The sequence below is a fragment of the Cupressus sempervirens genome, chromosome 10, assembly GCF_028749045.1.
Source record: "Cupressus sempervirens isolate cs-2001-9-10 chromosome 10, ASM2874904v1, whole genome shotgun sequence".
Taxonomy (NCBI): Eukaryota; Viridiplantae; Streptophyta; class Pinopsida; order Cupressales; family Cupressaceae; genus Cupressus; species Cupressus sempervirens.
The window spans coordinates 258,021,010-258,165,188 of NC_143127.1; the positions used below are offsets into that span (position 1 = coordinate 258,021,010).

Consider the following 144,179-nt stretch of genomic DNA (forward strand, 5'->3'; position numbering starts at 1 on the left):
CCTTTCGGGGTAAAGAAAAAATAGGACATAATGACTTTTGATTCAAAATGGGATCAGTATCCCTTGGAGGATTATAACTCCCCTCATCCATGTTTTGACAATATTGGCAAAGTCCAATATTTGTCGGGAAAACAATTTGAGCATGAGGATGTCATAGAGGATCACTAGATGAATGCGGTAGATGACCACGATATCCAAATTAGGGATTATTGTAGGATGACTCTTTATCTAGTAGAGAAGGTCTTGAAGGTTAAGGTCCCATTGAAATCAGTTCAACAAGACACATAAGAGGTCTTGGATCATTTGTATAATCAAGATAAGATATTTGATCGACAGATCGTGAATGCAGAGATTGACAGGGAGGAGAATGTAGATATCAACTATAGGACGAGACATATTATCTAATTAATCAAAGATTGGATCAAGAAGCCCATCAAGTTGGACCCAGTTCTAGAAATAGTTGTCTTATAGACCACAACCTGCCCAGTAAAGGGGAGAGGGGAAAAAGTTACAATACCAAAATTCACAACCCAATCTCCAATTAGGCTAGAAACGGTATACTAGCATGATAGGGAAGTTAGATAATTCAAGGCATAGAAAGGAAAGAATAAGAGGAAGAGAGTTTCTCCTCAACAAACTGAGCTTGAAGTTAAAGGGACTCAAACCTAGGAGGCAACTCAAGCCCCTAAGAATCAAGAGCTAGGAAATGTAGAAGTTACTCAAGTCCAAGACAATCCACAAGTCCTACCATCGGAACAAGGGCAAGGATTAGAAGAAAGAGCACAAGAAGTGTCTCTAGTTGACCAAGGAAAAGCACAAGAAGTGTATCCGCCTAGTCAAGAGGCTTCCACATCATTAGTTAAGAAAGCTAAGAAGAAAAAGACTCCAGTGAGAAGAACTAGGAAACAAAAGGTGATAAGAAGGGTTATTCCTATTCCTTCAGTTTTGGAAACTATTATTGAAGAAGTGGAAGAGGATGAAGAAGATGAAGAGGATGACCTTCCCTTGAGTGAAAGGACTCATCTTGCTAGGGCTATAGAGGAAGAGCAAAGAAGGAGCTCCACTATAATGATGTCATCCATTCCTACACAACCTATTCAGGTTACTACTTTAGAGGATGAGTTACAATAGTAGATTTATGAGAAAGAGGACCAAGGGATTGATGTTTTTAAGATGTCAAACTTTGATTTCACACCTGTAGGCACTGAACTTGTTGGTGATAAGATAGGGGATACACCAAAAAATCAGCCTTTGGAAGGGGATTGGAGTCAATTGTCATCTTCTCCACAAGGACCTCTAGGTGCCCCACCATCATTAGCTCAAGATGTATCTTTAGTGGATAAAGGTTCAACCACTCCTCTCCCTCCAATCAATGAAGAACAAGTGCAACCAATCTAGGAAGAATAGCCACAACAAAGACCCATCAATGAAGTATTAGAAGAGGGGCAGATATATGAAGAATCCTAGCAAACTTCCCAAGATACAAAGGCAAGGACCATGGATTCAACAGACACAGAGATGCTTGATGTAGACCCTTCACAGAAAGAAAGGACTCCAAAGAGGAGTGATAAGGGAAAAGGTCTAGCCAGAAAAACTCCCTCTTCATCTAAGTCTCTGATGGAAACTACTCCAAGATGGTTGAGAAAAGAGGTGATGGTTAGGCATACAAGGCAATTGTATTGTACTGGGGAAGAGGGAACGAGATAATTAGTTGAAGCTCTCAAGAAGCCTGAGTTACCTAAGGGTGATGTGCATACATTGACCTTCATTATGAAGAACCAAAATTGGGAAGAACGAAAATTGGGACTTGTTTGCTCATATTGTTATCCCTCCTCTACATGCAGCTATTGAAGATCTAACCACAAATGATTATTAAGTCTTTCTTGGAAAGCCAACTATGGACACGACTAAATTGATGGTCACCATAGGAATTAAAGAAGTGTTTAACCACTTAGACAAAGATGAGGTTGAATTGGTCAAGTTAAGAAAGCAGAATGAAATCATGAGGGGATTTCTACATGAGTTAGTTGGTCCTATTGATCCAGATAATCTAGAGGCTACCCTTGAAGCATCTTTAGAAAAGAGAGATAAAGAGAGGGTAGTTATACATGGAGACCCATTTTTGAAGGCTTGTCACTCATGGCAAGAAAGTTTTGAGGAAAAGGGTGTGCAGATAATAATAGGGGAACCTTAAGTGATTGCACCATATGCAAAATAATGTGGAGAAACTAGTTGCTATTTTAAACCAAGATTTTGGATTGATGGATGAGGTACATATCTGGGGAAATGACCTTTGAGCGTTGCGGTCAATAAAAGGTTAGATGTATCATATGATGATGGATGTATATATGGTAGCTAAATTAGATAAGATAGATGATTAGATTGAGAAGATTACAGATGGTAATAAAGTAATGGAGACATTACACATAGATATTCATAAGCTCAAGGATCAAACCCAAGAGCAAAATTTGGAAGCAGAGAAGCATTATAGTGATGCATAACTTAACATTTTTGAAGATGAATTGAAAGATAAAATCCTATTGGTGCAAGCAGTTGTTGAACAATTTTGAAAGATCTTTGATGAAGCTTCCATTGATGAAGACATTAGACAAGCATTCAAGATAGAGGAGGCATTATTGGAATTATATGTAAAACTAGAAGATTTTGCGAAGACTCGCATAGAAGTGGGCAACTATCGGCGTATGGTGAAGGATAAGTATAGTGCTTTAGATTTATTGAATGCAACCCTAGTGATGGAGATCATAGAAAAATTCAAGAGCAAACATCCAGACATAGCTTTGGTATGAAGGGGAACAAAACCTAGAAGCTAGAATTTCTGTTTTGACAATTGGGGGAAAATTTTGCATTTTTTGGTGTGCTTCTCCAAAGGTGCGTTGAATTGTTTTTGAAGAAGTCAGAGGTGCACCAATATTTAACTACTAGTTCCAAATTTAGAGCTTTTCTTGCATCAAAAATGCATTATGATAGCATTTCAACTCCTACAAACCTCTAGAGAAGGTGGAGCTTCTATTTTTGGCATCTCCAGAGACTCCTACATCGTTTGATAGCATTCTTCTTCTTATTTTATCATGCTTTCTTTGTTTTAAGGCATGTAAAGGATCATGCACCCATTAAATGATATAAACAAGGGTGGAGTCCTACTTAGCACCAATTAGAGAGTCAGTTCATACATAAATAGAATTGTTTTATTAGTTTAGAGGCATATATTTGCATGAAGAGATCTCTCACTCTCAACACAAATTGAGGAGAAGATTTCCTATAAATTGAGGAATTAAATATGTATTTCAGGTTGTTATTTTGATGCAACAATATATGCTATTGGTGCTCTCATTTGGAGTGTAGTTATTCTTGCCTAAGTGTGTTATATTTTGTGAATGTATGTTAATGGAGTGTAATAGAGTCAATAGTTTTGTTGTGTTATTTTGATTGAGTGATCTTTTAATTCTAGTGTTTGTGACATGTTTACAAATTTTTCTAATGTGCCTAGTTGGAGAAGAGATCACCCTATTGTTCCTATATAGCTTTTTGTCTTGCATGAGTGCACTTTTCGTGGCCTTGCAATTTGATGAAAGTGAAACATCTTACAGTTACTGAATTCCCTTTGATGACTGCATCAGTGGAATTAAGGAAGCATTGCTCCTATTTTCATTACTTACCTATTGATCTTTTCAAAGGCTTAATTCATAGATGTAACGCCCCGCCAAGGGATCAAAAAGAATTAACCTAGAGTTTCACTAAGTTTGCTAAACATTTTTTTTTTTTTTTTAAAGTAAGAATGTATAACATACACATCAAACACATAGTAGCGGAAGCAATAACATGTAATCATCAACAAACATACATCACAAGTTACATTCCTTAAGGATCCCAAGACGTTGAGTCACATTTAAATTTAATTAATTCTAAGTCTAACAACTACCACATACATATGAAAGAATAATCAGAAAGTCCAATGTCCATAATATACATTTTCTCTGAATGCCTCTTGGCAATTTAATTCGGAATGCTCAACCATCCACTGTACATATCACAGGGTATGAAAGGCTTAAAAGAATATACATATGTAAAGATAAAGATACATCATCCTCAAATTCATGATACAAAGTACAGTAAAATAAATGAAACTAATAACATACCTGATACATCCATACATCCATAATGATAAAACATCTATCATAAAATCTAACCATCCATCATAATAATCCAAGAACATAGTGAAGGTAAATGCCAACCAAGAAAGCTCTAGCCACGGTGACCACGGACGGATCTCAATAATAAGAGTAAAAAGCACTACCACCCGACCGCGTAGAACCTAAATGGTCCACTCCCACCGCGCTGAGGAGATAGTCTCAAGTCCCAAACAAGGTATCAAAACACAAAACACAAGTACTCTCTAAGTCTGGGAAATCCTAAAAGTATACTAACTCAAAGGTTCCAACATAGAAAGACATCTAGACCCAGAGGCACCACAAAGACACGTAGGAAACCTACTATGCAAGCGGGAAAGTGTCATCACAAAAGTCACGTAGAAGTTACTCGAGCAATCCCTTAGGAATCCCGGGTCCCTAGTGATTCTTGCGGCCACTAGTATCCTCTCGTACTGACGAGGCATACTGCGGAATGCAAGGTCGTAACCAAGCGTTCTCTCTACCCCATCCTAGCCTGTACTAGCACTCAAGGCATGGGAGAGAACATAAAATTATCTTATTAGGTTCATTTAATTCAGTATTTAGGTGAGATGTTTTCACTTGTTAAAACAACTTACAATGGGTTACTCCAGGCAGCCTCTTAGGGCCCCGATCCCCATTGCAAGCCACTTCCCGACACTGCACATAGATAACCTACCCTAGGCTCATGAAATCACAAATCAAATAATCATAATAAAATTACCTCAGTCCTATACAAGCGACTGAAAAACATCATAAAAGATAAGCCACAAAAATTACATCAGTTCTTCATGAGCAACAGATAAGCATCAAATAATCATCATATGATCACAACAGTTCTCTATCAACAACTGAAGGCATCAATGATAAATCACAAAATCTAATGGTCCTCTAATGAGCAACCAGAAAGTATCCCAATAATAAATCACAATACTGATCAAAGACTCCAAAATGGTCAAGTCAACACATGACATCATCAAGAACATAACAAACACTTCAATTTTCTCAAGCGACCGAAAGCAATCAAAGTATAACTGATTGAGACTCAAAAATGGTTATCAAATATAACTGATCGGGACTCAAAAATGGTTATCCAATATAACTGATCGATGACTCAAAAATGGTTATGTCGGGTATCTTATATACATACACTTCAGCTTCGCACAAGAAGACTGAAAGCAATAACAACTAGTAAATACAATCATGTCATAGAGCACTCCTTCACATTACCATGGTCGGATTAGAAAGATCGAGACCAAATCATCATAACATCACATTCACAACCCCGAGCCTCTGGTAACAACCTAAACTGGTCAACACTAGAACAATCCCCAAAACCCCAAAAGCACAGACGGAACAATAAAACAGTACAGTTCATATCTTGGATTTGATTTCAAATACACAATAGGGTTAAAAGTAAAGTTTCAGTCTGCGTTTCAAAGTATGTTTTAAGTAAGAAGATTCTCTTATTACCCTATAGTTAACCCATATATTTGTTGAATGAAAATAAGGATTTATTCCCATAATTCTTGAAATCAATTTTCTAAAATATTCTAAGGGTAAATTATAAATATATGTTTAAATTTACTAAGATAAATTCTTATTGATTTTCGATAAAAATAATTGTAATTCTATTAAAATTGAAAATTGAATAATCTTTTAAGAAAAAGATCTCCTATCCTACTAACTAATGCTTATAATTATTAAATTTCATTTTAGTTTAAGCAAACTAATATCCATTAAATTCTATTTTATTATTATTATTATTATTATATTTATTACAATAGATATTTATTATATTTATTATAATTATTATTATATAATTATGAACTTAGTTACTTGAAATAGACGTTAAACTGGAACATAAACCTTACTTTAACTCAATAATATACTTTCAAATCCAATCTGTGAGACATTGATGTTTTCTATGTGTTCTCTGTGTTTTGGGGTTGTTCTAGTATTGACCAATTTAGGTTGTTACTAGAGGCCCGGGTTTGTGAATGTGAGGTTATGATGATTTGTTCTCGATCTTTTCAAACCAACCAAGGTAAGGTGATAGTATGCTCTATGATGGATGTATTTACTGTTTGTTGTTGCTTTCCAGTTTCCTGGTATGAAGTTGAAGTGTATCTATATAATACGTCTGACTTAACCATTTTTGAGTCTCGATCAGTTATATTTGATAACCATTTTTATTTGTTTAAAATTTTAAATTAATACTTTTCAAATATATTTAATTTATAAACATCGTTTTAAACAATCTCTTTTTTTTTTCTTTTTTTTTTCCATAATATATATATATATATATATATATATATATATATATATATATATATATATATATATATATATATATATATATATATATATATATATATATATATATATATATATATATATATATATATATATATATATATATATAATAAATGATTGAAATTTTAATCTGATAGAACTAACCACTTAGATCTCTAAATTAAAATATTCCTTAAAAGAATATTGTCTCTTTTCAATATAAAATTTATATAACAAATTTCTTCTCTTTCATTTTAATAAAAAATTTCAATCAAGATTTTCTATTCTTTCAAAAGCTCTCCCTAGTTTAAATTGTAAAATTCTATCATATAGAACGAGGGTTTCAAATTGATTTATTCTTCCAATTCTGTTATATAGATGAAATACAATATAGTATCATAAGGTTCATAACAAGAGAGCGAAAGGATCAAACAGTGAAATCCAGACAATTCGGATTTAAAATCCACAAGCACGAAGAAGACAGGATTATCAAATTGCATAATTCAACCCGTGATCAAACACAAGACCCTACCTCAACCTGATGCTATTATGCAATCTCCAAAAACTGTAAGAGAATTCGCTCCTCTTCGATAACCTTTCTTCTGAAAATCTTCTTTAGAATTTGCCTTCTGAAATCTGCTTCCAAAAAGGTGTCTCCCAAAATTTCTGTCTCCCCCCAATTCCTTGTCCAAATTCGTGTCCCCCAAAAATGAACCCCCCAAGTTGTGATAAGGAGTCTTCTCCTCAAATCGAGGCACTAATTGCGTTCACCCGAGAAGACTCTTTGCTCAACTGAGTTAACTCCAAAATTAACTTTTATTATCTTTGCTTTATCTTTTTAATGCATATTAAATGAATCATTAAATAACTTTATTTAATTTTTCCACTTGACTTCTATTTTTAATCTTTATTACTTTTAATCCCATGCGCACTTTATGAAATTAAAATAACATTATAATTTCCTCTTATTTTATCTTTTTAATTAATTTCTTTATTTTCAACACATGCTCGCATCATGCAATCTTACAACTTTTAATAATTAATATATTTTCACTTTTTAATTTATTTTAGAAACTTAATTGATAAAATATTTAATTAACTTAAATAACAATAATATTTAGCATTTATTTAAAAATGAACTCTAAATATATTATTATTAAATTAAATAAATATTATAATGTTCTAAATTATCATTAAACTTTTATCTCCAAATTTAATTCTTTTTTATTTAATTAATTTCTCCATTAATTAAATATAATCAAATATTAAAATATCATAATAATCTTCTATTAAATTAAATCATTAATTAATCGTTTTAATTAATTTCTTTTATATTTAAACTCATGCTTAGATCATGCGATCTAGAAACCTTTAATAATTTAATATCTTTTCCACTTTTAATTTATTTAAGAAACTTTAATTGATAAAATATTTATTAATTCAATTAATAATAATATTTAGCATTTATTTAAAAATGAACTCTAAATATATATTATTATTAAATTAAATAAATATTATCACATTCTAAAATTATACTTAAAATTTTTATTTCCAAATTTAATTCTTTTTATTTAATTAATTTTTCAATTAATTAAATATAATTAAATATTAAAATATCATAATAATTTTCTATTAAATTAAATCATTAATTAATCCTTTTAATTAAACTTAATTAATAGAAAATACATCAAGGACTCATAAAGCAAGATACGAAAACCCATCATAGAAAAATACATACTAAATCAAACAAAACGGGTTATAATCACGAAATAACATCATTTGATGCATTCAGAGGGTACTTAACTCAGATACTTGCCCTAATTATCAATTAGGACAATTGGCTAAAGGGTTTAGGAATTGGACTTAAGAGTTTATCTCCCCTCTCTTACCATTGAGATAATGCGATAGGGTACGCTCATCCTGGCAATTCAGGGAAGTCGATACCCGGTACCTGCAACCTACATAAAATCCACGCATGTACAGACACAATATACTAAGCTAAACAAACAATGTTTTTGATGTGTATGTTATACATTCTTACTTTAAAAAAAAAAAAAAAATGTTTAGCAAACTTAGTGAAACTCTGGGTTAATTCTTTTTGATCCCTTGGCGGGGCGTTACATATGGTATCAGAGCCCGAGTTTCTACATTGGGAGCTCTGGGTATATTGGAACGCCACTAGTGTTAACTAGTTGAACAAAAATGAAAACTTTAAACTATTATGTGTATCTCTTTCAAACTGAAACTTGAAACTAGTTGAACTAAAACATAACTTAAATTTTTAGTTGCATATTTTTCATACTTCAACACTTAGACTTCAAAAACTGAAATTATACTTAAACCAAAATTATAGGCAAAACTGGAAATTGAAACTAGCTTGTTTGTAAAACATGTATTTGTTGTCTATGTTTTAAAGTAGTGTGCTTTTGTTTATCCTTGAGAGTATTATGTTGATTTTGTTTAGAGGGTTAGGGGATCAATTTCTATATTTGTTAGTAAGGACGCATGTTGGATCAATATGGTTTTCGGTTTACTATTAAACTAGAATTATATTGCTCTAAGTGATTTAAAGTATATATGTATGCTTATGATACCATCTTGTATCTAGATATTATTGTAGGATGATATCTGGGGCGAGATCTTCTGTTATAAGCCATAGCCCAGACCATGGTGAAGGCCATGGACGAGACGGAGCTATCAGTTTCCATGAGTCTATCCATGAAGAACCTATCCAAGATGGGAATAGGAAAGAGCATGTCAGTGAGCATCAGGAAGAGTACTATAGAGAGCAACAAGTTGTCTCTGAGGAGGTTGAGCTGAGGCAAATGTTACAGACCATCATTGATCGCCTACCTCCTGTTCATGACCATGATAGAGCACCTCGGGCAGAACTTGAACATAGACCTAAGAGCATGAACTCTCATCAAGCTCGTAATGCATGGCATAATAAGCGCCACCAGTGTTACCATCCATATCTGGGTAATCAAGGTGTAGGTGGCAATAGGAAACCTCCTTCTGGGGGTAACCAACGGCAGGAAGGTACTTATCCTCCAACACAGTGTGGTGGCAATGGTTCCAATGCTAGGAACTATCACAAGGTTCATCGCAACAAGCCCAACCAGTATGATCGACCGTCTCAGAGTGTTCAGCCTTATCCTAGTGGGGGTAGTTTCTTGCAGTCTAGTGCACCTAAAGCTCAGAGGAGCTTTGAGGGAGAGTGTTTCATATGTAGACAACGTGGACACAAGGTGTCTCATTGTCCTCAAAGGAAACCTCAACCCTTGGATCAGAGACCCGCAGCTTCAGAACCTACGGTTGGTGATATGGGTAGATCCTAAAGAGTGTTCTCAGTGGAGACATATCCTCCTGCAGGGGAAAGGTTTCCATTGGACCCACACAGTGAGACCCTTAGTTTTATCATTCATGTACGCTTCCAGGAATAAGCTTAAGTCTAGGGGGGGTGGATGTAGTGCCTACCCCTAGTTCACATTTTGTTTTAATTGCCAAACTCTTTTAGGCCAGTTTTATACTTGATGTTTAGTAGCATTACTTTCAGATTATCAAATGTTGTTTTACACTCAATTTATTATATGATGAGATTATTTGGTACTCTATATTTCATGCATGTATGATGATTATTCAATGTTTTCAATTATCGATGATGATTAGTTAGATGGTTTACTATCACATGTGCTTTCTTATGGATACTTACCCCATACTGCATGTGTATGGTGTGCGTGTTTGTTTTCTTTATGTATGGTGTTTCTGATGTGGTTAAGGAAGGGAGTCGTAGTCACCTGCTAGTCGGGATCTACACGATGCACCACTTCCTGCCATTGTTTGTTTAGCTTAGAATATTGTGTCTGTACATGCGTAGATTTTATGTAGGTTGCAGGTACCGGGTATCGACTTCCCTGAATTGCCAGGATGAGCGTACCCTATCGCATTATCTCAATGGTAAGAGAGGGGAGATAAACTCTTAAATCCAATTCCTATACCCTTTAGCCAATTGTCCTAATTGATAATTAGGGCAAGTATCTGAGTTAAGTACCCTTCGAATGCATCAAATGATGTTATTTCGTGATTATAACCCGTTTTGTTTGATTTAGTATGTATTTTTCTATGATGGGTTTTCGTATCTTGCTTTATGAGTCCTTGATGTATTTTCTATTAATTAAGTTTAATTAAAAGGATTAATTAATGATTTAATTTAATAGAAAATTATTATGATATTTTAATATTTAATTATATTTAATTAATTGAGAAATTAATTAAATAAAAAGAATTAAAGTTGGAAATAAAAATTTTAAGTATAATTTTAGAATGTGATAATATTTATTTAATTTAATAATAATATATATTTAGAGTTCATTTTTAAATAAATGCTAAATATTATTATTAATTGAATTAATAAATATTTTATCAATTAAAGTTTCTTAAATAAATTAAAAGTGGAAAAGATATTAAATTATTAAAGGTTTCTAGATCGCATGATCTAAGCATGAGTTTAAATATAAAAGAAATTAATTAAAACGATTAATTAATGATTTAATTTAATACAAGATTATTATGATATTTTAATATTTGATTATATTTAATTAATTGAGAAATTAATTAAATAAAAAAGAATTAAATTTGGAGATAAAAGTTTAAGGATAATTTAGAACATTATAATATTTATTTAATTTAATAATAATATATTTAGAGTTCATTTTTAAATAAATGCTAAATATTATTGTTATTTAAGTTAATTAAATATTTTATCAATTAAGTTTCTAAAATAAATTAAAAAGTGAAAATATATTAATTATTAAAAGTTGTAAGATTGCATGATGCGAGCATGTGTTGAAAATAAAGAAATTAATTAAATTTAAATGTGACTCAACGTCTTGGGATCCTTAAGGAATGTAACTTGTGATGTATGTTTGTTGATGATTACATGTTATTGCTTCCGCTACTATGTGTTTGATGTGTATGTTATACATTCTTACTTTTAAAAAAATAAAAAAAAAATGTTTAGCAAACTTAGTGAAACTCTATGTTAATTCTTTTTGATCCCTTGGCGGGGCGTTACAATAGACATGTTTTTTTCGTGGCTTATGTCCATTAGGGATTTACTTTTCAAGTCATTTTCTTAAATTTCTTGTTACCTTATCTTCGTTATTTGCTTTTACAAACACTTAGTTAATTTAGGAATTCATATAGTTGTATAGTTAAAACTACATTCATTATAAACATAAAAAATATAAAAATATATATTTTTTGTGTGGTTATTTGTTTTGAGATAGCAAGAAGATTCAACATCTTATTTGAAATTGGTTAGAACCAAAAAAGGCCTCCTTGTGAACACTCACATTTATCTTCTACTGAGCAGATTCTAGTAGGTCACAAGACAACCCGAAACCTTGGAGTTGATCTCATATTAACTTTTCAAGAGAGGAGTTCGAAAGGATTCCTACCATTAAGCATTGTGCAAAACAATAGCTCAATAGTAATCCTCTTACTCTTTCCATCTTACTAACACACACCAAACTATCAAAGTTCACATGACATAGCCTCTTATGCCATAACCAAACATCTTTAAATTTTGCAAATAGACATATATCTTTAGATAGGTCTAGATAGAATAAGTTACCTTGTTTTCTCTCCACTTCTAATCAATTCACTAGTACCATTATAGATTTTTTCCTTCTTGTTTTGAAATTTAACTTGGTAGCCTAAACTGTTAAGCTTTACCACACTTAACAGGTTATATTTCAATTCATCAACCTAATATACATTGTAACATCTAATCTTTTCATTCAATATAATTGATCCTTTACCTTTTACATAACATGTTGTATCATTTCCAAACTCAACATAACTGCCATTATAATGTTCTAGATTTTCAAACTTACTTGTATCACCAATTGTATGATGTGAGGAACCACTATCAATTATCCATTTATCATTCTTACTATATATGAAATTAGAGAAGTTTTCTCAAAATTTTCATCTTCATTAGATTCATCTTTCATTGCAACATAAATAACTTCTCCATCATGTTCATTAGAATCACTATTGGAACCATCTTCTTTAGAAATATAGTAGGATTTCTTACCTTTTCCTTTGTAGTCTCTATTACCTTGATTGTCTCTATTGTCTCTCCTTCCTCAGTATTTGTTGTCTTTCCTTTCCTCCTCATCTATATCAAGACTTGTTGCAACAATATGACCAAATTTGTTACACGTAAAATAGATTATAGGTAGTTTACCTTTGTATTTGCCTTTTTAGTATCTTTCTTGCCAATAATGCTTCTATATCATCAAGATCATCATATGATTCACTATCACTATCCACAAGCTTAATTTTTTAACTTTTATTTCTTTTAGGTTCATCAAGGGTTAGTTGAGACTTGAAAGAAAATTCGACACTAGAAGGTGTATAGTTATCAAAATTTGATAATTCAAATGCAGTGAGTCTACCAATTAGACTATCCAAGGTCGGATCATTACTAGGTGTATATCTCAGTTCTTGTATTGCATATATAGGAAGTAAAGTCCTCAATACCTTGTTGATCACAATATCATTAGATATGTCAGCTCCAACACCTATAATTTCATTCACCGGTTCTTTAGTCAATCACAATATTGTGCAATAGTCCCTCCTTCTTTCATTCTCATGTCATCAAACTTGTCTCTCAAACTTTCTACTTTAGCCCTTACCACATTTTGTCTCCTCCATGGATTTGTGCTAGCTTATCCCATATTTACTTTGCAGTAGTGAAATCATTTACATCATCATACTAAACATAACTTAGATAAGATGCTAGATCTATCATCATTTGATTACACTCAAGCTTCTCCTTTATTTTCTCAATAGTCATGGGTCTAGGCACTTTGATGTATTCATTAAGTAGTATAGTGTAAAATCTCCAACTCCATATAAATGTAATCTCATCAGTCATTGACATGCTGGAAAGTTCTCTTTGTTCAAATTAGGCACCTCTATCTTGTACATCTTATTTTTAGCTCAAGTCCCTTCAAACTTTCTGATGGGACTCATATTTGTATTCCCTATTTTGAGTACCATTCCAAATTTTGAGTTGCTTTGAGCCCTATAGTCACATTTTCTTGCTTGTGTACCCAACAATCATTCTAAGGCCTATGATGTGTTTCAAGTGTTTAGAAACCCTTCATTTAGCCTATCCATGTGTTCTATAATGATAAACTAACATTCTGAACCATTCTGTGAAGTTTCATTTTGAGTAATCCTTAGTTCTACATTTTCTGCCGAAGTGTCAAACAATGTGCAGTAGCCCAGTTTGCCTTTGGATATCTTTTACCCAGTTAAGATTCATGACTCACCACTTTGAGGATGTTTAGTATGCATACCAAAGAACCTATGTTCCAAGTTCCAAGTCATTTTGATGTGTTTTGAGTAGGTTTTGAATGTCTCAAAGTTGGTTAGTTGCCTCTGTTGTAAATCTGCATATTGTTCATAATTCCGGGTAGCCCTGTTTGACAAGTTATAACTTTTGACCAGTTGACCCAAATAAGAAAATTCCTTTTGCATCATATTCTAAGGGTTAGAGGCTTACTACACTCTAGTTTTAAGCTTGTGACGAATCCATTTGATTGGTTTTCAAACATGATTACTTTTGCAACTTATAAAGTTTCACTGATGTTATGAAATGCAAAATGGTCAAGAGCCTTGTTTGGGATGTCATATCTTTGAGTCCATGATTGGTGGGACCAAATGGATTGTACCCCTGCATTCTACTCTAAAAATATTTCAAGTGTGCCAGTTTTTAAACTTTGACGAATCCGTCTGCACACTTTCCCACAGCCATTCTATTTGCAAAAAACACTTTTCTACTAATGTTTCTAGTCTTGCAAATCCAGGTAACCAACTTCAGACCTTCGCCAAATTTTCCCAATCATTTTTCATGAGCCCAAATTGGAGATTTATACTCTCTATGTTAGTGTCTACCAATGCCCTAGTTTCAAGAACCTCAAGTGCCCATTTTCCCAGTTTTCAAAGTCAAATCTGAATCCACTTTGTGGTTTTTTGGCATGTTTATCTACAAGCAGTTTCAAGTAAACAACTTTGGAGGTCGATATATTTTGACTTTGATGTCATCATGTGATGAGATTTGGCGTGCCTATTGAATATGTTAGAGAGACAAGATATCCAGAGTTTCAGAGCTTGATCAGGTGTTTGAATCAGTTTTTAAAGCTAGGCAAAAAGCCCCCTGACATAGAGTTCATAGTGGTGCGAAAATGATTTAAAATAAGTATTTAATGGTGAATTTGTGATCAAATTTGATTTCAGACAATTAGGGGATGTCAATAGATCACTTTGAATTGTCAGTTGTTCAAAAACAAAAAACAAAATTAGCCGAACCCACTTTGGGGCCCAACTGATTCCATTGAAGTTGATAAGCTGTTGGGGAGTAAAATTGCTCAGAGGATGTTTTAATGATTATGATAATTAAATGTTTGAAATAGGAAATTGAATAAGTTGGTGTAAATCATTTGAGGTAAAAGAAGAATATAGAGGGCCTACCTGTACGACAATACCATTGGGACCTATATACTAAAGTATGTAGATGCAAGCTACAAATCTAGTTGTGCATTCCATTGGGCTCGAAGTGCAAAACCATAGGCTATTTTAATACAAAATTCCTAGTGATAAACGTTTATCATTTAGTTTTCTTTTCAAGATTAAAATTATCTTGTATAGTGTCATGATGTGAAAGAAGAGAAAAATGAACAATAGGGTAATCCTTGAAAAGATCTTTGAGTAGTTGGACTTTCCTATATCAGGCAAACCAAAAAAAAAAACTTGGTTTTGAAGACTTTCAGCCATTCATGTGCATGAAAGGAGGTTGAAGGGTTTCCCACAACAGATTTTCATTGTATTAAAGAGGTTTCTAGTTCGCCACGTTGGTAGAAAATGTTTTTAGACTACCAAAACATACAAATTGAGCACTCCATTAGATTTGCAGACATGTTAGAGAGGAGGCATGTTAGGAGCATTCACAGGTGTAGGGGCTGCAATGTTTGAATGAGGTCATCCACACAAAACATCCAACATGAGAAGCAAAGAGCAATCCACAACATGGAAACAATCCACATTAAGAGGCACCATCAGAGAAAATTTCCATGACATAGAAGAGCATCTACAACATAAGAGAATGCAATAAAGAAGCACATCCCATTCACACGTGAATGAAGAGAAAATTACCCATGTAAAGGGGACAACCCATGACCTTGACCTTGGCTGGAGACGACGTCATAATAACAACCCATGTTTTCAAGTAGCTCTATGTTGAAGTAGGAGATCCACACATGACTAATGAAGTCCATGCCAAGTGAGAGGAGGTTGAGAGCTTCAATGTAAAAGGAAACCCATGATATAAAAGGGTTGAGTTTTTATGCTTCACGCAGATGACATAGGAGTTCTCCCATATGCCTTGCGAGAAAGGCATTAAGAGCCTTTTAATACACAAACACACAACAATTATAATGTCTCAAGCGAACACTTAAGATAGCTGCTACTCATGAATGGAGGGGCCCATCGTGGCAATGCTGGAGGCGTAGTCAATGTGTTTTGACCATCAACATAAGAGAGGAGTGCCACGTGACATCATTTTGTTCCATTCGTGATATCGAGAGTCGAATGTTGAGGATTCACAATGTCACAATATCATCATGAGATTGAAAATGGAAAAGTAAAGGGCCCTGATTATGCTGAAATCGTAGGATCGAAGGGGTTGAATTTTAATGTGGAGATGCTGCAACATTGTTGAGTGATTGGGAGATACTTAATTAATGTGCTTATCATTGTCATATTGTTGTATGGTCAGGGATGCTAAGTATATGAGCTACGGTATTAGAATTTCATCATAATATCATAGATTCATAAGTTCAAATGCATAATGTGAAGCGGAGCCCGCTAGGTAGGGTGTCCAATGAGAAGTGGACATGTGGCATCGATAGATTGGAGAGAGAGTGAAAAATGAATAAAAAATGAAGTCCAATGTTTATGAATGCATGAGAACTTCAAAATGGTTAAGCTTTGAATAAATTTAAATGAAATTGTTGTTATATAGTTGTAACTATGTGATTATTTAAAAATTTTCAATTTTATTACTATGTTCATGGCCCGGGGCCTAAAATTTCAAATTGATCTCAAGGGCACGATTTTTGTTTGAATTGTACAGTATAATATATCAAAAAAATTGAAAAAAGATGAATTTTTCATTTTTACAATCAGTTTTTGCACAGGTTTTTTCAAGAAGTAGCTACAGGTATATTTGTATTTACAGGGGCTTCTCAGTGAAAAATGCAGTTTTAATGTTTTTAGATGAAATTATATTTTCAAATTTTTAGATATAATTAGATTTTCATTAGATTTGATTTCATCACCAGTTATGAAGGATGATTTGATTGTTTTAAATGTAGTTGGAAGTAATCATTTTTCTTTTGCTAGCAGAATAGGTTGAATTTCAGGGCAAAAGCAAAAGTGACATGCCAAGATCATATTTGAGGCTTCCATCTTAGATTTGATGTGTATCTGATATTTTCTTATAGAGATATTTTGCTGATTGTTTTGGGGGATATCAGATATTTTGTTGCATCATTTATGGTTTTAATTGTAGGCAGATAAAGGAAGATCAATTTCAACAAACATCAGATTGAAGACAATTTCAGTTGGACACGTGTCAATTTCAAATTCTAGATCCTAAAATATCCTCTCCTCTATATATCTTTCTTCTCTACTCTTAGTAAGGGTTCCAATTTTTATGACTAGTGAGACCACAATGTTGGCTCTAGTTTTAGAGTTGTGATACTATTTTCCTTAGTATTCCTCTGTTATGAACAACAATATTGTATTTCTTTTGAAGCATTTTAAGATATACAATCATTCTTTGGTGTTATTTTTTGAATTTGGACATATAGATGATGTATTGGTTTCAATTAGACTAATGCAAGAGATTCATTTCTCTTAGTTTCATTCTGATTCTCATCTCCTTCTTCTATTATCTACAATGTTTTGTGTTTAAGAACTAAGAGCTTAAACTCAATTGCAATCTCTTAAGGTTGTATGTCTGAATAAATTTGCTATTGGAACAAAGATCCAAGTAAATGCTTGTTTACATTGACAGGGTTGCAGTTTTCACCAAGAGGATATTACCATAAGTATGAGAGTTTTTATGAAGATAGATGCCTATTTGCAAGTTAGATAGATAGATCAAATGTTTGGATATACAAGTATACTTCAGGTGTCCATGTGTACGTTAAGGTTCAATTGATGCCCAATGGATAAGGGACTGGTTAGCTTAGAGATTGCATGTTCTTTGCTATTGTATACCTGGGTTATGTTGAGATCCAAAATATCAATCGAATATCTTTCGCTTTATATTTAAGAGTTGAAAGAGTTTCCCTCACTTGGTTTATTAGGTTCATGTGCTCTATTATTAGCTATTTCACCCATTAATTCTTGCATAAATATAGAAGATTAAGGAATTTAATCTGTTATTTAGATTCAGTTATACGCCTTTACATTGATACCATATAAAGAATCTGAGGTCCACCTGCCTAGGTCTTGCAAAGCCTTAAGAAGAAGAAGGAATTATGCCTTATAGTTGACCCAAGATCAGCAGTCAAGTGCATCCATGATAGGAATTTGCTAGCCTTAGATGTATTGGTCTGGTTTCTTGGTTATTTTCAAATCTGTTAAATCAAGAGCCAACACTTTCCTTACAAGCACCAAATCTATGATATCATTTGTTAGAATGATTACAATAATTGGGGGGGGGGGGGGAGGGTGAATCAGTTATCCAAATGTCCATCAATTCAACTCTTAACAATTTCAAACAACTTAATCAAACACATAAATACACTTGACCAATATAACAATTCATCAACAATTCAACTTATTCATCTCATCACTAGCTCTCTATTTAGTATATGTCAAACAACAAAAATAAACAATAATAAATAACATGCATCATGAAAACAACATTCACACAAATATGACACCAGGATTTAATGTGGAAACCCAATTTGAGAAAAACTACCAGGTAACATACTACCACTTACCACTCTTCTGGAGTGAGCTTGATTAAAAGCCAACCCTATTAAAGGTTAAAAACACATTGTTATGTGTGACATTGTTAGTAGTGGCCTTGTTAGAGTTCTTTAGGTCATTCCATTAGAGTGCCACCTTGATCAAAGGATTTACAATATGACTGTCAGGTCAACCTTGATTAAATGATTTTATTGCCACAATGGTTAGCGAGTAACAACCTATTTTGATATGATAAAATATAACCCACTTTGCAAATTTAGATCTCCATTTGGCTCATTCTTGGTTCATTGAGTGGACTTTGTCATATACTCCATCTCTGATTTGCTTGGAAACCATTCAAGTAATCACTCTTCAACATTCCTCTGTTACTCTGTTCTTCACAAGTTCTCCACAAATTCTCCAATCAACAACCATAAAACATCTCTCATGCCTTCCTAAATGGTTAGCTTTGATCTTTGTTTGCTTAAACATAATAGTAGTTTTTAGGATTTGATGGATTCATTGAATTTGTTCATCATTTTTGTCCTTCTTCTCCTTTCTTGAAACTTATGGAAACTTCTCATAACAACATAACAATTGTTCCAACGACATCAACGACAACATAAAAATTGTTCCAATTGTAGTTTCCAAGAGAAGGCTAGTGAATTCATCGAGTGTGAAGAGTGATCATAAATATTATTGATTTCCTTGAAAGGGTCAAGGTTTTAGTCACCCCAAAGATAGTAAAAAGATAAGTGCTACTATAGGTTGAACTTTCATCACCTTTTGGTCCTAATTGGATAATGTTAGAGTAAAGGGTTAATTTAATTTAATTTATTAAATTACCTTTACTCCCTTTTTAAGATTCCCTTTATGCACTTGTATTTTCATTTAATAATTAATTAGTAATTATTAAATGTCATCTACCTCTTAGGATTTCCCTTTTAGGTTTTTGATCTCCTTCTACAAGGATTGATCAATTAAAAATTTTATTTCATCTTTTCAGCATGGTAATATAATTTTCCATATTTTCAGAGCAAAACCCTTGCCTCTTCTTTGTCTTTTCTTCTATTTGACAGGTTCTTGCATGCAGGTGTTCTTTGGGTTTTGTGGATTTGTATTGCTCAAATCCTTCATGGTATCATAGCCTCACTTGTTGTAGCTTGCTCATATTTGGAGAAAAAGAAAAATCAAGGTTTAACATAAAAAATCTATTTTTTTCTATATTTATTTGTGAAAATAGGGGGTCTTTGATTTTCAAAGCACTTTGAGACCAAACAGACTTCACAGTTGGCTTCAGAAGATGTCAAAACCCTTATTTTCATATAAAATTTGTTGATTTTGGATGCTAGGCAAATTTGAGGCAATTTTTTTGCCTACCAGGGTCATACGACCCTTGACATGCAATTTGAGGAAGAAATTTGAAAAAAATCGCAAAAAAAAAGGGCGATTTAAAACCACAGCTAGTATAAAAAGTACCACTATGGTTAACAAACCATCGCGGTCTTCACAGTTGCTCCCGTGCTCTGCCCTCCAGCCACTGTGCCATTGACACCTTCTGCCTACACACCATCATGTTCGCCGCCCCACGAGCATCGCTCCAATATCGACAAACCACCATCGCCATCGACTGCACATTGCTTGCTTTGTCACCCAACCTCCACCACTCAGCCTACGGTCATATGGAGGGTCGAGGGTTATAAGTTTAACACCTTTTTCAATTTGTATGGGGGTTTGAATTTTGTTTTCTTTGCTATAGAGGCCCTGTTGGTTTTTTGGTGATATCTTGAGCATATAGATGCATTTTTTGGATTTGAAAGAAGTATGGGAAAGATGATTCTAAGATGGACATGATAATGAAGGTATTTTTTGGATTTTTTTTCCAGTTTGATACCTTTTTTTCAGTCGAAGTCAAATGATGCTTTCTATCTTCCAAGGGGCATAACTTGCTTGTTTAAGCTTTGTTTGCAATCTGAAAGAAGTGTCAAAAAGCTCTTCTTGAGAACTATCCAAATTCTCTGTTATCTTCATCTATATTTTTCAAAGGTACATGTGATTCTCAAACTAAAACTTTTCTTCTCTTTTCTTATTTATGCATTCCTTCCAGCAGTTGGGATTCAATTTTTTGCATTGTGGAGGGGTGTTTTGTATTATTGTTTGTGTTATCTACATTAGTAAACTATAAATTTTTGAAGAAACAATCCAAAACCTTCTAAAATAATGGCTGAGACCTCTTCTTGTCTAGAACTTCTGACCCCTCATAACTATCACACATGGAAGTCCCTAAGAGTTTCTCCGATCAAAAGAGTTGTGGTCTTATTTAGATGCAGTGCAACCAGTTTTATAGAGGCCTTTTGAGGTCATGCAACACAGGAACAAAATGGATGAGGCAATGGGTTGATTTCTTTATAAGTATCTGACAGTCTAGAGTTTCATCTTGATGGGTTCAATACCCCTCTAGCTATGTGGACCAAGCTTGACGACTTGTTTGGTACAGTGAATGAGTTCAAGGCACTTCAAATTGAGGCAAAGCTTACCTCTCTTGTACCTGATTCTTTTCCTTCCATTGAGGACTTCTTAATGAAGTTCAAACAACAAAGATCTTTCTTGTAGGGTTGTGGGAAAACCAAGACTAACACTAAGTGCATTTACCCAATTTTTTCTAAGCTTCACAAAAAATTTCATATTTTTGCTTCTACTTTCTATTCCACCAAGGATGCTTTGGGTACTAGATTTACCATGCCATCCTTTGAGGTTTTTTGTGATCATTTGACTCGAGAGCAAGCTAAGATCTCTTAGTTGGATTCTCTCACAGGCTCACTAACTTATGCATTGGTAGCTCAACCATCTTCTGGGACAAAGGAGAAGAAACTAAAGTCACATCCTACAAAGTCTTAGATTGATTCTAGCCCTTACATCACATTAGGCCCACTTCCTCCTAAGGGAGATAAACCAAAGCTAGAAAGACCAAAATTTGCTTATTGTAATAAGCCGAATCATGATGAGTCACATTGCTATGAGAAGAAGTTAGATGCCTAAGCAAAATAGGTTTTAGATTTGATAGGCTCTCCTTCAGAAGATCAACATTGATATTCCTTCTATTTCTCACAAATCATCATCATCATCATCATCATTTCAGTCATATGGTAAAGATATAAAAAAGGGTCATACACTATGTGCAACTACTACACATTCTTCTTGATGGTTACTAGATTCAGGTGCTTCACACCATATGAGATCTTCTTAGGATTTGTTCTCTTCTCTTGAGGCTTCTCCTACTCCACACATTTTGATGGGGAACAACATTGTTATGACTGTATGTGACAAAGGTTCCGTTGACATTTATGATGGTACATTTCATGATGTACCATGTGTTCCATCTTTGTCCTCTAACATTCTCTCTATTTATCCGATTGCACATAGTGGGACATGGAAGACAGTTGAGTTTGCACAAGATTCAATGCACATTAGAGATAGTGAGACATGCAATATTATTGCTACATGGACTAGATCATTCTTCTCGCTTATACTCTTTCTCTCATTTTGGTCCACCATATCCACTATCAAAGACTCACTCTCTTTCTTCATGAGAGACTATTGAGGTGAAGTCAAGTCACTTGAATTTATGTGTTGTTCCTAAGCTAGTGTTGTGACTTCTACACCTCCACCTCTTGTTCATATTCGATCTATTACACATGATTACTCTTCAACATTGCCTACCATTGTAACTCTAGTCATCGAGCCACCCACTGTAGTTGTTGAGGATATATTAGAGGACACACATCTCCTTTTATATGACAGATTCAACACACCTATTATCCCACCTCCACTGGAGATTCCATTTCAGGATTCTCATGCATTCTCCTTTGAGCATCAGCTAGGACTTTCAGCTTCACCTTACACTTAGGGGTTTCACCCTCCTTGTCCACTGCCTTTGTTTCTTTTAAACTTGAGTCATCGACATAGGAGTTCTGCCATTCTGAGGGGCTATGGAGTCTCAAGCCTCTATCATGGGGGTTTCATTGTACTTATGATCTTGAGAGAGTCTTTTGAGATATTTCATTTGTGCATCCTTTACTATGTAATGATCCCATCTTTTGGCCTTCACGTTCTCCAAAGTCTAAGTGGAGGATAAGAAAAAATTAAATTAATTTCTTATAAAGTCATTCAATTTAAAGTTGACTTTGTATTTAATTAATTTAATTATTAATTACAAGGGAGTAGCTTCTAGGGTATGTATTAATTATTGGAAGGACGAAAGCCTCTCGATTTAATTAATTATTTCCAAGGAGGAGTTTTTAGGGTATGCATTAATTATTGGAAGGAGGAAGCTTCTAGTCCTTGCAATTAATTAATGTTTTAGTTCCTTCCAGAAGGATGAAGAAAAGGATAAATAGGGCTGAAAGTCTCATTGTTGAGCATGGGATTATTGTATCGGATGATTGTGAATTGCATTTGATAAGAGTTTGGATGTGTGAATCACATATCTTTCTTGGCATTAGAGGACGTTCATCCTCTCTTGTAACATTCTAGACGTCATTCCCTTAGGGTTTGGCCTTTGGAATACATCTCTTTGTACTTGATTGCAGCATTTTTAGAATTAATATAATTCTAGCTTTGGTTCAGCTTTTGGGCATTCTTGGGTGTCCATTACAGTGCCTGTAATGGGCACCCCTGAATGTCCCAAAAACTAAACCAAATTGCTGAAAGGAATTATGTCAAACAGTTTGCATTCAACTTCTTATTTCTCCGTTTAATGTTTTAAACCCCTTATAATTCTGGAAATCAAACGTTTATTGTTTGTTGTGTTTCGTGCATGGAATTGGTATCATACAACATAAACAAGAAAGCAACTACAATGATATGCAAAGTGGAAATGAACTGCTGTTAATAAAATGTTATTTTCAGAATTCATAAAATCAAATACATAGCAGATTTATCAACTCACTAATTATTTCAGCAATATTGTCATAATACTCCAGCCCATGCTTACGAACTTGCTGCTACAATACTTTGTCCTCTAATCAGTCCACTACCTTCATAATACCATTCCCTCCAAGCGGCATAAGCGTCGGACAAGTAGTGAAGAAGATATGAGCAAAATATTGAATCTGCCTGTAGCCGGAAATGCAACTAAACTGCCTGATAATGAAGCCAATAAGAAAGAATTCCAAAGGCCAAACCCCAAGGGAATGACGTCTAGAATGTTACAAGAGAGGATAGACGTCCTCAAATGCCAAAAACAAAGCTGCAACTCACACACCAATTTCTTCTCATATTCAACCTGCCTAATGAAGCTACAAATGTTTCCTTTTATTCTATTCCCACGGGTCCACTCAACTCATATGGGCAATGTGGGATAAAGATGTGTAATATAAAACATATATTAAAATACCCCTTATGTCTCCCTTGGGTACACATCACCATAAAATAAATATTAAAGTAACACTTTAATATTTTACAATTAAATTAAACGTTACTTTAACAAAACTTCAGGTATTAAAATGTATTAGCAATCGGACTCCGAATAATGCGAGTGATAGCTCATCGAAAAACTCTCACCAAGGAGTATCGAATCCAATCACCAGAATTGACCTGCACTGTGTCCTGCCGACTTACTAAAATAGTAAGTATGCTTGAAACTAAGTAAATCAACTTCGTTTTGGCCCAAATTGGAAATGACTAGGCCAAAACACTCCAGGATCCCATTAAACCCTTCGTTAGCCCTGGGGACCATGTAGAACAAGGCTAACGCACACACACTTGGTCAACTACTAAAAGAACGTGAAGGCCAAAAGATGGGATCATTACAAATCCGCCCTCCTTGAAATTGCTTGTCCTCAAGAAATTAAGTAACATAATGGACTCCAACCTCCACCTGGATCCCAATAGGTGATATCCATATGGAAGTTAAACCAACTGCAAATCCGCATCCTCAAGACCAACCCCTGTAGCCTAGCATTCAAAACTTGTGCTGATGAAGTCAGAATGTCACCATAAGGCAACTCCATAGAAGATCTATGAAACGTCTTCTTCCCTTTATCCATCCACATAATATATATTGGACTGGAATGCATATTATCACCATCATGCATTGAAAAAGATGTAGTTGTAGGTGAACCATATGTACTCATGCTAATTGTATCAACAATAGGTGTTGCCGCATCGAAATATATGGACATAGGAACAACATTAACTGCTGCAACAGAAAACTGAACTGAATTTGTAGTTGATGAAAACTCATAATCATTAACATGTGTGGCTTCATTAGAAAATACATCAACCACTGCATTTATACCATTAAACTCCTCATTGGATGCTTCAACTGACATAGAAGTGGCTGCTGATATGATAGTATCCTTGCATTCTCCTAATTTCACTATTGCTACGTCATCATCCCCTGACAAGGCTTCATATATGGTCTCCTGACATCGCATGCATGTCTCTACTGACTCTGCCGAAATGCCCATATCACCAATATCATAGCTAGCTGGCTCTATACGTGTCTCGATCCCACCTGAGAAATCGACTACCTTCTGCTCTGGAGCAACATACAAATCATCAATGTTGACGCCCATCTGTCTAGCCATAAGTTGCAACATCATATCCATTTGCCTATTTTGCTCCTGTTGCATACGTTGCCCCTTCTCTAATGTACCCAATAACTGTCTGAACATCACATCTTGATCTGGACTAATATACATCTTTATCCGGCTATCAATATGATCTCCACAGGATGGCAGGACTTATAGCTCTGATACCACTGTAATGGGCACCCCTGAATGTCCCAAAAACTAAACCAAATTGCTGAAAGGAATTATGTCAAACAGTTTGCATTCAACTTCTTATTTCTTCGTTTAATGTTTTAAACCCCTTATAATTTCGAAAATCAAACGTTTATTGTTTGTTGTGTTTCGTGCATGGAATTGGTATCATACAACATAAATAAGAAAACAACTACAATGATATGCAAAGTGGAAATGAACTGCTGTTAATAAAATGTTATTTTCAGAATTCATAAAATCAAATACATAGCAGATTTATCAACTCACTAATTATTTCAGCAATATTGTCATAATACTCCAGCCCATGCTTACGAACTTGCTGCTACAATACTTTGTCCTCTAATCAGTCCACTACCTTCATAATACCATTCCCTCCAAGCGGCATAAGCGTCGGACAAGTAGTGAAGAAGATATGAGCAAAATATCGAATCTGCCTGTAGCCGGAAATGCAACTAAACTGCCTGATAATGAAGCCAATAAGAAAGAATTCCAAAGGCCAAACCCCAAGGGAATGACGTCTAGAATGTTACAAGAGAGGATAGACGTCCTCAAATGCCAAAAACAAAGCTGCAACTCACACACCAATTTCTTCTCATATTCAACCTGCCTAATGAAGCTACAAATGCTTCCTTTTATTCTATTCCCACGGATTCGCTCAACTCATATGGGCAATGTGGGATAAAGATGTGTAATATAAAACATATATTAAAATACCCCTTATGTCTCCCTTGGGTACACATCACCATAAAATAAATATTAAAGTAACACTTTAATATTTTACAATTAAATTAAACGTTACTTTAACAAAACTTCAGGTATTAAAATGTATTAGCAATCGGACTCCGAATAATGCGAGTGATAGCTCATCGGAAAACTCTCACCAAGGAGTATCGAATCCAATCACCAGAATTGACCTGCACTGTGTCCTGCCGACTTACTAAAAATAGTAAGTATGCTTGAAACTAAGTAAATCAACTTCGTTTTGGCCCAAATTGGAAATGACTAGGCCAAAACACTCCAGGATCCCATTAAACCCTTCGTTAGCCCTGGGGACCATGTAGAACAAGGCTAATGCACACACACTTGGTCAACTACTAAAAGAACGTGAAGGCCAAAAGATGGGATCATTACATTCTATCTATTTTTGGAGTAGGGTTTTTCCCACTAGGTTTTCTTTATTTCTCTGTTTTATAGAGATTTGGTTGTGATTAGGTACCTCATCAAGCCTTGTTGTTGGGACCCACGTTTTTCTTTTAGCATTGAAGTTTCCTTGCCTTTTCATGCATTGCTTGTAGCTGCATTGTTGCTCATGTTAAGTGGGGGTGTTATAGTTAAGGGTTAATTTAATTTAATTTATTAAAAGGTGCAAACTCAAAGTTCATCTTACCTTTTTAATAATTCAAAATTTATGTTATAAGAAAACAATAAATAAGACCAATTAAATCTTCCTAAGACAACATTGGCCCTTCACAATATGTGTATATATAAAGTTGTCTACTTGTAGGAAACTTCTTATGTTAGTGAAAGTTATTGCTCTATACAGAATGGGATAAAAGAAAATGGAGATAATATTAGATATAAAATATTAGGGAGAAATAAGCTCCCTTAGCATTTAACCAAGGCAAGACATGACATTTTTCCTATGAATATATTAAATAAATGAGCATCTTCTTGTTCAACATGGACTTCATCACATATTTCAAAATCTTGAGTGATGAGTTATTTGAGAACACCTTTTCTTCAAACATGACAGTGAAAAGACATAAAGAAAAATGTCCATATATGCATATTTCCAATTAAATTAATGAAAAAAAGAACCATCTTAATTTTTTTACCATAAAAAATGCTAAAAAAAATATTAATTCTTTTTTATTTCTACTTACTTAAAAATTAAATAAATTCTAGAATTCTTTATATTTAAGTGACAATGGAATTGTTTTTTTAATTTCATATTTTAATTTAATTATTTGCATTATATTTAAAAATTAAAATAATGAATTCATCAAATAAAATATAGAAAATTCTTTCTGAAGTTTGGGGATATGGATTACAATGGAGTAACATCGTTGGTTTGCAACCTTCCATCAACCGGGACCGCTAACCTAAAATATTGAAATATTATTGCCAATTAATCAATACAAGAAAAACATTTATGCAAACATATTCTAATTTAATCATAAGTCTAAAATAGAATTCAGTAGAAGAAACCGAAGGTTGACGTGTGACCAATCGGTTTTATGACGGAAAAGATAAGATCCTAAGTTCTTCTGACCTGAAAAACTCAAAATCTTCACTCTGAAATTTGTGTTTCAATCTCACACCAATCTGAACACATTAGCGCAAAATTCATCGGAAGACATGAGTGGGCTCGCAGCCAGGCCTTTCCATGCACTCATTTCACAGAGCGGAACCACAAAACAAACAGTTGCCTCAGCTTCATTATCATCGGCACTCTCAGGAGTCCAATTGCGCGTGGGCAGGAATTCTCAACGGAACAGAACTCAAAGTCGCGATTGGCGTGGTAAGGGTGGATTAGTGGTGTATGCAAGGGCTTTCCGAGGGGCAGGGAAACAGTTTGATGAGTTTCTACAACGTATTAGCCGGCCTGACCCTGCCCTTGATATCAACAGCCTCGAGTAATATTCTTTCTCAGCCTTACTCCATATCTTATCCTCAATCTGTTAGCAGTTTTTTGTTCGTTTCACTAAAATACGCTTCAGTAATGGAGGGTTGCTCTTAAAAGACAAAATGTATATAGCCTGGCAGGTCACTTGGGCTTAATTTTTCACAAGATTACCGAAAACTAGATTTGTAAATTGACAAAACTTTGAAATATTGTTCGCCAAATCTTGCACTTAAAATGGGCATAGATATATTACATTCCCTAAGTCTATATAGTAAATGCACATATATTAGTTAGATTTACCAAAATATGCCGTATTCGACCCAGTAGCTTCAACTGAAATTTCTCACCAGGCGCAGTTGAAAAAATTATGGAGCTTTTACAGCCAAATATTCCCAATAAAAAAATGTTTTTACTTCGTTTTACTTGATTTGGGATTCTGGATTAAAATTTTAATATATGAGAAAAAATCAGACCATGCTGCCTGCCATTTGGCGATAAAGCTGCGTAGTTTTAAGGGGGCGCAACTAATTTCTGGCTCTTCCTCACCAACGCTTACTGATATTTGTGAAGCTTTTTGTCATCTGCTGTGATGGAAAACAAGCTCTGATTATTTATGGACAATTTGTTAGGGTTCTGGTTTAAAAATCAACAGATGAGGATAAACCCCTCACACGTTAGTTGCTATTTGCCAGTAAAGCTACATAAAACTCTCTCTGGGTGCTTCAAACTTCTAAAAACGTGGCTGTTATACATTTCACGCAGAAGATTATGTCTTGTTCTGTTTTAATTTCCAAGCTTTTCACGGGAACAATTGGAAAGAATTAATGGGCCTTCTTTAGTACAGCATCTTTAGTTGTAATAATAGCTTCCTCCCCAGAATTCGCCTACATGAGATTAACTTTTTGTTTTTGAACTGAAATGATTTTTGCATCCTTATAAATTTTCATGTGAGTTGTAGGGACACAACCCATTCTATATGTTGCTCAACTAATGGATGTAACCTATACTCGGTTGATACCTCATAACATATCTCATGGCAGCATGGAACATAGACCACACAATTTAAAGCTTTGCCTTAAAGAGTTTTCCATAAATATAAAAATCGGAACTCCCATGCTGTACACCCCGTTTGGTGTTTTGGTGTGCTGAACCATGTTCTTCATATATTTTATACTATTTGCATTCTGTATTCCCTCATATATAATCCTCGTGTTCATTTCATATATCTATTCAAATATCAACCTGGATTATATATGAGGAAATACAGAATGCAAATAGTAAAAAATAAATGAAGAACATGGTTCAGCACACCAAAACACCAAACGAGTGTTAAAACTAGAGCCCAGAAATTAGTGATGATCAACATCAAAAGAAAAGTCTGAAACTGAAACAACAAACACCAGAAATATCCTGGGAAAACCCTTCGAAACTGAAGGGGAAAACCCAGCCACACAACACAAAAATATCTTTATTGATAATGAAATGTTCAAGTGTACAATATCCTTTGCTTGAAGCGAATATATAACAATAGGAGAGACTCTTCACATTATAACCGAAGGTCTCTTGAGATTCTCATAACTTTTATAATTAATCATTACTCTTTGAATATTCATGCCTCAATGCATGTGAAGGACCATGTCATTTACATTTATTATTACAAATTAAACTTAAGTGTCCTTTTCAACTCAAGATGACAATAACGGTAACAACATCCAGATTCCGAGAGATAAAGATCTCTATCGCAGCTACAAACTTTAACACTCCCTCTTAGCAAGAGAGAGATCTTTAGCTGAACAGTCACACAAAGCTGCAACCAAAAATGTCAATGATAAATTCTGATCATTTGAATTCAAAAAATAACTCATGGAGTTATTCAGCATGAAAACCTGTAACAAATTTCTCAATTATGGAATCACTCAACATGAAGACCTGTAACAAATACTCATATTCATGGAGTCACTCGACATGAAAACCTGTAACAAATACTCATATTTATGGAATCACTCAACATGAAAAGATTTGTAAGACTCACAACTAAGCCTTTATTTACGGACTTTCTCAACGTGAACTGTCATGGAATCTTTCAACATGACATCCAACTTCCATCACGAAATCTCTCAACGTGATGACATCATGAACTCTCTCAACATGATGTTCACTATCGCATAGTGAAAGAGTTATCATAGCTGATCGTACAATCTCATTTATTCACACAAGAATAAAATAGACAATAACAAACTAAGACCTGAATCCATTTAAGTCTCAAACTTTATAAATAAAACAAGCATCATAAGCATATATGAGAAAGAAGGGGATTCCATAAACACTCCCGCTTAATTATAAAGCCTCCCTTTGAAGCTAAAATCTCCCTATGAAGCTTAACATCTCCCTCTTAGTTAATGCAACCTATTACCTTTCTCGATCAACAATTTCATGCAATACTTATCTCTGCAACCTGTATCCAGACCAGAGTTTTTGTAGAGTTCGATACAGAGAGAGGGATTTTTGAAAATGAATCATGCTGCCTGCAGAATCATCTTACTATATCCAGAAAATAGATAACTCATAAAGAAAGTTTGAATACAGTAATATTTATAATTAAATCACAGTCTTTAGCAAAAGATGATGCTAGATCATTACTGGAAAATTCAGGAATGCAGAGATATGATACATTTATCTGATATTCCAAAAATTTCCATCAAGCCCTTATCATAGTATCAACCAACCACAGTTTTCGAAATAGAATAGTCACATGATAGCAAAGATTACCAAACATAAATTTTGCATAGGCAAGCACATCATGCAAAGGAATGAAATGAAACTATAGTTATGCTTAAATGAACGAACTCACCAAGAGAGTGATCCAACTTATGCTGTGCACATGCACAGAGAATCCTGACGCCTTTTGCTTTAGATCATTTTTGTCTCTTTTCTGTTGATCATTTATGCCACTGCCCAGTATTCCAACTTTGCATGCTCCTTTATCCGTCCAGATTTCGTGAAATCCCAGAACTCACAGGTATTCTTCACATCTCCCTTCAATTTGTTGCCTGCTGTTATTTAATGATAAATTCAAATCCTCCATTGTAAGCTAAATAAACTTCTTCTGAATATCATTGAAAAAATCCTAACAGTGTTCCCATCTGCATATAATGCTCTACCACTATAGATTTACTCTTTTTCCAATAAAAAACGGTTTTAATAAATTGAAAATAGCAGGAGTGTCGGATACAATAAAAGAACACATATCCTTCAACCTACAAAAATAAAAGTCAAAAGAATACTTATCTGACTAAAATATGATCGCATCTAATCTGGTTAGAATGCCATATTTCTTTGATACTTGACCACCGACGGGCTTCTAGTGTAACACCTCTACTCTGGTGATGATAGAGAGATCATATTGACCGTTACTTGATCACTAGAGCTGCCACGAGGCGCTAATAATTGAAACCAATGTTTTGAAACTTAATGGCCACCCAGATTCCAAATCCTGGAAGCTCGAATCACATGAAATGTGTCGTGAGGATTTGAGCTTCTGCCCAGGACTACACATTTCTGACTTATTGAGTTTTATAATTGCATAGATTTGTATAGATGACTTAGCATGACAGAGCCTCACCTCTCCAAATGCTCCTCTGCCAAATATAGTTAGTGGCTCAAAGTCCTCGACACCTACTTTATGTCTTTGCAGCCTTATATATTCAGTTTCTTTACGTTCCAGATTCTTTAACATTTCCACTTGTTCTTCTTCTGAAACTTGTGCTTCTTGTAACTTGCGTTCCAGTGCCCTACGCCTTTTTCTACGATCCTTCAGATTCTTGAGATGATTCTTGGAATGGTTCTCAATAAACTCTTTGGCCGCGATAACTATCTCGAGACAGGAGACGAAACAACAATATCACAGTTAATTGCAGTAGCCATGTCCACTCCAGAATGATCTCCATGCTGTTCTGATCTTCGACAATCTTCAGTCTTAAAAGCCACTCCTGATCTGCTGTCTTCTAGCAAAACTAATGGCCAGATTAACTTCAATTGCAAACTCCATATGCCTCAGCTTTAAAATCATGCCCACTATAAGAACTAGTTGCCTGAAGCATCCAAGGCAAATGATAGGTAGATCTTACAGATTCAAAAATATGCTTCCTAAACAAGAATAAAAATGACAGTAATGATATAATCTGAAGATTTCGCGAGGATTTCCATTATACCCAGCTTGTACAGAAGCATGAAAAGATTTAACATTACACCTTATGATATCAATATAGAACAAAAACACAGATGCCGGATATTGAAATTTTAATAAGAGACTGCATAATTATTAGAGACAGAGATCAAGGAAAACTTCCTAATTGATAATCAATCTGAGCATCATTTACACATATCTGCCCATGATAGATTAGATGGAAGGCACTGAACAACCTTGCTCTGATACCATGTTAAAACTAGAGCCCAGAAATCAGTGATGATCAACATCAAAAGAGAAGTCCAAAACTGAAACAACAAACACCAGAAATATCCTGGGAAAACCCTTTGAGATTGAAGGGAAAAACCCAGCCACACCAAAAAAATATCTTTATTGATAATGAAATGTTCAAGTGTACAATATCCTTTGCTTGAAGTGAATATATAACAATAGGAGAGACTCTTCACATTATAACCGAAGGTCTATTGAGATTCTCATAACTCCTATAATTAATCATGACTCTTCGAATATTCATGCCTCAATGCATATGAATGCCACATGTCATTTACATTTATTATTACAAATAAATTTAAGTGTCCTTTTCAACTCAAGATGACAATAAAGGTAATAACATCCAAATTCCGAGATTAACAACGAGGTGTACAACATGGGAGTTTCGATTTTTATATTTATGGTAAACTCTTTAAGGCAAAGCTTTGAATTGTGTGGGCTATGGTCCATGTCACCATCAGATAAGTTATGAGGTGTCAACCATTAGTTGAGCAACATATACACCTCACATGCAAATTTATAAGGATGCAAAAATCCCTCTCATACCTTAATAATAGCAACTTTTGTAACAACTCTAACAACTTCAAACTGTTCTTTTTAGGTCCTTAAATAGGAATCTTTTGCCTCTTGCCATCCTTGACCTAATTAGGGTTTAGGAGTTTTCTGGAATTTGCTCTTGATCTAAATCAATGATCTAGAATCAACCTTACAATCATGTTGGCCTTATTGTATTTCATTGGTCCTCATTCTGCCTTGGAATCATAAACAATCATATTACTTTTCCCAATAAATTTTGTTAAATACTTTCGTCGATTTGTGCAAACATAGTTTCTTGCTCGGTAGAATCAAAATACATAGTAATCAGTACCATTTCAAACTTTTAGGTGTTCCCTGTGCAGCTTGGGGAATACTCTGTTCATGCTTAGTAGATTTGCCAACGCTCGGTGTCTTTCTGACTTGGTTAATCTTTGACTAGCTTGGTAAAGTCTGTACTTGGTGCATATTCATCTTGCTCAATTAATGTAGAGCTTGGTCATATTATACTTATACTTCTGTCTTATCTTGGCTCGGTAACAATGTTCACCGACCAATACTTTCTGTTCTCATCAACTAACTTTTTGCACTAATGACAACATGAATATGTCTAGGAGTAACATTCTCCCCCTTTGACATTAGTGGCAAAAAAACTTGATGCATGATAGCTCAAAAACTTACTTGGTGAAAAATATTTTTACTCCTCCTGAGCACATACTCCCTTCACATCATGTCTTGATACTGGGTATAACATGTTGTTTTCGAAGTCTTTTTCAAAACACTTTTTGTACAGAACTTATAAATATATCTCCATTCATACCATAGACTCATAACATATACTATACTCCCCTTATCCATAAATTATATACATATGCACTGCCTCTTTATATACACACCAACATTACATACACATTCCCCCTTTTTGACACCTATGCCAAAAATACAAAAATGTGAAATGTCTATCTAAGACAAACTCCCAACTGATCAAGAAATTTTTGATGATTCTTCGTCATAACTGTCATAGTCGCGTCCCAATTGGTCTTCAATATTTTCAGTGTCTGCTTCTCCACTTTTAACTTTGCAGAGAGATCTATCATGTAATCTGCAATGGATAATCCAGGTGCAACAATCAATTCCTTGGCTTTTTTGATATGTCGTTGCATAACCTCAAGATGAGGTAGCAATAAGGCTTGCATCTCATTAATCTCAGCCCTTGTCTTGGCTTCTTCATGTAATATTTCATGTTGAATCCCTGTGAAGAATCTTACTCGGGAGTAATGAGCCATATATGTACCTGGGTCTACATTTAGTGCATCTGCACTGGACTTCATATCCTCTCCAACTTTCTGCAATTTTTCTTTGATATTCTGAGTGAGATGAGGTATGTGACACAATTTCTTGAATAATGAAAGAACATTTTGGTCGGTAACCAAAGTGGAAAGTTCCACTTGCTGTATTGCTATGGTTTGAGCAGCCTTCTCCAATACTTCATTTTCAAACTTCTTTTCTGATCTTTCCATCAGTTTTGCCTGTGCATCTACATCAAGCTCATTCACTTTGTCAACTAACTATACAAGTTGTTCCATAATGGGGGCCTTCTCATCAAGTGTAACACTGGGAACAACATCTAACAAGTTATTTTTGATATCAAGTAAGACTTGTTTTTGCTTGAGCTCCTTCCTTAACCAATCTTGCTCTGCCTTTCTACTACACATCTCTCCATATTCAGCTAAGGCATTTGGATCTAAAGTCTTAGGGTCCCCATTAGGTATGAAAATATCCTCATCAAGTGTGGCAGGATTGGACCTTACTGATGTTGTATTTTTCTTCTTGATCTTCTTACCGTTTGAGGTGACTGTGCTAGTGCCCAGGGAAGGCTTTGGTGGCAATGGAGCCTTCTGCTCTTGATCTGTTTGTTTAAGTTCATCATCATTCTTTTTCTCATCTTTCTTATCTCCTTGATCAGGTGTAATCTGTAATACTGTTTGTATTTGTGGCACATGAGGCTTATCCTCTGATTGTTTCTGTGTATTCTTATCGTGTTCACTGAGTGAACTTTGCTCAGGCTGAGCTCCTTGCCCTTGCCCTATCATTCCCTCACTCGGAGGTCCCTGGGCCTATGGCCTATTGCCAGCAAAATCATCTGCTTTATTATCCTTAGCATCTCCTCCTGTCTGTGTGGTATCATCGTTTGCATCTCCAGATTTTTGCTCAGTATTCTTATCTCCTTTTTGAGTAGTTTTCTCTTGTTGCTCGGTTTGAGTTGCATCTGTATGCATTGGAACAATAGTGATAATGAATTGAAAGAATCAACAGGATTAGTATTTATACTTTGTGATTCATTTTGTGTCTCAAACTTCTTGTACTCCTTAATTTGCTGAATTACAGGTGCATAGCCTGGTATATGTGCATGAGCCTACTCCCTAAGTGGCTGAACTTAAATGTTATGTTCGGTGTTAGCCATCACATTTTGATCTTTCTTTACTTCATCAGCTAGGTCTTCACCTGTGAGATCTTCAATAGTTACATTTTCATCTTTGTCAGTTATGTCTTTTACCATGCACATCATCAACAGTATGTTGAATTGTAGCATTTGCAAATTCATCCTCTTTGTTATCAAGTTCTGTTTGTTGTTCTGGCTCAGTATCATCAACCTGTATATTCTCCTCTGGGTCTTTGATGCTGTAAATCTGTTTCCATATCCTTTGCTTGTCTACATCAACAACTCTCAATCTGCCTGCCAATATTTTCAATGCCTTCTGGTTTGGTATGAATCTTTGCTTTGTGTCTTTTCGTTGCATCACCATTTTTTGTGATATGCAATTCTGGCATAACAATTACTAGGACTCTCTATCTGATCTGTTTTTCAGTAATTAAGGCATACTGCACAATTCTTCTAATATCATGTTGCCAATCTTAGTAGGTGTATTCTTGAATTTTGACATCGTGTCAATCAAAGCATCTTCAATCTTTTGCTTATCTTCATCATTCAGTGTATGATAATATATTTAAAAGTAGACAAACTTAAAATCATTTCACACCTTTCCGTTTAATATATTATGGATAGGCATATATAATTTATGTTTTAAAAGAATACAAACTTAAAATCATTTCACACCTTTCTGTTTGATAACACATGAACTATATTTCTTTTTCTTTCAGGGAATGCACTAGTTGTCCACAGAAATATAATTTATCAATTTTATCAAGCAACTTGCAGAAACCAAATATAGCCAATGATTTTGCTCAAAAATATTCCTCAATCGATCATGAACCTAAACCTGACCTTATGATTTCAATGTCAACAGGTCACCATCTGTGAGGCTTATAGACAGGGAACAGAATATGGTAATATTTTTTGTAATTGATTTTTTAAATTTTCTTGTTTGCAAATCATAAGCTTTGATTTTGAAACTAGAAATATGTTCATACATGTTAATCAGTATGTTTGAATAGTAAAACTATGCTTGAAAAAGGTGATTTTTGTTTTTTAAATAGGTAGGCATAGTGAGCGTAGATGAAGCCGTTGAGAAGGCAACAGCTGCTGAACTTGATCTGGTATATGCATATGTTCTCCATGTACATTATTCTTTTAAAATCTATTTATTTTTCTGGTCTTGAGATTATGATTTTTTTTTACTGCAAGACAAATAATTAATCAAGTATAAACAGTTTTGCAATGAATTGCTTAGCAGAGAATAGCTGCTTTCAAGTTTTATGATAGTTATACATATCAAATTGGATCACAAGATGGAGAGTTATTGTCTGATTAAATGAGATTATCAGGCCTTAGTAATCTTTTCTTGTGATATTTTTTGTTATTACTTTGCCTTGGCAAACTTAAATTGTGCATTGGGATACAGTGCTATGCCCATTTATGTGAAGTTCAAGGGAGAGTTTTACTAGCAAGATACAATTCCTGTTTTAGTAATAATCCAATTTGAATTGACTGTTTTGTTATATGGAGGTGGGCATGAAAATTTGTGATCTCTGCAGCATTTGTTGAAGAATTGTACAGATGGATTCTATGATATGCTTTCTGAGGAATAGGAAATGGTTAGAGATCGAATGGATTGGTTGGGATAGCTGCATTTTGAAAAGCTTTGGTGACTACAATATGTACTTTTGCTATTTTAAACTTCACATGAATTTTAAATGACGTCATTTTATCCAATAACTCATTATACCATGAATGAATTCACTTTTAATTATTAACAATTTATTAGAGGTTCACAACTTCGTAGAAGCCTTCATCAAAAGTGACCTGCAAATGCTTTTGAATATATAATAAATCAAATTAATTAATATGTATTGGATTCCCCAAATAATTGAAAGAGCTATGATAAAAAAAGCTCTGGCTAGCTTTTTTCAACAGCCCAAGCCGAGAAAATCTACATAAGACTAGGTATCAAAACCTTATATCTTAAAATCAAATAAGCTTAAATTACCCATATAACAGAAGGCAGAAATTATCTAAAATTTCAAACCAATATCTTGTATGTTTTCTGCAATGAAATTATAACAGGAATTATTAGCATATTTTACCACTGATAACATGGCTTTACACTTATCCATCCCAAAAATGAGAACACTTGACAGTGTTGAGACAATGGTAATAAACTTCCAGCAACACCAAATCACCATTTAATTTAATTTAGGTTCATCGACATTTGCTGGAGCCATTCCACAGTTCTTTGACAAATGCTCATAAGCCTCTAATAAACCAAATAAATAAATAAAGATGAAATCCTTCTCTGTGCCATGACCTAGGCTGAGAATAGCTCAACAAGATTAAACACCTTAAAACTTTTAGAATTTAAAATTGTTGGTGTAAATAAGTATTTACTATTTACACTTTACTTAAGTCTACTTAGGTTAATGCATTTTCATATTAGTTGTCATGTAGACACCTAGGAGTTTGCATATGTCATGTTGACAACACAGTAGTTTGCACTCCAATTGAGCATGCACTCCAATTGAGCACATGTTGTCTACTACATCTCTTTATGAGATACACCTTTGCATTCTTATCCTCTCATTGTTGCACGTACATTCATGCACAATGGAGGATAATCCACTCTTGGTGGACATGTGCTTAGTTGTTATGCTTATCTCTTTGCTGACTCCTAGTCATATTAGTTGCCTTTATATACAAGACACTTCTATGTTGTATTCATCCAATTATCTGATATCCAATCATTTGATATCGATTCTCATTTGATCATCATTTGTCTCTTTTGTGCTATCTACTGAGCTTTTTGATCTTGGTGTTGAATTATTGCTTTAGACAAATTCTTAGATGGTATCAAAGCTATACCAAATTCTTACATGGTATTAGAGCCATAGGAGTTTCATTGCATAGCCATTGGAGATTTTTTTTTTGTAGGTCAAGATTGGAGCTTGCTGGTGCAAATCAGATATTGGTATCACATTCAGAAGGTCAAAAAACCTCCAAATCAACTTTTGTTTCATCAAAATCAGACATCTGAGGTGAAATCTAGAGTCATTTTATTTTTGGAGGTGCGATGGCGGTGATTCAGGAAAAATAATTACAAAGGTGATTTTCAAACAGTGATATCTCCATCATACGAACTCCTTTTTTCAAGTAATTTTTTTTTTTTTTGGGCTAGAATTTCATGATCTACACATTGGTGCAGGTTGTTTGTGATCTCTGTTCTTGAATTTTTTTGAAAATTGCCAATCCCGATTTTTACAACTTCACAGGCTTCGTTCGGGCTCATATGGACACATATTCAGGTGCTATTTTTTTTTGAAAGTGCATAATTTTTGTCTACTTTCTAGATCTGGTATCAGTTTGGAGTAATTTTGAGTGGACATAGTACTTTCAACATTTGGTTATTTTTGGCCTATTTTGGCACTTGTAATTAATTAGATCCTTGAGAGGTCTTGGGTCTTATCTTGTTGAGTCATATATAACTTCATATTTGCTGTTGTAACCATCAAATTAGAAGTCCACTTTGGTTCATTTTGACAAGTGGCAATTGTACACACACATAGTATAAAGTGCCAAAAGTCTATTTTGGGGGGGTTGCATTGATTAGTACATCATGGATGAGGAAGATTTAATTATCTTGACAACACAAAACTATAAGCAACGGAATGAATTAGTTCTCACTTATCTTAGTGAGCATAATGCGTTGCCATATGTGAAAGGACTTTTATACAATGGTGACATTGTTACAAATCATTTGTCGTGCACTCTTTCTACATATGGATATGGAGGTTATGGATTCACTTGATGACATGAAGTCAACTGATTTTTATGATATTTGGATCTATCTTTGGGAGATATATGGAGATCCACATGTTCCTCCATTCCCAAAAGATCTTTTACCTTCAATTGTAGCTACTAATTCTCTTATTGATATTGCATCTACTGTTGCTCTTGATGATGCTTGTCTTCACATAGTCGTGGATTCACATGATTCAATGCAGCAAGATATTCATTATCTTCCAGACTCAGTTCCTTGTGTAATGTCCCCATTTTAGCAGTTGACCAAGTGTGTGCGCGTTAGCCTTGTTCTACATGGTCCTGAGGGCTAACGAAGGGTTTAATGGGATCTTGGAGTGTTTTGGCCTAGTCATTTCCAGTTTGGGCCAAAACGAAGTTGATTTACTTAGTTTCAGGCATACTTACTATTTTTAGTAAGTCGGCAGGACACAGTGCAGGTCAATTTTGGTGATTGGATTCGATACTCCTCGGTGAGAGCTTTCCGATGAGCTATCACTCGCATTATTCGGAGTCCGATTGCTAATACATTTTAATGCCTGAAGTTTTATTAAAGTAACGTCTAATTTAATTGTAAAATATTAAAGTGTTACTTTAATATTTATTTTATGGTGATGTGTACCCAAGGGAGACATAAGGGGTATTTTAATATATGTTTTATATTACACATCTTTTATCCCACATTGCCCATAAGAGTTGAGGGGACCCGTGGGAATAGAATAAAAGGAAGCATTTGTGGCTTCATTAGACAGGTTGAATATGAGAAGAAATTGGTGTGTGAGTTGCAGCTTTGTTTTTGGCATTTGAGGACGTCTATCCTCTCTTGTAACATTCTAGACGTCATTCCCTTGGGGTTTGGCCTTTGGAATTCTTTCTTATTGGCTTCATTATCAGGCAGTTTAGTTGCATTTCCGGCTACAGGCAGATTTGATATTTTGCTCATATCTTCTTCACTACTTGTCCGACGCTTATGCCGCTTGGAGGGAATGGTATTATGAAGGTAGTGGACTGATTGGAGGACAAAGTATTGTAGCAGCAAGTTCGTAAGCATGGGCTGGAGTATTATGACAATATTGCTGAAGTAATTAGTGAGTTGATAAATCTGCTATGTATTTGATTTTATGAATTCTGAAAATAACATTTTGTTAGCAGCAGTTCATTTCCACTTTGCATATCATTGTAGTTGCTTTCTTGTTTATGTTGTATGATACCAATTCCATGCACGAAACACAACAAACAATAAATGTTTGATTTCCGGAATTATAAGGGGTTTAAAACATTAAACGGAGAAATAAGAAGTTGAATGCAAACTGTTTGACATAATTCCTTTCAGCAATTTGGTTTAGTTTTTATGGGACATCCAGGGGTGTCCATTACACCTTGGGATGACGTCTTGACAGACATTACAGGTTTGTTTGTGGAGTCCTGCATTGAGAATATAAGAGACACTATTGATGATATACATCTTCTCTTTATTGAGGACGATCCTTCTTCAGTTGTTGTGAGGGAACACTCTAACCCTCATGATTCTCCACTTGATCTTTCTTTTGAGTTTGACATGATTGTGGATACTTTCTTACAACATTTGTAGGAGGTCCCTTTCACTTTAGAGAAGATATTTGAGTCTTTGGACATTGCTTTACATGAATCTCAAACTTAACTTGAGATGTCAGATTGCATGGCTGATCATACTCATGTGTTGCAGATTCCTATGTAGTATCCTGAGACAAATTACATTCTAAGAGTTCTTCCTAGCGGAGGATTCTTTTGTATACCTATGCCACCATTTCTTCCTCAAGGGAGAAATATCATTCAGTTTTCATGGTGCAGCTTCTATATTGATCTAGGAGCATATTTCATGGGTGTGGATTCTACATTGAGGGGGGACTTCTTTGTTTCTCTTCCTACTTTTATTGAGGAGGCATCTTGGTCTTTGGAGGAGGCATCTTGGTCTTTGGAGTTTGATCCACATTCCTATATAGAGCAGTTGCCATTTGTTCTTTGTCTATCATCTTCTTCTATTGGACTTGATCTTGATTGGTTCGTGACATCTTCAGTATTCAAGGTCATGGTGACACATCTTCAGACTTTAGAGACAACATACTTCATATGGATTCCCCTTCCATCTGCCTGTCCACAATGGGAAGCCTTCTTGCATTTGTATTTGGTGTATCTTCTTCCTAAAGGGAGAAATGTTGTTTGTAGGCATTGGATTCTCTTGTCTTTAAGCACTCATCATTCTTGTAGGAGATCATTCACTGTGGGGGGATTTCATTTCTCCTTATTTCCTCTTATGGAGGGATTCTCTATTGTATATGCATGATATATGTCATAATGGGGGGGTCTTGATTACTGCATCCATACATGCATCTTACTTTATTTTTCTTCTCTCTTTTTGGGGGAGGGTTTTTCCCATGTGAGTTTTATCTCTTTCTCTGCTTTATAAAAGATTGCATTGCATATCTTTTGCACTTGTATTTTGTACATGGGTACCTAACATGGCCTGGTAGCCGGGACCCATCATGCATTTTCATCTAGCTTTTGTGAGCTTAAGTGCATTCCCCTAAGTTGCACTTAAGGGGTGTGTTGGTATAAATAAGTATTTACTATTTACACTTTACTTAAGTTTACTTAGGTTAATGCATTTTCTTATTAGTTGTCATGTAGACACCTAGGAGTTTGCATATTTCATGTTGACAATACAGTAGTTTGCACTCTAATTGAGCACATGTTGTATACTACATCTCTTTATGAGATACACTTTTGCATTCTTATCCTCTCATTGCTGCACGTACATTCATTCACAATGGAGGATAATACACTCTTGGTGGACATGTGCTTAGTTGTTATGCTTATCTTTTTGTTGACTCCTAGTCATATCAGTTGCCTTTATATACAAGGCACTTCTATGTTGTATTCATCTAGTTATCTGATATCCATTCTCATTTGATCATCATTTGTCTCTCTTGTGCTATCTAATGAGCTTCTTGATCTTGGCGTTGAATTATTGCCTTAGGCAAATTCTTACATGGTATTAGAGCTATACCAAATTCTTATAGAAATCTTAGAGTTAGATAACCCAAGCCAATGAATCATAAAGCCAATGAATCATAAAGCATATAATACGTAAATTAGAACAATGTTGATTACTAGGATGTCTTAGCAATTGTCTTGTTTAGAGAAGTCTTATGTTTAATGAAACTAGGATGAGGATATACGATTTTACTATCAAAAAAACTTAGACCAAAACCTTATGGTATTTACATAGACCATTAACTATTTGATTACATATATACGAAAAAACAACAACAAAAGATTGAGGGTGCACTGCTCGTTTCCTTTCAACCTGTGAAATGAACAGCCCCCCTCAGGTCTTCTATAGCTTCAACCGGAGCCCTTTTATCAGCAATGCCTTCCTCTTCAAAGTAGGTCTCCAACCAGTTATCCTCCATTAGGACAAAAATTTCAAAGAACATAATTAGAAATCTCATATTTCTTTTTGTAGCTTCCCGATCAGCCCATAATCCTTCCAAATCCTCTGAAAACACGTTTGGGTAAGTAGGGACTGACCAGTTTCTCAGCATGACTAAGCCATAGTTATCCACTTTAGGAATAGCAAAATCATTCCTAATTTTTATCAAGACTTTGTCCAAATCTTCCGGGATCTCCTCAATAAACAATTCACTACACAAACTAACTACCATTGCCCTATTATTAAATATATGTATACAAATGGCAATAAACATCACAGGAATATCAGGGTTATCCCTAAAATGGTCTCTACTGTTTACAAGCTGCCCACCCAAACTAAGTAAGACAACCCACCAAATAACCCTATGCTTCATAGAGACAATTTGGTGAATGCGATGAAAAGTGATGTGGGTATCGAAGGCCATTTGCCTTTTCAAGCTTTGGAGCTTACTGGGGGTCTCCATGCTACTTGAAGAATTGAGTGAAGAGCCACAAGCATATAAATCAAGGGGGGAGAAATCATAAAACATTTAAGTCCTTGCAACGAGTTAATGCAATAATTGTCAGCTTTACAAGAGTAATAATCTTGAGGAGGGTGGCAAAAAGGGGAGAAAAGACATTCAATCTTAGGTGAAGGATACCTCAATTATGGAAAGGACATAAATATAACTAGAATAAATCCTGCCAAATCCATCGTTATAATGATTATAGAGAGAGGTGCCCCAAATAAAATGAGTATCACACAAAAAGGGAGGCCATAAGCGAAAAGATCACTAATTTATTGTGTCTTCTCTTTTAATAATTAATTTAAATAATTAATTGGGTTCTATCAAAACAATATTTCATCCCCCTTCTATATATTTATTAATCTAGTATTTAAATTAATATTTTGTGTCTCCTCTTATTTTCTAAATTGAGGTAGACCTTTATTAGTTAAAATTAATACTCCTTTATTAATATTCAATTAATATTTTAATTCATTCTCCCAAGAAATCTTATTATGGCCAATCATTTTATTTTGCCACTTTAAGATTGGTCTCACCTTAGTTTAAAGTTCAAGCCACATACCACTTTGAGATCTTTATAAAAGGAAGCTCTCTCATTTCATTTTCCCATAACATATTCAAGTCATGCTAGCATCCTCTAGCAATCTACATATTATGCAAGCATTCAGTTTGGCTCTCAAGTAAGATTTTGGAGATTTTGGCGTTCAAGGAGTTCAAGCGGGAATTCATTGGAGACCCTTCTTTCATGTTGCATTTCCTCTTCAAGATCTAGGTTCTTTCATTATTAATAATGGAGTTGGTCATCAAGGGAAGAGATCTACACTCATCAGAATTGCATCTTTATTCATCCTTCTTCTATAGTTCAAGCTTTCAAGAAATAGAGACATTACTTATTGCCTAAAGATTTTGTTCTTCACACTGGCTCCAAAGCATTGTATTATTTGAATAGTTAGAGTAAGTAGAATCAGAGACATGATATAGTTTGAATTCTTGTAGAGTTATACTTTTGTTTTGAAGCATTGGAGTGGACAATCAAATAAGGTAGCTGATGTATTGAGTAGAAGGAACTTGTTGACAAAGATGAGAGTCGAGGTACTTGGGTTTGATGAATTGAAGAACTTGTATGAGATTGACCTTGATTTTGCAGAACCATGAAAGGCTTGCAAGTAACCAGTTGTGGTAGATAAAAGCAAAAGGTTGGATTACTTCATACAAGATGATATGTTGTTCAAAGGAGTTCAGTTGTGGATAGCTAGAGGATCAATGAGGGATAACTTGATTAAGAAGAAACATAGTGGAGGACTTGCATGACATTTTCGTGTTAGCAAAACACCGAGCTTGTTAAATGAGAGGCATTACTAGTTGCAGATCTATAGGAATGTAAGAAGATTTGTTCAAAGTTGTAGAGTTTGTCAAGCTGCTAAAGAAGTGAGTTACAATGTTGGATTGTACAGACCTTTACCTATACCAAGTAGACCTTGGGAGGACATTAAAATCCTTCTTGCTCATGTTATGTGGATTGAAACCTATGCAAAGACATTAAAATCGCTTTCAGCAATTGGTTTAGGTAATGGGCATTTTTAGGGTGCCCATTACAGTGGTATTAGAGCTACACTATAGTGGTATCAGAGCCCATTGCAGTGGTATCAGAGCTATAAGTCCTGCCATCCTGTGGAATTTGGAATAGCTAGATAGAGGGAAAAGTGTTTGACAAAATGCATATTGGTCCAGAGCAAGATGTGATGTTTAGACAGTTACTGGGTACATTAGAGGAAGGGCAGCATATGCAACAAGAGCAGAATAGGCGAATGGATATGATGCAACAGGAGCAGAATAGGCGAATGGATATGATGTTGCAACTTATGGCTAGACAGATGGACATCAATATTGATGATTTGTATGTTGCTCCAGTGCAGGAGGTAGTTGATTCCTCAGGTGGGATCGAGACATGTATAGAGCCACCCAGCTATGATGTTGGTGATGTGGGCATTTCAGCGGAGTCAATAGATGTGGGTTTACGCTCTAGTATTATTGATTCACAATTTAGTGTTGAGTCATGTGTGTAGGGTTAGGAGTCCACATATGAGGCTTTGTCAAGGGATGACGATGCAACAATAGTGGGATTAGGAGAATGCGAGGATACTGTCATATCAGCAGCCACTTCTGTGTTAGTTGAGCCATTCAACGAGGAGTTTAGCAATATGCATGCAGTTGTTGATATGTGTTCTAATGATGACACACATGTTGATTATGAGTTTTCATCAACTACAGATTCGGTTCAGTTTCCTGTTGTAGCAGTTAGTGTTGTTCCTATGTCCATATATTTTGATGCTGCTACACCTATTGTTGATACAGTTAGCATGAGTGCATATGGTTCACTTGTCGCTACATCTTTTTCAATGCATGTTGGTGATGATCAGGATTCCAGTCAAATATATATTATGTGGGTGGGTATAAGGAAGAAAAGGTTTCATAGATCTTCTACGAAGTTTCCTTCTAGTGACATTTTGACTTCTACAGCATCAACACAAGTTTTGGGTGCTAGGCTGCAGGACATGTGGTTGCTCCTGATGATGTTGGTTTCTAGTTGGTTTAATGTCCATAGGGATGTCACATGCTACTTCATTTGGGATCTGTTCGGAGATTGGAGTTCATTATGTTGCTAGATTGCTTGAGGACAAGCAATTTCAAGGAGGGCGGATTGTAATGTCCCCATCTTTTAGCACTAAGTGGAGTTCTTAGCCTTCATGTTCTCCAAAGGCTAAGTGGAGCATAAGAGGAAATTAAATTAACTTCTTATAAAGTCATTAAATAAATTAAAAATTAAAAAGTGACTTTATATTAATTAATTTAATTAATTATTGTATTACAAGGGAGAAGCTTCTAGAGTGTGTATTAATTATTGGGAAGGAGGAAGCCTTTAGCAATTTAATTTTTTAGAAGCACAATTAATTATTGTATTGCAAGGGAGGAGTTTCTAGAGAGTGCATTAATTATTGGAAGGGGGGAAGCTTCTAGTATTTGCAATTAATTAATATTTGATTCCCTTCTAGAAGGGTGTAAAGAAAGTATAAATAGAGGTGGGAGCTTCATTGTTTAGCATGGGATGATTGTGAATTGCATTTGATAAAAGCTTGGAGGTGTGAGTTAGAGATTTGGTCTTGGCATTAGAGGACGTTCATCCTCTCTTGTAACATTCCAGACGTCATTCCCTTGGGGTTTGGCCTTTGGAATACATTACTATGTATTTGATTTTATCATTTTGAGAACTAATATTATTTCAGCAGCGGTTCAATCTTCAATTTGCATAAATTCCTCCTTGCTCATGTTATGTGGATTGAAACCTATGCAAAGACATTAAAATTGCTTTTAGCAATTGGTTTAGTTAATGGGCATTTTCAGGGTGCCCATTACAAAAGAAGTTTGGCTAATTTGTTGAGGATGTTGGTTGGAGATAAGCCTAGAAATCGGGATTTAATCTTTAGCACAAGTAGAGTTTGCATACAATAATTCAATGAATCAAAGTATAGGGATGACATCATTTGAGATTGTTACACGTATGAATCTCAAGGGAGTTTAGGAATTAATAATTGTTGGTCAAGAGAATAGGAGTGTTGGACTTGAGGACTTCACAATTGTTATGAAATTATTACATGAGGAGGTTAAACATCATTTGGAGAATATGAATAAAAACAAAGGAAAAGGTTGCTAGGACTAGGAGACATAAGGATTTTCAGTGGGAGATGAAGTAATAGTTTATTTGAAGTAGGGAAGATTTCCAACGGGTACTTATAATAAGTTGAAGATGAGGAAGTTTGAACCTTGTAAGATTGTAAAGAGATTTGATTTTGGAAATGCTTATGAAGTTGAGCTACTGGTAGATATGGTTATATCACCTATATTCAATGTTGTGGATATGTATGATTATCATGAAGCAAATTTGAGTTCAAATGATGGATCAGAGATGCAACAACAATATGTAAGCAACATATAGAAGAAATAGAACGAATCTTGGACAACGGAGTTGGTAAAAGCACTAGAGGTAGGGAATACATGAACTATTCGGTAAAGTGGAAGGATAGACCAATTGAAGATTCGTCATGGATTTCTCAAGTTGAGTTAGATCATTTTTTATTCTTCACAGGGTGCAAAGTGAGGGATTCACTTTCTTAATAACTCTGAGTGTTTGAAGCAGGAGCATCTTGGGTTCAAAGCAATCTTGCATTAACCAAAAAAATTTTCTATTCTTGTTTGCTAGATTATTCAGTTCATTGATCAATTCAACGATCGTTTATATTTGTTCAAATCAGCATTTGCGAAGTTCAAAGAATGATTTGGACCTATTTGTGATCTTGTTCCTAGGTTCGCAGTGTATTTGGATCTATGTTGTTGGAGTTATGGTTCATTCTCTCTGGGGTAGCGAGTTCTTGCCAATTTTCAGGATTGTTGATGGATTTTGATCATGCAATAGAAATCTTCGATCATGGATCATCAGAGGCACTTATTTCTATGTTCTTGGATTGTGTGAGGACCTAATTCTGGAATTGCAAGCTTCTACATGGTTTATGTAACTTGTTCCTTATGATTTGGGATTGGACCTATTTGTTGTAATACGTTTCATGTTTTTGGGGAATGATCTAGATCTTAGACTCGACCTATGTGTCGTGATGGCTTTAAATACTTTGTAATTGGTCTCTTATGGGGACAACTCCCATTACAACATAATTCCTTAACCAACCCAGCAGCAAACCAAAAAGATAACTATTCTTCCCTCACCCAACATTGGCTAAGAAGCATTTCTTCGACCAGCGTACCATACTCAAAACTGTCTGAGCTCAGCCAAAACGTGCCCTGTCTTGCGAATTCCCTGTGAGAATATCATCCCTGATGATCCGCAAAAGGTCAAAGGGTAAATACTAAATTATCATTGTCCAAAATAGATTCCCCTTCCTTGATAATGACACCCATGTTTGCTAAGAAGTCAGCAACCTTATTTGATTACTTGTAAACATGTGAAATAGTGAAATGGAGTAGTGTTCTGAGCAATTCATTAACACATTGATCCTCTAGTTCACAATGCTCCCTTTCTTGACTAAGTTTACCACAATTTGTGAATCACATTCAATGTCTGTTAATTCTAGTTGGTTCTCTACACGCATTTTAAAGTCCTCTTCCCAAGACAATTATCTCAACAATATTGTTCGTTTCAATTCCAATGTAATCATGTAGTGCTTTGATCACATCCCTTGTATGATCTCTGAAGTACAACTGTACCTGACATCGCTTGGATTGCCTTTTGCAACACCATCCACATTTAGTTTTAGTCTTCTAGCTGATGTAGCCATCCACTTGGCATAACACCTTTGAACAAGTTTTGTTGTGATATTTATATTAGGAGTGAGTAGCCATCTGATTTGTTTCCTTTTGTCCCATTCGTTAATATATTCAATCTTCCTTGTGTATGCTTTATCATTTGCAATCTATGAAATCCTTTCCTTTATATCTCACAAACTTTCTCAGTAGATGTCTCTTTATCCATAAATATCCTCTGATTGCTTTCTTTCCAGACTTGGCATAGTAGCATAAAAGGAGAAATAGTCCATAAAGATCCCCAAAGTGATTTTCGAGAGATCAACAATCATCCATTCAATTTGCATTTAAGATCTTTATCCCATGCCATGGACCTTTCAAGTTCCTAAGATAACCATATCCAACATTGATTAGCAAAAGGACACTTGTATAGCAAATAATCCATTCTCTCCTCTACATTTTTACACATCACACAAATGCTAGGACCATGAAAGTCAAAGTCTTCAATCTTTAACTAGTTAATATCCTTCCGTGCATAATTATCCATAGGAATGCTCCAGCTCTTGGAGCCACAATTTTATCCCAGCATAATTGTGTTTGCCAATCAACCGATCCCTCTCTGCTTGACATACATTTGACAACCCAATTTTGTATTCTTTTCTCCCGATTTCATCGCGCACCAAATGATTTCATCCTTTTTCTTACCAAGCATAACTCGTATGTTTTGCAAAATTTCATTAACTCTTTCCTGATCCTTCCATGGGTGGCATGCAACGTGTGAAGTGCATGCAGAGTTTGTGTAGTGTTGGTGGCATGCAGAGTACGTGTGGTGTGTGGAGTGCATGAGAGTGATGTGCAAAGTGCGTGAAGTGTGCGAGTGCACAATATGGTGGAAGTGTTGACTGGTATGGTGGAAGTGGTCATACCGTCGAGGTGTGCCATTCAGTATATTACAAATGGTCACTTGCAAAACTTCCACATGGAAGTGGCCTGGCCCTTCCCAAAGGCAGCCGAAGATGGGCTTCAATTTTCCTTCCATCCGAGACTTGGCTTAGAACTCACAACTATATTAACCAACCAACTTATAGACATCTTCGCTTATCATGGTGAGCTTCCTAGATAGACAATTCCCTACTAGTTCTAGTGACTGATGCTTACTAACCGTAGCATAGTACCGCCTTGGCCAAGATTAGAAGGTACAAGCAGTTTTCTTCATCTGGTCAATGCCACCACCAAACTTGTTAAGAGTAAGAAAGACCTCTTATTTAGGTTTCCACAACCCTCGGATTCATTGCCCTTAAGCAACCATATTACCTACGCACTTGGCCATTTTCTCATAAAGCTTCCCTCTGGGGTTACCTAAATCTATTTTGATGGCATAAGCTGATAATTTTCAGATTGATAGTTTTCTGCCTTAATTAAGCATACAACCTTTTAGGTTTTTCTTAAACCAAGTAAATAGATTGAGGTTACACGACTCAAGAAAAAGGTAATCAGCCATATTAGGTTTTCAGACTAAGACCAGATCAGCATAAAATCAGAATGACATGCATACAAGGTAAAAAATAGATACAATTGTCATGCCATATTTCTATTTGACTACAGATCCTTTAGTAGACACACGGTTCTTTTCCAAATATACAGAGGATAAATATATTATTTTGATTCTACTTACCTTACTAGTATTAAGAAAAAAAAATAGAAATAACAAACCATGCCCAAAATACAGGGCATAAGCTTAAACTTCAGATCTGATACATGCTTAACATCTCCATTTTTAAATGCAGTGCACAACAACCTATTATGCTATTTATATTTGCTCAAAGCAGGATCGCATTAGAGATTCATACTATGTATTAATGCAAGATAAAACAGTATTACTTTGACTAGATATATCATGAACAATTGCTTTCAATTTTATGACTGGGACGCTAACAAGATGCACATGATGCATACAAAAATAGTTCAAAGTATTGAATTCCAACATTTCTAAATGCATAAGTTTGCATGATTCTACACAAAAAATTGCTAAATGCAGCAGGTCATGAATATGACAAGCAAACGGAAAGATTCATGCCTGGGATCAGGTGACCATTGTCCAATTGAATATAGTGCAAGCAAAGAAAAGGTATGCCCTTCCTAATTTATGGATGAAAAGGAAAATGCCCACAAATGCATTTAAGAATGAAAAATTCTTAATGTCGACCTTGCACCCCCAAAAAATTATGGAGCCTGTGCTTAGACCAAAACAATGCCCTTAATAATTGTTGAAGCAAGAAAAGGTGGTTCAAAAAGCCTCAGGGGTAACTCCTAATTGCTTGCAGTGATAAGAGGAGTTACTCTTGCTACCTCACCATACATCGCTCAAAGATTTAACATGTCCCTTCAGCTGATTTATTGAAGCAAATATCATGATAAAATCAAGGCGCTCAAGATTTATATGCGTATAACATATGCGTAAACATTTACTTCGTGCGTATTTGCATAACTAAATGTATATGTGCCTAGCAACTTAGTGCCAACCTTCATCTTGTGTACTTGATTACTTAGTCATTGTGGGTACATTGACCTTATCATCTTAGAACACAACAATATGTTCCGATCTACACATGATTATTTAATTAGCATTCATACATTTTGATCATCATCAAATTACATGCATACATTTATTTATATCTATATGCATATTTTATATGTTTATATGTATATATCTAAAGGCATAGTTTGAAGGAAAATAAATGAAGAGATCACCATGGTTGTTCCTTAAAATCAACAAGGAGCATCCAAGGCATTCAAATTAATTACAAGGTCAAATTTCTTTATTAACACCAAAAGAGAAATGACAACTATTTGGACATCTTTAAGGCAACCCACCTCCCAATCTTTATGATTGGTTAAATAGTTATGGTTCAGGCTTGGATGACACTTCTGACCTTCATTGTGTGTCCTCATCCCCTGACTTTGATGATACTCTTTTCCAGGTCATGGGATGGATCTATTCCTGCATCTAGAGAGAATGAAGGATTAGTTACCATCATCTATGCAATATTATAACAATAAACCATTATAGAAATTTGATTTTGCACTGATCATCCATAAGGAATCCAATATGATTCCTTCCAAATATTCCATATACATAAATTTCAATTATAACGATCATAATTTATTAACTCATAAAAATGAAAACTACTTAAATGTCTAATATATGACTTCTCATGAAATAGTTATTACAATTATTGCAAAAGGTTCACAAGGGAAGGATGTCACTATCCCCGTCTTGTGAATCACCGTCCTTGACGATTGTTCCTAATGAATGTTCCACATGATACAATAAAGTTTCATAACACATTTAGAAATCAAAACAATTTAGGAAATTTCTGGAGGATCTCATCATAATCCTTCCATGTAGTACCACCCTCCCCATCTTGGTCACATTGAACCTTGCCTTGAATAACTTTGTGGTTACGTAAGCTCAACTTATGTACCTTGAGCACCTTAAGTGGCTCGATCATTACCATTCTTGGATCTTGCATCTACAAGAGTTCCAAGCAACGTTATGTTCAAGGTGTGCCATTTTCTTTTTAAATAGAAAACATGAAAGACATTGTGGGACCAAATGAGAGTTGACGGTGGAGCAATTCTATAGGCAACTGGGTTGATAACTTCTAAGACCTCAAAGGGTCCCACATATCTAGATGCCAATTTGAAGGACTTCCCAAATTTTATATAACATTTATGGGTTTTTCTTAGGAGAACCTTTTCTCTAAAGTCAATTTGTCTAGGGTGCTTTTAGTATCTGCAAAGCTTTTATGCATATCATTAGCTTTAACTAACCTTTCTTCGACCAATCAAAGTTCTTCCATTTCGAAAAACATTTTTGGGACGAGGTCTGTCTTGCCCTCAAGTCTATCCCAAACAATGGGTGTTTTACATCTTTTCTCATGAAGTGCTTCAAAAGGTGCCATCTTGATGGTCAACTAATAATAATTATTGTAAGCAAATTCTATTAGAGGTAAGTAGTTTTCCCATTTATACTATTGATCCACGTAATATACTAAATCCTCAAAGACCTGGTTCACCTACTTTGTTTGTCCATTTGTCTTTGAGTTATATGTTGAATTGATATTCAATTGGGTTCCCAATGCTGCAAATAGGGTTTGTCAAAACCTATAGGCCATTCTTGCATCTCTATTGGAAACAATTTTCGTAGGTATTCCATCAATCTTAAGATTTGTAGAAATTTCGTAGCTAAATTAGGAGCTTGATTAGTCAAATTACTTGGAATTAAAAATAGGCTACCTGGGTTAATCTATCCAACATAACCAAATTGTGTTATGTCTATTCTTGAACATGGCAAGACCTTGGATGAAATCCATGCTAATGACTTGCCATTTTCATTCTAGAATGACGTGAGGTTGAAGGAACCTAGTTGGGTGACATCGTTTTTCATTCTTTTCTAGAAATACAATGATTTGATATCAGCTAATAGCTCATTGGGACTCAAGTGCCTTAAGTAAGGTGCAAAATGTGCTTCTTTAAGGAGTATCCTTCTTAACTCTATAGAATTGGGCACACATCTTCATCTTAGATATCTTAATATTCTATCTTGCTCAAATTGAGATCCTTTGTACTTAAAGTCACGAGGTTAATAAAAGCTGCTAGAGGATTAGTGAGTCCAAATGGTAACCTATGATCTCGTAATTCCTGTATTGAGTTCAGAATGTAGTCTTATAAATATCCTCCTCGAATCTTGGTGATATTTAGATCATAGATATACTTTGTAGAATACAATTATACCTCTCATTTGGTTGAACAAATAGTCAATTCTAGGGAGTGGGTATCTATTTTTGATTGTGACCATATTTAACATTCTCTAGTCAACACAAGATGTAGAGTTCCACCTTTCATTCTCAAAACTTCACTTGTGTTCCCTAAGGAGATACATTGGTACTTGTTTTCACACCTTTGCCTTATTGCAAATGGGGACCTCTTTTTGTTGAGGCAGTAGTAGTGGTGGTCTCAGTAGATAATAATTTTTGAGTCTCCAAGTCAAAGGGACGAGTTTGGGTACCTTTGGCATGCTGGGTAGTTTAGTCTATTAGTGGTATGAGAAAGAGCTTGACTAACCTAGCCAAGGATGTGGAGTTGAACTGTTGGGTAGTCAAGACTGTCAAGGGTGTGAGCAAGAGCTAGACTAATCTAGCCAAGGATGTGGAGTAGAAATCAAAGGATGTGTAATGAAATCAGTTAGAATGTTTTGAATGTCCTTGTTCCAATTTCAATTTCATCATAGAAGGGCAAGGAATTTTTTAGGAGATAATATTGTTGGAGGCATGCTAAATCTTGAAATTTAACTAAGTCTGGAACATTTCAAAAACTCCCAAAATCTAAAATCCTTATTATATGCCCCATGAAGCTGAAAACCTATCTCAAGCATCTTGACTAGTGTAATGGGACTTGTCGAGTGACACTAGGACTTTGCGAGTCCGAGGCAGAGTCATAGTTTTCGAGGCAATCTACCTCTTGACTCGAACTCGGCCGAGTCCTAGCAGAGTCCACAAGGCATGGACTCTCACTGGCGGCCAAGTAGGGAAAAGTTAAAAAAATAAAAAATGCTTTGTTTAATGTGGACTTTTTTGGTTCTTATAACATGTTATTGACCTAAAAAGTTCATTCCACCATTGCTTGTGCTCACAAGAGAGAGGAAAGAGTTAGAGAAGAATATTGAGGTTTTGAGAGAGAAATCAGCAAACCGGTTGGCTCTCCCGTATTGATTGCTAATGGTTTGTGCATCTTTGTAGCTTGCATTAAAGCATTGAGAGGAGCTTAAGGGAGCATTTGGAGGAGGTTTCTACAAACTTGCATTTCCATTGTTTGTGCAAATTTGAAGAGGTAAGCTACAAGTTGCATTTCTTTGTGTTGTTTTGCACTATGTTTTAAACTTTTACATTCGTATTTTTTAGTATTTTAACTTCTCATTTTGTTTAAATTTGTTTGGTCTCTACTGTCTACTACTAGTCTACTACTATCTACTATTTTTTACTTCTAATTTTGTTTACATTCATATTGCAGCAAGGTAGCAGCAAACACATTGAATTTTGACATTATGTCTCAGGGTGAGGGAAGTGGAACTAGGCCTAGGCTTCCATTTAACCCTAATGCAGACCCAAATGCAATAGCAAGGGATAGGGCTTGGAAACATGCCGTCCCAGGGCACAAAAAGGGAGTTGTTACATGTTGGCATTGCGGTGTAGTATATAATGGGGGAGGAATAAATAGATTGAAGTATCATTTAGCACATATATCTAGACGTGATGCTAAAAAATGTAAAGATGTACTCCAAGATGTTATGCGAGACATGCAAGCTCTTCTAGAGGAAAAATTGGAGAAAAGAGAATTGAAAAAGAAGCAACATGAAGAAATGACACAACTAGCCAGAGCCTAACATGGATCTTCTAGTTTTCGCTCTCCATTATCCCCTACACCTACGGATGCCATTGCTTCTACGAGTGGGACCATTGGGCCTCGCATTCGTAAGCAAAGATCGACACTTGATTCCATGTTTGCTCCACCCACGGCTCCAGGTGCACAACCATCGCTTGAGGGCATGGGTTGGAACAAGGATAAACATGATTATGCAAAATTGGCACTTGGAGACTTCTTCATCTACAACAACATTTCATTCAATGCAGCAAGGTACTTATTTATTTAAAATTAAATTTATGTCTTCTCTTGCTTTCAAAGTTTCAACTTTCAATTTTCAACTTTCAAGAGAATAATATGTTTATTTTGTTTATTTTAATTTGTATTTTGTTTTCAAATTTATTTATACTATACTAATTTGTTTAACTTTAAATTTTATTTTATTTGTTTTAGGCCCCCTTATTGGCAAATTGGAATCGATGCTGTTGTTGTTTGTGGTCTGGGGTTTAATGCCCCTACTGCTGAAGAGCTAGGAGGCCCTATTTTGAACCAAAGGGTGGCTGATGTAGAAGTTGAAATCAAGGAGCAACGTGAGGTGTGGAAGAGGAAGAGTTGCACCATCATGATTGATGGTTGGACTGATAGGAGTAGAACACTCCTCAACTTTCTTGTCTCCTCATTAGGTAAACCGTAATTATACTTAGAGTCTCAGACATTAAAAATTTAGAAGTAGAACTTGTATTTAAGTGATTAAGTGTATAAATTATGATTCATCATTAATCATTAAATTAATTTGTTTCTTTTTCTTCAGGTGCCACAGTTTTTTTGAAATCAATTGATGCCTTAGGAAAAACAAAGAATGATGAATATCTTTGTAAGGTAATGGATGCAGTGATAAAGGAAATGGGTGAGGAGAATCTGGTGCAAATAGTTACAGATAATGCAGCAAATTATGTTGCTGCAGGAAAACTTCTTATGGAGAGACACCCTCACTTATTTTGGACCCCTTGTGCTGCTCATTGCATTGACCTCATGTTAGAGGATCTTGCTAAAATCCTTTGGATAAAAACAATTATAGAGCGAGGAAGGAGTGCATGCAAATTCATATATAATCATACATGGGTCCTCAACCTCATGAGGAAACACAATGGGCAAAAAGACTTGTCTCGTCCAGGGGTCACTAGATTTGTAACCAATTTTCTCACATTGAAATCTTTGCTTGATTCAAAGGGAGGTTTGAGACGCATGTTTGTTAGTGAGGAGTGGATTGCATCATCATATGCAAAGACCACTGTGGAGATTGCTGCAGCTAATTATGTTTTTGATGAGGCTTCTTTTTGGACACCGATTACTGATATTGTGACGGTAATTTTCCTTTTTGTCCTCATTTCAACTTTATTTTGTTTATGAAATTATGTTATAAATTATTGTTCATTTTTTTAAGAAAAACTTAAAACTGATTATTTCTTTTCCAACTTTCATAATGATTGCAGTTTGTAAAGCCGCTTGTTGTTCTCCGACGAATTGCTGATGGAGAGAAGCCTTCAATGGGCTACATTTATGAGGGCATGGATAGGGTGAAGGAGGCCATTCGCTTTTTTTTTTGTAGGGAATCGAGATAGGTATGGGCCTATATGGGATGTCATTGATAGACATTGGCACAATCTACTTCATAGGCCTATACATGTAGCAGCCTACTCCTTAATCTAGCATACCAATTCAGCCCACATTTCAAGGCTAATGATGAGGTGTGGAGTGGCCTCTACGATGTTATAGAGGGCATGTCACCTGATTCAGTAGTTGGAACAGATATAGTCCGTGAGATTGAGTTGTTTAAGAAAGCTCAAGGGGACTTATTTGCACGGGAGTTGTGCAAGAAAAGTAGGACAGAATTGATGCCTGGTAAATACTAAAAATCTTTGATTTTACATCCTAATTTCTAATAGTAATTCTATTACGGTATTACCATTTTAATTTGATAAATTCAAAGTTATTGATATGATTCAAAATTTTCTTGTTTCAGATGCATGGTGGGAGATGTTTGGCATGAAGGTGCCAAATTTATCGAAGATTGCGATTCGCATCTTGAGCCAGTCATCTAGTGCATCAGGATGCGAACGTAATTGGAGTCTATTTGAGCACATACACTCAAAGAAGCGCAATAAGTTGGCAGTGAAAAAATTAAATGATTTTGTCTTTGTTCACTACAACCTTCGCCTTCGCCATAGACAGATCTTTGGCACCGATACATCACTGGTTGTATTAGAGAATATTGATCCTCATGTAGAGTGGAACACAGAGATGGCTGATCCTGTCTTCAATGATGAAGATGTGGAGTGGGTAGATCAGGTGGATCGGGAGGCTGAGGTAGTAGCGATGGCAATTGAGGAGGCTAGAGCGCAAGGAGACAAAGTGCAGGACCTTGAGGCTAGGAGTTATGGATCCCAGTTTGATAACGAGGATTATGTGGGTGAGGATGAGGATGAGGATGAGGATGAATTTCAAGCTCAGCCACAGACACAGGGAGAGAGGATGGCTCTAGAGTCTTCCATGACTTATCTTAGGCACACTCGTAGGAGGACATAGACTACTATGAGCCTTAGTCTTCTAGTTGTTATTTTGATTATGATATATGTTTTGAACTTATGAATTTGATACCATGGAATTTGTAATCCATGAATATTGTAGACATTTGAGTCTTTGACACTGGAGTGACTATGTTTATTACTTTATAGTATATAACTTTATATTGTGTTATTCAATTTTTTTCCTTCAGAAATTCGCTTTTATACTTATGTGATCTATGCAAAATTGTGTATGTGTGTTAAGTAGTTTCTATTTATCTCAATTACTATGTATTTGATGATAAATGACTAAAAGATGCATGAAACAATCTTAAAACTCCTTAAAAATCTTTGAATTTCATGGGTTTTTCAATTTTCTGAGTCCTTACTGAGTCTGGTGACCAAGTCCGAGTTTAAGTCGGATTTTGACCTTTTCGAGTAAGAGGCGAGCTCGAGTCCTGTAAGTATGATCTTGACAATATTTATTTAAAATATAACTGAAAGTATAAAAAAGGAAATACTTAATGTATATTTTATATAAATCCTTGTACCCTTTGAGTTGAAGAAATTGACTTGAACAATTAGGAGTTAGCTTTTAAAATAAAGAATCTTGAAACTAGGTCAGAATCTGACAACGTCTCAAAATTCCCAACCCCAACACATGTCAAAATCCCACCCCCAATTTAGGTGAGTTTAAAGTATGAAATGATGAGAAAAGCAAGCAAAGAATGCAAAATGATGATTTTTGAGGTGAATTTGTGAAACCAAAGTAATCCCAAGGGAGGGGTGGAATCCACCCTTCTCTTGGGATTATAAATCCCAATGAACATTAAATTCCGCCGCCCTACGAGGCTGATTTTCATAAGAGCACGGGGGTAAGAATTGAGGACGAAATTGACTAAAACCAAACAACATTGGTGGAGTTTGAAGTCTAATTCAATAATTTAAACACAATAAAATGATAAGTAGGAGATAATTTCCAAAACAAGTCAAATTACGATATTGCTATCAGGATTTATTGTGTAATTTTTGAGTCAAACTCATTGATCCATATTTCATGAGTATTGATTCAACATGAATCCATCTCTCATAAGAATAAATAGAACACTTAGCACTCATTGGATCTAGGTGATGCACATAGAGGTGAAGCACCAAGACTTCCTGGGAGGTCACCCATCCTAGTAGTACTCCAGCTTGAGCGCGCTTAACTACGGAGTTTCCTCCATGGTTGAACCGATTCTGCTTGTAACCCCATCTGTAAAACCTTCAGCAAGTGTTGTGCCTTATGAACCATTCATTAGAAAGCCCCTTAAGCTCATCAATTGATAAGTAGGAGATAATTTCCACAGCAAGTCAAATTGTGATACTACTATTAGGATTGAATTGTGATCTCCTGGAAAGTTCTGGTGTTTCACCTTTGTGTGCATCACCTAGACCCAGTGAGTGCTAAGTGTTCCATTTATTCTCATGAGAGATGGATTCATGTTGAATCACTACTCATGAAATATGGGTCAATGAGTATGACTAAAAAGTTACATAGTTAATCCTGATAGCAATATCACAATAAAATGGTGAAAGGCAAAGGTAAAATCTCAAGAGGGACAAAATCTGCCTTCCTCTTGGGATTCATGATCCCAATATACTTGAACAAAATCCTAACTTAGGCCTGATTTGTGCTCTCAAATAACATGATCTTAATGCAAAATCGAAGCTTTAACCAATATTGGATTGAGAACAAATCTAGAGTCAAAACTGTTAAAACATTGACTAGAAATCATAAACTAAACACACTATGTATCTTGGGAAAAACTCTCTGCAATGAGGGAAACAACCCAGCCCCACCAAACAAATCCCTTTTATTAAAGAAGTAAAATAATTACAATACTTCAAAGACACTGCTCTAAACTTTAGATATGCAGTTGAGAAATACACAGACCAGCAAATTGCTAATTAGCAATATCGATCATCAGATGTGATTATAGTCATAACATATAGCAATATGAGAAATGTGGAGACCTGTTACAAAAAGAGTCCAAATAGACCCGACAAAGAAAACAGATAATATTTTCACTTTTTAAAACGTGAATCCATATCGGCTATATTTGTTTCTACCATTCAAGTGAATGTAGACTTTATCAATCACCGAACACGGGATAATACATGTGGACAGTTACAGATGAATGAGCTGTCTGAAGACTCGAGAAATCTCAACGCTTAAGAAAGGACAATGACTTGAAGTAAGCGGTGAAAGGAGAATCCACGTAGACATCCGTTATGAGATCTTTAGCATGATGCGATAACACATAGTAACCTCCCTTTTATGCAAACGGTCACTGTAGCTTCAAAATAACCTTCATCTTAAGCGGGACCCAAAAAGTAAGAGAATGCGTAGAAGTGTAAAACACTTGCATAATACAAATTTCTAGAATTTCATATAACGCTAATATTTAACACTCCCTCTTAGCTAATATGAAATTTGAAAGCTAGATAAGTATGCATTCTCATACTTAACACAGTAACTCAATTATTAATAATTATGGAATTGCTCAACATGAAATTTTTTACATAACTAATAATCATGGAATTTCTCAACATGAAAATTTGTAAGACTCACAGCTAAGCCTTTACTCATAGAATCTCTCAACGTGAATGGTCATGTAATCTCTCAACATGACATTCAACTCTTATCATGGAATTACTCAACGTCATAATATCATGGACTCTCTCAACATGATATTCACTATTGCATAGTGAAAGAGTTGACATAGCTGATCTTACAATATTTATTAGTTCACACATCAAAAATGACAATAGATAAATCTTACAAAACTAGACTTTGTTCCATTTAATTCTTAAGATTTACCATACCTAGTTTATCTATAAAATAATAAAATTTCACCTTAGAAAGAGGCTTCGTGAGAATATCAGCAGTCTGATCATCAGTGCTGATATACTTCAGCTCTACAACCTTTCGAAGTACCATGTCTCTTAAAAAATGATACTTGATTTCTATATGTTTTGACTTGTCATGAAAAAATGGATTAATAAAAATCTTTATGCAACTCTGGTTATCACAGAAGATTGTAGTAGGTTCAGAAGATTTTCCAAATAATCCACTTAGAAGTTTTTGAAGCCAAATAGCTTCTTGAGCTGCTGAACAGGCTGCCACATATTCAGCTTCAGCAGTACTTTGAGCTACACATTTTTGCATTCTACTGCACAAAGCAATCATGGCTGAACCAAGACTGAAACAAAAACCTGATGTACTTTTTCTATTCACAATACAACGAGCCCAATCAGAATCTGAGAAGCCATGAAGTTGCAGATCATTAGAACAAGAGAAGCTCAATCCATACTATAAGTTCCTTTGACATATCTCAAAATGTGTTTAGCTGCAATGAAATGATATTTTCTTGGCTCACTCATAAACTGACTCAAAGTATTTATAGCAAAGCAAAAATCAGGCCTTGTGTTGACAAGGTACATGAGAGAACCAATAAGCTGCCTATAAGGAGTACAATCAATTAATTTTGAATCAGCTGAAACTACTTGAAGTTTCTTCAAGTTTGATTCCATAGGAGTCGCATTTGGCTCACTCATAAACTGACTCAAAGTATTTATAGCAAAGCAAAAATCAGGCCTTGTGTTGACAAGGTACATGAGAGAACCAATAAGCTGCCTATAAGGAGTACAATCAATTAATTTTGAATCAGCTGAAACTACTTGAAGTTTCTTCAAGTTTGATTCCATAGGAGTCGCATTTGGCTTGCAATCAAGCATACCACATCTCTTAAGAATATCTAGAGCATATTTACCTTGATTGATAATGATCTCATCAGATTGTTGCCAAATTTCTAGACCAATGAAGTAGTGCATTAAACCCATATCTTTCATCTCAAATTCAGAAGTTAAATCCTTTTTGCACTTAACAATCATTTCATCATCTCTTGTAATAAAAAGATCATTAACATAAAGAACTAGGATCAACATAAGGGCTTTATACCTTTTGAGATAAATATTTGGATTAGCTTCATTTTTTGTGAAACCCAAACTCAAGAGATAGCCATCAATGCGCTCATACCAGGTCCGAGGTGCTTGTTTAAGACCATACAATGCCTTATTTAGTTTGCATACATGAGATTCTTTGGAATGAATAATGAATCCATCAGGCTGCTCTACATAGACTTCTTCATTAATCACACCATTGAGGAAGGCTGTCTTGACATCCATATGGTAAAGCTTCCACTTTTTACTTGCAGCAATAGCAATAATGGTTCTAATGGAGGTGTACCTTGCTACCGGAGCAAAAATTTCATCATAATCTATACCTTCCTTTTGACTGAAACCGTTGGCTACAAATTTAGCTTTGAATTTGTCCACACTCCCATTAAGTGCATGCTTTGTCTTGAATAGCCGCTTAGAAGAGATGACATATTTATCTTTGGGATGAGAAACAATATCCCATACTTCATTTTTAAGAATAGACTCATATTCTTCTAGCATGGTGTCTTTCCAAACTTGCTGAACTATTGCTGATTCGAAACAAGAAGGTTCAGCGTCAATAAGATTACACATTAAAGCAGAATAATTTTCAAGAGTTAGAGGTCGTTTACTTTCCCGAAAACTTCTTTTAGGAGCTGCAAAATTTTCAGCTTCTTGTATAATGTTTCTTGCCCACAAAGGTCTCTTCTTCTCATTCATTGGAACACTAGGACCAGCTTCAGAGATGTCACAAATCTTAGGAGAAGGGGGAGATTCCTTCCTCTCAGAGAAGGTGAAGGGAGCAGCAAGAGGGGAATTTTGAGTAACCGAGGGAACATCCAAATCAATATCAAGAGAAGAATCAACAGATTTGCACCAGTCAAAATTTTCTTCAAAAGTAACATCTCTACTTAGCTCAATTGATTTTTGTCTCGGAATGTATATTCTATAAGCTTTTGAAGATTCGCTATAACCAGCAAAGATTCCCTTCTTACTTGAAGGATCTAATTTAGATCTTTTGTCTTTGGGAATATGAACATAAACTGATGAACCAAAAACTTTCAAGTGACTTACATCAGGTTTAGTGCCTGAGAAGGCTTCTTCTGGAGTCATATTATTAACGACATGATGAGGACTTATATTTTGAACATAGACTGCTATCCTACAAGCCTCTGCCCAAAGAAAACATCTGCAGATTCTGATAATGAATCTTAGCTTTAGCAGCCTCAACAATAGTCCTATTCTTTCTTTCAGCAACCCCATTCTGCTGAGGATTGTAAGGGACACAAAACTCCCTCTTGATTCCTACTTCAACACAATTAGATTGAAAAGAACCTAAAATAAATTCACCTCCATTAGCAGATCTAAGAGTCTTAATTTTTTTTTCTGAAATGTTTTCAACCAAGGCTTTAAATTCCTTAAATTTGGATAGGACTTCATCAGACTCTTTGGATTTAAGAAAGTAAATCCATGTCTTACGAGAACAATCATCAATGAAGGTGACAGTGTACCAAAAACCACTTAAAGAAGTTGATGACATTGTTCCACATAGATCTGAATGAATTAGCTCTAACACATGCTTAGATCTGCTATCACTTGAATGAAAAGGACTCTTCGAAAATTTTCCCAGGGAACATCCTTTGCAAACACCATCATGAGAGGGACTAAGAAGGGGAAGACCTACAACAAACTTCCCTAAGGAAGAGAGTGATTTAAAGTTGAGGTGACCAAATCTCTAATGCCATAACAAATTATTATTAGAAGCAACATGATTTAAAACATGAACTTGATTAGGTTAGAGCTTATAGAGACTTCCTTGACGTTCTCCAATAATTTGAGCAGAACTGAAATCAAAATCTTCATTCCAAGCAACCACACTTCCATTAGAAAAGCAATATTGAAACCTTTATCTTCTAAGGCTGAAATGGAAATTAAATTCCTCTTAATACCAGGAACAAATAAAACATCATTGAGATGAAGGGGAATACCAGATTATAATTTTAAAAGAGTGTTGCCTGCTCTTTTAACAGAGTAAGATGCATCATCACCAATGATCACTTGAAGATGAGAATCTGATTCAATCAGATTCAAAATATGTTGCTTGAATCCAAAGATGTGACGAGAAGCACCACTATCTATTAACCAAGTATTGTGATCAGCTTGAACATGACTAGATAAAGCTGAGATAAGTACAAGACCTTCTGAATAATCACAAGAATCCTTTGAAGGAGAAGAGTCTTTCGAATCAGACACAGTCACATTGTGAAGATTGAGTTTTACAGTGCAATGCTTGGCAAAGTGACCAAGTTTTTCACATCTAAAACATTTAAGCTTGGAGAAATCTTTTTTCTTTCTTTTAAAATCAGAAGATGAGGAAGGATTTTTACTTTTGAAATACTTCTTTCTTCCTCTTTTCCTTGAAGTGTGAGAAGTAAGTACTTGATCTTCTACATTGTGAGATTTACGAGAGCTCCCTCTAGCCTCCAGCCGACATTCCTCTTGAATACAATCAATCCTCAATCTTTCAAAGGTTGGAAAATCACTTTTTCTGTTGATACCTTGAATGAATGATTCCCAAGGAGTTAGACCATTCATAGCGAGAAAAACTAGTTCTTTGTCATTGATAGTCTCTCCAATGATACTTAACTGATCCTTTAACTTAGAAATCTTCAGAAAGAAAGATACACTGGAGTCGCTTTTGCACATCTTAATGTGAAGGAGCTGCATACGAAGTGCCAAAGTTCTGCTAGTGTTATTTATCTCATACACACTATGTAGGGAATCAAACATTTCCTTGGCAGATTCTAGCTTGGAAACGATAGGTACTAAATGATCCTTCATGGAATCAATAATTATTCTCTTGGCCAGAATTTTGTTCTTCTTCCAAGTAGCTTTTTCTACAGGATCAATAGGTTCTTGAACTTCTGATTTCAGAAATGAAAGAAGATCATTTTCCTCAAGAACTAATAGAATTCTGGATTTCCAAGAACTAAAATTGGATGCTCCTTCCAGTCTATCTTCAACCTTCTTCAACCTTCAAACTAGGAACCATGATGGAAATGAGTAAGCAAGATTTAAAGAAGAAATCTAGTCCTCTTTAAGGATTTAAAACACTGCTCTGATACCATGTTAAAACATGGACTAGAAACCATAGACTAAATGCACTATGTATCCTAGGAAAAACCCTCTGCAATGAGGGAAACAACCCAACCCCACCAAACAAATCCCTTCTATTAAAGAAGTAAAATAATTACAATACTTCAGAGACACTGCTCTAAACTTTAGATATGCAGTTGAGAAATACACAGACCAGAAAATTGCTAATTAGCAATATTGATCACCAAATGTGATGATAGTCATAACATATAGCAATTTGAGAAATGCAGAGACCTATTACAAAAAGAGTCCAAATAGACCCGACAAAGAAAACAGATAATATTTTCACTTTTTAAAACGTGAATCCCTGTTGGCTATATTTGTTTCCACCGTTTAGGTGAATGTAGACTTTATCAATCACTAAACATGGGATAATACATGCGGACGGTTACAGATGAATGAGCTGTCTGAAGACTCCCGAAATCTCAATGCTTAAGAAAGGACAATAGACTTGAAGTAAGCGGTGAAAGGAGAATCCACGTAGACATCTGTCATGAGATCTTTAGCATGATGCGATAACACATAGTAACCTCCCTTTTATGCAAATGGTCACCGTAGCTTCAAAATAACCTTCATCTTAAGCGGGACCCAGAGAGTAAGAGAATGCGTAGAAGTGTAAAACACCTGCATAATACAAAGAAATTTGTTAGTTCATATTATAATATATTTTAATAATCATAAATCATGAACTTCCAAAATTTCATATAACGCTAATATTTAACAAAAACAAAGGGTTTTTCAACTTTGAAATGCCATTAACCAAACCAAAATCAAGCAAGAGTTAGTAGATGTGATCAGATCATGTGGCAAAGGTGAAAATATGAATGACAATCTTAACAAGGTCAGAGTTTGACCTTGTCTTGGGATTATTAATCTCAAGGAGGGTCAAATTCTGGTCCCAACATAGAGGCATAAAATCCCAACACATGGAATTTCTGCTCAACACTTAACTTAAATCTCAAAAGTCCCATGATTGTTGCTTCTAGAGTTGATTTATTTGATGCAAGTCCAATCTTCAAGTCGCCTAGAATTGTAGAAAATGAAGGCTAAATTGTGAAAGGTGATGGTATTTTGGAGAATATGGATGAAATCTTAATGCAGACCAGAGTGAAAATCAGATCAAAAACCTCAACATAGATTGCAAATTGGTAGATTTCATTCAGCAAACCAAGAGTGAAGTGGGAGAAATGAAGGAGAAAGTGGGACGACTACTCAAGTGAAGGGCACTAGATTTATCTTGACTAAGGGGTTGAATTGTAACAAAAGGATTTTTACTGACTAATTTTAGTCTTAAACTAACTCTTATTCACATGACTAAGATTTTCAACGACTATATAAACTGAAATAAATTAAATTACAATGCTGAATTTCCAAGAACACAAATTGAAAACATAACTAAATTACTTAATCAGCTGAAAGTAAATATCAAATGTAATCATTCAACTACTTCTAGATTTCAACAAAATATAAACATCAAATATTCTTGCAAGGAATTTCAAATTGAAATATTTGTGAACTGTGGTAACTATCTTTAAAGTAAGAGATCTTCAGCTAGATAAAAATTAACTAACATTCAGAGGTTAGAAGAACATACAGATTATTTTGTGAAGTTTCTTTTATTGGTTGTCCAAGCTCTAGCTTTGGTGATAGGAAAAGCATTGATATCTTAACCTCCTAGCCGCAGACCATTACTTATCTTCACAGGTTCTAATTTAATAGAACGACCCTACCTACCTTGTGGTCGGGCTTGGGATGTTCATTAATCTAGGTGGGTTGAGTTCCCAACAGTTATTTGACAAAATAACTGAAGTATCTAGACAACAACAAGATCAATTGTTCTGGCAAATCTGCCTAATTTCACCTAGGTCAAGGATTTCAAATGTGGGTCGTCAGACCCGATCACCACTCAGGTTGACAACTTACTTCATGAATGGAACTTGCATGAGCTATTGTATTATTTAATTATCATGCTATTATCTTATTCTGATATCATTTTTGTTTATTGTAGATTCTTTGCACCTCTTCACCTATATTAGGCCATCAAGCCGGTGATTCCCTGGTGCTATCAGATTATATTCATTGTGATACTTCACACCTTCTTCACCATACTCTGGCATTTTGCCTGGTGATTCCTTGGTGTTAACTTATTGAGATATTTATATATGCCAATCAGGTTGTAAAGGTTTAATTCTGGATTGTTATTCTTTTGTCTTGAATCTTAAAAGAAATCAGAGATATTTAACCTTTCCATATAAAGAAACTACGACAATCTTAAATCAGAATATGGGAAGCATTGAACTTTATTATCTGTATTATGTTTTTCATACAGAAACGACAGATTAAGGGGTATGATTCACTTATTACTTGAAAACAGAGACATAGCATCCTATGCTATTACTATGAAATTCGATGAACATATATGTTAGCTAAAGGAGCAATTGCATATTCACTACCAAACAGGAAAGGAATGAAAAACGGTTTTAATGGAATGTAGTAGAATCTCTTACATGATTATGCCTGATTTACTAAGTGGCTCAGTGTGTTGGATGAATTCACCAACCTGTGGCAAGATCACTCAGCCATGTGCACAGTATATCCACTATCGGGTTGTCTTTGCAAGTTGTATTGTATGCTAGCAGGGAGGTTCAAATGTTGAAAGGCTTGAAAGCCAAGAGCAGGAAGGAATGCCGAGAGCTAGGATGAATACCGATATACGTTAAAGGTTTCATATTATAAACTTGCGCCCAACCTTATGACTACCATTAGTTACAAAAATCATATTCGAAACTTGTTCAAATCAATTAAAAAGAAAAGAAGAAAGGAGGAAAAAAATTGAGAAGGAAAAGAAGATGAAAAGTTTTAAATAACTAATATTATTTATAATTGTTTTATTTTCTCAATTATGTTTATGTGTACGTAATGGTAGGTGGCATCGTTGGATTAATGTTTTTAATGTAATAGTGTCACTTTATTATTATTTACATATGATCATATTTGAGAGTATAAAATAATATTTAAATGATATTAATATTTGATAATTCTTAAAGGTAAGAACTTATGTTTATTTTACATTGTTTTATTATAACATTTTTACTTATAGCTCATGCAGTTTTACCATGAAATATGTTGCCAAGTCCTAATAACCTTCCCAGGATGGTTTTTGGTCAAACCTGTCGCTTCTGATGACTGAACCATATGACCATCCCCTTCCGATGATCTCGTTTCGCAATGCTTCCCCTCTCTCTCCAGTCTTCATCCTGTAATCATTCAAAATAACATTCTTGCAAAGACATCAGTTCAAGATTTATAAATTGTTAATTCAAATCATCAAGTGACTGTTAGGAATTTCATCAATGTCATAATAACTAACTTGTTCATCATATATGTACAATAGCTACAATTAACTGACTCTATTTCACATGAATATGAATAAATGGATATAATGGCTAGAATTAACTAACTCAATTTCATATGATAATTAAATCAATACAACGGCTATAATTAACTAATTCAATTTCACATGATTATGAAGGAATAAGCAATGACTATAACTAACATTTTATAACAACGACTATAATGAACTAATTCAATTTATAATGAACATGAAGAAATAACTTGGTTCAACAGCTATAATCAGTTTAAAATTTTAGGGCAAAAATTGGGATGTAACATGAATCCACTCCCTAGTTAGGATTTTAAATCCTATGACTACCTCAATCTCTGTCTAGATTTAGTCATGTACAATTCAGATTGGTGGGAGATTAGAAAGAGGCCGCATGACATAAAATTTCAAGACTAAAACTTGCCTTTCCATGCTCAGACAAAGTCGGTCTAGGTGCGAGGAAAAAAATGATTAAATTTTAATGAATTTTATTGGCCTTAATTGGAGCAAGTCGGCCCAAATCAGAGACACACCTCTTCACTTAAGGAGTCCCATATATAAAGGAGAGTAGAGGCGATTTATTTGTCAACCAAAACTTGAACGATTTTACCTTTTCTAAGCAGCAAACTTCTTTGAAAGACATCAACTTCCTAATTTGAAAGGCAGCATCTTGACAGCTAAAAGTGGCAATCTTCAATAAAATTCCAAAAGAAAAATAATCAGAATGTAGAGATTGAAAACAAGGGGGGCTTGTAAAAAGATAAATCTGGGCCTAAAACAAAGAATAATCAAACCTTAAGTCTGTCAAAGCTCTTGATCAAATTGTCTTAGTGGAAGAAAAGTGGAATATAGATGCAATTTGATTTCGTGAAGATTTTAAGTCAAACCTAAAATGCCTAAAAAATATCAGCTACCTTTTGGATTAGGCAACCACCTCCCAACTTCAAACTCTTGTAGATCTGGTCTCACATGTCCAATTTGAAAAACATTAACAGGATAAATTAATTTTTTTGAACACCGAAGAGTCGATGGTAATCCTCAGATTTACACCAGCATGCTTTAAAACGAACCTACAACACAAAGACACAGAGAAGAACCCCTAAAATCTGGTACTTCTTTCAATTTTTTCTTATTCTCTAAGGGCCCGTTTGGTAGTTGGAATTAGAACGGAATTGGCATTCGGAATTCTAAAAAAATTCTAATCCATTGTTTGGGTCTGCATAATCAGAATTGGAATTGGAAAAAAGTGGAATCCGGTATCCCCATTTGACCCCCAAAACAAGGATTCCAAATTCCTTCAAATACTTGTTATTTGGAATTCCTGTTTTAATTCCCATTTTAAATCCCATTTTTTGAAAATGAGGATTTCAACTAAAGTAAAATTTGATTGGGTTTGACTTCCGGATGCCCATTTGGGGGCACTTTTTTTTGCACTAATTTTTGAAATTTAATTATTTTAAATGGGGGGAAAATTTTCTGCTATTACTTGCTCATATATTTGCCACTATTGAGTAATTTATCAGGCTTTTTCCACCTGATCCGCCTCAGTAGTTACTGCAGAAAAGTTTGGTGAAATAACTTTTTCACATACATTGTTTCTCAGTTAAATGACTTGTATGCAGGACAAAAACAATCTACTCTATTGATTTTTTTCCTGGCGTAAAAGTGTTTCCAGGTAAGATTTCGTAAAAAATTAATATAAAAATTTAGACTTTGCACCTGCAAGTTTGAATGTTGTGATGATCAAATTTTTTATTGGATCTCTACAAATATATATATTTTTAATGGGATGTTTCTGACTCTTATTTCATCAATTCTTGTGATTCGGATTCATTCAACGAGACTTGAACAATATACATATTTCATATCAGTAATTATGTGAATTATAATCAATGGTATTTTTTTTTATAGAGCAAGAGTCATAAAAGTTTTAGTATCCATTAGTACAATCTCGTCCTCATCCGTTATGATAATGTTTACTTTCAACATGACTTAATCTTTTTATACTTGTTAAAAATGTTTGGACTTCAACAAACCAAATAAGTATTGAATTTTTTTGCATGATGATAATGCTACACCTGGATGATAATATTTTGCATGTTATTTTGGCTAGTGTTCCAATTCCACAATGTGCAACCAAACGGAGGAAATCTGTATTCTCACAATGAATTCTTGGTCAACCAAACAGTCCCAAATTGGATTACCTAATCATAATCTGGATTCCAAGTTCCAAAATCCCAAAGCCAGCATTCCGAATGCCAATGCTCAATTTATATTCGAGCAACCAAACGGGCCCTAAGTGATCACTTGATGCAAGCGAAGAAAATACTTAACTTTTCAAGATCCACCAAGATTTGCAACCTAGATATCTCAATAACGACTAACAAGAAGCAATCCCACAAGATCTGATATCATGTAAGAGTTAGTATAGAATGTTCTATACTACACAAGGTTTGACTGAAGATGTAGCCACCTGAGATCTAGGAGCTTTATTGAATGTACAAGAGATATCAAATATGAGAGAATAATGCTATTGTATCAAAGGATGCAAATGATAATTTACAGTGGATTGATTGGAATGAATTGATAAAAAAATTGAAAATACAAATAGAACCCCTTTGTTAAATAGATCAAAGTGAGACATAGGATTACATAAGATTATGATGTGTAAAGGTTGAGACTTAAGGTGATATATACCTAGTGTGAATGGGACCTTGGTGATGAAAACATCCCGCTTACATCAACACCTTTAGAAATGATATATGACAAACTATCTCCCAATTTGATAGTGAAACCAAATACAATATTTGAAGATCGTGTATGTTAAAGTCAGAGGATTGCTGCAAATGAAATAATACAACCTGTGATTTCTGTGTGTTTCAAATGCAGCAATGTCTCTTGCATTTATATTGGGAATAAGGCTATGAAGAGACATGTCCCTTCAAGGGACATGTCTATTCATTAATTACATAATTAATAGAATTAAAAAAAAAAAAAAAATTAAAAAAAAAATATATATATATAAAATTAACACATTATATCTCATATATAATTATTCATAGGTTTATCTGACTAAAGCTACAAAACATTAACAGTTTATAATGCCAATGAAAGTAATAGTTTCATACGTGGAATCTCTCATCTAAGAACATTGGGTTATGGTAAGTGCGTAGCCCAAAAGTTAAGGTTATTTGATTTAGGAGCATCTTGAGGTCTAAGCATTTCACTTCAACTGAAAATAATATCCCCTTTATGCATTTGTAATTATGGACTTTGGACTCCTATGATGTGGAAGAAACTTGGGGTTTTATTTTCTTAATTTAATTTCTCATATAATTTGGGACTTCACACTTGATGGAGATCCTCTTCTGCCACTTGTAATCCTATTTATGAAAAGCTATGATGCCTCTTTCAGTACAGGGTTACCTATGCCAACATCTATGATGTGTAAGAGTATCATACACGAGGAGTATTTATGAAAAGCTATGATGCCTCTTTCAGTACAGGGTTACCTATGCCAACATCTATGATGTGTAAGAGTATCATACACGAGGAGTTACATGTACATGGTTTGTCCCAATTGATCCTTGGGAAATTTGTAATTATGGACTTTGGACTCCTATGATGTGGAAGAAACTTGGGGTTTTATTTTCTTAATTTAATTTCTCATATAATTCTGGACATCACACTTGATGGAGATCCTCTCCTGCCACTTGTAATCCTATTTATGAAAAGCTATGATGCCTCTTTCAGTACAGGGTTACCTATGCCAACATCTATGATGTGTAAGAGTATCATTCACAAGGAGTTACATGTACATGGTTTGTCCCAATTGATCCTTGGGAATGGAGCATTCCAACTTTGGTTTCTTGACTAGGTGTAAGTAAATTAATTGCAGCATCTTTTGCATGAGAAGGGCATCCCACCTAGCTATGTTTGGTTAGTGGATTAGATTATCTTTATGGAGAGATAATACTATGACATCTATTATATTGGCCAATCTGAGTGCACTCATGTTGTTGAAAAACCAAAGCATATTGAAGTTTATTACAATTACATTTGACATTTGGTTGATAGATCATGTTTTTCTTTTTGATCTACTAAGGAATAAATTGCCGACATGTCAAACCACTTGAAAAAGATAGTTTTATCAAATTTAGATCATATTATGTGGACCATTGCGCCTACCTTTTGCATGTTGTTAGTTCTTTGTTTGTGCATATATATATATTTGCACAATTATTATGTGATGTGTCTACGTTTAATCTTAAGAATATGTATATAAATCCAACCCATATCCATTCTATATAGGTTGAATAAAGTTTAGGGTACTATAAAAGGCAACCAACATATCTTGGAGTTCTTCTGCAATGCTCTATTGATATGTGGGTTTTGTTTTCACCCTATCAGTGGATCTATCACTTAATTATCACAAATTGTAAACCCATGATGTTGAAAGATACAATAAATAAGCCCCGAATATTCACTATCCATGATATATATCCAGGACGTCAAGGATTTATTGAGGGTTCTGAAATTTATTGTAACTAACAGGAAGGCATAATGAGTGGCTGAATGTTTCTCTTGGACCTAAACAAATACTTGATACCTATATCTTGTTCAAGTTTTCAATAGCCATACTCATTCTAATTTTTTTCTCAGCTTTAAGTTTTTAAACAGTCTTTGGAGATTAGATAGATTTGTTCAATTATGTAATAGTAAGTTTAACTTGGAGTGTCTGGTCATTGCTTTCCATTGGAGATCAACTGTACATTGTGAATGAAGCTGCTTCACAGGCTTCCTGTTATATATCTCAAAATTCAATATAGTGGCAGTGTTAAATGTTTTGTATAGTAAATGATACTTCATACATTCATTTGAATGATAATCTGGTGTCTATATACTGTGTAGGTGATTTTATCCCGTGATGAAGACCCTCCAGTTGTTAGAATAATGGATTACAGGTAACCTCTGGCAATATATTGTTTTAAAAAGACAAATGTTCTTTTGCATTTCATTTGATGAAATAAGATCTATTATAAAGTATGGATTTAATGATGACAAATATCCATATCGGTTCTCTATAATGATAGCATTTGAAATTGATATATCTGTTTTTTATAGTTCCCAACATATTCGGAGATACTTTAGGCACTCATCTTTCTGCTGTCATTGTTGGCTGTACTTTTGACTAGACTTCTATTTATCTGTCTGGTCATTCATGAACATTAATACAGATTCTTTCTTTCTATTAGATTAGGAATTATTATTGTTGTTACTTGCCCAAGGTAAGGTAAAAATAAAACAAGTACAATGAAGGTCCATACAATTAGAATGGCACAATAATATGTCTTCCGTAGCTTATTGTTTGTATATGGTTTTGTTAAAAGTTAGGAAATTGATGAGAATGTGGCTGAGAAAAGAGATGTACAATTATATGAAAAGTGCTTTACCTAAACAGGTTAGAGCAAAGATATAATATATAATCTTTTATAGATCAGTGATGTCCAAATCCAGTAGTAACACATAATTTACATTTGGATGCAGATTATGTACCATGGTGATTGAAATTTCATGGTTTAATACACTTTTCACAGTACTACATCCTGGAAGCTGAGGCAAGATGGTTAAAACATATGTTCCGCATTATTATTCATTTTATTTGGTGACTTCCCAATGACAAATAAGAGAAGCTAAAAACTGTGATTGGAAGGGGTGGAATCCATTGCTGGTCCTCGGGACCAAGTCCACATACCTTGCATCAAAACAAGTAAAAGCTCGGGAACAGCTCTACTTAAATGCTACACCTACATATTCAAGTTTACTAATCTTAGCTCAATCAAAATGTGAAAAGAACAAAATTAGCAGATTTCATTTTCAACATTCCATATTCAAGCTACCCATCTTGAGTTCCATCCATCATAAAAAGAAGAATAGGTAGAACGCAGATCAAAATTGATATTTTGAACTCAAGATCATCTGTTAATTGACAGCCTATGGGATTTCTTTCTACCCTAGAGCTTATGGAACTGACAGAAGGTGACTCAAAGGGTACTCTTTCAGCTTGATATTTTGCAGTTCACTCCCTGATTCGAACACCTGGGTAATATCCCTTTTGATCATCTCTCCAGAAAAGGAACATTTGCTATCCCAAATATTATTCTAACTCTAGCTTAAGCATTTTAAAACAGTTATAGTTATTTAGAGAACATAAGAGTGGCAGAAAAGTGTTCTCTTTTTTGGCCTTTAAGCTCTTCATTTGCTTGCTTCTGCCCAGAATTTAGAAACACAGATTATGCCCTCAACCAGAAATCTAAGTTGCCGATTCAAGTTTGGGGATGGATTTGGGTTCGAGAATTTGATTTGCGGATTTTTGGTATTGTGAACTTTCTTTTCCCATTATGATTTGTAAGGCTTCCTCTGTGTGTGTATGTGTGTGTGTGTTCATTATATATTTAAAAAAATAAGAGAAATATACAAATTGTAAAACTAAATCATTTCATAGTATGAATCTATGATGCTTGACCAATGTCAAATGTCAAAGATAAATATTATCATTATGACTTAAAAGAAAATCATCACATCGAATAACTGAATTACAAAATGAAAATTCAACAGTTTTGCCTTGTGGGTCAGCGGAGGTCTGCGCAGATTCCCTTCGGTGTGTGGGCATTCACAGCTGGTCCGGGCCGGATCTGAGCAAGGTCCGGATTTGACCTGCGGTCCGCGGTTCAAGACGGACCCACAGGGTCAAATCTGGACCTTGTGTGGACTCGGGCCATACTAGTCTGCAAACCTGGTTTGCAAGTGGACCCGGTTCATGGGTCAAATCCGCAAATCCAATCATACAAACATAAATACAAACTCTTATCCAAAATTCAAAGAACTACATATATTAGTTGCTAATATTTACATTCACAATCAAGACATGACATTGATACATCTAATTTATGAATATCAGGGGTAAGGAATCAATATGTGTAGGATTAAAACCATATGGTAAAATAATGAATGTGTTATTAAACAAAGATCATGAATGATCTATATATACAAGATACAAGAGAATGTTTCTATAACAAAAAAGAAAGTTTCTATAACATTCTTGTAGAGTGAAAAAGAAAGTTTCCATAACGAACAGAAGGAGTTTATGGAAACATTACTAAAAGAGTGACCATTAGAAAAAGATGGAAGAGTGAAAATAGAAACTATCTAATATCGTGATACACGCCCTTAATGGTCAATCTATCTTCAAAAAACAGAAATTTGCATGTCCTCAAAAAGCATAAAAGGCAACCTCGGGTTGATTAGAGAGGTCTGCATGTCTTGCAATGTTGGCTTATGGCTGAGACCCTCCCTGCTTCCACTGGTCAGCAGCAATGCAAGTCCTGCAATCTTGAATCACATGACCAAATTTGTGGCAATAGTTGCACCAGAGTTGCTTCTTCTTGGAGCTATTTTGAGACTGAGCAGATGACTGAGATGGGCCTTTATCCTTGTTAAATTATTGGGCTGAAAACACTTGTTTAGAGGAGGACGAAGGAGCTCTACTACCAAACTGTTCTTTCCAATGATCTTGCTGCAGAAGTATGGTGTACAGATTTGAGAACTTTAGGGTAACATTAATTCTAGTAATGTTGAGCGTCTCAATAGAGTGCTCATAGGATGATGGTAGGCTTTTCAGAGTAATGACCACCATATCCTCTTCCTCCATAATACTACCAACAGCCTCAAGTTGATCTCTGATGTCCTTAATCTTTACAAGATGTTCTTGTAAGGACGTGCTCATCCATAATAATAGAGAATAGCTGATTCTTTAGAAAGAAGGCTCTGCTTTTATCTGATGTTTCGTGGAGATCCTTCAATGTTGTCTAGTTCTTTGCTGCTGTCTTGCTATAGAACAGTTGAGGAAGCTACTCATCAGTAACTAAAAGCTTAATAAGCATAACCGCTTCACGATTATGCTCATCAAACTTCTCATGAGTAGCATCAACTGTGGTAGGATGAGTCTTGATACCTAGAACAAGTGCCTCAAGGCGACGGTACTTGAAGACTGTCGACATTCTCTGCTTCTAGGTGTTGTAGTTCTTTCCGTTGAAATGTTGATTGCCTTCCAGTATGAGATTGGCGAGAGATGCCATTGCATGTTTTTCAATGAAAAAGCACGAAAAATCTGAAATGGCACGAACTTCGAGATAGATTGACAGAAGACCCAAAAAATTTGAAGAGACATTCATATAAGAGCTTGAAAAACCCACAAAGAATCTGAAATAAGATTTTGAATCTCCTGGCTCAAAAATTGAGGCACAAAAAACCATAGATGGAAAACTTGCCAAGTACTCGGTGAGTTTTTAAAAGTCGTTGAGTTTCTTAGCTTGGCGAGTTTTTCACCAGTTAACTCACTGATTTAAAAACTCGGCAGTCTGGTAAAAACTCGCGAGTATTCGGTGAGTAATTGGCAAAAACTTGGCAAGTTTTTAACTCACAATTTACTGGTGAAATTTTTGCCCGCGGTCTGTGATGGGTTAAAGCGGTAGTGAGTGTGTTTTTTCTCATTCTTTCTTGTATTTGCATTGTTTAGAGCCTTGAGGAGTGAAGAGAAGAAGGTTTGGAGGCATTCTTGGCTGATTGCAAGTGATTCAAGGCGGATTTGAGTGGATTGTAACCGATTTTAGAAGACAAATTTCTTTCCAGGTATGTTCATCTTATCATAGTTTGAAATTTTTTTATAGTTTTATAACAAATGTTCTTTTGTTTTTGTTGTTGTTTGTAAATGTTTTCAAATCATTTAAAATCATTTTGAATCATTTGAAACCCTAGCTTCTAAGGATATGGTTGAAGTTTGAAGTTTGAATCATTTTGAATCATTTGAAACCCTAGCTTCTAAGGATATGGTTGAAGTTTGTTGTTTGCTAAGGATATGGTTGAAGTTTGAAGTTTGAATGATTTGAAACCCTAGCTTCTAAGTTCTAATATTTGTTTATTCATTTTTCAATAAATTTATGTGTAGGGCAGCGGTCAAGTATTAAAAAAACATGACAAATCCGCAAGAAAAGTGGCCACAAACACCATGCCCTTCTAGATATATAGGCACTTGGCCTAAAAATGCAAGAGATAAGACATGGCGGTTTGTCTATGAAGCTCCAAATGATGTTGGGAAAGTGATATGCATTCCATGTGAGGGAATTATTTCTGGAGGCATAAACTGCCTCAAATACCACCTTGCAGGCATAAAGAAACATGATTCAAATCCTTGTCTCAAGGTACCTGATGAAGAAAAAGGATTTCATCAATGCCCTACTTGCAGCTGCTGAAGAGAAAAAATTGAATAGGGGGAGGGCAAAATTAGCTATGAGGGCAGCCATAGCTGAATCTGAAGGAGCTCCTTTTGATATGCAAGAGGAAGAAGAAGCACTTGAGAACATACCAGGATCTCTTTGTGGCCCACGGATCCGCAAACAAAATTTCTCTTTTACCGGTTCCACTTGTTCTACATCTCCTACTTCTTCATCACCATCCGGATCCCCATCAGGGATAGGGGGTTATTTTGTGCCCAGGAACACACTTGGAGCACAGCCATCATTAGAGGGCACTGCATGGTTTAAGAAGGTGCATGAGCAAACTGATATTGCAGCATCTGATTTTTGGTTTTTCAACAATATCTCAGTGAATGCCGTTGATAGTCCCTATTGGGTCAATATGGTCAATGCAATAACAATATCAGGCAAAGGGTACAAGTTGCCTAATCGCAATGATATGAGTGGAAGGTTAGTATTTTACTATTTAAATTTTAGTAATTGTAAATAATTGTGATTTACTTGAGTTCATTGTTATATTTTAAATCTTAATTGTTATAACTTATTTCCTATTTTTTACTAACACTTACACTTTATTTAATATTACACCTAAATTTTGTAGGTTGCTTGACAAAGCGGTTGGTAGGGCAACATTATTGATAGAAGACCAAAAGAAAGAGTGGAAGAAGTATGGCTGCACCATTTTATTTGATGGGTGGATAGATGGAAGAAGTAGAACCATTATTAATTTTTTGGTTGCTTGCAAAGATGATATGGTGTTTTGGAAATCTGTCGATGCCTCCAACAAAGTGAAAAATGTAGCCACATTGGCTTTAATGTTGGAGAATGTTGTCATGGAGGTGGGAATAGAGAATGTGGTGCAAATAATCACGGATAATGCAGCAGCAGGTAAATTTAATTTTTTATATTTGAATCAATATGAATCATAAATGTAATGCTATGGTATTATTCAATTTATATTTGATGTAATTTGTAAATACTAAATATGGAAAGTTTGTTACTGATTATTGATTTTTTGCTAATCTTTTAGGTAGAATCCTCCAAGAGAGGCATCCCACACTTTTTTGGTCACCTTGTGCAGCACATGTCCTTGACCTTCTTTTGGAGGACATAGGAAAACTTGATTGGGTGAGTCTAGTTGTGGAAGATGCTAGGCGAGTCACGAAATATATCTATAATCACCCATGGGTTCTCAGTTTGATGAGAAAAGCCACTAAAGGCAAAGATTTGATGAGACCTGCTATGACAAGGTTTGCAACGGTCTTCTTGACGTTGCAAAGTATTCTTGACCACATATTGGCTTTGAAGAAAATGTTTGTGTGTGCTGATTGGGTTGCTTCACCTTACTCAAAGAAGCCCGAAGGAGAGGCTGTGGCATGGATAGTCTTTGATGATAGCTTTTTTGCAAAGGCTAAGGAGATTGTGGAGGTAACTTCAAAAATCAAAACATTATATTTTTAGTTTATTCAAGTTTCATTATCAATTCATAACTTACTATGTTATTAACTAATTTGTATTTTTCAAATTTCAAATGTAGATGTCTCTGCCCCTGGTTCTAGTCTTGCGCATATGTGATGGGCAACAATCCCCAATGGGAGGTCTTTATGAGGCCATGGATAGGGCGAAAGAGGCTGTTAGAAGTTACTATCATGGGGACAGTCTCAGATTTGACCCCATTTGGGAAATAATTGATAGGAGGTGGAACAATATACTCCACCAACCTATTCATGCAGCAGGCTACTTCCTCAATCCCAAATTCAAGTACTACGAATCATGATAATTGATTGTCCTTGAAGTTGGGATTTCACTAAGACTTTATTTTACTTTACTTTTTAAGGTTGTGTAGTAAGACTTGATATCATTTTCTATTTGTTTTAGGGCTGATGATTCTTACTCAGATCCTAATGGAGAGGTCATGGACGGTCTCTTTAAATGCATTGAGAGAATGATATCAAGTGAAGAGGAGAGAGACCTTATTGTGATCAAACAACAAATCTATGTGGAATCGAGGGGTCCTTTGTTCTCTTCTATGCTAGCAAAGAGAGCAAGATTTACTCAAGCACCAGTTAAAGTGTCAAACTTTAAAACTTTTGCTAATTGATAAGTTGTGCTTTTGATTTTTTTTTATTGCTTTATAACTTTTTTTATTTTGTTTTGCAGATGCTTGGTGGGCAAGTTGGGGTGGCAATACCCCCAATTTAAGGAAATTTGCTCTCAGAGTCTTATCCCAACCTTGTAGCTCATCCCATTGTGAGTGCAATTAGAGCTTATTTGAGTCCATCCACACAAAGAAAAGAAACAGAATGACTCAAAAATGGCTTAATGACCTTGTTTATGTGCACTATAATCTTAAGTTGCGCATAAAAAAGACACAGCGCTTAGAACTACCTGGTCCACTTGATCTAGATGAGATAGATTCTTATTCTGATTGGACAACACATGAGCCAGGTCCATTGTTTGCACCGGATGAGATCGCTGATTTGGAGAGGCAGGCCATGGAGGGGGAGGCTGACGCTGGTTTTCAGTTCACTATGGATGACATTGAGGATGAGGACGAGGATGATTTAGGCGAGGATCAGGCATTACCATTAGGAGGAGATGCATCCTCTTCTAGGATGCCGAGCCAGTCAGTAGGGACGACGAGCGAGGGGGCACAGCCACAGAGTTCACAGTCACGCAACTCACCCCCTATCCCAGTGTGGGGCACTTCTTCTAGGACTAGACCCCCTCGCTTTCCTGCTAGTGCAAGTGGAAAGAGGAAGATGTGATTGAGTCATTGACATTGTATTGACGTATTTAGACTTTTAGTATTTACTTCTAGTTTGACAGATTGAAACTATTTACTATTTTGCTTCCTACCATGAGCATTCCGCATGAGAATGCAATTTTGTATGCACTATGCATTTATATATATCTAAACTCTGTTTGTTTCTTTTGTATTGTCTTTAATTAACTTATTAGATGCATCTTCTCATTAAATTTTGCAAAATAAATGTATTTTTAATTAAATTTCAGCAGATTTTTAGGTTCTTGAGTTTTTACCGAGTTTTTTTTTTTTTAAATCGTCGAGTTTTTCCCGATTAAACTTTTGGGGGGCTTGGCGAGTTTTTGCCTTTGGCAAGTTTTCCAACTATGCAAAAAACAATGCACCTAGAAAAAAGTGAGACTAACCCAATTGAGATCTGCAAATGCCAACCTATAACATGCAAGATTTTTGTTAATCCGGTAGGAGAATCGAGGGTTTTCAAAAAAGCCATAGTTGGATTAAAAAACTTGAAACCATTCGCAGAGTTCTTGAATAGAGGGCAAACTTGAAAAAAAAGACAAATTTTAAACCGTGTAGCACAAAGAAAATTGCAAAAAGAAAAATTGGACGTTGAATCCCAAGTTGGGTTTGGAGGAAAAAAAGATGCAAATTTTGAACACACTCGGGCAAATATTTCAAAATTTTTGAACTAATAAATTTCCAAAAAGAAATTAATATTTTCTGAAGAGGACAGGAATCTTCTCTGATACCATATTATGGTAAAATAATGAATGTGTTATTAAACAAAGATCGTGAATGATCTATATATACAAGATACAAAAGAATGTTTATATAACGAACAAGAGAGGAAATAGAAACATTCTGGTAGAGTGATAAAGATAGTTCCTATTAGATAGTTTCTATATAGCAGGAGTTTGTGGAAACATTACAAAAAGAGTGACCATTAGAAAACAACGAAAGAAAGAGAAAATAGAAACTATCTAATGTCGTAATATATTGAACTTAAGATCAAATCATTTGGTTCTTATAGGAGTAAGGTGCATCTGCATCTTTAAAACTAGAATGCATGACGGCCATCCATTTAGACCTATCCTCATCTCCTAGCCTCGTATGAGATGGTATATAGCCTTTTAGGTCATTACCACCTTTAGTTAACTAGGACTTTTATCTATCATCCTTGATCTGTTTAGCACATTGGCTGTTGCCCCAGATAGTGTTCATGAATTCCCTTTTACCATAGCATATCATCTTGTAGATCTTTCCGAAATTCCATGTGTTATCCTGTCCTTGGGTTCCATGGTTACCATATCTTGGATTAACATTCCACTACCAAACATTGTTTCTGTCTTTTTTGGATAACTGAGATCTTAAACCAGGCTTATGGTTCTCTTTTAATAGCTAATTAGTTTTTCTCCTCTGTTCTTGTTTTTTTCAAAGCATGTTTATATGCACAAGTTTTTCATGCTTATTCTATCATGTATCGCACGAAACTGATACTAATTAGTTAATTTTTTCCAATATTATAGTTGCAATTTCTAAGTATGACAATTTTAACATGATGGTCTGGACTCTGGAACCAGCAAGCATTTCAACTTTGATTTTATTTCTTGTCCTCAACTTATTAGAATGTTACTTAAATCAAATGATTCTCCTCTTGAATGAAGATATTCGGCTTTGATTGCAATAACATAATCAATTGCTTTTCTAAAATATTCTTTAATTAAATTTAGTGCTAAAATACCGTTATTGCATCTTTTCAAGTCCTACTCAACAACTTGAGTGCAGAGACTAGATGATGGTTGACATAGTTTGTCCTTTCTTTATGCACTGTATTTATGATCTTAGTAGAAAATGTTCACATAGCAGGAAAAACAAATTCTTTTCCTCTAATGATTTTGCATATATTCCAGAACTTAAACTGATGTTTTTAATTTCAGCAAATACAAGTTTGAGCAACAGAAGAGGAAGCGAGAACAACAGAAGAAGAGTTCGGGTATATTTCACCTTACACTTCCATCTTCAATGAGAAGTTAGTCTATTGATTTTTCTTGAAATTGCGTCCTTGTCGACCAACAACCTTCTCATTGCTGGTTAACTCTTGTGCAGTTCATGGTGATATTAAGGAGCTTAAAATGGGGTATGTTTGGCACATCCTCTTAACTACCTCAGTTTTTGTTAGATTTGCATATTTAGAAAGTGATATTTACAAATTTCTTTCATGTTTGCAAACTTCATTTCCTTCTATCCAAATCAGAGGTAGAGCCTGTTTTTCATTGAATAACATTTTGTTGCTTTAGTTGAAATCTTTAGAGAAATTTACTGTAAGCTGTTTGGTTGGTTTTTGGTTTTCTTGGTAAGGGGCTTTGTACCATTTGAATTTTATATGCTGTTTGGTTAGTTTTCTTGGTAAGGGGTTTTGGACCATTTGAAGTTTATATGTTGATACGTTTTAGTTTGTAAGATGACAGAAAATGTCCCTGCATTTTTGTTCATTTTTATGTGTTGCCAGCCACCTCTTGTATCAGCTTTCTCTTGCTTGCATAATTTGAGCTAAATCCTGCTGTTAGAGACTCCAAGGTGAAATACCTTAGAGTAATATCCCAAAATTCATTGAAATTCACACTGTAGGGAAGTACCTCAACTGTTAATGAAATTTTGTTAGTTCCTACATAGGATCAGAAGTAGAGCCGTTGGACACTGGTTGGTTTCTTCCAAAGTCAGCAGACTTAGACACAACTTGTTCATTTGCAATGTGAAGAGCCGAAATTGACCTGGAACTAGAAAGATGTTACAATATTTCGTTATTTATAAACACACAATTACAAATGGAGATGTAGTCTCCTTATGTGAAGAATAATTGAGCACAAAAATATAAGTTTTCTGAAAAGCTAGCAAGAAAGTTTCAATGATATCAGAAAACTAAATACTAACTAAGATGATCATTAAAGAGACATTGGAATATTCTAATACCCTCCCTTCATGGTCATCATCTAACTACTCCGCAGAAGACTACACATGTCATGGTCATAAATTCTTCAGAATATTTCTCTGCTGCTGAGACCCTTCTTGGATAAGCAGAATGTCAATGACCAAAGTAGCCAAAACTCATCTGGAAAAAAACAAGATGGCTGCCAAAATACTCTGCAACAAGAGACGAGCTAGCTACTGACTCTGACAGTGAGAGGAGTTTGCCACTAACCCTTCGATAATCTGCAAAACTTCTGGCTGGAAATCATCACAAAACATCCAATCTGATGTTGGATAATAGAGTTGTCCCTACTTGTAGCCAAAGACATACATCGAGAACAATTGCCACAACTTGAGAAAAAAATGCCAAAGCCTCCAAACTTTTGCAGATGAGCACGACACCCCAAAATAGACTGCGACAGTAATGATTTTTGAGGAAAAAGTTGCCAAACCCAAGTTTACAAATCATCAATTGTCAGGAAAAGAGGTAAAAACCTACAAAAGTAATTCCATGCACTTTGTGAATTGCAGAACCTAGAAACGTGTTTTAATGATAACATCAAAAAACCAAACATAATTCTTAAGGACGAAAAATAATAAATGTCACTCAGATTTTGTTTACAGGAAAAAATAATGAAAATCCCTCTTGAATCTTTTAGGGGGTAAAAATAATGAAAACCCACCAAAAATATTTGGAGGACAAAGTTATAAAGCCACCAATAACTTTTCAACAGAATTAAAATTATAGAACCAGCCAAAAATGGCTGCCAAAATGCTCTGCAACAAGAGACAAGAGCTAGACTTTGACTCTGACATTGAGAGGAGCTTGCCACTAACTCTACGAGAATCTGCAAAACTTCTGGTTGGAAATCATCACAAAACATCCAACTTGATGTTGGATAATAGAGTTGTCCCTACTTGTAGCCAAAGGCATACACTGAGAACTGCCATGATTTTGAGAAAAGAAATGGAAAGCACTCCAAACTTTTTCAGATGAGCACGACACCCCAAAACAAACTGCAAAAGACATGATTTTTCAGGAAAAATTGCCAAACCCAAGAGTACAAATCATTGATTCTTGGAAAAAATGGTAAAAACCTACAAAGTAATTCTGCGCACTTTGTGAATTGCAGAACCTAGAAACGATTTTAATGATAAGATCGAAAAATCAAACATAATTTTTAAGGACAAATATCAAAAAATAATAAAGACGTCTCAGATTTGTTTTACAGGAAAAAATTATGAAAACCCTTCTTGAATTTTTTATGGGGAGAAAAATAATGAAAACCCACCAAAATTTTTTTGGGGGCAAAATTTTAGTCACTAATAATTTTTTAATGGAAGAAAAATTATAAAACCCCTCCTAGAAACCATCATGCAACAAAACACCAAACTTAGCATGGTAAAATAGCACATGCAACATGCAACTCACAAAATGCACATGCAAGCAACATACAACTCACAAAATGTACATGCAAGAAACATGCAAGTATGTGCAACCCACAAAAATTATAGACTTTTGCTCAAACCAGGCAATCACAAAACCAAGGTCCTCGACCAGACTTGAGATTTTCAGCAAGAAATCTTTGTATCTGCCATTGAATTTGTAAAGCCTTTTTTCCATTAAAAAATGATTAAAGATTTCTGGAATTAATTCTAGAATAGAAAGGGCCCCGAATTTTTCGTTTTTAAAAAATTGCCAAATATTACAGAAGCCCATCAACTTGCTTTGGTGCCATGCTGCAATACTTTATTATTCATAAAGGAGTAATTACAAATGGAGATGTAGTCTCCTTATATAGTGAATGAAATAGAAACTTTCTGAAAAGCTAATAGGAAAGTTTCTATGTTATCTAAAAGGAAAATACTAAGGTGACCATTAAAGAAACAGTACAATATTCTAATAGTAAAGTCCGAGAAACTAAATAGGACCAGAAGCAGTGCGTTTGGACCATAGTTCCAAGAATCACGGCGATTCATGCGATTCACGCGATTTGGCGATTCGATTCAAGCCAAACGATTTTTTGTGAATCGGTGAATCGAATCAGCGATAAAGGGTTTATGAAATAAGTTACTCACTAAATTTCAAGGGTTTTTTAAATTTTCCGATTCATAGCCGATTCGATTCCGATTCATGGCCGATTCACGATTTGATTCGGCCTTGCCGATTCCGATCCGATTCCGATTCTTGTTACTTTGGTTTGGACACTACTTGGTCTTTGGCTATGTGAAAAGATGAAACTGACTAGGCATTTGGTAAGTTTGAACAACTAAAAAATTCTTAAATATTTTCATTTGTAGAAAAATAGGGCTTTGTATTATCCAAAAAATTAACTTCATAGATGTCAAAATTAAGGTACTGTCATGATTGAGAATACTCATGATTGAGAATACATTCACATAACATTATGCCTTTTTACTAAACATGGTACTTCCAAAAGTGTTGGAAGACAATAATTTGAAAATTGGGAATAAAGAGATTACAATGATAGGCCATAAAAATTTCAACAACTGTGTGATCACCCATGTGAACAACATTGAGATTGTGATGAAACTCAGATTTGGATTAGGCAACAACAATAATATTGTATGGGACGGTCCATAGTAAGAGTCTTATTAAGAAATTTGGTATTGGAGGGCCATTGAGAACCTAGAGAACCAAGAAGGTAGTTTGGATGATAATAAGAAAAGAGGATTCAATTGAGTTCCACATGGCCCCCTTGAGTGAAAGTAGAGATTAAATTATTTGAAAAGCAAGTTAATACTGAATTCTGTAAGTACTGGATCAGACAAATAGAATTTCATTTCAGTGCACACAATCTTAGTGAGAAAAAAAGGTATCTTTCGCATGTCTCAAACTGTCAAGGCATGCTCTTGAATGGCATGAATTGTTTTCATCTTTTATAAAGAAAAAGAAGTTGGTTATGTCACTTAAGGAATTGTTAAAAATTCTATCCTATCGGGCCCAAGATCAATCACAAAATTAAAGTGTTTGTTTCTCAAACAGTGAATGGGAAGAGTGTAGGTTTACATCGTGGAGCTCAGAAGACATGACTTTTTAATTGGACATGGACCTGGAGGATTAGGATGTTCTTATAAAGTACTTCGAAGGTCAACCCACCCACATCAGATAGAGGATTATCACCACCAATTCACATGATATGGAGAAAGTTTGTAATTGTGCACAACACGTAGAAGTTGACAAACAACTACACTCGAGAGAGGATTGGGCAGTCAGAGATCAAGAAATACTTAAAAGAGGATGTGTGTAGCAGAAGAATGTCAGAAGGAACCATGAGTCTCGGCTAATTTGACTCAAAGGGAAGATACTAAGGCAAGCAAAATAGTGTTTGAAGGAAGAGATGGGAAGCTCTAAGCTTTTGTGTGACCAAACTTGTCTACAAAGGGAGTGGTGATTGATAAAAGGATTAGGAAAATAACCTTTTTCAGAGATATTTAATTTTAGAAGTCAAAAGTATCAAAAAATGAACTGGAAATCATGGCAGTGGAAGCTGTTGGTTTCCAACTGAGAGTTTTGTATTTGCCATGGTGATTTCATAGCTACTAGCTATCGAAATTTGGTGGTTTCATTCCAACACCAGTGAACTGAATTTAAAGTGAATCGTTTAATGTTTCTCCTTTTCGTTTCATTTTCTAGACCAAGTGTGTGAGGGGGCCATTCCAACTAATATTTATGGAGAGGAGGAAGATGGATTAAATCAGGATGTAGGTTTGAGTGTCACATTACAATAAGAGATATAATTTTCTTTGTAGTTAACACCTCAGACTTAACAGTGTGCATGTAATATAGTATTCCACGCTATTTACAACTCATTCCATTTTTCACACTATTTACATCAGTCAATTTTTTTGATTTAAAATAACAATTCAATAGAAGTGCAACTGTCACTACCCAGCTGGTTTTTCTCCTTGGGTTTTTTTTAGGATAAAAACTGCACATTATCAATTTTTAACATTGTTTCCTTCTGAAGTGTCATTTATCTTGAGTCTTGGCTATAAGTAGCACAGTCCATATTTTATTGGTTCTTAATTTATACAAGCATATTTTGATAAGATGATGAATTGAGCTCTTGCCGTTAAGATGCCAAGTTTCTCATTGCAAATCTGATAACCAAGCCGGAGGATTTAGTAAACTAAGATCAAACTTAATTTCTCAATGCTATCACTAGTTTGTCGCTGATGCAGTACACACTTGTACCTCTGTCTAACATGGCAAAAAGTACAGACAATAGTGAAGGTACAAAAGGATCAGTGGTAGAGGAGAAAACTCACACAAACTCAAGCAATGACCCCACAAGGAATAGCTGCACCTGTTTATACTCAGGATTTGCATGGATAATGTTTGGATAAGATTCTAAAGGTGTACCTTTCATTCTTCTCATGAAACCTTATACTCTAGATGCAACAATGAATAACTTACTCTTGACCTGTTTCGTAGCACATGGGCATTCTCAATTTCTGGCTTAATTTCTAATTTGTCTTGTGTGTTCAATTATTATCTTGATTTTTGTTCGCAGTCGCAAGTCATAATCAACACATGTAACTGCTTCTAATGGCATCTCTACAACTCAAATTATCATTAATAAATTTAGTCTAATAGATTTAGTGGTCAAAACAAATCCCATCTAGATAAAGAAGGCAAGAAAGGGACTAAAATATCTTGTTATTTGTATGTTCTCTAGATCCATTAGTTAAAAAGAGAAACCTTGAGATGAACAGGGTAGAAACGAGGATAGCAAGCTGTGTTGCATGGGGATGAGTACACACTGCATTGCCTCTCCTTCCCCTGAACATTTCTTTGACTTCCCAGTTACGTAAGATTTCAGGGTAACATCTAGGCAACCCTGTGTTTTTTCGTTTTCCTAGGAAATAACTTTGTTGAATATAGCTAGTAAGTCATTGGAACCTGTTTCCAGTGTCCGAGACCATGAAGTCATTCATATGACACCTATTTATAGTCTATTGATGAATTGGTATTGTATGGTAAGGCTGGCTGTGAAGACTCTGCGGTCTCCATCTTTTCTGTAGGTCGGAGAAGAAATGAAACAATTTCAGGGTGCACAGTAAAGCTGAGCAATCTTCTTTATCCTGAAAAATCTGGAATAAACAGTGTCACATATGACTGATCCTTATAACTGAAAAGACCTAAAAATATGCCTGCAAAAGAAGAAAAGTGAAAGCATGAATTATTCAGTGATGATACCAGAGTACTCTTAGTCTTTCATGCTACATTGTAGGGGCTATATGAACATGAAGAAAGATGGAAAATAATTATGGCTATGAACATAACATGAGTATCACAAAATTACATTTAAGATTGGATACCAAAGTGAAATTTCTTGGGACTCAGAATCTGTAAAGCTAAATATTTATGAAGAAGATAGCGAAGAAAAAATAAACTTTCAGAAGCACAAAGAACAAATTGAATAGTTCTTTAGATGTATATGAGAGTTAAAATTATGGTAATTGAGAACATAAAATAAACTCTTCAGTTGACTTCCAAATAAATGTATAACTATAATAAGAAACCCTAATTAAATGTCGAGATTTTACTATTCTTTGTAAATTCAAGTATAAATTATGATATTCAATAATGCTATAAGCTTTAATTTCTAGAAGTGGTATTTTTTTGCCAAGACCTTACAGAGGCAGGATAAACCAATTCCATGTAAAAACCAAACTGAAATGCTAGCACTTTATAATTGCATTTTGTGGCATTTCCTTTGTTTAGAACCAGCTTTTACTTTTTAATATTTATTACTTTATGTTAAGTCTTTATTCTTTCTAGGAGTTAGCCTCTACTCTCACTTTGCCTATTGATATGATACGACTGTGCACCCATATTTAACGTTCACCAAATAATTACTTTGTCTATGCCGATTTAAAAGGGTATGACATGCATGTTTAAAATAGTTTCAATTTGAAGGTGGTCAAAATTGCTCATTACATGGTTTCTGATGTAGAGCCACACCTTGGAAAACTCAGGAGGAATCAGACACTCAACTGAGTTGCTTCAAGGGGCATCTACAACCTCCAGGATCACACACTAAAATCAGATTCAAAACAAAACTTTGAAAATAAAATCCCCCAAAATATCTTCTTGCTGCCTCCGGATAGACCTGCACTCAGACATGAATAACTTTTGAACCAAAAAATATTTACTCAATCCAACCGTTGAGATTTGGCGTAACTAGGTTTCAAACAACATATAAAAATTTGAGAGAAATCCAACGGTTCAAACCTGAGATATTGACCACGCATCAGAGTACATTTTTCTGCAAAACATTGCTTCTTGCTGTCTCTAGATAGACCCGTGAACAGACATATATAAATTTTGAACCAGACAATATTTTCTCAATCCAACCGTTGATATTTTGCATAACTAGGTTTCAAACAACATATAAAAATTTGAGAGAAATCCAACAGTTCATTTGGAAGATATTACCCATGCACTGAGACTAATTTTCTGCAAACATACCGAATTCGACCCAAAACTAAAACTTTTTAATCTTCTGCAAACTATCAACTTGTTTCCAGTGAGAAGATAAGAAAAATCCGTTCAAAACTCAAACCATCGAAAACTTACACAAAGACAAAATAAAAAAACATTCCATATCTCTCCAAATTTGATTCTTTTGCGACATAGCCGACTGGCTCTCATTTTAAAACTGACTTTCTTTTTCCTAATTAAAGGATGTGAAACGTTTTCTTCTTATTTAGAAAAGAAGAACGTCTTCTATCCAAAAAAAGGATAAGAATCTGAAACGTTTTTTCTACCAATATTAGACAGTCATTTTCTAAATCAGAAATATTCCAAAAACTGCCTACTACCTATTATTGGATTCTAAAAATCATTAAACACTCCACCTACGAACTAAAAAAAACTATTCTAATTTAAGATCCACACACCTGGTCCTAGGTGGCTATATCTGGAGAGCTCATCGAATTGCTACTCTAGGTATGCCACCACATGTAGGACGTTATTACAAACTTCAAAAACTAAAAGCATTTAAAACATAACATTAAATTTCCTATTACATTTTCAACAATGTTGCCTCCTATAGCATTTCTCTTCATTGTTGAAAATGTAATAGGAAATTTAATGTTATGTTTTAAATGCTTTTAGTTTTTGAAGTTTGTAATAACGTCCTACATGTGGTGGCATACCTAGAGTAGCAATTCGATGAGCTCTCCAGATATAGCCACCTAGGACCAGGGGTGTGGATCTTAAATTAGAATAGTTTTTTTTAGTTCGTAAGTGGAGTGTTTAATGATTTTTAAAATCCAATAATAGGTAATAGGCAGTTTTTGAAATATTTCTGATTTAAAAAATGACTGTCTAATATTGGTAGAAAAAACGTTTCAGATTCTTATCCTTTTTTTGGATAGAAGACGTTCTTCTTTTCTAAATAAGAAGAAAACGTTTCACATCCCTTAATTAGGAAAAAGAAAGTCAGTTTTAAAATGAGAGCCAGTTGGCTATGTAGCAAAAGAATCGAATTTGGAGAGATATGGAATGTTTTTTTATTTTGTCTTTGTGCAAGTTTTCGATGGTCTGAGTTTTGAACGGATTTTTCTTATCTTCTCACTGGAAACAAGTTGATAGTTTGCAGAAGATTAAAAAGTTTTAGTTTTGGGTCGAATTCGGTATGTTTGCAGAAAATTAGTCTTAGTGCATGGGTAATATCTTCCAAATGAACCGTTGGATTTCTTTCAAATTTTTATATGTTGTTTGAAACCTAGTTATGCAAAATATGAACGGTTGGATTGAGAAAATATTGTCTGGTTCAAAAGTTATACATGTCTGTTCATGGGTCTATCTAGAGACAGCAAGAAGCAATGTTTTGCAGAAAAATGTACTCTGATGCGTGGTCAATATCTCAGGTTTGAACCGTTGGATTTCTCTCAAATTTTTATATGTTGTTTGAAACCTAGTTACGCCAAATCTCAACGGTTGGATTGAGTAAATCTTTTTTGGTTCGGAAGTTATTCATGTCTGAGTGCAGGTCTTTCTGGAGGCAGCAAGAAGATATTTTGGGGGATTTTATTTTCAAAGTTTTGTTTTGAATCTAATTTTAGTTTGTGATCCTGGAGGTTGTAGATGCCCCTTGAAGCAACTCAGTTGAGTGTCTGATTCCTCCTGAGTTTTCCAAGGTGTGGCTCTGCATCATTTTTGGTATCAGAGCTTGAGAGTTGCAGGTTGTGAAGTTATATGTTGAACGTCCCTGATCAAGATTCCTCAATAGGGTCAAGCAAGATGGTGACCAATGCAGAGTTAGTGAAGAAAGTCGAGGAGCAAGAAGAACTTATCCAGAAAGAGAATAGGGAGTTGAAGGGGATAGTGGCAGAACTAGCCAGTAAGTTGGAATATATGCAGAATATAGTTGAGAAGAAAGAAATGAAAGAAGAAATGGAAGAAGAGGAAGACGTACCCGACAATGAAGAAGATAGAATATCTGAGAACGAGAAGCCATTTTTTAAAGCTTTAAAGGCTTTGGGAGGAAAACTCGTGGAGTTACCTATGTTTACAGGAAAGATGGACGCTGAATTAGTTTTGGAATGGATTGAAGCCTTAGAGAATCATTTTGAATGTGAGAAAGTTTCAGAGTCGTAGCAAGTTAAGTTGGCTAAGTCCAAAATGAAGGGAGCAGCCCTTACATGGTGGAATTTTGTTAAAAATGAAGAACACTGTTAAAAATGCCTGTCAAAGAAGAACCACCACAAAGGAAGTCCATTTTTAGAACTACCTGTAAATCTGGGGGAAAAGTTTGTAAGGTACAAGTAGACTCTGGTTCTACAGAAAATTTTGTCTCTTGAAATGGTGGAAAAGTTAAAGCTACCAAGAATACAACACCCGTATCCTTACAAAATATCTTGGTTAAATAAAGGGCAACATACTATAGTGGAAGAGCAAGCTTGGGTGGAATTTCAGATTGGAGCCTATAAGGATAGATTATTGTTTGATATTGTTAATATGGATGCATGCCATTTACTTTTCGGCAGACCCTAGCAATATGATCTCAAGGCACATCGTGATGGAGTGAAGAATACGTATACCATTACAAAGAATGGAAAGGTCATTGAATTGATACCTCTAGTTGAGCCAAGTCAAGAAGAATCCAAAACCGCAGAAGCCAAAGTTATGATGATGGGTAAGAAAGAATTCTTGAAAGAAGTGATAGAAAAGAAGAAAAGAGAGGAAGAAGAAATGAGAAAACAAAGAGAAGAGGTAAGCAAGATAGAAGAGGAAATAAAAAGTTTGAGAAGTAAACGTGAAGAGAATGAAGCTAAGTTGAGAGAAAATAAAATGCAGAAAGAAGGAGTGCAGCAAGTAAATGTTGATGAAAAGAATAAAGAGGAAAGCCCTATGGGATTTGAGTGTGATAAAGTTATGGTTGGAACAATAATGTGTCTTTTGAAAATAGAGAAGAGTACAATGTTGGAAGGTACTCCTACGGAAAATTTTTTGGAGGCAACTAATGAAGCCTTAACTATGCATAATGAAGAAAAATGTCAAGAGGAATGGCATGAAGATGAAGCTAAGGAATGTGTAACAACAAGTTCTGAAGAAGAATCTGATTTATGGGAAAAATTTGCAGCCATTGTGGGAGAATGGAAAAGGCATGGCGGTAGTATGGAAACTCAGCTTGAAGAAGAATGGAAAGAGTGCAATACTGTTATTGTTCTTGAGCAAAGTTGTAATAAGAAAGAGATATTTGAAAGTGAGATTACTACAGAAGATCAAGATGATGATAAATGTTTAATAAAGGAAGAAGAGATAAATACGATTCTTAAGATTCAAGATGTGAAACTGGTTGATAGTCAAGAAGCAGATAAGTTTATGGTTACTATTGATGAAGATAGATATGATGCACATTACATGGTGTATAAGGAAGCTCATATTCAAAAAGAGAACTCAAATAATCTTAATGCTGATGATATGTTTTCTTCTAATAATGTTTATGCAGGGATGTAGATTTCATGTATAGTGAATCATGCTGGAGAATTTTCTGTGACATTTACAACATTAAAGAATCAAAGCTACAAGGTGGAGAAGTTGGATACTATTTTTGGTTTTCTTGTAGATATGCTCATCCTAGTTCAAAGAAATTGGAAAGTTCGAAAGAAGAATGAGATTCATCTCTACAACACATCATCTCAAGAGGACTTGAGATTCATTCTACAGAGGAGTATGCTGCAGTGGCAGAGAAGAGAAATGCTACAGGAGGCAACATTGTTGAAAATGTAATAGGAAATTTAATGTTATGTTTTAAATGCTTTTAGTTTTTGAAGTTTGTAATAACGTCCTACATGTGGTGGCATACCTAGAGTAGCAATTCGATAAGCTCTCCAGATATAGCCACCTAGGACCAGGTGTGTGAATCTTAAATTAGAATAGTTTTTTTTAGTTCGTAGGTGGAGTGTTTAATAATTTTTAGAATCCAATAATAGGTAGTAGGCAGTTTTTAGAATATTTCTGATTTAGAAAATGACTGTCTAATATTGGTAGAAAAAACGTTTCAGATTCTTATCCTTTTTTTTGGATAGAAGACGTTCTTCTTTTCTAAATAAGAAGAAAACGTTTCACATCCTTTAATTAGGAAAAAGAAAGTCAGTTTTAAAATGAGAGCCAGTCGGCTATGTAGCAAAAGAATCGAATTTGGAGAGATATGGAATGTTTTTTTATTTTGTCTTTGTGCAAGTTTTCGATGGTCTGAGTTTTGAATGGATTTTTCTTATCTTCTCACTGGAAACAAGTTGATAGTTTGCAGAAGATTAAAAAGTTTTAGTTTTGGGTCGAATTCGGTATGTTTGCAGAAAATTAGTCTCAGTGCATGGGTAATATCTTCCAAATGAACCATTGGATTCTCTCAAATTTTTTTATGTTGTTTGAAACCTAGTTATGCAAAATATGAACGGTTGGATTGAGAAAATATTGTCTGGTTCAAAAGTTATACATGTCTGTTCACGGGTCTATCTAGAGACAGCAAGAAGCAATGTTTTGCAGAAAAATGTACATTGATGCGTGGTCAATATCTCAGGTTTGAACTGTTGGATTTCTCTCAAATTTTTATATGTTGTTTGAAACCTAGTTACGCCAAATTTCAACGGTTGGATTGAGTAAATCTTTTTTGGTTTGAAAGTTATTCATGTCTGAGTGCAGGTCTATCCGGAGGCAGCAAGAAGATATTTTGGGAGATTTTATCTTCAAAGTTTTGTTTTGAATCTGATTTTAGTGTGTGATCCTGGAGGTTGTAGATCCCCCTTGAAGCAACTCAGTTGAGTGTCTGATTCCTCCTGAGTTTTCCAAGGTGTGGCTCTGCATCAGTTTCATGTTTGTGAAAATGGAGGCTTTGATTTTAGTTATAACTTTGTCTTATTTCACCATTCATCATGCTACTTATTGCTTTTAGTTGCAGGAAAAGGACGGAAATTTTGTTGGTATTAGCTAATGATTGGCCTTAACTCTTTGGTCGAAATATTTGACAGTATACAGTAATAGTTTGTGATTGATCTCACCTAGTTTCTTTGGAGGGAAACATTGTTTACCTTTTTAAAATTAACGTCTTGAAACCAGCTTGTATGGAAGACAAACTTAAAAAATCAGAAAATAATCCTGATAATGTGTACTGCTGATATTTAGAAGCAGGGTGCTCTATACATTAGAAAAATTGAAACATTTATTGTTCAAGTTCTAATGCAAATGAGGTTGCCAAAAACTTGGTTACTTTAGGCAGTTTGTTTTGGTCGTGATGCAATTACAATCTCTCAGTTGGCTCTAGTGCAAAGTTAGTTTGCAATGGCGTTGTTAGGTATTTCTGTCTTGTTGATTTTCTTTTGTGTTCATACCAGGTGTAATATAGAAACCCATGATTATAATGTGCGTCTGCGAGCTGCTCAGCGTTTTCTCCAAGATGGTCATAAGGTCAGTGACATGTTTTAACTTTTAAGTCTATTGGAAAGATGGAATTCCGTTCTTACTTTCTTCCTTCTGGAGGTGCAAGTAACAAAATCCAAATAGTAACGCTTTAATTACAGGTCAAGTTCATAGTGCAATTCAAGGGTCGTGAATTTAATTACAGAGAGAAAGCCATCAAGATATTTGAGCGATTTGAAAATGACCTGAAAGAGGTGTGGTTTATTCACCTCCATTTTATCTTTACAGATATTTATCCAGAATTTTTTTTCACAGATATCTAAAGAAATGCTTTATTGCAGTTGGGAGCATTGGAGAGCAGGAATTACGAAGATAGAAATATGAATATAACTGTTCAACCAATTAAAGGGGCGGTGAAGAAGCAACCTAAACCAATTAATACAAAGAAATCAGACAAGAGGTCCCTCAACAAAAAGCAGCTGATGGCTGAAGAGACGATTGAGGAAGATCCTTTGATTGAGGAAGAGGCCAAGACTGAAGTTTCTTCTGGAGTGTGAATCAATTTATTTTCTTACACTTCCTAGTCATGTAAATTAGCACGTGTATGGACAAGATTTTCATACGAGTCCATTTCCAAATGTAAACTTTCAAGAAAATATATACGTTTCTTCAGAAGCACCATTTGTAATGTTAGAATCTAGATCTATAATTTCTTGCTTCATGAGCTCCTTCCCTCTGTTATGCAACTTTCGTCAGAAGCAAAACTTTAAGTTTTATAATCTAGATTTAATATCTCTTCCGTCAATTATTATGTTGTAGCAGCTGTAAACAGTAAGATGGTAAATATCTGTAGTCGCGTAGGCTTCCACCATATTATTATTCGCTGAATGTTAGCAGGTTTCCGCTGCCGGGACTAACTCATGATTATTTATTGGAGGTCTCTCCCACCGCTTTCATCTTATTTGGAATTGTGAACATATGTTTTATGTCAAATAATGTTCGGCTGAGCTTATATCATGTAAATTAGGAATTTTTGAGATACACAGTGTTCTGTCGAGTCCTCAGTTGGGGTAACGAGATTTAGGTTCAGTAGGGTGTCAATATAAGGTTATTCTAATTGTGATATTGCTATCAGGATTTTATTGCGTGATTTTGAGTCAAACTCATTGGTCTATATTTCATGAGTAGCGATTCAAAATGAAATTATTTATTGGAGGTCTTTTACATTGCTTTCATCATATTTGGAATTGTGAACATATGTTTTATGTCAAATTATGTTTGGCTGAGCTTATATCATGCAAATTAGGAATTTTTGAGATACACAGTGTTCTGTCATGTCCCCAGTTTAGAACTCTTCATGAACTCTTCAACATGATTTAGGTTAAGTAGGGGATCAATATAAGGTTATTCTAATTGTGATATTGCTATTAGGATTTTATTGTGTGAAAATTTTTGAGTCAAACTTATTGGCCCATGTTTCACGAGTAGTGATTCAACATGAATCCATCTCTCATGAGAATAAATGGAACACTGAGCACTCATTGGATCTAGGTGATGCTCACAGGGGTGAAGCACCAGGACTTCCCGGGAGGTCACCCATCTTGGTACTACTCCAGCTTGAGCATACTTAACTACGGAATTTCCTGCATGGTTAAACCCAAAGCTTGCAACCCCATTTGCAAAACCTTCACCAAGTGTTGTGCCTTATGAACCATTCATTAGAAAGCCCCTTAAGCTCATCAATTGATAAGTAGGAGATAATTTCCATAGCAAGTCAAATTGTGATATTGCTATCAAGATTTTACTCTGTGATTTTGAGTCAAACTCATTGCTGTGGAAATCATCTCCTACTTATCAAGTTATTCTAAGTTATGTAAGGCTATTCTAAGTTTTTAGAACAGGACCACTTTTTCGATATCGTAATTTTTTTTGTCAATATAAGGAATTTTAAACCTTCATATGAAAAATTGGATAAAACACACACTTAACATTATATTCATATGAAAACATGGTTAAAGTAGGCATACATAAATTGTATTCATAAGAAACTAGCATATTGTAGAATATTAACATAAAATATGTTAAAAATTATTGGTCAATACTCAATATGTATTTAGAATTTATGAATTAATAATTTTAAGAATTCATTTTCAATATGCATAATATAATAAGGCTACATTTTTGTCAATTGAGTTTCATTTTCAATTATGATATGAAAATGCATAAAAAAAAAGGCACATTGCTGTCCGTAGTTTGTGAATCCCAACACTCGATCAAAATCATAGTCCTCATAAAAGTCATTGTCACTATCATTGTCCACGAACTGAATCTCAACCAATCTCTGTTGTTTCTCCTCATCAACTTGGACAACATTTCTAAACTACTAAAAATGTCCCTATGAAATCAGTAAAATTCATCTATATGTTTAATTAATTAACCTCTTCTACTATTATTTAAATAAATAACATTCTAATTTAATTTCAATAATTTGTTAGCCTTTTCTATCCTAAAATAATTTTCAAACCCATTCTTCACTTCTTAATTCTCTTATTTATAGAATTAACATAATTGTTTATTTTAATATATTTCAAAAGTTCCTTTCCTTCGAATTAAGCAATCACCCTTGATTACATGGGTCAAATTTGAAAGGAACTAGAGCTATGCGGAAACACTTCCTACTCTAATCTTGAGAGGACGACTATGCAAATTTCAATTGAAGTATCACAAAGATCTTAGGAAGTACATAAAAGAATAATCAAAATAAAGATGAATCACATAACATAGTAATTACCGTGGGGAAACCCTTTCAAGAGAAAAACCCCATCCTCCAAAACCTGCATAATGTATTATCAAATCAAGAAGATTACAATACACTTGCAATGCAAGTTCTTACAGGAGCATCACCACAACTTGAGCTTCGAGAGTCTCCTTCTAGCACCCAATCTTGCAAACAAAATTCAATATGTCATCTCCTCTCCAAGCCCTCGTTATATAGGCTTTTCATAACCATTTATGATTTACAAAGCCATGTGATAAATCAAGTTCACCTATCCCTATTTGACCAACCCATTTGAACACGTGTCACCAAACTTGGGCACCTAACGTTGGTAGGTGACATAAAAATTACAACCTAACAAAGTTTGACTATGCCACAATAATAAATCATTTATACATTATTGAGTTGGAGGTTTCCAAGTCTAACCATTAAAAACATGCATGCACTATTGGGTTGGAGGCATGCACTATGGGCCATGTTTGACAAATAAAAAACATGCATCCACTATTGGGTTGGAGGCTTGCAAGTATGATACATATTTCTCAACATTCTCCCACTTGTCGAACAACTTGCAAGAGTCAGGGGATCCCTTGTAGCATGGTCTTGATTGCTATGGGCCGAGAGGCCCATAGACTCTGAACACCATCTGAACTTCTCTATGTTCACAGGCTTAGTTAATGCATCAACAGTATTCATTGAAGTCTTTACCTTCTCCAACTTCACCTTGCCATCCTCGACCATATCTCTCACAAAATGATATTGTACATCAATGTGCTTGGTCCTGACATGAAATGTCGGGTTTCTTCACTAGGCAAATTGCATTTTGACTGTCACTATAAATTGTCATTGCACCCTGTTTGAAAGCTCTATCTAAGCATAATCTCTTAAGCCAGATGGCTTCCTTGTAGGCATGAGTTGTTGCTATTTACTTTTCCTTTGTAGTGGACAATGCAACCACAACCAATCACTTGCTCATTCAACTGATTACACCACCAGATAATGTAAATACATATACATTGGTGAATCTTCTTCTATCAACATCACTAGTTCAATCTGAATCTACATAGCCTTGAATATCTAAGGAATGCTTGTTTCTTGTCACATGAAAACATATAGAGTACTCTTAGGTACCCCACAGGTATTTGAAAAATCTTTTTATTGCATCCCAATGAGCTCTTCCTAGATTAGACTTGTAACGAGAAAGTACTCCCATTGCTTGGGCAATGTCTGGTCTTGTATAGACCATAACATACATTAAACTTCCAACAACACTCTGGTATGGTACTTGACTCATCTCTTCCATCTCCAATGGGGATGTAGGACACTATGAGCTAGAAAGCTTTGTTCCCATAGTAACAAGAACACTCAATGGTCTAAAATCCTGCATATTGAATCTTCTCAGAATAGTAGCAACATACTTACTCTGGCCTAGCCGAAGCTTCTGTTTTTCCTATCTCTTATAATCTCTATTCCTAGAATGTGCCTTGTTGCACCAAGATCTTTCATTTCAAACTTTGTTGAGAGCTGCGATTCTAATTATGCAATCAAACCTTTTCCTTTGCCAATAAACAATATGTCATCAACATATAAGACAATAACTAGAAAATGATCACCATCAGACTTGAAATATATATAGTGATTTGACTTTGATCGCACAAATTCTAAACTCAATACACATGTATCAAACTCCTAGTACTACATCCTAGGACTTTTTTTAAAATTCAAGGATTTCTTCAACTTACAAACCAAATAACTTTTACCTTTTACCACATAGTGCTTTGGTTGTGTCATATAAATTTCTTCCTCCAAATCTCCTTAAAGAAAGGTTTTTTTTTTTTGATGAATAAACTTTTTCCATTAATTAAAAAATTAAAGATACATACTCAGAAAAAAGGGGTCGGGGGATATAGGATCATCCCACGAGTTCAAAAGGCCCAAAGCCAGAAATCTACTATTCATCAAAAACCATATATAAGCAAAAACAAGAAACTCTAGGCTGCAAGAGCAGTACCAACCGAAGGAAGGTCTTTATCATTAGAACCCCTGAAATCTTTGGGGTCAGTGGTTAGCTCAAGAGGATCCCAATCGTCAACAACAACATCTTTATCGACCTCTTTGTCTCCTTCAGCCTTGGGAGGAGAAATAGCAAGATCTAGCCGGGGGAAAGCCCACTTGGGGTTAGGGGAGCAGCCGACTAACCCACATCAGTGGTAGTAGGGGGAGCCACTAGGGACCAGCTCGAGCCCAACCTCTGAGGAGGCAAGGCCGAGTGTTGATGGCCACGAAATCCACCACTGGGAGAGCAACGACGAGGCTGTGACCTAGGGGTCTATAAGCGGCGAGTAGAACTGCTTTGACCTCACTGGCGACCATGAGGAAGAGTGCGATCACCAAAAAAAGTATCCGAAGGTACTCGGGCAATCATACAAGGGGCATTTCCCCAGTGAGCAAGTAGCTCCTGCAGGTGAGCCACTTCTAGCACGACCTTGTCAGTTTGTACTTGAATCTACAACATGACATTATTACATATATGTGCTTTAGAGTACATTGCAACATAAATATCAAGAAAGCTCTAAGAGAATAAAACAACATTAAGATCTTTACAAATTGTAAACAATATCTCCATTCTGAAAGTATGCCATATCTGGGCATATCTAAAGGGAGTTTGGGAGCATCACCCACAACTACCTCATACCAAGTGAAGGCCTTTAGATGAAAAGACCTAAAAAAATCATAAATCCAATGCCAATAATTCTGAGCTCTTCTACAGAACCAAAAAATATGTAGAAAGCTTTCAGGCTGGCCACAAAAAGGGCATCTAGGATCTGGGACTCCCAAATGTCGAAGACAAGGGCCCAAAGGAAAACCCTGTAAGAGGAGACACTAGGAGAAGTGAGCAATCTTTGGCTCTATGAGGGTATGCTAGACAATGGCAAATCTAAGACTCCAAGACTTATGTGAAGAATGCAAATGCCAGAGCTAATTCAGAGTGTCAACCATCGATACCCCAACTTGGGCTTATAACTAAGAAAGGTTGTTTTCACAATAGAAAGTAAGAATCAAATGGATGCCATTTTTGCTACAGGGGAAAAAATTTCACCATAATCAACTCCTGCAACCTGGGAGTAACCTTTTGCAACCAATCGTGCTTTATACTTCTCAATGCTTCCATATGAACCCACCTTCCTTTTGAACACCCATTTGCAACCAACAGACTTTCGTCCTTCTGGCAAGGGTACAAGGTCCCATGTGTCATTCCTCTTAAGACATGTCATCTCTTCATCCATGGCTACATTCCAGGACCTTGAATTGTTCATACCAAGAGCTTCTTCTATAGATCTTGGCTAATCAATATTAGCATTCAAAGAAAATATACACCTCCAATCATCAACATAATATCCATACCTTTCTGGTGCTTTTCGATGTCTACTAGACCTTCGAATAAGATTTGGTTCAGGTGTAGGTACATGTTCTCCTTCTTCCCTTGATGATTCTAAACTTGTAGAGCTCTGCTCAGCTTCTTCTCTTTTTAAGGGCCTCGATTCAACTTTCTTAGGTGTAGTAGGCAGTTAAATCACATCTTTTTCTTTTGTTTGTTCTGGCTACATTGTAACAGAAGAAGGCTTAGTTTCTCTAAATATAACACTTCTAGAATAAAAATATTTTTTGTTTAATAGGATCCCAAAGCTTGGATCCCTTCACACCATAACTATATTTGATGAAAATACATTTGACAACTTTGTTATCCAATTTTGTCTACTTCTCCTTTGGCACATGAGCATATGCCTCACAACCAAACACTCTTAGATGTCTAAGTGAAGACTTGTGGCCTAACCATGCTTCCATTGGTGTCTTACCAATAAGAGATGATGTAGGAGACCTATTTAAAAGGTAATAGGCAATGGCTATAGCTTCAACCCAAATTTTTTTTTCTAGTCCAACTCCACTCAACACACTCCTAGCTTTCTCAATTGGGTCTTATTCATTTTTTCTGCAACTCCATTCTGTTGTGGATAATATCGAGTTGTCTTCTCTCATTTAATACCACAATCTTTACAAAATGGGTTAAAATCATTGGAGCAATATTCACCACTATTATCAGTTCTCAAACATTTTATCTTCTTTCCAATTTGCAACTCAACCACTGCTTTAAATTCTTTGAAATGACTAAAAACTTCATCTTTACTCTTAAGAAAATAAACCCAAAATAAACCTATGTTCTTCTACTGGAATCATCATTAAAGAAACATAATAAACTGATCTACCAATAGAAGGAACATCAATTGGACCAAATACGTTTGAATGGATTAGATCCAAAATACATGAGGACTTATGAGAACTTGAGTAAAATTGAATGCAGTTTTGTTTGCCATAGATACAATGCTCACAAAAATTAAACTCAAGATTGCAGTCATTCAAACCATCAACACGATTTTTATTTTTCAAGGTTCGTAAACCCTTTCCATCTATGTGGCTGAGTCTTTGGTGCCGTAACATGGTCTTCTCCGCAAGTAGTTTTGATTTATTAGATAGAGCGCCCTTGGGTACCCAAAAACCATGACCATTTGTTGAAGGAGAAACTCTCTCCTTTTCCAACAAAGTGGTCCTTGTTACAAACTTATCAAAAGTGCTATTGCATTAAAAAATGGATGCATCAAGTTGGTACAATGTACCCTATCTACATCCTCTGACTATCACCATAGCACCTCTCACCATTTTCATGCCTGCTTTAGAAAATTATACATGTACACCTACATCTATTAGTTTTCTAACAAATAACAAATTTCTTGCTAGTCTTGGGATATGCAAGACAACATCAAATCTTCTAATTCAACCATTAGAAAATTTTGCACAAATACTTCCATGATCAACTCTATCAAGAATTGAATTATCACACAAATACACCTTACCACCCTTTAGAATTTTCATACTTACTAAACTAGTTTCTAGTAGAAGTCATGTGGAAAGATGCACCTAAGTATATCAACCAAGCATTGTCACTTGCACGAGTGGCCAAGGTTGCAATGAAAGCATCTCCATCTTCCTTCTCAGACTTAGAATCAAAGTCTTGTTGCTTCTTCTTTTTCTTTTCCCCTTTATAGTCCTTTCAGAAGTGACCAACCTTTCCATAATTCCAAAAAATTACCTTGGACTTACCAGAAGATTTTGATCTCCCCTTATTCTTGGACTTAGAACGACCATGCTACTTTTTATTCTTGCCTCTTTCTTTTGGTCTTCCTCGAACACTCAAAGCCTCTTTGGCATTTAGAGAGACATTCCTTCTCATCTCTTTAAAAAGTAGAGAGCCGAGGACATCCTCCATCTTCAAGACAATTGAAGTGCTCCCTATGGCCATCACAATGTTGTCCCATGAGTCCGACAATGAACATAGCAATATCTGAAACCTTTCTTCTTCATCCATTGGCACCCCTATTGAGGTCAACTGAGTCACCAACATATTAAAACTTTCTAGATGATCAAAAATTTGTCCACCTTCCATTATCAAGGAATATAATTTTTTCCTCAAGAAAATCTTGTTCACAAGTGATTTCTCTTGATAGATCTCACTTAGCTTCTTCCAAAGCTTCTTTGCAATAGGTTCATCATGGAAATTTATCAGAATTGAGTCTACAAGACACAATCTGATGAGACCTTTAGCTTTTCTATCTGTCGCATGATATTGTGTTACTATATATGGATCTGCGGGCCTCATCTTGTTCTCATCCACCACATCCCATAGATCTCTATCAATTAATAGATCTTCCATCTTCAACTTCCACATTTCAAAGTTTGTGCTAGAAAACTTCTCTACACCAATCCTCCTCGATATGCTTGCCATATTTACAATCTTGCAATACACGAATGAAATATTTTTCACAAGCTCCCACTCACACCTTGATTAGATAAAAAAACCTTGTACCCAAAAATTAGGACCAAAGCTAGCGAGGCTCTGATGCCACTTGAAAGGAAGTAAAGGTATCCATAAACACTTCCTACTCTAATCTTGAGAGGACGACTATGCAAATTTCAACTTAAGTATCACAAAGATGTCAAGAAGTAAGCAAAAGAATAATGAATTACATAACATAGTAATTACCATGGGGAAACCCTTTCGGGAGAAAAAAATCACCCTCCAAAGCCTGCATAATGTATTATTAAATCAAGAAGATTACAATACACTTGCAATGCAAGTGCTTACAAGAACATCACCACAACTTGAGCTTGGAGAGTCTCCTTCTAGGACCCAATCTTGCAAACAAAACTCAATATATAATCTCCTCTCCAAGCCCTCATTATATAGGATTCTCACAACCATTTATGATTTACAAAGCCATGTGATAAATCAAGTTCACCTATCCCCATTTGACCAACCCATTTGAACATGTGCCACCAAAATTGGGCACCTAACTTTGGTAGGTGACATAAAAATTACAACCTAACAAAGTTTGACTATGCAACAATAATAATTCATTAATACACTATTGATTTGGAGGCTTCTAGGTTTGACCATTAAAAACATGCATGCACTATTGGGTTGGAGGCATGCACTATTAGGTTGGAGGCTTGCAAGTATGCGACATATTTCTCAACAAAACTACATTTTGAGCTTGTTCCACTTGTCACATCGCTTCATTTCTAAAGTCAACACCTTTCCTATCTAATACTCAATCCAACCACTCATTTTCCAATGTGGTGCAGGAGCACCTAAGACTTGGCTCACAGTCCTATCCAAGTTTTGGCTTGTACTGACCCTAGCCAAGTTAGAGGTAGTTGGAGGGCTCTAGGTTGATCTAGAGTGTGTGTCTAGAGGATCTAGGTTAGACTTAATATAATCTAGAAGTGTTTTTGGTCTTAAAGTAGTTGTTTTGTCTTTTAGTCTCTTTTGAGGTTTGCATTGGGAATTGGGCAAAAAAAGACCTAACTAGGTTAAGAAAGGGTGTAATAAGCCTAAAACAGTTTCTAACATGTTAATCCACCATTTAATGAAGAATAGACGTCACTAGACTTAGTAAAAAGAAAAATTGCAAAAGTTGTCAAAATGTTGCCATGACAATTTTTTCAACTTTCCAAAGTTGCTTGACAACATTGTCTAGTTTGTGACAAGATAGAGGTTTTGAGGCATGGTCGGTATCTCAACCACCTACAGATGTGAGGAGGGATTATATAAGCCCTAAAAATCCCAAATCCTAAGGTTGGATGCATGTTTGAAGTTAGTTAAACTACTTTGTTTTATTGTGTTCTTGATCAATTTGAGGATTTTGTAATAAAGAATAGCTTGAATAGAATGAATCTAGTGTCTTGGTGTTGGGTTATTGAAATTGGGCTTGTTTCCTTTCATTTTGCATAGTTTAGGAGGCCTTTGTAGAAGGTTTAGTTAGTTTTATAAATTATTTTGTATTTTAGCCAATCACTGGCATGTACAAAATTGGGGTGTGGAAAAATGGCTCCCACATGAAACCCACCAGTGGAATCATCATGGGCCTCTGGGATATGTTAGGGGAGTACAATGTACACAAATTTTGTGGAGGCTTGAAAATGGAGGTTGCTAATTTTTCCAGCAAGCCCTAAGCGAGTCTAGTGAAACTAGACTAGGAGTTTGTAGTTGAAAATATGTTTTTGATTGTACGAGTTCAAGTGTATTTGTTGAATCCAAAGGGTGGAAGGTGTCTTTGGAGTTGTGTAGAGACCCTCGAGATAGATTGGCATTTGGCCAATCCATTTGGTGACCTTTTGAAGCCTGAAACACTTGACTAGTTCTTGGACTTAATAAAAACCTAGAAACCCTTGATTATTGGAAATTGCTTGTATGAACAAGTTGAAGGAGGGAGACCTCGAAAATCTTGAAGGAATCCAAAAAGGATATCAACATCGTACATTAGTTTTGGGGGTTCTTCTCCAAGAAAGACCACAAATCAGCAAATGATCTCATATGGCCACTCCACCATTGTTTCTAGTTGGCATAAATAACAAAATTTATATCTAGTCAAAGGCATATTATTATTATTATCATTTGCACTGATAATGTGGTACTTTCAATACTATGAAACTGGGATTTTTAAATGTTTATATTGCAATGCTTGTTTCCTAGGTGTCAACTTTTCCATGTTGTCCAATTTGTGTTCATTCATGGGCTTTGTGTGTTTTCCATGCCCAATGTCATTCTTATTCCAAAGCACTCTCAAACTCCTTATAATTGACCAAAGTGCTCAAAAACTCCTTATAATTGACCAAACATGTGGATATTAATATCAAATTAAAAAACACATAGGTGATAGACTGACAATACTTTAGTGTTTTCGAAGCAAATACTTTATTATATGAATCCAATAAAAAAAATCCAATAGAAGATACATATAAAGAAAGTGGAATTGTAATGCTTGCAATTTGCTCACAATAGAGGACCATGAGACTTCGAGTGCTTAAAAAATAACTTCAAGAGCTTAGGTTCTCTTGAAAAAGTCTAATAGCTTGAGAGATCAAATCATGTAAACGGAGGCTTTCAAATTAGGAAAAGTTATTGACAATTAGGTGATTAACATCGAGCTCATACTGAAGCAACTTGAGGTACCAAGACAAGAATTGAGGAAATACGTAAAAAAGAGAAAGGAGTTGGCCATACAGATAAATGAGTTTAATTATGAAGAAGTTGAAACTCAAGGACTATTTGAACCTGCAAATTCAAGTAACAATGATGTAGTTATTGTAGATCTACTAGGAAAGAACAAAATTCTAAATGAAGAAGTCACATGACTAAAAAGGGAACATGAGATCTAGTCAATGAGGCTATGTGAAGTGACCAAAAAAAAGAAGAAAGTTGAGGAAGAAAAGGTTGTCGCTGAGAAAGACAAAAGGCTAAAGGAAATTAGACTTAAAGAAAGGTCATCTGATGTGAAAAAGCTTACAAATACTTAACTAGACAAGATGAATCAAATGATGCTTGCAAATTAGAAATTGAAAAAAAAGATGTGTTCATAGAAAATTTGAGATCACAAAATGATCTATTGAAGAATGAATTGAAAGCAAAGAAAGAACTTTTGGAAAAATTGAACAAGCCTAATGAAGCAATGAAATATTTTGAAGAACTAATGAGATCATCTGGCAGCATCTCTGGAGCATAGCATTCATCTACTGAGCAAGGAGAAACATCCAAGAATGAAGAATCGAGAAATGCAAATTCAAAAGGCAAGCCAACATATTATCATTGTGGAAAACTTTGTCATATTGAAGACATCTGAAGAAGCAAAAATGGTATGAATATATGAAGACTCCCTCCATTCTTCTTCTTGTTTTCTTGAATATTCAGGGAGTTGTTCACGTGATTCCTCGTTTGGTTCTTCTACATCTTTTATTTGTTCATATTTCAATGGAATTATTTTTTCCTTCAACTTAGCCATCTATTGGTTTATCCATGTGCAAGTGAATGGTGTTAAACATGAATAATTATTGTGTCAAAACTTTATCTTTGTTTGACCAATCTATAGCATGAATTACATTCTTTCTTGTTGTCTCATGATTACCTTTAAATAGCTTCCATCCTCCTCAAACAACCTTGGAATAAGTTATAACCTATTTACTATCAAATCTACTGATCTTTATAGGTCTTTACCTTATAGTAAAAAAATGTGTTAATCCAATGATCTTCAATGTGAACTATTTCAATATGACAATTAAACCTAATTAGGGGATGACATCAATTGATATTCAATAGAAACCAAGGTATCCTAAAACACTCAAAATGGGAACATTCACAAAAATTAACAAGGTGATAGGATTTCATATTGCAACCACTGAACTTAAGAAAATGGCATAAAAAAATCCCAAGATATAGAAATACCAAATAGCAAATAAAAACACTCAAAATTTCCATATACATTTAGAAATTGACACATTTGTAAAAGGCCCTTGCTACACAATAAAAAGAGCTAGTGTATATGGTATACCTTGGTCTGTTTGAGACATAAGATTATCATATTATTAGTGGAGCCTAGATTTGAAAAGTTATCAAAAAGTAATCATTATTATTAGACTGAAGTAGAGGGCTTCCTTAGAATAATCATTCCGTGGAAATTAATGAGTCCTAAAATAATAAACAAGAAAGTTTGAAATATAACCAGGAAATAGAACTTTATAATATTATCATAAAATAAAAGTAGATGGTTGGAGAAACATATCATTAACAAAAAAAAAAGGAAAGTTTATAATATAACCAAGAATTAGAATTGTAGAGTATAAAATAAACATAAATGACTGGAGAAATATATCATTAAACCAAAGTAGTGCAAAAGAGCATATAATTCTAAATCTCCATGAAAGTTTAACCATAGATTTTTGTTCAATTGCATATTGAATAGGTGAGAAAAGAAAATAATAGAAACGATTAGCTTATTCACATAAAACAAATTATGACACCAAAGAAAATTCTATGCTAAGTTCTAACCAAACTATTTTATATTTATACATTCCATATCATACTAGTTATACTTTATATAACATTTTATTTAGAAAAAATCATACAATAATCCCCTAAATATCAATTGATGTCATCCCCTAACGCTACATTTTCTAGAGACATGGGAGAAGTTACTACCAGATTTAGTACTTCATAACATTCTGGATCATATAGTGATGCCCAAATTAACAACAACAATAGATACTTGGGATCCTCATTGGGAGGCTGTGCCAATACATGCATGGTTACATCCTTGGCTTCCATTGTTGGGCCAGTGTATGGAGCCTTTATATCCAACCATTTTTTATAAGTTGGGGAATGCACTTCATGCCTGGCATGCAAGTGATGTATCTGCATATGCAATTTTATCACCTTGAAAAACCGTATTTGATCTTGCTAGCTAGAAACAACTAATTGTTTTTTTTATTGTACCTAATCTGATGACAGTTCTATAGGAATTTATAATCAACCTAGCTAATTAGAAACTAGACCAATTTAACTAGGTCATGACTTTTTTCTTTCTAAAAATATCTGCTATGATATGTTTTTGTAAAATTTTTTGTGAACTCAGCCCATTTTTCTCGATCTTCATTATTTTTGTGCAAGATCTTGAGCTAAGTCACATAGCATGGGTTGAGTGAGTTTTATTGTTTTGTTATTTGGACTCTAGAATATGTATGTAGCTAGATCAATTTTTATATTGTGCTAATATGTAATAGGAACCTTAAAAAATATCTCTCTGTATATATATATATATATATATATATATATATATATATATATATATATATATATATATATATATATATATATATATATATATATATATATATATATATATATATATATAAAGACTACAAGTTATGCAATTTTTCATGTATTGCATCTACATTTGCTTTAGCATTTCTTATAAGAGTGTTCCAAGGTTGGGAACCAATTCAACATCCTTTGCATGGTTTACAGGTAATGTCATTGAGGAAGAGGCTTCTGCAAGGGAATGGGCCTCATGATTATGGCATTTATATAGAAGCATTACTTTCTTCTTCAACCCCTTACACTCAACTCTTCACTGAAGTTATTCTTCCAACAATGAGAATAACTGCTACAAATTCCTAGGAGCCAAGGGTGTTGTATACAATTGATTAATTGTGTACTATCTTTGATGTTACAAAAATTTCATAATCACTATGACTTAGTATATGTTGAGCTCACTTGGGAAATGAAGACAATTCTCAGTTTCTACTGAGCATTCTTGTGTTTGCCTAGTCTAGAAGGTAGTGTCTACTGAGTTCACCCAAGTATCAAAGGACAGTTGGATGGAACCAATGCTAATTGAGTTCACTCAGTTGCCAAAAATATTTTTGTAATTTTTTAGTGTTAACCAAGCTTCTATTGGTTAATGAAGGAAATCACTTTAGAGTTAGTTTCTACTATGCAGGATCGACTAGTGAAGGATTTTCTTATTTTGTTGTATTGAGTTTAATTGATCTATCTATTGATTCCGGTTGATTAAGGTAATGAATATTTTTTATTGTAAGTTGTATTAGAGCCAAGTTGACAAAGTGGAAGGTATAAGTATAAGGTCAAGTTGTGATTTCAAAGAAGGCAAGTAAGTGTGACAGTGGAAGTGCAAGAGGATGTGCAAATTATGATGATGTGATTGAAGATCTATTGATGAGAAAAGGAAGCAAATTTGAGGGATAAGCTAAATATCCTAGTGGTACAACAAAGCCATATTTGATCAGGAAGGATCAAGTACAAGCTAGAACTGAGATCTAAAACTAGCAAATTAGTTGCATTCAAATAAGGTCATCTCATTGTTACTCTCTAACCATTGTAGCATTGATCTAAATCTCTTAATAGAGTTGTCTTAACAATGATTTGCAAATCCTTTAACAGGGTGACAATTACATTGAATTGTTCTCAAGACCTCTAACCAGGCCACTCCTCACAGGGTGATTAAATCTTTTAATAGGGTCACACCTAACAATGTGTTTTGTAACCTTTAATAGGGTTAGCTCCTAACAGGGCTCACTTTAAAAGAGTGAAAATCAGTAATTAGTTGCTATTGGTGGTTTTTCCCAAATTGGGTTTCCACGTTAAATCCTGGTGTCAAATGTGTTCATGACATTTTCCTTTATGTTTTTGCAACTAAGTTAAAGTAGTGGTAATCACAAATAACAACTAATGGTTTGTATGTTACATCGCATTATCCTGGTGATTCTATTGGTTGCTGCCGAGTTACAACAATTGCCAAGTGGCAATAATTTTTAAGTTTAAGATGAGTTGAAGTTATCCCATGTTATGTTAACACTTGGGTTAGCATGTGATCCTTCATGTGTTGAGTGATCCTTCATATGCCGAGTTTTCCTGTTGATGCCAAGTGTCAACATTTTGGATGTGTTTTTTGCATTTTTGTTGCAAGTTGACTTGTAAGATTTATTTCGATCGCAACATTTATGATAAGATCTTATCTTGGGATGTGTCCAAACTATTTTTTGGCCAAACTTTCTATTTTTTAATGTTCTAGAATGTTCTGTAAGCCATTTTGGCAAGTATAAATAAGGTGTTTAGACTTAGTGTTAGGCAATGATTTGGGAGTAGCTGAAGGGAGAGTTTTCTTAAGTTTGTGGATAGAGCACCAAATGTGAGGCAATTTACAATAGGATTGTGGTGGAGTTATGAGTTTGCGGAAGTGCTAGTGGCTGCGGTTTATAAATAAGGGGGTTGCTTGGTGGCTTGCGAGCACAAGTTGAGATCTTGGAGGTTTCTACCAGATTGCTGTTGTGTTACAGATCTAGACTAGCCAGGGTTTGAAGTTGGATCTTGTAAAACTGTTATTATAATTGTTGTTGTATTTGGCCCTAACTTGGAAGGTCTATAACCAGGTGTATTGCATGTAAACAGTTATTTTATAAATAAAGAGTTGTGTTTTGGTATCAGATCTTTCTTGGTTGTTATCTTGTGTTGTGTTTCCACTATGTCATTATTTACTGGGGGCTAGGACATCTCCTTTGGGGATTCTCTTGCCTTACATTATGTCAAGTGGTATCAGAGAAAAGGTTGTTCCTGAGTGTGTAGATAGATTGACGAAGTTGTGACAATTTGCACCTAGGATTTGGGTTGCGAGTAGTTGATCTGAGAAGATCTTGATCTGGTGGTGGGTTTTTCTTTCTGGAGTCCTAGATCTCTTAGTTGTGAGGTGGCAGATCATGGTTCTAACTTGCAATTTTAGAGGGCTTGCAGATGGATCGATGGATGCAAATATGGAAGACTAATCTTGTTGAGGCATGATCACAGAGAGTTTGTCTATTGCAGATCTATGTTGTTGGACTTGTGATTTGGTTCCTGATTGTTCATGCGAGGTGGCAGGTTGAGATTTATCTTGCAAATAATTTGGTTTTTTTCACAAGGAGCATGGGAAGGATATGTTGCAGAGGGTTTACGAAGATCTTGGGAGATGGCTTCGAGAGGATTGGACCCTAAGATGATTGTGAATCTCCGTGATGTGGTGGAGAGGAGGTTTTTTGAGACATATGCTAAATTTGAAGCTAGCTTGGCTGATCAACGTAAGGATGGGGTGAGGAAGGCATTCCATGGATGTTTGTGGAGTTGGATTCTACCAATCCAGAAGAGAGTTATCTAATCAATTAAGCGACTTGTTCATGAGAGAAGATGACATAACACAGTTGAGGTAGAAGAGGTTGGTTTTGTTGATCAATTTGTGGAGTCTGATATAGAACCTTTAGAGAAACTTGAGGTTGTTGTTGAGGATCTTCCTAACCTTGTTGATGTTGGGATGGAGATTGGTTTTCATGATCATTCAGTTGGGTCTGACATGGGGATTGTAGAGCACTTGTTCGTGGATGATCTAGTTGTTGTTGGTGATGAGTTGTGTGTTGTAGAGCATCTCGTTGTGAGCACTAAGATTGTTGTTGTGAGTTTGGCATGTGTTGATGGAGATCTACATATTGGTGATGTGGAGCTTGTTGTTGCTAGTGTGGATTCACTAGTTGCTGTTGTGGATGAGGATTTGTTGATGAAGCATTATGATCAGTTTGTTCTTGGGAGTGACCATGCTGATTGAATGGTTGAGATTCTGGTGTTTGATAGAATGATGCACATGTGGATGATGTGCAAATTAGTTTTCTTGTCCTTATTGGAGTGGAAGCATTTGGTGAAGATGAATATGATTGTGGATCTTTCTTTAGGCATCAGAGTGTGGGACACACTTTTCTATTTACCTGGGGAATCTAATGTAGGAGCATCTTGGCTGTTGTGTTATCTTGCTGATTCTATTGGTTGTTGTTGAGTTATAGCAATTTCCAAGTTAGTAATTTTGCAGTTTAAGCTGTCCAAGTCAGTAATTTTGCAGTTTAAGCTGAGTTGATGTTATCCCACATCATGTTAACACTCAGGTTAGCATGCGATCCTTCATGTGTCAAGTGATCCTTCATGTGCTGAGTTTTCCTATTGATGCTGAGTGTTAGCATTTTGGACGTGTTTTCTACATTTTTGGTGCGAGATGACTTACGATATTTATTTTGATCACACAATTTATTATAAGATCTTGTCTTGGGATGTGTCCAGATATTGTTGGGTCAACCTTTCTATTTTTTAATGTTCTAGAATGTTTTGTAAGCCATTTTGGCAAGTATAAATAGGGTGTTTAGGCTTAGCTTTAGGCAATGATTTGGGAGGATCATTTTTGGGAGTAGCTGAAGGGTGAGGTTTCCTGAGTCTATGGACAAAGCATTGAATGTGAGGTAGTTTATAGTAGGATTGTGGTGGAGTTGCGAGTTTAGAGAAGAGCTAGTGGTTGTGGTTTAGAAATAAGGAAGTTTCTTGGTGGCTTGTGAGCACAAGTTGAGATCTTGGAGGTTTCTACCAGATTTCTATTGTGTTACAGATGTGGACTAGCTAGGGTTTGGAGGTGGATCTTGAGGGATCTTGCAAAATTATTATTAAAATTATTTTTGTATTTGGCCCTAACCTAGAAGACCTTATAGCCAGGCATATTGCATGTAAATAGTTATTTTTTAAATAAAGAGTTGTGTTTTGGTATCAGCTCTTGCTTGGTTGTTATCTTGTGTTGTGTTTCCACTGTGTGGCTATTTGTTGGGGGCTAGGACATCTCCTTTGGGGATTCTCCTGCCTTACACTACATCAATTAGGGTCTAGTAGGTGTTAGGAATTCAATGGATCCTAACTAAGCAAGTGCAAGCAAGCTAGAGAGTATCTATCAAATTAGTATTAGAGCATAGGTCAGTTAGACTTGTGGGTGGATGTGGTAACTGGAAGAGCCAGTTGGAGAATCAATAATGGTGACTAATGTAGAGTTAGCCAAGAAGATGGATGGGCAAGAAGTAGAAAATAAAATGCTCAGAGAAAGACTCGCTCAATTGGAGCAAAAGTTAGACCAGGTAGAGGAAAATAATGAAGTAGTTAAGGATAAAGTAGAAGGAAAGAAAACCCTACCCTTGAAAAAAAGTTAGACCCTAGAAGGGAAAAGTCTAACTTTAGAAGGATAAAGTCTAAATTGGTCCATGAACCAGACCCTATCCTTGCTGAAAATCCTTTCTTAAAAGCATTGAAATCCCTAAGTGGGAAGGAACTAGAGGGTGTCTCTATCTTTAGTGGGAAATGGAACTAGAAGTAGTGATGGATTGGATTGAGGGGCTTGAGAACTACTCATCGCCCAAGCGATAGTACCACGAATTGGCTCCCATCGGATGAGCACCAAATTTTTGTTGTCGACAGCAAGGGAGTTTGTCACAGTTGTGAAGGATGATTCTATCGTAACTTGGAAGAAGGCAAGGGAAAGAGTCCATCTTCATGCCATCCCAATTGTGATAGTACATTATTGCAATTGTGATGAGTAAAGTTTTCAGTTTGTCATCGCAATTGCGATGCCCATGCTGTAGGGTTGATGGATATCCATCATGTCGCACGTGCGACAGGTATGCGACATGAATTTCATGGGAGTGATGGCTATCCATTAGAGAGGTCCTTCACAAGTGCGATGGGTATGCGACAAGAATGTTGTGGGAGCGATGACTATCTGTTGGAACAAGCCATCGTAATTTTGACAACTTGTTGAATTATAAAAAAATTATGTGGCCATTGCAACATGGGACAAGCTGATACTTGAAATGTCCTTGGGGACAAGTCACCATTGTGAACTTGTCTGTCCCAACTTTTAGCAAAATTTCAGGAGCAAAAACTTGTAGGGTCCCTAATTTCCAGATCATCGATTAAAACTAGTTATGACATTGACAGTTGGGAAAATTGGATTCGAAGTACAATTATCTCAATCTTAGTTCCAAGTGCACTTGTTCTTACATCCTCTCCTTTGTACTTTCTTTATTAGATCAGGTCTATCATTAGAATTTCATTTCCAAATCATAGTGACAAAGAATATAAAACCTAAAAGCATAGACACGTATAGCACATATTGGGCAAGTCGAGATACATGAATCTTTGAGTAAGACATTGCTCACAAATTTGGAGGCCATATCCTCTTTCATATTCATATATCAATCTAAGGTCGTATCCTCATCTTCAAGCTCTAGAATTGCAATTTGATTATACAAAAAAATCTGATCCAAAAATCACCAACTAAGCCATATGTCCCTTATGTCTTCAACCCTCATAGTATCCTTCACCTATAACCTTAGGAATGTTAAGCTGTAAGTGTGCCTTATCGTGAGATTGCATGGAGACTTTCTACTAGTTGAGAAGGTAACTAAATAAGATATAGGGTTCTTAAGAAATACTTGTGCTTACATTTTTCAATCAATGTTGTTCCATTATTCCTTCTTTCCCAATAGCTGTAAGGAAGAATTTGGAGAAAGCATAGATTTTGGACAACCCATGATGATTATCCCTTCATCATGTGGATTGGAACTTAACATCTAAAGAAAGTGTTTAACAAGTTGATGTAAAAGAACATGTCTAGCAAAATAATGAGCACCCTTTTCAATGCCAATGGTTTGTATTGTTAAATCAACCTTAATATAGACCCTCTTGAGTTCAAGAAAAGTAAAATTTGTCTTGCTTCAGTAAACCATACAACCAAGGGATTTAACTAACTAGCTTGTGAAAACCTATCAAAGGATATGAATATATGGAAACTTCATCCATAGACATTTAAACAACTATATATGTATAATCAAAAGCTAAAATAACTGAAGTCCAACATGAAAAGTCAAAACTTCAAAGGGCATATTCTCAATTTTCAACAAACCACCGCAACATAAAACAACTTTTTCACATTGGAAATTAGAAAAAGAGAACAAGTGAAGTTGTTTGTTAAGTTTATGATGCCAACAATTTTCATGCCTTGATGCTCTCCATTACATTAAAATCCAAACTCTACAATGGAAAAGAATTGTAAAAATAGTTAATGTGATATTAATCATCTATAATAATGAACTAGTTCTCAAGGGAATTCAATTGATATTAGTTCACAAGGTCAGCTTGGAAATTCAATAGAGATGCATGATATGTGACACTTTCATTTTAATATTGAAAATGAGATTTGGTAAATGAAAAACCTAATGTTTGTCACACAGAGAAAATATGAACATCATATGGCATGCAAATATATAAATCTATTAGAACCTCCCTGTACATGCCTAAAATCATGTTATCATTATGTGCCTGTGAGAAGGTCATCATGGCATCCTTACTTGTTCCTCATGTCAGCCTCCCTGAGTCCGAGCTTTGGGGTGTCAACTATTAAAACAATTGCTTTGTAGCCTACACACTCTGTTCGTCGTACTATTTCCCCAACCAAGTGTTCCATATCCTACAAATTATAGTTACCCACAGGTTTTTCAATCTTTTAAAAAATAAAAATATAGTGGGTCTTTCCTACTACTTTGATGTTGGTTATATATTTATTCTTGTAAACATGATTTCTACATTTCATAATATTATTTTTTTCAACTTCTGATAATAGTTGTGCAAGTTTATTTTCTCATACAAAACTACATGATTTATCATGAAGTTTTTGGTCAAAACATCATCAAAATAAACTCAAACAACAATTATGAGAAACTAAGCACAATTTATATAATATTTTTGGCATACAACACATGATCTGTAAGGACCCTCCTCGTATGTACTTATCAAATATGAATCCTTTGTTAAAACTGTTATAGGAGATTGTATCGGGAATGAAGTAATGTGTTATGTTGTGAATGTCCTAAAAGAAACTAAGATTAGCTGATTCATTCATGTTTTAGATACTTAGTGATTCAAGAACTACTACATCACCTCGACTATTTAAAACATTAATGTTTACTAATGATGGTACGAAGTGTTTTCACCTGATAATGAAGATGTTGATTTTGATACCATGATGATTACGTTATATGCAATTCAGATGATACAGTATGCCCTATTGGTGATGTTTTGATGTTTAGGTATATGCATGCCTAACGATGATTGTACTAGTACTTAATCTGAATTAATGAATAAGTTATGTTATATTGATTATGTGTTTGTTGATGATTAAATGTGAGTAGAAATGAATTAAACGGTAAATTATATGAAAGATTCATGTTTTGATTTATGTAACCATTCAGATAAGTTTTGAATATATGTATGCGATTTTCTTGAGCTACTGATGTGTGCAATGAGTGTGTAGGATATTTATTAGTAAGAGAATCTAACAGAGAAATGAAACTGAACCCTATGTACCAATTGTGGGAACTAGGGTTAAATCTAATGAAAGATGCAAACCTTGTTGTTCATATTTTATTTGTGTTGTGGTTTGAATGAATGTATCATTCTGTAATCAGTAAATGTTAATGTTTCGTAACAATGTTTTTATAGTGTCACTTGACACTTGTGAATTGTATATGCATTCTAGCATGATAGTTAGTGGTAACCGTGTAACCTAAAGATCTAAGTTGGACTAGGTTAGTGACCTTTTTGCTAATCAATGAGTAATCGAGGTTAATTACCCTAATCATGATTAGTGAGTATTCTGCATTTTGAAGGTTGTTAGTAAGTCATAAATATTTCTAGCTTTTGATAGGTCTCTAATTAATCCTAAAGGCCTAAAAACATGAAATCTAAGTACCGAAGGGGTATGGGTATGGTTTGGGGACATTTTCCACCCTCTTAGCTCCTTTTGTTGACTTTTATGGTTCCCCAAATATCCCATTTTTCCTTTGTTGCAAAAATTGAAGTTCCATCATGAGTTTGATAAGATAAAATCTACCCTGAAGTTTGCTTTAGTGGTGAGGTTGAGTTAGAAGTTTCTAGAAAACCTGAGTCAAGTGGGGGAGTTATTGCATGTTGCAAGTGGTTGAGTTTTGATCAATCTTAGTGGCATTTTTTGAGAGGGTTTGGGTGTTCACCCAACATATAGTTTTAGAGTGGAATCCAGGATTGAAGGAGAAGGAGAAGGAAGGGAATGCTCTTCTCAAACTGGTTCTTTTGGCCATAACTTTGTTGTGAAGGTAGGATTCTTCAACTCATTTTGTTTATGTTGTTCATGCATATGTTATTGTGTTTTCATTGGTAAGCTTGTATGTATGTTGGGTATGCTTGGGAGGGATTGAAACATTTTTTTCTTGAATGCTTTTCCTTCATGTTTTGCTTGATTTTTGAAGGGATTTTGTGGGTTGTTTTGGCATTACTCACCCTTGGATAGGGAAGAAGTGGCCATGTACGGGGGAAGAGTTTTAGTTGGACCCCAATAGTGTAGAGTCTCTTCTCATGAAGAGAAGAGGGAAATAGGGTAGGGTATTATGGGCCCCTACTTGTCATCACATACCATTTATTGAAATTTTGAAAATTGAAAAAATGGAAGAATGAAAATCTTTGTAATATTGGCCTCGAAAGGGCATTTGTGGAAGAACGAAAGTTCTTGAATTTTTAGCCTCGAAAGGGCTAGGTTGTGGTATAGTGATTGACGTTTCCTATTGGAAAAATCCACCTTCTCCCTAGTTTGGTCCAATGTTGGACCTATTGTGCAAACTGAGATGGGAATGCATGCTTGATTTGTTCTTCATGATATGCTTGATTTGTCTTCGGGTCAATTCTTGTCTTCTCCATGATCACCATGATGCATTGAAGCTATTAAAAATGATCCCTTGTTAAGGACCTAGAAGAGAATTCAAATTGTATTGTAATATTATGTAGAAAGGTATTTAAATTTTTGATGTAGTGGCAAGGATGTTGGGTTTTCTTACTGGTTCTTTCCTGACAGAGCCTTGGACCAGGTTGATTAATAGAAGAGAAAAGATTGAGAAACTTTCTTGCATGATATCTTATGTTATTCAGGTCTTGCATATGTGTGTTGATAGATAGATTTAATGGTGATGATCAATTATGCAATTTTCAAGTTCAAATTTATGCTAGAGAGAAATCGTATTAGATGAGGACTACTTTTGCATTACTATGAATCATCATTAATAATAAATTCATAATATTCTCTTTAGTTGATTTGATATTTTGAGTATAAATCCTATTAGAAAAGTGTATATATATATACCCATTGTAAAAAATAAAATTGCAAAATAAATAAATAAATAAATAAATAAATAAATATATATATATATATATATATATATATATATATATATATATATATGACACTTACCAAAATTTCTATTCCAAAGAAAATAATAACATTTAGAAAAAAAAGGCCTTCAAAGTAAAAACTCTCTTTTGTATGAGAGATATAAAAAAAAAATCCTTTTGATAACAGAAAATATTCCTTATAAGATACCTTTTAAAAATCATTTGTATAAATTTATTTAATAAAAAAAAAATTAAATTAAATTAAAAAAAACAATATCCTAAATATCCTATCTCAAGAATAAAACTTTTGTAATAACTGCCTAAATCCTATCTGCAACACTCTACTCTCATTTTGTTTTTTCTCCTAGGCGTCAGATCGTCTGAATGGGGAGTTGGAGTTCTTTTTTCAAAAAAAACAAATCTCTCAAATCGTGCATTAAATATCCCTCCACGTACTTCCCCAGCTCTGTCTTATTAATGGTGGTTGGTCAAATAGAAGGGCTGAAATGTTTAAAGTCTTTAATATATTTAAGGATGGTATGAGTTTTAGAGTTTTAGATTTGATTAGTTTAGGTTGTCTGTTTTATGTTAGTTTATTAATTTAAGCTTGTTTTTTTTAAAGATAGTTTATTAATTCAAGTTAGTTTGTGTTAAGTTAATTGGTTTTTTTTTTTAATAAGTTTTAAATTAAGTTAGTTATAAATTAAGGTTAGTTTGATTTTTAAATTAGTTTAAGTTTAATTTAGTTTTTAGTTTTTAATTAATTTTTTTTAGTATATATTTTTTAATTAATAAGATTTAGTTAGTATTTGTTATTTTAGATTTTATATATATATATATATATATATATATATATATATATATATATTGTTAATTAGTTTTTAATTTGTTAACAATTATATTTGTTTGTATTAAAAAAAAAATGTAATTAGTATTATTTCATTTGGTGTATGTTTAGATTAATAAAAGTTGAAAATTAGAAGTTATTAGTAAATGTTAGGTTAGAAGGTAAAAATATTAAGTTTTATTTTACTATTTAGTAGTAATTACTTGTTGAGCTACAATGTTATAGTTGGGGAGGTTTTATCTTAAATAGATTATCGATTTGAACGTAATTATTTTAGATTAAAGTTGAAATTTGTTTATGTAATTATATTAAAGGTTAGAGTTAGATGATTAAAATTTGTTATGTCATTTAAGTTATTAAGTTAAGGTTAGTAGGTAGTGAAAGGATCACAATTCATGTTGAATTAATTTTAAAAAGCAAATCAAAGTGATAATGTGTCAAATCTTTTAATTAATTGAAAATTGGATTGTTCAATCTAATTAATCAATTTGATAACGAATGCTCAGACTTAACGATCTATTCATACTTTTTGTTCTAAAACCTAAAATGGAATATCAAGGCTCTTGATTGAAGAACTTGGTCGATGTCCTCATTGTACCTTTGTTCTAACTGAATTAAACTATTCAAACTTAGTGAATGTAATTTTAATTATTAACCTTTAAAATAATAATAATAATAATTTGCGTGTGTTTTGTCCCATATTTTGGGCATGACATGATCTATGTACATGTAGAACTATTACAATCCACATGGAGAAACTTAGTACCCACAAATATATCCAAGGCAAGGAATGATATCCACTGCTGTTGTCTATCCATTATATACATACAATCAAGCTAATACAGGAGGATGCTCACATGCACAACTAATTCTACATTATCTAACAATAGGCAATGCAATTTTAAGTTTGCCACAACAATATGGTGGGATCATTTCCACTCCTCCTGTAGCTACAAGTGAATGAATTCATCCAATCTATACCCATTATATAGCTTCATATTGATTTCCCATTGGTTTCAAATAGAGATCCAATGGCTTAAATATCACTCTTTAAGCTAAAAGTCTTAAATAATCAAAGTTGATTAACTAATAGTAAATGTAAGATATTTAAGAGTGGGGGATAGTAATTAACCATCATTTGTATAGTAATTTTTCATAGATGAAAAGAATAAAAGGACTAAATTGAGTGTGTGATAGTGGGTGTGGCAATAAAGCAAGAGTGACCCTTTCATTGTCACCCAATGCTATTGAATAGTATGCAACTCAATTAGCTACTTCACAACCATACCATGCATATGGAGCTGATTTATGAACCTAAGCTTGTACTCATCATGTAACAAGCATTGGACCAAACAAGACAAGGCAGACTTCATATAAGAATCTTAGTTGCTAATATGTTCAATAGTACGTGGAGCCTGTCTTTGCATAGTTAATGAATTTTAGTAACACATTCGTTACTATTTAGTTTAACTCACATGCCCTTCACTTGGAAGAAGAAATTTTGGATTTTTTTTCAGTCTATCACAAGATGTTAGAGAAATACCCATGTCTGATATTATGTATGGCATGTGGGTTGTCTAATTGTGCATTCTAAAAAAAGTATGACCATGTGGGTTATCAAACTTCTAAGGCTTAAAAGAAGACATGTATGTACCAACATGCAATGTAACAATGTGATGGGAACACCATTCACACAAGATTATTATAAGGTGGAGAGATATATTAGTTTACATTCACATTTGATAGTTGATAGTTGATAGGCTTGAGAGAACTATTTATTACTATGATCTCATATGGCCACTCCACCATTGTTTCTAGTTGGCACACATAAAAAAATTTATATCTAGTCAAAGGCACATTATTATTATTATTGTCATTTGCACCGATAATGTGGTACTTTCAATAACTATGAAACTGGGATTTTTAAATGTTTATATTGCAATGCTTGTTTCCTAGGTGTCAGCTTTTCCATGTTGTCCAATTTGTGTTCATTCATGGGCTTTGTGTGTTTTCAATGCCTAATGTCATTCTTATTCCAAAGCACTCTCAAACTCCTTATAATTGACCAAAGTGCTCAAAAACTCCTTATAATTGACCAAACATGTGGATATTAATATCAAATTAAAAAACATATAGGTGATAGACTGACAATACTTTAGTGTTTTTAAAGCAAATACTTTATTATATGAATCCAATAAAAAAAATCCAATAGAAGATACATATAAAGAAAGTGGAATTGTAATGCTTGCAATTTACTCACAATAGAGGACCATGAGACTTCAAGTGCTTAAAAAATAACTTCAAGAGCTTAGGTTCTCTTGAAAAAGTCTAATAGCTTGAGAGATCAAATCATGTAAATGGAGGCTTTCAAATTAGGAAAAGTTATTGACAATTAGGTGATTAACATTGAGCTCATACTGCAACAACTTGAGGTACCAAGACAAGAATTGAGGAAATATGTAAAAAAGAGAAAGGAGTTGGCCATACAGATGAATGAGTTTAATTATGAAGAAGTTGAAACTCAAGGACTATTTGAACCTGCAAATTCAAGTAACAATGATGTAGTTATTGTAGATCTACTAGGAAAGAAAAAAATCCTAAATGAAGAAGTCACATGACTAAAAAGGGAACATGAGATCTAGTCAATGAGGCTATGTGAAGTGACCAAACACAAGAAGAAAGTTGAGGAAGAAAAGGTTGTCGCTGAGAAAGACAAAAGGCTAAAGGAAATTAGACTTGAAGAAAGGTCATCTGATGTGAAAAAGCTTACAAATACTTAACTAGACAAGATGAATCAAATGATGCTTGCAAATTAGAAATTGAAAAAAAAGATGTGTTCATAGAAAATTTGAGATCACAAAATGATCTATTGAAGAATGAATTGAAAGCAAAGAAAGAACTTTTGGAAAAATTGAACAAGCCTAATGAAGCAATGAAATATTTTGAAGAACTAATGAGATCATCTGGCAACATCTCTGGAGCATAGCATTTATCTACTGAGCAAGGAGAAACATCCAAGCGTGAAGAATCGAGAAATGCAAATTCAAAAGGCAACCCAACATATTATCATTGTGGAAAAATTTGTCATATTGAAGACATTTGAAGAAGCAAAAATGGTATGAATATATGAAGACTCCCTCCATTCTTCTTCTTGTTTTCTTGAATATTCAGGGAGTTGTTCACGTGATTCCTCGTTTGGTTCTTCTACATCTTTTATTTGTTCATATTTCAATGGAATTATTTTTTCCTTCAACTTAGCCATCTATTGGTTTATCCATGTGCGAGTGAATGATGTTAAACATGAATAATTATTGTGTCAAAACTTTATCTTTGTTTGACCAATCTATAGCATGAATTACATTCTTTCTTGTTGTCTCATGATTACCTTTAAATAGCTTCCATCCTCCTCAAACAACCTTGTTATAACCTATTTACTATCAAATCTACTGATCTTTATAGGTCTTTACCTTATAGTAAAAAATTGTGTTAATCCAATGATCTTCAATGCGAACTATTTCAATATGACAATTAAACCTAATTAGGGGATGACATCAATTGATATTCAATAGAAACCAAGGTATCCTAAAACACTCAAAATGGGAACATTCACAAAAATTAACAAGGTAATAGGATTTCATATTGCAACCACTGAACTTAAGAAAATGGCATAAAAAAACCCCAAGATATAGAAATACCAAATAGCAAATAAAAACACTCAAATTTTCCATATACATTTAGAAATTGACACATTTGTAAAAGGCCCTTGCTACACAATAAAAAGAGCTAGTGTATATGGTATACCTTGGTCTGTTTGAGACATAAGATTATCATATTATTAGTGGAGCCTAGATTTGAAAAGTTATCAAAAAGTAATAATTATTATTAGACTGAAATAGAGGGCTTCCTTAGAATAATCATTCCGTGGAAATTGATGAGTCCTAAAATAATAAACAAGAAAGTTTGAAATATAACCAGGAAATAGAACTTCATAATATTATCATAAAATAAAAGTAGATGGTTGGAGAAACATATCATTAACAAAAAAGAAGGAAAGTTTATAATATAACCAAGAATTAGAATTGTAGAGTATAAAATAAACATAGATGACTAGAGAGATATATCATTAAACCAAAGTAGAGCCAAAGAGCATATAATTCTAAATCTCCATGAAAGTTTAACCATAAGATTTTTGTTCAATTGCATATTGAATAGGTAAGAAAAGAAAATAATAGAAACGATTAGCTTATTCACATAAAAAAAATTATGACACCAAAGAAAATTCTATGCTAAGTTCTAACCAAACTATTTTATATTTATACATTCCATATCATACTAGTTATACTTTATATAACATTTTATTTAGAAAAAATCATACAATAATCCCCTAAATATCAATTGATGTCATCCCCTAACACTACATTTTCTAGAGACATGGGAGAAGTTACTACCAGATTTAGTACTTCATAACATTCTGGATCATATAGTGATGCCCAAATTAACAACAACAATAGATACTTGGGATCCTCATTGGGAGGCTGTGCCAATACATGCATGGTTACATCCTTGGCTTCCATTGTTGGGCCAGTGTATGGAGCCTTTATATCCAACCATTTTTTATAAGTTGGGGAATGCACTTCATGCCTGGCATGCAAGTGATGCATCTGCATCTGCAATTTTATCACCTTGAAAAATTGTATTTGACCTCGCTAGCTAGAAACAACTAATTGTTTGTTTTATTGTACCTAATCTAATGAAAGTTCTATAGGAATTTATAATCAACCTAGCTAATTAGAAACTAGACCAATTTAACTAGGTCATGACTTTTTTCTCTCTAAAAATATCTGATATGATATGTTTTTGTAAAATTTCTTGCGAACTCTGCCCATTTTTCTCGGTCTACATTAATTTTGTGCAGGATCTTGAGCTAAGTCACATAGCATGGGTTGAGTGAGTTTTATTGTTTTGTTATTTGGACTCTAGAATATGTATGTAGCTAGATCAATTTTTCCATTGTGCTAATATGTAATAGGAACCTTAAAAAATATATCTCTCTCTCTCTCTCTCTCTCTCTCTCTCTCTATATATATATATATATATATATATATATATATATATATATATATATATATAAAGACTACAAGTTATGCAATTTTTCATGTATTGCATCTACATTTGCTTTGCCATTTCTTATAAAAGTGTTTCAAGGTTGGGAACCAATTCAACATCCTTTGCATGGTTTATAGGTAATGTCATTGTAGAAGAGGCTTCTGCAAGGGAATGGGCCTCATGATTATGGCATTTATATAGAAGCATTACTTTCTTCTTCAACCCCTTACACTCAACTCTTCACTGAAGTTATTCTTCCAGCAATGAGAATAACTGCTACAAATTCCTAGGAGCCAAGGGTGTTGTATACAATTGATTAATTGTGTACTATCTTTGATGTTACAAAAATTTCATAATCACTATCACTTAGTATATGCTGAGCTCACTCGGGCAATGAAGACAATTCTCAGTTTCTACCGAGCATTCTTGTGTTTGCCTAGTCTAGAAGGCAGTGTCTACTGAGTTCACTCAAGTATCAAAGGACAGTTGGATGGAACCAATGCTAATTGAGTTCACTCAGTTGCCAAAAATATTTTTGTGATTTTTTAGTGTTAACCAAGCTTCTATTGGTTAATGAAGGAAATCGCTTTAGAGTTAGTTTCTACTATGCAGGATTGTCTAGTGAAGGATTTTCTTATTTTGTTGTATTGAGTTTAATTGATCTATCTATTGATTCCGGTTGATTAAGGTAATGAATATTTTTTATTATAAGTTTTATTAGAGCCAAGTTGAAAAAGTGGAAGGTATAAGTATAAGGTCAAGTTGTGATTTCAAAGAAGGCAAGTAAGTGTGAAAGTGGAAGTGCAAATTATGATGATGTGATTGAAGATCTATTGATGAGAAAAGGAAGCAAATTTGAGGGATAAGCTAAATATCCTTGTGGTACAACAAAGACATATTCGATCAGGAAGGATTAAGTACAAGCTAGAACTGAGATCTAAAACTAGCAAATTAGTTGCATTCAAATAAGGTCATCTCATTGTTACTCTCTAACCATTGTAGCAGTGATCTAAATCTCTTAACAGAGTTGGCTTAACAATGATTTGCAAATCCTCTAATAAGGTGACAATTACATTGAATTGTTCTCAAGACCTCTAACTAGGCCACTCCTAATAGGGTGATTAAATCTTTTAATAGGGTCACACCTAACAATGTGTTTTGTAACCTTTAATAGGGTTAGCTCCTAACAGGGCTCACTTTAAAAGAGTGAAAATCAGTAATTAGTTGATATTGGTGGTTTTTCCCAAATTGGGATTCCACGTTAAATCCTGGTGTCAAATGTGTTCATGATATTTTCATTTATGTGTTTGCAACTAAGTTAAAGTAATGGTAATCACAAATAACAACTAATGGTTTGTATGTTAATATTTTACTAAGCTGATCCGGTTACTATTGAGTTACAACATTATGTGTGTTTACCGAGCTTCAACAATATTCCGTTATTTGGTTGCATTTTGTACTAACATCAAAAGGGATCTGAGATTTATTTTTATAGTAATTGATTCACCCCTCCCCTCTCAGTTACTCTTCTTATATTTCCAGTAATTGGTATCAAAGCTTTTGGTGCTTGCAGAGAAAGTTTCAAGGACCCAAGCTAAAGATCAAGATGTCTTACAAAAGAGAGATTCCCAAGCTAGATAGAGACAACTTTGCAGCATGAAAAGGACTTGTGAGATCACATCTAGCTACCATTAGTGATTTAGGTTGCAAGTATCTTGATTCTGAATATAAGGCTCCCACTAGAACATTATCAGTTGAAGACATTGTTGAAAACAAGAATCTTAATATTATGATGATTGATATTGCATTTGCTCTCAGTTATGCTAAATTTGATGAGGTAAAAGATTGCAAAAATGATTTTGAAATGTGGAACAAACTAAAATATATCTATGGAGGAGATGACAATGTAAGAAGAGCCAAAGCAGAAAGCCTTAGAGGACAATTTGATCAAATGAGAATGAGAGAAGATGAAAATATTGAAAAATATGTGGAAAGAATCAAGGCTAGTGTAAGTGAAATCAAAGCATTTGGAGGAGACATCAAGGAGGAAATTGTTGTAAGTAAAGTTCTTAGAACTCTTCTTCCCATTTTTTTAATTAGAGTATCTGCTATTCAAGAAATGATATGTGATCCAAGTAATAAGATAGGGTTGGAAGATTAGCAACTTTTGAGTTAGACAATTATGATAACTATGTTCCTGCTTCAAACAATATTGAATCTACATTTAAAGCTAAACTCTCACTCAAAGAAAAGGGTACAAAGTCAAAATCCAGTCAATCAGGAAGTGGAGAAGATAGATCATCAGAAGAAAGTTTAGATAATAATCTTTAAGTTGTTGAAGCCCTTCTTGCAAGGAAGTATTCCAAAGGAAGAGGAAAGTACAAAGGTAAAGTTCCTCTGATTTGCTTTTCTTGTGAAGAAATTGGTCACACTGCTACTAGGTGTCCAAACAAGGAAATGAAGGATGAAAAGAAAAGCAATAAGTATAAAGGCAAGAAGGACTCCAAGAACTACAAGAACTTCAAGGACAAAGGTAAGAAATCTTGTTTCATAACTAAAGATTCTAATAACAGTGAAGATGAAATGGTTTATATTGCTGTGAAAGATGAATCTGATGATGGAGATAAGATGACACTTATCTCTCATGTTAGCAAAAAATGGATTATTGACAATGGCTGCTCACATCATATGACTGGTGATAAAACAAAATTTTAGCATATAAAATATTATGATGGAGGTAGTGTAAGGTTTGGAAACAATGAACCTTGTAATATAAAAGGAAGAGGATATATCTTGTTAACTAAAGAACTTGTATGCAATAATGCCTATTGGGTTGAAGGACTAAAGCATAATCTACTGAGTGTGGCACAATTGAATAACATTGGATTCAAAGTAGAATTCATGAATGAACAGGCCAAACTACTAGATGGGAAAGAAAATCTGGTTGGTTCTAGCAAGCAAACAAAAGGTAATCTATTTTATCTTGATCTTGATGATTTTTCATGTTTTATTGCTCAAGTAGAGGAAAGTTGGTTATGGCACAAAAGGCTATGTCATGTAAAATTTGATAGTCTAGTTAAGATAAGCAAAGATAAAAGAGTAAGAGGTATTCCTGGTTTGAAGAAGCTTGACATGGGTCTATGCAAGAATTTCCAAATTGGTAAGATGGGAAACATAAGCTTCAAAAGCAAAGATTATCAGTTAGAAGAAGTCTTGAAAATTATTCATACAAATTTATGTGGACCTATTGGGATAGAGAGTCATAGTGGAGAAAAGTTTTTCATTCTCTTTGTTGATGACTACTCTAGAATGATGGCAATAATGTACCTAAAATAAAAATTAGAAGCCTTTCAAAAATTCAAGTGGTATCTGGTAAGAGTAGAAAAAGAAATTGGAAAGAAGTTGAAATGCCTAAGATCAGACAGAGGTGATGAATTCATCTCCCATGAATTCAAAAATTTTTGCATCGAAAGAGGAATCAAAAGACAAGTATCTGTACCTAGTACACCACAACAGAATGGTATAGTAGAACGAAGAAATATATCTATCATGGATTGTGCAAGAACCCTCATGATTGAAAAGAATGTTGCTCTCAAATATTGGAAAGAAGCTATTAACACTGTAGTTCATACCCTGAATAGAGTTTAGTTGAAGAAAGATTCAAATAAGACACCTTATTAGCTATGGTATGGCTATAAACCTAATGTAAGTTATTTGAAGGTATTTGGCAACAAATGTTACTTATTGAAAGAATCTAGAAAAGGAGAATTTGATGTAAAAGGCAATGAAGGAATATTTCTAGGTTACTCCTGTAGAAGTAAAGAATACAAATGTTTGAATTTATCTACTCACAAAATTATAGAAAGTGCACATGTCAGAATTGATGAATATGTAGAAAAGAGTAAAGAAGAAAGCAACAAGGAACTTGAAGACTACAGAAGATTCATTTACTATGAACCTGATACCCTTCGTAATCTATCTGAAAGAAAAGATGCTTCAACTCTCAAGTTCCCAGGAGCTCCAAAAGCTACTGAATTGCAGATAGTTCAACCTGAGTTGCAAGGACCTGAGTTACAATCAGAGGCTACCAAGCTAGTTCAAACCAAGCTTGATGGACCTAAGTCACAGAGAGAAGGATCCAATTTTGAAACTAAAATCCAAGAAGAAGATAGTGGAACTCATTCAAAGACCAAGGAGCCTGCATTAGCAAGATATGTTAGAAGGCATCATGCACTTGATCAGATCATTGGAGACAAATTAGATAGAACAATGACAAGAAGAAAATTAAAAGGTACATATTTACTTGCTAATTTTGAGCCTAGAAGTGTTAAAGATGCTCTAGAAAATGAAATTTGGATTGAAAAAATTAATGAAGAAATAGAACAAATAAAAAAGAACAAAACTTGGACTCTTGTTCCTAGACTTAAGGATAAAAATGTAATTGGTACAAAATGGGTATTTAGAAATAAATTGAATGAAGATGGAAAGGTATCAAGAAACAAAGAAAAACTAGTATGCAAAGGTTACTCTCAAGAAGAAGGTATTGACTATGGTGAGACTTTTGCTCCTGTAGCAAGACTTGAAGGTGTTAGAACTTTGCTAGCATATGCAGCGCATAGAGGATTTAAAGTATACCAAATGGATGTTAAATCTGCATTCTTGATAAGGAAGTTTACATTGAGCAACCAGAAGGTTTTGTAGATCCTAGCAAAGGAGACATGGTTTGCAAACTACACAAAGCTTTATATGGTCTTAAGAAAGCTCCCAGAGCATGGTATGAAAGACTCCATAATTACTTGGTACAAATTGGTTTTCAAAGAACTAATGATAACAATAGTATATATATCAAAGAAGGACCAGATAAGAAGATTGTGTTAGCAAAAATATTTTTCTATGATACTTTATTTACAGGAAATGATGATATATGCAAAGCATTCTTAGAAGAAATGAGTAAAGAATTTGAGATGTCAATGTTTGGTGAAATAAAATTCTTTGTTAGATTGCAAATACAATAGAACAAGAATGGTATCTATGTCACTCAATCTAAGTATGTCAAGTAGATACTGAAGAAATTTGGAATGGAAGATTCAAGACTAGTTGGAACACCTATGTCTACTAGACATAAGCTTTCCAAAAATGATGATTCCAAAGAAGTAGATAAGACCACTTACAAATCAATGATTGGAAAATTGCAGTATGTAGTACACACAAGGCCTGATATTGATCTAGCAGTTGGAATAGTGCACTAGTAAATTTGGACCCAATTTTTGACCAAGGTTCGTCGCTATTTTTCTCATCAAAATTTTGACCTAATTGTAGGTTGGTTCAAATTTCAATGAATAAATTGCAGGTTGGTCAAAATTTTGACAAATGTATTCGTCAAAATTTTGACCAACCTACAATTTGGTCAAAATTTTGATGAGAAAAATAGCAACAAGCCTTGGTCAAAAATTGGGTCAAAATGTACCAGTGGTGGCAAGATTCTTAGCGAATCCCAAAGAAAATCACATGATGGCAATCAAGAGAATCATGAGGTATCTGAAAGGTATTGAAGACTATGGTTTATGGTACAAAATTGGAGGCAATTTGGACTTGAAAGTATTTATTGATGTTGATTGGGCAGGAAGTCTTGATGGCAGAAAAATCACTAGTGGTGGAGCATTCATTCTTGGTAAAAGACTAGTATCTTGGACAAGCAAGAAGAAAAATTGTACTTCTCAATCCACAACAAAGGAAAAATACGTAGCAACAATAGTTAGATGTTCTAACATTGTTTGGTTCAAAAAACTATTGGAAGGAATGAAGGCAGAGGTCAAAGATCCAGTTGTCATATATTGTGATAACACCAGTGCAATCAACATATCAAAAAATCCAGTAATGCATTCCAAAACAAAACACATTTCTGTTAATTATCACTTCTTAAGAGAGTTGGTGAAACATAAAGAAGTTAGATTGGAATATGTGAATACAAAGGAACAGATTTTAGACATATTCACCAAGTCATTACCTAAGGATGCATTTCTGTATCTAAGAGGCAAGCTAGGGGTCATTCCCCTATCTAAAATTCACTAAATGAAGTTTAGTGAATGCATCAACTAGAACCTATTGAAGATCAATCAGTTGATGTAAAATTAGCAAGAGCATATTGCAGATGAATCGATACTTAAGGTACATTGGAATTTACAAAGTTATTCTCTTTGGCATGTGTTGTCAGAGAGGGAGAAGTTTATTGTCATATCTCTGAGAAAGTTTTTGGAACCAGAATAAAACTTAGAAACTAGAGAAAGAGAAGTTTCTAAAAGATGATGTATGCTGAAAGAGGGAGGATGTTCTAAATGAACTTGGTATTAGCCATTGTAGACATAATTAAGTGAAAGGAAGAGCTCATACTGACAGAGGGAGTTTTCAAATCCTAAATTTTATTGTGCTATGACATGTTATGTTGCCATCAATGCCAAAGAGGAAGATTGTTGGATACAATTGATTAATTGTGTATTGTCTTTGATGTTACACAAATTTCATAATCACTATCAGTCAATATATGCTGAGCTCACTCAGGCAGTGAAGACAGTTCTCAGTGTCTACTGAGCATTCCTATATTTTCCTAGTCCAAAAGGCAATATCTATCGAGTTCACTTAGGTATCGAAGGAAAGTTGGATGGAACCAATGTTAATCGATTTCACTCAGTTGTCAAAAGGATTTTTGTAAATTTGCAGTGTTAACCAAGCTTCTATTGGTTAACAAAGGAAATCACTTCAAAGTTAGTTTCTATCGAGCAGGGTTGGCTAGCAAAGGATTTTCTTATTTTGTTGTATTGAGTTTAATTGATCTATCTATTGATTCCAACCGACTAAGGTAACGAATATTGATTATTGTAAGTTGTATTTGAGCCAACTTGACAAAGTGGAAGGTATAAGTATAAGGTCAAGTTGTGATTTAAAAGAAGGTAGGTAAGTGTGAAAGTGGAAGTGCAAGAGGATGTGTACATTATGATGATGTGATTAAAGATCTATTGATGAGCAAAGGAAGCAAATTTGAAGGATAAGCTAAATATCATTGTGGTGTAGCAAAGCCATATTTGATCAAGAAGGATCAAGTACAAGCCAAAACTGAGATATGAAATCAGCAAGTCAGTTGCATTCAAATTAGGTCATCTCATTGTTACCCTCTAACCATTGTAGCAATGATCTAAATCTCTTAATAGAGTTGGCTTAACAACTATTTGTAAATCCTCTAATAAGGTGGCAATTCCATTGAATTGTTCTCAAGACCTCTAAGCAGGTCACTCCTAATAGGGTGATTAAATATTTTAATAGGGTTACACCTAATAGTGTGTTTTGTAAACTTTAATAGGGTTGGCTCCTAATAGGGATCACTTAAGAAGAGTGAAAATTAGTAACTAGTTGCTATTGGTGGTTTTTCCCAAATAGGGTTCCATGTTAAATTCTGGTGTCAAATGTGTTCATGATATTTTTCTTTATGTGTTTGCAACTAAGTTAAAGTAATGGTAATCAAAGATAACATCTAATGGTTTGTATGTTAATCTTTTATCGAGCTAATCCAGTTACTTTTGAGTTAACACATTCTATGTGTTTACTGAGCTTCAACAATATTTAGTTATTTGTTTGCATTTTGTACTAACATTAAAGGGGTTCTGGGATTTGTTTTTGTAGTAACTAATTTACCCCTCCCCTCTCAATTACTCTTCTTATATTTCCAACAAGGGACCCTGAACCTATGCTATATGGAGACATCAAAGAAGTTACTACTAGATTCAACACTTCATAACATTTTGGATCATATAGTGATGCCCAAATTAACAACAACAATAGATACTTGGGATTTTTGCAAGGAGACTATGCCAATACATGCATGGTTACATCCTTGGCTTCCATTGTTAGGCCAACTTATGGAGCCTTTATATCCAACCATTCATTATAAGTTGGGGAATGCACTTCATATCTAGCATGCAAGTGATGCATTTACATATGCAATTTTATCACCTTGAAAAATTGTATTTGATCCTACTAGTTGGGAACAACTAATTGGTCATTTTATTGTACCTAATTTGATGACAATTATACAAGAAGTTTTAATCAACCCAACTAATTAACAACTAGACCAATTTAACTAGGTTATGGCTTATTTCTTTCTTAAAATATCTGCTATGATATGTTTTTGTAAAATTTCTTGCGAACTCTGCCCATTTTCATCGTCTACATTATTTTTGTGCATGATCTTGAGGTAAGTCACTTAACACAGGTTGAGTGAGTTTTATTGTTTCATTATTTGGATTCTAGAATATGTATGCAGTTGGATCAATTTTTTATCTATGAGCTTATATGTAATAAGCACCTTAAAAAATAACTCTTTGTATTTATATAGAGATACATGTTTAGAAGGAAATATAAAGACATACATGTTTAGAAGGAAAATAAAGAACATTTACATAAGTACCTATTCTCCCCTTGAATAAAATCATAGAGCAAGGGAACAAAGATCACAAGGGCATGACACATCAAAAAATTTGCAAAGCAAGAGCAAGAAGATCACAAGGGCACAACATGACAATGAAATTGCAGAGCAAGGGCACGACAATGAAATGTAGGATCACAAGGACACAACAAAAAATACACCGATCACAAGGGCATAACAACGTTCAAAGCTCTCCACCCTTGTTTGGAGCTCTCCACATCTTTTGCACACAACTCTCCACAATCAAAACAAATGGGGAATGATTTATCTTGTATTTTTTTTTGTTTATACTCACACGAGAGTTGTAATTACAATGTCAACATTGGTATTGTAATGATGTTGGGGACAATTGCAAAAAATAAATTGAAAATCAACAAAAATTACACCACCATCACAAGTTGCCATCTCAAATTGACCCCAAATTTTGTGGTGAATAAGTGAAACCAAAAAGGTGAAGGTGGAAAAAGAAAGACTTAGGGGATCTGCTCTCACTTGGTGGAAGTTCATTCAAGATGAGAGGGAAAAACAAGGCAAGAAGCCTATAGCTACATGGAAGGCCATGGTGGAAAAGATTAGAGAAGCATATATTCTTGAAGACTATGAAGTCCAATTGCACTAAAGAAGACAAAGCCTTAGGAAAAAAGAGTTAGATCTCAACTCTTATACAAAGGATTTTCACAAATTGTGCATGAGGTCTAAAGTGATAGGAGATGATAGTGTGAAAGTAGCCATGTATCTAAATAGTTTAAGGTGGAATATTCAAGATGAGCTTAGTATCTTACCCCTTACCCTAGTGCATATATGTCATCAATAAGCTGTTAAGGTGGAAGAGAAATTAAAGAAGAAGCAAGACTCATGTAGTAATAGAGGAAAAGGAAGAGGAAGAGATGGAAGGGGCCATAGAGGAGGTTTTGGTGGTAGGATTACAGAGCCAAAGACACAAGGTAAGACAAAGTTGATAGACTAGTATGACAATAGCTCAAGCAGAGGAGGTTCTAGCAAAAGTAGAGGCTCAAATTGTAATTGGAGAGAAAGCAATAGTGGAAATGGAAGAGGATCATATTTTGCAACCATGAAGTGCTACCACTGTAACCAGTTAGGACATCTATCTTATAAGTGTCCAAAGAAGGGGTTTACGTCCCAAGGAAGGGAAAGAAGGGTGAGCCATGTTCAAGAAGAGACAAGTAGCAATAAATGTGCAGAGGTACCTATAGAGTAAGAAGAGGGAGAGAACCTCATGATAAGAAGAGCACTCATCAAGGAACCTGCCAGATAAGAGTCCAACCAAAGAAGGGTATCGTTTAGAGTGAAATGCAAATTATTGGGGAAAGTTTGTAAAGTCACCAGACTTAGGGTCAATCAAAAATATTGTGTTAGAGGAGGTAATTAGTAAACTCAAGATGCAAATAATTCCTTATAAAAATATGTATAGGGTCACTTGGTTGAATAAGGGACAACATGTCCTAGTCAATGATCAAGCATGGGTAGACTTCACCATTGGGAGGTACAAGTAAAGGGTAATATGTGATGTCTTGCCAATGGACACTTGCCATCTCTTACTGGGAAGGCCTTGGAAATTTGATAGGCAAGCCATGCATGATGGAGCGAAGAATGCCTATTCATTCAAGAAGGATGGAGTTACATTCAAGATACAATCCTTTTTAGAAGAAGGAGAAGAAAAGTCAATAGGGTTCACTATTCTTTTGGTAAGTGAGAAAGAATTTTTGAAGACTCTTGAAGAGGGTGAAGGAGTAGGATATACAATGGTTTTGAAGCCCAAAGACGAAAAGACATGGAAGAGGATAGAGTTTCCCATAGAGATTCAAGAGATATTGAAGTAGTTTAAAGACATAGTAAGTGATGGACAACAACCTAGCCTACCCCCTAAAGGAGCCATTAGCCAACAAATGGATTTCATTCTAGGAGCTACACTCCCTAATAAGGCTACATATAAGATGACTCCACAACAAAATGAGAAGATTGCTAAGAAAATACAAGAACTCATGGACCAAGAATTAATAAGAAAAAGTATAAGCCAATGTGTTGATCTCAGAGGTTGTGCACTGATTCTAGAGCCATCAATAGGATCAACATTAGGTGTAGATTTCCCATTCCAAGAATAGAAGATCTAATGGACTTTTCATAGGATGCCAAGTACTTCACCAAGATTGATCTTAAAAGTAGATATTACCAAATTAGGATCAAGGAAGGGGATAGATGGAAGACTACCTTTAAGACTACTGAGGGTTTGTATGAATGGCTTGTCATGCCATTTGAGCTATCGAATTCCCCTAATAAATTTATGAGATTGATAAAAAAGGTGTTGAAAGACTCATTTGTAAGTTTTTAGTTGTATATCTTGATAACATCTTGATCTTTAGCAACTCTAGGAAATAATATCTTAAGCATTCAAAAATAGTATTCAAAAGGTTGCATGAAGAAAATATAATTATAAAACTTCGATAAGTGTGAGTTCATGAAGAATAAGTTAGTATATCTTGGCTTCGTATTGTCATAAGGGAAGCTCAAGACGGATCCAAGCAAGGTGGAGGCAACCATTAATTGGCCTACTCCTAAGACTGCTATAGAGGTGAGAAGTTTTCATGGCCTAGCCCAATAATATAGGAAGTTCATTAAGAAATTCAATGCTATTTGTGCTCCCTTGTTGGATAACATAAAATTTGGAATTAAGCATAAAATTTGGAATTAAGACAAGTTCCAATTGAATAGTCAAGGAGATCAAGGTTTTAAAATATTGAAGAAAAATCTAGCTACACAACCCATCCTAGTTCTCACTAGCTTTGAGAAACTTTTCACAGTTGAGTGTGATGCTAGGAATATTTCTATAGGGGCTATCTTAAGCCATGAGGGAATACTAGTAGCTTTCCATAGTAGGAAGCTCAATGATGCAAAGAGAAAATATTATTTCTATGTTTTAGAGTTGTATTGTCTAGTTCAAGCTCTAAGGAAATGGAGACACTACCACCTACCTAAGGAGTTTGTGTTTTATTCAGAAAAGCTTAGTCAAAAGCACATGAAATGGGTGGAGTACCTGCAAGCTTACACATTCACCATCAAGCACAAAAAGGGGCAATAGAAAAAATTTGTTGATGCACTTAGCACGAGGCTCTTGAAAGTGCAAGAGATTCAATTTCAAAGCATTGGGGTTGATAGCTTCAAGGATCTACACTCATAGGATGGAGACTTTGCAATGGCCTAAAATGTATGAAAGGAGCAACAAAACCATTTTTATGGTGAATTCTCAAATTATACATTGAAAAATGAATTGTTGTTTAGACGTAGTTAGCTTTGTGTGTTTAGAGGATCAATAAGGAGAATGTGATCCAAGAAAATCATAATGGGGCCCTTAGTGGACATTTTGGAGTCAATAAGACTCAAGAGTTAGTCCAAAGATTTTACTATTGGCCTAGGAGGAATCAAGATATCAAACTATATGTAGAATACTGGGAAAAGGGCACATCATCCAATTTTGGTCTCTACAAACCTCTTCCAATTTCAAGAAGACATTGGGAGTGTCATAGTATGGATTTTGTAGTAGGCTTACCAAGGACAATGAAAGTGTTTGATAGTAATTATGTTATCGTGGATAGATTCAGTAAGATGAAACATTTTGTACCTTGTAAGACCATCCATGATACTTGTTAGATTTCTCAATTTTTCTTCAAAGAAGTTATAAGGATCCATGGTTTACCACTCAACATAGTATCAGACATGGACTCAAAATTCATGAATCATTTTTTGAAAATATTATGGCACAAACTTGGCACCAATCTATCTTTTGGATATACTTACCATCCCCAAATAAATGGTTAGATAGAAGTAGTAAATGGAAGCCTAAGTAACCTTCTAAGGTTCCTTACTAAGGAGTATGGTCAAACTTGGAACCAAATATTGGCACATGCATAATATGCATACAATGATACAATCAATAGGACTACTAGAAGAAGCCCATTTGAAATAGTTTATGGGATGCATCCAAGGGGTATCCTTGAGCTCAAAGAGTTAGGAGATGGAACTACAAGGAATGGATATGTTGAAGACTTTTCCCATTCAATGAAAGAAATGCATGATTCAATCAAGAAGTCACTGATAGAGAACATTGCTAGGATCAAACATAAGGTTGATAAAAAGAAGAAAGATCTCCAACTTCAAGTGGGAGATCTTGTGATGGTGTATTTGAATAAGGTAAGACTATAGAAGGGAGTGCCTAATAAGTTGAAAATGAGAAGGTTGGGACCCTGTGTTATTTTGGCTAAATATGAAAATAATGCTTATAAGGTGGAACTACTTGAAGATATATGAATTTCTCCTACCTTCAATGTACCAAACTTAGTACTATGTAAAGGTCCAATCCCTAATCTAGTTCAAATTCTTACAAAGGTGATAAATGAAATAGAAGAACTTCAATTACCTTCCACATCATCCCCAAAGGAAGAGAAGGTACTGAGTTCAAGAGTGAGCAAGAAAAATAGGCATAAGACCTATTGGGAATATTTAATAAAATGAAAAGGAAAAAAGGATGCTGAGGCTACATGGGTCAAGGAGAGAAATTTTTAGAAGTTAGGAATTGACCCTATCTTGAGCAGTTCAATGGTGACTTAATTTCTTTTTGTTTGGGAGAATGGTGCATGAGCACCTAAGACTTGGCTCATGGTCCTATCCAAGTTTTGGATTGTACTGACCCTAGCTAGGTCAAAGGTAGTTGGAGGACTATAGGTTGATCTAGAGTGTATGTCTAGAGGATCTAGGTTAGACTTAATCTAATCTAGAAGTTGATAGGCCAACACTGGGGTGAATAATAGGAAGGAATTAACAATTGATGATGAAGTTTGGCTAGTCTATACATGTCAATCCGAGAGCGTAAGCTTGTGAAAGGTGTCCAAGCAATATGTTATCAAGGGGTGATAGTTGTAAGATGAGAAGTTATGAATGTAGCTACAACATGCACAATTGAATCTATGAAAAAATAAAGAAATCCCAACAACAAGAACTATCACTTCTTGGTGATAGGAACATTAGAAACATAAATAAACATTAATATATAAAATATTAAAAGCAATAATTTATGAAAGAAATAACGATAGCATTAATAATTATATAAATAATACATTTGAATCTAATTTAATTAATTTGAAAAGTTAATAAACAAATAAAATGTGAACATCTTATTTACTAGCTAGTTTATTTAATGAAAAGACTCGAATAAAAAAATAAAACTAAATAACAAAATCACCATGTTTTGCCAAAGAGCGGGCCCTTACTCCCCGACTTGCATGGTGAATAAGGAAAGAAGTGCTCTATGTTGCTGTGATCATGCACAAATTGATAGTATTATTCATTTCAAAATAATGTTGTTCACGCATACAATAGTCTCTTCTACAGAAAAATATGTATTCCAATCTGCCTCCCTATATAATATGTTACCTTTTATATATACAAACGCAATAATTGCTTTACAATCAATTTGATAATATGCACTGTATAGATAATAGCCAATATAACATTGCACCAAAAATTGGTTATGTACCAAGAATAGGCAGCTCCTTGTTATCGTTCCAACAAACTATATTGTCATGATCCATTGTTTTGAGCCATGGTTTTTAAAATGGTTTGGAAAAATCTGATTAACAACAATAATCAGATATGTCCAAACAATAATCTAATTAACGTGGCTATGAAACTTATTCATTTCACTAGCTGCATTATTATCGACAATAGCAAATGATCTATGATTGGATTTTAATTTCCATCCTCTCACATATTACTCCACTTGATTTCTTCTTGATGTATGAAATCTGTGGTGGAGAGGACAATGCTTATTTTCCAACTGCATCATAGGTTTCTAGCATGATTTATTTTGAAGAGGTAAAGCCACCATGAAATCTAGAGTAATGTTTTAAAATAATAACATGAATAAGTTATAAGCCAAAATTATCCAAAATAATTGATGTCTCAAATGCGACAAGAAGATCTATTATGCATATCAACATACTATGATAATAGAGATTGGTAAAACACAATCAATGATTTTCCATATTTTAATCCCAAAACAATATTAGATATTACGTATTTATATTAAACCATATGCAATGTAAAATAGGAAAATGGGATGAAAATGGAATGGAAATAGAATAGATTAGTGAGTATGAAAGTGTGTAAAATGGATTAAAATATGGCATAAAATGGGTCGTAAATGACACTCATTAGAAGTGTTTTTGGTCTTAATGTTTTTGTTTTGTCTTTTAGTATCTTTTGAGGCTTAGCATTGGGAATTGGGCCAAAAAACCTAACTAGGTTAGGAAATGGTGGAAATAAGCCTAACATGGCTTCTAACATGTTAATCCACCATTTAATGAACAATAGAGGTCATTAGACTTAGTAAAAAGCAAAATTGCAAAAGTTGTCAAAATGTTGTCATGACAACTTTTGCAACTTTGCAAAGTTGCTTGACAACATTGTCTAGTTTGTGACAAGATGGAGGTTTTGAGGCATGGTTAGTATCTCAACCACATGTAATTGTGAGGAGGGATTATATGAGCCCCAAAAATCTCAAATCCCGAGGTTGGTGTTAGGATCAACCATAGACATAAATAACAATTACATGCAAACATAACCATTATTAAAAAATAATAGATCACACATAAGGGAACACAAGGCATAAAGATTTAACGTAGTTCACCCAATCCCTGAGATACCTCCACCAATAGAAAGTTCACTATGATTATTATCCAGTGATTACAATCCACAATCCCTTACAACTCAATATTGTCGCAAGAAGCTATGATCTCATCATACACTATGAAATCCATAATCCTAAGCCATTTTATAAAAGCTTTTGCTACTTAAAAAATTAGGGTTAGAATAAGTCATCTAATAAAAAAATAGCAGCTGACACCTTTTACAATAGTAGAACCATTTTGGCTTCGGGGGTGGTGCCCTTGGAAACCCTCGCGGGGGCATTGCTCCTCAACCCCACCCTATACTATGACATGGAGTGCACTTGGGGTGCTGCCCCTTGACCCTTTCTTGGGGGTGTTTCCCTCAAACCCCTATATAAATAATCATTGGGTAAATTTCATTGAAGAAACCTCTTAGTTTGACTAGGTTCCACATCACAACAATCTACCACTTGGAGACTAATCAAACTACATAACAATAACCTCCCACTTGGAGAATGATCATAGCACTACTAACCTGTAGCTCCCACTAGAATATCAAACCACCCTAGACTCTATTGTTCTTTTATTTTGTTTAGTCTAGAAGACTAACCAAAGATGAAGAGGAGTTCAACTTCTCCCTTGTGACTATCTTTTTAAACATATTTGTTGGGTTATCATCTATATGTATCTTCTCCAACATTAATTGTCCATCATTCAAAACTGACCAAATGAAAGGGTACCACAACTCTATGTGTTTTGTCTTTGAATATAGAGAATAATTCTTTGCAAGATGAATGCCACTCTAGGTATTTGCAAACAAATAATTATCCCTCTACGAATGTCCCAATTCTTCCATGAAGAACCAAAGACATATCATTTGGCTACTTTTTTAGTAGTGGCATACTTTGTCTTTGTAGTGGATAAAGAATTCAGCTTCTGTAACTAAGAAACCTAGCTCATTGTTGCCCCATCGATAGTAAATACATAACTTGTAGTACTCTTCCTGGTATCAATATCCCTTGCCAAATCTAAGTCAACTTATCCCTACAAATCAATAGTAGAGCCCCAAAATGTAAACACTTACTACATGTTCCTCTCAAATATCTTAGAATCCATTTCACTGCATTCCAATGCTCAATTCTAGGATGACTCATATACTTGCTAACAATTCCAACTACATGTGCAATATCTAGCCTAGTACATGCCATGATGTACATCAAAATTCCTATAGATGAAGCATAGGGTACCTTGGGCATTTTGTCCTCCTCTTCTTGTGTCTTGGAACACATCTCCCTAGTCAATTTTAAATGACTAGGTAAAGTTGTGTTGACAACTTTAGCATTCTCTATAGATAAATATTGCAACACCTTCTCAATATAATCAACCTAAGATAAAGTCAATTTTTCTCATCTCTACAAATCTTCATACCAAGGATTTTTTTTTCTTCCCCCAAATCATTCATAGTGAATGAATGTGCTAACTATCATTTCAACCCCTTAAATGTGGTCCATGTTAGACCCAACTACATGCATATTATCAACATTTAAATATAAAATAATGTAGATGTCATCATCTAACCTCTTAAAATAAACACAATAGTCAGAATGACACCAAGTACAATCATTCTCATGCATAAAACTATCAAATTTAAGATACCATTGTCGAGGTGCTTGCTTCGAGCCATATAAACTTTTCTTCAATATGCACACTATGTTCTCCTTATTGTTGACCTCAAATCCCTATGGTTGTTCCATATACATCTCTTTATCCAAATCACCATGAAGAAAGGTTGTTTTACCATTTAGCTACTCTAAATGAAAATCTTCAGTAGCCACAACACTTAAAATAGTACGAATAAAAGTCATTTTAACAAAAGGAGAAAATATCTCATCAAAATCAATGCCTTTTTTTGTGGAAATCCTTTTACAACTAACTTGGCTTTAAATATGTTTTTAACTCCATCCTCTTCTTTCAACCTGTAAACCCATTTATTCTGTAAAAGCCTTTTACCAGCATACAACTTGCATTAATCCCATGTCTGATTTTTTAGCAAGGAGTCTATTTCTTCTTTCATTGTAGACTCCCACTGAATCTTTGTATTTGCTTGCACAACTTCATCATAACATTTAGGTTCACCAACATCTATTAATAAAATAGAATACAAAGAGGGAGAAAATCTAAATAGAGGTCTACTTAACCTTGTTGATTGTCTAACATTCATTGGGGGTGTGTGGTATTTTTTGTTGCGGTTTTTGTAGAGCATGAGGAAATGCTAAAACATCATTTTTTGGAGTACCATCCAACACTACATAGTCATTTTCTTTCTTCTCATGCTACTACAACATATCTTTGTACAACACTTTCTCATTCAATATGACATCCCTACTTCTTATAATTTTAAAATTTTCAAAATCACAAAGCCTATAACCAAATTCATCAATGTCATATCAAAAAAATACACATTTCTTTGACTTATCTTCCATCTTAGTTCTATTTTTATAATCTATATGTACAAATGCTCCACAACCAAAGGTTTTGAGAAAAGAATAACTCACCTTCTTACTAGTCCATGCTTCCTCTAGAATACCACAACCCAAAGGAGGAGAGGGACCTCTATTGATCAAATACACAACAATATTGATAGCTTTTGCCCGCATGTTTAAGGGTAGCACATCATGTAATCTCATACTCCTTGAACATTCTAGTATTGTCACGTTCATGCGTTTAACCACTCCATTTTCCTGTAGAGTCCTTGGAATAATTTTGTGTCTATGAATACCATTAGAGGAACAATAATCTTCAAATTATTTTCTGCAATACTCACCATGACCATTATCAAATCTGAGATCTTTTATCTTTTTATCAGTCTCATTTTCAACCAAGCATTTCTATTTCTTTAAACTTATAAATACATCAGATATCTAGCTAAGAAAATAAACACATACTTTTCTAGTTGAATAATTTATGAATCTAACATAATAATGAGAGCCACCAAGGGAAAATACATGATTTGGTCCCCATACATTTGTATGCACAAGCTCTGATTTCTCTTTTTTTTTCCTTCCCACTCTTCACAAAACTAACTCTCTTTTGTTTTCCATACACACAAATTTCACACAAATCCATATTGACACATTTTGGACCTGGTAAAAATTTTTTTGAATGAAAAAATTCAATACCTTTCTCACACATTTACCCAAGTCTGTAGTGCATTGTATCTGAATCTACAACAACTATTTGTTCTGCCTGCTTAATTACAATAATTGTTCCTAAACATTTATTTCTCTTTGAAACAATTAAAGTAGAAGGAACATTATGACTTGTACAAAGATATGAGGTACCTACTTTCACAACTTTTTCTACTACAAGGGAACCTTTTTAAACCTTTCAATTTTTGTCATTAAGAGTAACTATGCAACCCTCATCACAAAGTTTCCATGCTGAAATTAAATTCTTACTCACTCTTGGAACATGTCTCACCTCATGTACTAGCCAATGATTCCCATTTTACAACTTAATCTTAATTTTTCCCTTTCCAAAAATCTGACAGGGTTCATTATCCCCCAAATAAACAAGCCAAAAATCCCCTTGGACATAATATAGGAAATAACATTGATGGGGAGTAACATGAAATGAAGCCCCTGAATCTAGAACCCAAGAATCATCAACAGTTTCTAAAGAAAGAAGCAAAGAATACTCTACTGATTTTTTACTGACCACATTTACCTCCTTGGTCTCTTCTAGTTTATCTCCTTCATTGCTCTTTCGAGTCCAAAAATATTTCTTCTTCTGCCCTGGTTTCTTATAGTACCAAAAATATCTTAGTCCTCTAGATTGAAATCTCTTCCCCTTTGATTTTCCTGTTGGTTTCCCACAATTTCTAGAATTACTTCCTCTCTCAATTGTTTTGCTCCTTCTTTGTGAATTCAAAGAACTTCCTCATGTAGATCCACTTGAGGTTTTCCTATGAGTTTCCTCACTTAGAATAACACCAATCACATCATCAAATTTTAGGGTATTAGATCCATAAAAAAAATTACTCATAACCATTACCAAGCCATTCCAAGTTTCAACCAAAGAACAAAAAATCAATAGAGCCCTAATTTCATCATCAAAATTAACATTTACATAATATAATTGAGTAGTAAATTTATTAAACTCATTGAAATGATCTGTAATAGATCCACCTTCTTCCATCTTCATATTAAATAATCACTTCATGAGAAATACCTTGTTTGAAGCAAAGGTCTTTTCATAAAGTTTCGCTAGGGTTTGCATCAACTCTTTTGTCATCTTCACTTTTGTAATATTAAATGTTACTAATTATGCAAAGCATAATTAAATATTTCCAAGT

General features: G+C 34.7%; 4 protein-coding genes across 4 annotated transcripts; all 4 read left to right on the forward strand.

Annotated features, from left to right (window-relative positions):
* Positions 1-27,616: 27,616 nt before the first annotated feature.
* On the forward strand, positions 27,617-95,756 carry LOC149533614 (uncharacterized). The gene is made up of 9 exons (XM_089804951.1): positions 27,617-27,960; positions 36,270-36,309; positions 36,460-36,519; positions 72,916-72,968; positions 82,023-82,078; positions 82,192-82,222; positions 94,927-94,999; positions 95,113-95,205; positions 95,293-95,756. The coding sequence occupies exons 1-9, from the start codon at positions 27,683-27,685 to the stop codon at positions 95,506-95,508; spliced, it is 900 nt and encodes a 299-aa protein (XP_089661077.1). The 5' UTR covers positions 27,617-27,682; the 3' UTR covers positions 95,509-95,756.
* Positions 54,548-56,697, forward strand: LOC149533615 (uncharacterized). Its single transcript, XM_089805072.1, has 4 exons — positions 54,548-55,194; positions 55,375-55,604; positions 55,733-56,286; positions 56,415-56,697. The coding sequence occupies exons 1-4, from the start codon at positions 55,058-55,060 to the stop codon at positions 56,541-56,543; spliced, it is 1,050 nt and encodes a 349-aa protein (XP_089661198.1). The 5' UTR covers positions 54,548-55,057; the 3' UTR covers positions 56,544-56,697.
* Positions 56,565-57,627, forward strand: LOC149533616 (uncharacterized). The gene is made up of 2 exons (XM_089805073.1): positions 56,565-56,823; positions 56,945-57,627. The coding sequence occupies exons 1-2, from the start codon at positions 56,703-56,705 to the stop codon at positions 57,505-57,507; spliced, it is 684 nt and encodes a 227-aa protein (XP_089661199.1). The 5' UTR covers positions 56,565-56,702; the 3' UTR covers positions 57,508-57,627.
* On the forward strand, positions 78,336-79,642 carry LOC149533617 (uncharacterized). Its single transcript, XM_089804952.1, has 4 exons — positions 78,336-78,746; positions 78,856-79,079; positions 79,197-79,383; positions 79,479-79,642. Exons 1-4 carry the CDS (start codon positions 78,519-78,521, stop codon positions 79,518-79,520), a joined length of 681 nt encoding a protein of 226 aa, XP_089661078.1. The 5' UTR covers positions 78,336-78,518; the 3' UTR covers positions 79,521-79,642.
* Positions 95,757-144,179: the final 48,423 nt, after the last annotated feature.

Coding starts and splice junctions, on each gene's coding strand:
- LOC149533616 (XM_089805073.1), top strand. CDS start 56,703: ATGTCACCTGATTCAGTAGTTGGAACAGATATAGTCCGTGAGATTGAG. Junction 56,824..56,944: donor TAGGACAGAATTGATGCCTG/GTAAATACTAAA, acceptor TTCTTGTTTCAG/ATGCATGGTGGGAGATGTTT.
- LOC149533617 (XM_089804952.1), top strand. CDS start 78,519: ATGAGAAAAGCCACTAAAGGCAAAGATTTGATGAGACCTGCTATGACA. Junction 79,080..79,196: donor TTCCTCAATCCCAAATTCAA/GTACTACGAATC, acceptor TATTTGTTTTAG/GGCTGATGATTCTTACTCAG. Junction 79,384..79,478: donor CAAGATTTACTCAAGCACCA/GTTAAAGTGTCA, acceptor TTTGTTTTGCAG/ATGCTTGGTGGGCAAGTTGG.
- LOC149533615 (XM_089805072.1), top strand. CDS start 55,058: ATGTTTGCTCCACCCACGGCTCCAGGTGCACAACCATCGCTTGAGGGC. Junction 55,605..55,732: donor CTTTCTTGTCTCCTCATTAG/GTAAACCGTAAT, acceptor CTTTTTCTTCAG/GTGCCACAGTTTTTTTGAAA. Junction 56,287..56,414: donor CGATTACTGATATTGTGACG/GTAATTTTCCTT, acceptor TAATGATTGCAG/TTTGTAAAGCCGCTTGTTGT.
- LOC149533614 (XM_089804951.1), top strand. CDS start 27,683: ATGAGTGGGCTCGCAGCCAGGCCTTTCCATGCACTCATTTCACAGAGC. Junction 36,310..36,459: donor TAGACAGGGAACAGAATATG/GTAATATTTTTT, acceptor TTTTTTAAATAG/GTAGGCATAGTGAGCGTAGA. Junction 82,079..82,191: donor ACAACAGAAGAAGAGTTCGG/GTATATTTCACC, acceptor ACTCTTGTGCAG/TTCATGGTGATATTAAGGAG.